The sequence below is a fragment of the Dama dama genome, chromosome 21, assembly GCF_033118175.1.
Source record: "Dama dama isolate Ldn47 chromosome 21, ASM3311817v1, whole genome shotgun sequence".
Classification (NCBI taxonomy): domain Eukaryota; kingdom Metazoa; phylum Chordata; class Mammalia; order Artiodactyla; family Cervidae; genus Dama; species Dama dama.
This window is the reverse complement of record NC_083701.1, coordinates 38,093,453-38,237,631: the sequence shown is the minus strand read 5'-3', so window position 1 is coordinate 38,237,631 and position 144,179 is coordinate 38,093,453.

Here is a 144,179-nt window from a genome sequence, read left to right as displayed (position 1 = left end):
GATAAAGAATCCACCTGCCGATTCAGGAGATGCAGGAGACGTGGGTTTCATCCCTGAGTTGGGAAGGTCCCCTGGAGGAGGAAACGGCAACCTGTTCCAGAATTCTTGCTTGGAAAACTCCATAGACAGAGGAACCTGGTGGGCTACAGTCCATGGGGTTGCAAAGAATCGGATGACAGAGTGACTGCGCATGCACACACAGATAGATAAATACTTAGATAGATCAGATAGATAAATAGAAAGATAGGTACAGATACATATATACAGTATAGGCATAGATAAAGAAATATCTGAGCTAAGCAATAATAGAAGACCTCCCATGTAATACAAGCTCCTGTATTCTACTTTTCGAGTAAACTCTGGGAGATAGTGAAGGACAGGGAAGCCTGGTGTGCTGTAGTCCACGGGGTCGCAAAGTCAGACACTACTAAGCGACTGAACAATAGCATTCTACTTTGTCAAACGAGAAAATATTTATATGATTTCAACAACTGGTAAATTTTATTAAACACCATTCTTGTTGGTATGTTTATCTTATTTCATTGTAAGACTGACACAATCTTTTTACTCATTATATGTGGATAGTTCAACTCTCTCATTCATAAACTGGCACAGCAAACACTTAATAAATATTAAACTGGATCACTTATAGACATTCTCTTCCTGCCAATGGGCTTTAGAACCCACAGGTTTCTCTATTTCCTTCTTCCATGCCTTTCCCTGTTGATCAGGCTGTTCAGAGAAACAAGAGGGGAGAAAGAAAGGAGAGGTGGTAGGAGATTGTTACCTTGTGTAAACAAAGCAACAGCAGTTTAAAAACTGCAGGAGGGAAATGTGCATGACCAGAAGGCAAAAAGAGAAAAGCCTAAAACTGAGGAGTCAGCAACATTGTAAAGAAGGAACACTGACACTAGTGAGAAGCCTGGAAAATCAAATACCAGTTTAAAGGCAGTTGGTACATTAGGCCTCTCAGGATGTAAAGAAGACCGTTTCACATCCTTTGTTTGAGATGTATTCTCAAGCTGCTAGATTTCAATGAACTGAAAGATACATTATTTGTGGAGTATGTTTAAGAATTCCTAAGGGTGCCAGATGAACAGGAACTGGCATAATTTATTTTATTCCAGCTGACAGAGTGAAGAATAAAGACAATTCTGTGTAAGGGTCATATGAAAAAGGAAGTCAAGTGTAAAAGAAATCAGATCTTATTTTTTCCTGATCTCTAGCCAAACATTCAGTTAAGAGGTGAACTTTTCTTCCAGCAAAGAAATGTTGCTTGCCAGGAATGTGGAGGTAAGCTATCTTATTCCAGGCCAAACTGGGAATGAATTATGAAAGCTAAACTTATATCTTTTGGGAAACCAGATCAACTAAAGATCTGATGCAAAATGAACTGAGTTCAGGAAGGCCTGGATTCTAACTTAACCTCAGAGGGAATTCAGGACCTTGTGGTTTCCTCCCTTTCTTCTGGAATCAAGTTTTATACCTTTATTTGCAGCAAAACTTTGTTTCCTGAAGTTTCTATATGCTTTGCGGAGCTTTTAAACCATTATTTTATTTAAACAGCAGCAGGTGGTGCATTTAATTTATGACAGTTCTGTGTATCGTGTGGGGCAATACTGTTTTTGAACTATTTCTGTAGCATCACCAATCATTCCTTCAGCCTTCCAATTGACCATGTCCTTGAGGAAAAGTCATCAACGGTTAAAATCAGCAACAATGGTGCTTCACTTTGATGCTAGTAGTAAAAATTATAGAAATAATATCTTTATAACTAGCATGCATAACTATTTAAATGCACTTCATTATTTTTAGAAGAAATGAATAAAGCACAGTGTTGTAAGAAGAAAATAATAATCACTGTCATTTAATAGGCTTATGATTGGCATTCAATTTTTTTTTTCTTTTTCTTTTTTTTTTTTTTATTTATTTATTTTTTTCAGTGGGTTTTGTCATACATTGATATGAATCAGCCATAGAGTTACATGTATTCCCCATCCCGATCCCCCCTCCCACCTCCCTCTCCACCCGATTCCTCTGGGTCTTCCCAGTGCACCAGGCCCGAGCACTTGTCTCATGCATCCCACTTGGGCTGGTGATCTGTTTCACCATAGATAATATACATGCTGTTCTTTCGAAATATCCCACCCTCACCTTCTCCCACAGAGTTCAAAAGTCTGTTCTGTACTTCTGTGTCTCTTTTTCTGTTTTGCATATAGGGTTATCATTACCATCTTTCTAAATTCCATATATATATGTGTTAGTATGCTGTAATGTTCTTTATCTTTCTGGCTTACTTCACTATGTATAAAGGGCTCCAGTTTCATCCATCTCATTAGAACTGATTCAAATGAATTCTTTTTAACGGCTGAGTAATATTCCATGGTGTATATGTACCACATGGCATTCAATTTTGACTGGCCAGTTTTGGATTCTCTTAAAGCAAGTCAAGCATTTCTGGTAAGAGAATATGACTTATGTAGAAAATGTATCTGGAAACTATTAAAAAAGACATTAAATTTTACAGCAGAAATTATAGAAATAATGTATAGTGTTAGCTGACTAATGTGTGAAAAATGATTACCCACTTTCCCCATATTTTATGAGGTGAGGATGCTAATACTAGTTCATTTTTTGGCTATTTTTTATGAAATCATTACACTATGTTTTATGAGATTATTGTCTAGATTTAGATTTCAATAAGATGGATTGGATATAACTTATAAACCAATCCTCTTTAGTATGAGTTTCAGATTAATTTTTCAGCATACAAATCTTGAACAACATATGGCAGAAGACAGAAATTCTGTGTACTTATCTTAAAATGATGGGTTAATCAGCAATTTCTAAATGTTTTTTGTAGAAGATGATATGAATACAGATGAAATGCCATTAGGACTGTTGATTTTTTATAGATTTCTTTTTTTAATTAATTATTTTAATTAGAGACAAATTACTTTACAATATTGTGGTGGTTTTTGCCATACATTGGTATGAATCAGCCATGTGTGTACATGTGTCCCACCATCTTGAACAACCCTCCCAATTCCCTCGCTATCCTATCCCTCTTGGTTGTCCCAGAACAGCAGCTTTGGGTGCCCTGCTTCATGCATCAAATTTGCACTTTTATAGATTTCTAAATGATTCTTATTTTATCTTAGTCTTTCATATATTCACATATTTATATATCACCATGTTCAAAGCAATGTGGCAGTTAGAATTGTTTCTCGATCTCAAGAATATTTTGTTATAGCAAATGTTTGTTCAAAAATATTGCACCATTAAAAACCACAATGGCCTTATGCCTTGAGTCCAGAAAGTGAAAATAAAAGTTGGACCATTTTACAAGTTTCTTCCACTGGGTATTTTGCAAGTTTATGTTGGTCTTTCTGGTTGGAGTGTTCACGAAATTAGAGGTAAGGGTTTATATAGGGAGGTAACAAGAAACTGATTCTCCAATTAGGAGACATTGTGACAGAAATAGAAACCATTCAGCAATATTTAGTCAGAAATACTACATGCATAATGTGGTTGTAGATAGAAATATGTGGTTGTTGTTTAGTCTCTAGGTCGTGTCCAACTCTTTGCAACTCCATGGACTATAGCCCACCAGGCTCCTCTGTCCATGGGGTTTCCCAGGGAAGAGTACTGGAGTGGGTTACCATTTCCTCCTCCAGGGGATCTTCTTGACCCAAGGATCAAACCCATGTCTCCTGCAGTGGCAAGAGATTCTTTCCTTTTTATTTATTTATTTATTTTTAAACAGAGAAGAACTGCTTTACAATACTGTGTTGGTTTCTGCCATACATCAACATGCGTCAGCCATATGCATACATATGTCCCCTCCCTCTTGAACCTCCGTCCCACCTCCCACCCCGTCCCCCTCCTCTAGCTGGTCACAGAGCCCTGGTTTGAGTCCCCCGAGTCATACGGTAAATTTCTCCTGGCTATCAATTTCACATATGGTGGCGTATATGTTTCCATGCTACTCTCTCCATTTGTCCCACCCTCTCCTTCCCCCTACACTGTGTCCACAAGTCTGTACTCAACGTCTGTGCCTCCACTGCTGCCTGCAACTAGGTCCATCAGTACCATCTTTCTAGATCCCAGATATATGCTTTAATATACGCTATTTATTTTTCTCTTTCTGACCCACTTCACTCTGTGTAACATCTACCTCATTAGAATTGACTCAAAAGTGTTCCTTTTAATGGTTGAGTAGTATTCCAAAAACTTCTTTATTCATTCATCCATCGATGGACATCTAGGTTACTTCCATGTCCTAGCTATTGTAAATAGTGCTGGCAGGCAATTCTTTACCACTGGGCCACTGGGGAAGCCTATGGCATGTACTACGATGGTCATAACATCAATTTAATGGTGGATAGCTAGGTTACCTGGAGGAGCCAGACTGGCTACAGAGGAGCCTGGTTGGCTACAGTCCAAGGGTTGCAAAAGAGTTAGACACAATTTAAAAGACTGAGCAACAAAACAGACAGAAATATACTTAGAATTCAATTTATTAGAATCAATAGCTAGTATATATGAAAGTATTCTAAGAAAAAGAGAAAAGTGATTAGAGGTAAAAAACCAAAGCCAATCAACTAGCATAGGATTCAACAGAGATTTATATTTCCTGTGAGAACCAAGGAAGGGATGGCAATTGAAGAGTGTGGTTGGTAGACAGCATTTAAGTTGGCTCCCAAAGATCCCTGACTCCCAATACATTCACATCCTTATGTTATCCTTTGAGAGACTAAATTCATGGAGAGAATATTACAAAGGTGACCAGATGTCACTTCTGAGGTGACATTACAAAGTTATACTGGTTTCCACCTGTCTTGGTCTCTGTATTCTCTTCCTTGCTCCAGTGAAGCCAATCCCCATACTGGGAGCTGCACTATGCATGCAGCGGCAAAGAACTGAGGGCAGCCTGTACTCAAAAGCCAGCAACAGCTTCAGTCAATAATCTGTAGTGGGCTGGATCTTGCCAAAAGCCACACAGATGAGTTTCGAAGAAGATTCTCGTCCTGGTCAAGCCTTAAGTAAACTGCAGCCCTGACTGACACTTGATTGCAACTTAGGGAAAGAGTAAGATGGAGGCACCTAGCCAAATTATACTCAGACTCCTGAAACAAAAAAAATTATGAGATAATAAATGTTAATTATTTTAAACCACTAAATTTTGGAGCACAACCATAATTAACTATTGCCACAAGGAGAGCCATGAAAGAGAAGAAAATTTCAGGTAGTAGACTTAAATAGAAATGCGTGCTTAGTCATGTGTCTGACTCTTTGCAATCCCATGGACAGTAGCCTGCCAGGCTCCTCTGTCAATGGAATTTTCCAGGCAAGAATACTGGAGTGGGTAGCCATTTATTCCTCCTGGGGATCTTCCCAACTCAGGGATTGAACCTGAGTCTCTTGAGTTTCTTGCATTGGCAGACAAATTCTTTACTACTGTGTCACCTGGGAAGCCATAATAAATAGAAGGAGGTTAAAGTGCATTCTTAGTTGAAGGAAGAGCCTAAAAAATGCACAGAGCTAGGAAATATCATGATGTGTTTATGGAAAAGCAATTAGTTGAATTTTCTGGAGTATAATGTACATGAAGATTTTGTAGAGGTTAGAATTTAAAACAGTACACTAAAAGTTTAACATAGATGGTCTGGAAAGTCAAGTTTGAGATTTATATCTTATTTAGTTGAATTAGGTACATAAAGTGAGCAAAGTAGTACTTTTTCATTTTGCTGAGTGCAATGTAGAAGATGAATTGAAAGAAAAAGACATAAAATGCGCTACTGGAAGAGCATGTAATAGTCACAGTGCTGTGTGTGCTCAGTCACGTCCAACTGTGCGATCCCATGGACTGGACCCACCAGACTCCTCTGTCCGTGGAATCTTCCAGGCAAGAATGCTGGAGCGGGTTGCCATTTCCTCCTCCAGGGCATCTTCCTGACCCAGGGATCAAACCTGGGTCTTCTGCATCTCCTGCACTGGCAGGCAAATTCTTTACCAACTGCACTACCTGGGAAGCCCAACAGTAATGGTACAGGAGAAAAATGAGAAATTTGATAGAATAAAGATGTGAAAGATTAAGGCAAAGAAAGCACGGATGGGATTTTTTTTTTTTTTTTTTTTTAAGCAACTGACTTTATTTGAGAGTCTTAAGGAGAGAGATAAGATGTGTATTAGGATTCAATTTTATACTATCGGGAAAACAGTAAAACAGTATGAGAACTATTGAATTCAAGAAAAGTGTAATTAGGAATGGGGAAAAAAAAGGCTTGCTTTTTGACCTTTCAAGGCAAAGTAACAATAAAACATTGTGGTGACAAATAAAAGCTACTGGTGACATTTTGGAATACAATTTGTATGTGAGCTATATTTAAAGATTTGTGAAATGGTCTAAGTTAGAGTCTAGACAGAACTTTGGAAAAGGTCCACATTTAGGAATTGAATGAAAATGTACAAAGAACCAGAGAAAACATAGCATCAGCAGAAGAAAGTAGTTGGTAGAAATATAGATGCAGATACGCTCTTATACAAATAGAAGATCAAAAGCCAGTGTTTTTGGCCAAAAACTGTAATCAAACTTACTTCTCAGCTGTTCAAAAAGAAAATTAACAAAAGCTGCCATATGATCCCAACATTTTGACATAGATCTTCATGTGGATTATACCTAATTTTTATTTTGCTTTCTAAAACAAACCAATTTTTAACGAACCTTAGTAGGGCTAATGCTGAAGCTCCAATAGTTTGGCCACCTGATGCAAAGAGCCAACTCACTGAAAAAGACCCTGACGCTGGGCCAGATTACAGGCAAAAGGAGAAGGGGCCAGCAGAGGATGAGATGATCAGACAGCATCACCAACTCAATGGACGTGAATTTGAACAAACTCTGGGAGAGTGAAGGACAGGGAAGCCTGGCTGCAGTCCATGGAGTGGCAAGGAGTCAGACATGACTTAGTGACTGAATAACAACAATAACTTGTTACATGGCATTTTCAAAGACGAAGTATCTTTGCAAGACAGTTGCATAGATTTTACAGTCCTTCTTTGTGGTAAACAGACACAAATGTCAGCTATAGATTTACTCACTTGCTTAAATCTGTATTTCTCACCTTCTTCATGCAAAGTGAAGCTCTAGATATTGAGAACATAACAATAAATAAGACAACGACCATTCTTACTTACATTTCAAAAAGTCATTTCAAGTCTAACCTAATTATGACACTTCCATAAAAGCGAATGCTTAATTGTAATATTCACTTGTGAAGAAAGCCATGGGGCTAGTGGTAGCAAATATAATATCAGGGCTTACTAACATAGAAGACACATGGACCACAGCCTTGTCTAACTCAGTGAAACTAAACCAAGTGTGGGACCACCCAGGACAGACGGCTCATGGTGGAGAGGTCTGACAGAATGTGGTCCACTGGAGAAGGGAATGGCAAACCACTTTAGTTTTCTTGCCTTGAGAACCCCATGAACTATGAAAAGGCAAAAAGATAGGACACTGAAAGATGAACTCCCCAGGTCAGTAGGTGCCCAATATGCTACTGGAGATCAATGGAGAAATAACTCCAGAAAGAATGAAGGGATGGAGCCAAAGCAAAAACAACACCCAGTTGTGAATGGGACTGGTGATAGAAGCAAGATTCGATGCTGTAAAGAGCAATATTGCATAGGAACCTGGAATGTTAGGTCCATGAATCAAGGCAAATTGGAAGTGGTCAAACAGGAGATGACAAGAGTGAACATTGACATTCTAGCAATCAGTGAACTAAGATGGAATGGGTGAATTTACATTCAGAAAACTAAGATCATGGCATCCAGTCTCATCACTTCATGGTAGATAGATGAGGAAACAGTGGAAACATTGGCTGACATTATTTTTCTGGGCTCCAAAATCACTGCAGATGGTGATTGCAGCCATGAAATTAAAAGACGCTTACTCCTTGGAAGGAAAATTATGACCAACCTAGATAGCATATTAAAAAGCAGAGACATTACTTTGCCAACAAAGGTCTGTCTAGTCAAGGCTATGGTTTTTCCAGTGGTCATTTATGGATGTGAGAGTTGGACTATAAAGAAAGCTGAGTGCCAAAGAATTGATGCTTTTGAACTGTGGTGTTGGAAAAGACTCTTGAGAGCCCCTTGGACTGCTGGAGATCCAACAAGTCCATCCTAAGGGAGATCAGTCCTGGGTGTTCATTGGAAGGACTGATGTTGAAGCTGAAACTCCAATACTTTGGCCACCTGATGCGAAGAGCTGACTCATTGGAAGAGACCCTGATGCTGGGAAAGATTGAGGGCAGGAGGAGAAGGGGACAACAGAGGATGAGATGGTTGGATGGCATCATCGACTCAATGGACATGGGTTTGGGTGGACTCCGGGAGTTGGTGATGGACAGGGAGACCTGGCGTGCTGCGGTTCATGGGGTCACAAAGAATCAGACACAACTGAGTGACTGAACTGAACCAAACAAGAGCCACTTTAATGTACTATTTTGTAGGGGAAGAAAAGATGGGGGAGAGTAGTTTTAAACCCACATTGGCATTATTCACTTGATAATTTATCAGTGGGTAATTCCTCTAAGTTATCAGCACTGCCTATTCCACCCTTTTCTTCACTCATTGGCATTTAATTCATGTTTCTACATGTATGACTTAAGTTGAAAAATATATGACAATGGTAGTTGTAGTGAAAGTTACTCAGTTGAGTCCAACTCTTTGTGACCCCATGGACTATACAGTCCATGAAATTCTCCAGGCAAAAAAAAACTGGAATGGGTAGCCTATCCCTTCTCCAGCAGTTCTTCCTAACCCAGGGATTGAACCCAGGTCTCTCATATTGCAGGCAGATTCTCTACCAGCTGAGCCACCAGGGAAGTCCAGTTGTAGTGAGTTGTAGTGAGGTAGGGAGTTAGTCAGAGAGAGGCCTGATCCAAGCAGGCCAAATCAGGGTAACCTTGCAAATTTAAGAACTGTCTAGGGATGTTATTGACACTCTTGTACGTGCAAACAATTGAAGTGTGATACAAATAAGCTCTTATATAAATGGAGATTGAAAGTCAGTGTAATACCAGTTAAGATCTTCCCATCAATATATAACCAAAACAGAATAGATACATGTATATGTATGATTGAGTTCCTTTGCTGTCCCCCTGAGACTATCACAACATCATTAATCAGCTATATTCCAATATAAAGTGAAAAGTTTAATATATATATATATATATATATATATAAACAAAACAAAATCTGAGATATTTATATGCTTAGTGACATAGCCAATCACTTAAAGCAATATGTAGCACAAGTGAACAATAAATATTATAAATAAATGTATGGGTATGTAAGGTATAGTTATGTTCAATTTTTCAAAATACCTATGCATATCCCTGTTGGGCTTCCCTGATAGCTCAGTCGGTAAAGAAAAAAAAACCCTGCAATGCAGGAGACTCCAGTTCAGTTCCTGGATTGGGAAGATCCCCTGGAGAAGGAAAAAGCTACTCACTGCAATATTCTGGCCTGGAGAAATCTACGGACTGTTTAATCCATGGAGTCGCAAAGAGTTGGACACAACTGAGCAGCTTTCACTTTTCATAAATATCCCTGTTAGTTCTCTTTGTTAAACACACATATGTTGTTGTTCAGTCTCTAAGTCATGTCTGATTCCTTGTGACCCCATGGGCTGCAGCACGCCAGGCTCCTCTGTCCTCCACTATCTCCTGGAGTTTGTTCAAGTTCATTTCAATTGAGTTGGTGATGCCATGCAACCATCTCATCCTCTGCCACCCCCATCTTGTTTTGCCCATAATCTTTCCAGCATCAGGCTTTTTCCAGTGAGTTGGCTCTTCACCTCAGGTGTCCAAAGTACTGGAGCTTCAGCTTCAACATCCATCCTTCCAAAGGGTATTCAGGGTTGATTTCCTTTAGGATTGACTTGTTTGATCTTCCTGCAGTCCAAATGACTAAACCCATTGTCTACCTTAATTTTCAGACATAGCACAGAAATCAATTAGAAGAAAGAGAAATATTTTCCTGTTTTATTAAGTATGTTTTAAAAGAATATTTCTTTTTATGATGAATTCCATATTTGTATTATGGAGCACAATGGTACTTTTTTCCTAATAAAATTTTACACTAAATTTTACCTTTCTTTTAAATGATGACTCTGGGAAAAAGCAATTCCTGTTAGGCTCATGGTATAGAGTGTTTTTTCCAGAACACACCTGCCCTGAATCATGAAATTTATCCCTGCTCAAGAGCATCTCATAATCTTCTCAACACCAAAACTGAATGTCTGTGTCTCTTACCCACCCCAAATCCAGAGGCTGAAACCCTAATCCCTAGTGTGATGTTATTTCAAGGTGGGGCTTTTGGGAGATAATTAGGTTTAGATGACGTGATGAGAGTGGAGCCCCCCATAAGGGGATTGGTGCCTTTAAAAAGAAGAAGGGGGGACTCCGATGGTGGTCCAGTGGTTAGGACTCTGCGATTAAGAAGCAGAGGGCATGGGATCATCCCTGGCTGAGGAACTAAGATCCCACAGGCCCCATGGAGTGGCTGATAAGTAAATGCATAAAAATAAAAAGAAGAACCCAGTACTCTCTCTTTCTCTCTGCCATGTCCTCACCAGACATGGAGGCTGCCTGTACCTTGATCTGAGACCTGTCAGCCACCATAACTGTGAGAAATAAATGTTGGCTTTAAAGCTATGTTTAACCATCTATGACTATTTTTAGAATCCCAAGCTCACAAGTGCAATGGTATAGACATTCTATTTACTTAAATATATCTTAACATTATTGTTGCTTGGATGATACATATGTATACATGTTTTTGCTATTCTATATTATATATTTGGTAAAAGAGGCCAGATGGAATTGTGCTTTGGGGAATATGTATCTTTCTCTTGTGAAAAATATATCTTTTCCTTATGAAGGTCACTGCATCCATATATTTGTGATAATCAAGTAGCATTTCTATGGAAATTGATGATATTTAAAAATTCCATTAGTGTCATAAACAAATAGAACATTCTCTGAATAATAACAATATTACAATTGCTTGAATGAACAGAACTAACTGATACTTAATATGTGAGTGTGAGTGTTCTACTCTCTGCGACCCCATGGACTGGAGCCTGAGAGGTTTCTCTGTCCATGGAATTCTCTAGGCAAGAATACTGGAGTAGGTGATATTTAGCATGTTTAACAATAATGTATCTATATAACATTTCATGTTCATTGGTTTTGAACATTTTATAGGAAGTTGAAGACATAAATAGAGAATATCTGAATGACATTAATGAATACCCCCAAGAATTATTTCTTTCACTGTTATGGGAATTCTTTATTACTTTCACATGACAATATAGTTGAATAGCAAGGAAAGAGCTTTATTAAACTAGTCATTTCCTTTTTTTCTGTGAATCTAGAGTTACAGAAAATGCAAACTCACATTTCCAAAAAAAATCAGTGGACAAATGAGCTAATATTATCAGTGCCATCTATCCCAAGTACAGTATTGCTTGTTCCATGAATTTATAGTACAGATACCTGACTTTGATTTCAATTTGGAATATTATAGGTTAATTTATACTTCCTTGTATTAGACCATATGAGCTTAGAGGCTGTATAAAGACTAATTAACACACTCAATAAATTTATTAATGAAAGTGTTTAGCAGGCTTTGTTTTTTCTGAACTCTCTTAATTTATGTTGTGATTTCTTTTTTTTTTTAATTTATGTATTTATTAATTTTGGCTGCACCAGGTCTTAGTTGCAGCATGTGGAATCTAGTTCCCCGACCAGGGCTCAAACCCAGGTCCTCTGCATTGGGAGCTCAAAGTCTTAGCCGCTGGACCACCAGGGAAGTCCCTATATTGTGATTTCTGTTGTCCGGTTAACTTGGTTCATTAGAAAATGATACCACAGAATAGGCACTAAGTTTTTCCCATGGGGACTGATTGATTTGCTTTATTCAATTCTATAGCTCTAAACCACAGCTCAACTGTGGTCAGCAATATTAGCAGTTAACCAACCAACTAACAGAGTCTTACTGAAAACCTACTACCATATATTCAAAACTGAAGCTTCTGTAGTTCTGAGCAGACTACACTTCTTAATGGAGCAGCACTAGGAGAAACAAAAATGATAGGGAGTAGAGCAAAAGAGCAGACCGAGCAAAATTAGTACTTCACTACACTGGGGGGAAAATCAAGGTGAGTTGGAAGTTCCATTTTTACAAAATGAAAGATTGTTATCTTTTACAGCTAATTCTACCTAAGTGGTTAACATTTGAACTGCATAATGATCAACAATAATTGAAGCAGAGCATTGGAAAACTTATAGCAAATTGGGAAACTGGGAAGGGTGGGCAGCACATTTTGATCTACTTTGGTTAAATTAAGAAATTTTCCTTTTGCATGCCGGCTATGTTTCTTCCACATATAAGCAAAAACTGCTGTAGAGTAATAACCTTGCACAGAAACATTGTCATTAATATTTACTCTTGCCACTGCCATCTGGTACTCATTTTTGAAAAAATTAACAGTGATGATAGGAAAGAAACCTATGAGTTCCTCTGTCTGTCTCTTCTCTATGGTTCATAAGTAATCACCTTTCCCCATCTGAAACAAATTAACTCCTGGGACAGAGGTGTTTTAGAACTTTCAGATAGCTGTTTCCAAGGAAACAGCATTTTTTTTTTTCCATACACACCCTGCAGTTCAGACAGTAGATTGCTTTGTATCATGAGACAAGAGTCTAAAGTAGCTAATTTATATATACGGTAGAGTATTAAAATCAGACTAAAAATCTCACTGTAATCAGTTTTGGATCACCATTTAAAAAGTCTCCAGGGTTTCCCTGGTGGCTCAGTGATAAAGAATCAGCCTGCTAAATGCAAGAGACACGGGTTTGATCCCTGATCGGGGAAGATCCCACATGCCACAGAACAACGAAGCCCGTGCACCACAAGTATTGAGCCTGTGCTCTGGAGCCCAGGGACCACAACCTCCAAAGCCCACGTGCCCCAGAGCCCACGCTGTGCAATAAGAGAAGCCACTGCAATGAGAAGCCCAGAGCACTGCAACAAAGAGTAGCTCCCACTCATGGCAACTAGAGAAAAGCCCATGCAACACAGACGACCCCAAAATAAATAAATAAAAAATTTTTTTTAAAGTTTCCATCTACTGAAGGGAGTTGTAGAAAATGCTATGGGTGGAGTTTAAAATATTATTTACTATGTTGGGTTTTTTTAAGATGGCTTCTCAAGAGGAACCTTCTCACGTCTGTGGAATATAACATCCTTCAGTCCTGTGGAGCCCTCTACTGGAAGGCTCTGTGTCCCAAACTCAGAAAGAAAATTGTTTTCCAAAATCTATCAAGAATGTGACTCAATATTCGTGAATATTACGCAACTCCTTCTTATAAATAATCTCAATTTCAATAATATCTAGTTACTTCATCTAGACAGTTGTTCTTATTTCCTGTTGTTTCTTGTTTGGAAAAAACAGTGTTGTTATAGGGACTTAATCTAATTCTCCATGCTGACATATACCATCCTTCTAATTTAATGCCTTTAATGTGAAGCATTGAGTAAGCTCTTTAGGATTGTGAAGGCTTCAAAAACAAGCAAAATCAAACTCTTTATGTGTTTAATCATGTTGTTAATTATTCTGCTTTACTCTTTAGAAAACCTTATATCAATATCATTTTAAAATATATGAAAAGGACAGAATAAGAAAAAGGATAACAGCATCTTTAACATGACGTGATAAAACTTCAAGTATTACAAGGTTAGAATTGTATTGCCTTAGGCAAGAGAAATTACAATATTCACCAGACAGAGAACAGTACCAAGGGAAATTTCAAAATTCAGTGGAAAGATAAAGTCAAACAAAGTAATTTTCTGACCAAAAAAAAAAATTATTTTATAAAATGTATCATTGGGATAGGTTACTCCATGTGGCAGGCAGATTCTTTACCACTATGCCACCTGGGAAACCCAGGTTACCACAGGTTACCCCATATTAACTATGTAGTAAAAAATTAATGGTAATGACATTTAGTATGGTAAAGATATTATATTTAAATGATATCTATATAATAATATAGGGATATGAATTAATGCTCCTTATAATTTATGGTTACTACTATTTTTCCAGTTAAAATTAGCCTGAGTACCTATTAATAGTGTTGAAGAATATAGGGGGCATTTTGTAAATGCATATCACATTCAGAGGACAGATACTCACTTTGAGACTGAACTGAACACATGAGTAGAAGCAGAAGCAACGGTAGGATCTCACCACTGTAGGTTTAGTGAGGAACACTAAAGTTGGGTGGACATATGGTTCACTGTCCAAACTTGGAAACTTTTGAGAGTTAAAAGATAATACTTAAAAGATTACATCATGGCAATATTACAAATCAAACTGTCTTGGGCCACCTAGTTCCTATATAAGGAAAGGAAGAGTGAGGAAAATAAGTAAGTAACTAGTTTAGATGTACGACTAGACTAAAATTCTTTCAAAGATGTTTGAATATTTAAACTCATCTTTGAAGAAGGAATTATAGCCTCTATTTAAAAGAAGGGGAAGTTTCCTTAAACAACTCATCCTACCATTCATATACTTGGACTAGAATTAGGATCCTCCTAACCCCTCTGAACCATGACAGATGACCAGATGACCAAAAAATTTCTATGAAACTTTCAGAAAAGTTGGCAGCCTGCAGATTTTGAGGTGTGGTTGTTGGGCCTCTTACACTGGTACTTAATTTTTGCGGGGGGAACATTCTGACCAAATAAATTGGTGCCTGACCTTGCTGTAACCTGTGTGCGTGTGTATAGTTACCAAGTCATGTCCTACTCTTTTGCGACCCCATGGACTGCAGCCTGCTGGGCTCCTCTGTCCACGGAATTTTCCAGTCAAGAATGCTGGAGTGGGTTGTCATTTTCTCCTCCAGGGGATCTTCCCGACCCAGGGATCAAACTCCCATCTCCTGCCTGGCAGGTAGATTCTTTACCACTGAGCCACCTGGGAAACCCATTGTAATCTGTACTACTGGCCAAAATACAGTACTTTCAGTCTTATTTCACTTCCAGAACTGAGTTCTTAAACTTATCATCATCTTCTCTTTCCTAACCTGCATATTTCCATCATTATAACAGAAAGGTGAAGAGTATGCCCAGGTATCAGATTTGGTTGGTTTTCCCTCTTTCTACCTAAAGAGCTTACATAGGGTGCTTAAGCCTTTGATGCCTCTATCAATAGAGAAATAGGCAAAATAATATATATCCGCTGAATCCTTGTGATGATTAAAAATGAGATGACATTACATATAAGATGCTTGGAAGTGTCCGAATCATAGGGAGGATCTAAAAATACTAATTTTAATTATTATTTTTACACTCTTTTCACCTTCCAATAATTTCCTGATATGATCCCATTGCATCTGAGCCAGATAATTCATTTCCGTGGTAAAGAAACCTCTGACTAATCTAAACCTTCAGTCTCTTATTAAGGTCAAAACCTAGTTCTCTGAAGAATTCTGTTTCTTCTCTTATACCTTTAAATGCAGATTGCTTATTGTCCAAAATTCCATACTTTACAGGCTAGGAGGAAAGAGTGTTAGAATTCCACGTCTTTGCCTCCTAACACATTTTTCCACCTCACTCCAATAAAAAAGTCTTCTTAGATTATATCGTTATGCTATTCCACCTTTCAATGCTGGTATCTAAATAGCTTCATGGTCAGACACTGTTTATTGCGTCTGGCTTGCAGGTTTCTCACTCATAAATCCCACTAGCGTCCTACGTGGCTTCAGTATCCATATTGATCTATCAATAACCTTGTATCACAATTTACCGCCTTTCTTAATGCCACCAACTTACACTTCAATTCTAATTCAGCCAACCACACCCACAGCCATCCCTTGGAACTGATCATTACTAATAATTACCCAACATTCCTAAACATAATCTCTAATGTTCCACTCTCTAATGCAAATTTACCCCCATCAAGATTCTTCATATCTTCATGCTTACACTTTTCCTTTGACCTCTTGGGGACATTTAGCTCATAATTCTCCTCTCTCTACTCCATTCTTCTCTCTCTCCTCCTCTTTCTCAGTCTCCTAAAAACCTTATTACTTAAATTACTAGATTGCTAATATGCCATTACTTTGTCTATGAGTTCTTCTACACAAACTTAAAATTCTACAGTACCCCCTAAAAACATTGTAACACTGAATTAGTCCACTTATTAAGGCTTTCTCTTATAGCCTGTCTGCCAAGAATTCAGGTAATGATTTGGACTGACACCAAGATAGATTCATGCTCTATACTCTCAGCCAGAAACCTAATGCTATCTTACCGAAATATCTGAGGATGCCATAGAGAGCCAGCTACCATTTCTCCAAACAGTCACTTTTAACCTTCTTCACTCCCATAACAATTCTTTAACGTAACATTGCCACAGTCTCAGGCTTCCCAGGTGGCTCATTGGTAAAGAATCTGCCTGCCAATGCAAGAGATGCAAGACACCCAGGTTTGATCCCTGAGTGGGGAAGATCCCCTGGAGGAGGAAATGGCAACCCACTCCCAGCATTCTTGCCAGGAAAACCCCATGAATAGAGGAGCTTGTTGGGCTACAGTCCATAGTGCTGCAAAGAGTCAGGCACAGCTGAACCCACATGCATGCACACAGCACAGTCACAGTCAGCAAAGCCTTTCTTCCTAACTCCATAACTAAACAGAGGGTATTAAGCAAGAATTCTTTCAATTCTTGTCCCTCTCTCACTAACAAATTCACCTACATAGTAACACATTACTTAAGCAAGGGATGAAGTTTCAGATATTTACCTGCAGAGATGTGTTCTTTGTTGCTGAAGTTTAATAACATGCCCCTTACTGTCCCACAGACCACTGATGACTGTATTAGCATTGCTACTCAGGTTGGGGTAATTAGATTATCTCTTTTGAGCATTTAATATTTGCTTTCAAAAGTAGTCATAGGCAGTCTTTAATGACTGCTTAAACTGCCTTATGTAAATTCAGGAGCCACATGCACATGGAAAAGCAGAGAAAGTAACACTGAAGTGAAGATTCCAAGGAAAGCAGGGATGGGAAACCCACAGCTCTGCCTTGGAGAGAGTAATTTTGGATCTTGATGAGATTCTGGTTCCTGTTTCCACTCCTAGTAAGGTGGACCTCCTGCTTTGAGGTCCCAGCAGATACTTCTGAAGCTTATACCCCCTAGCCACCTGCTTAAATCTATTCAAACCAGTTGAGTAACTTGCAACACTCTGCACCCCTCCACCCCACCCCACCCCGCTAAAAAATCCACTTAGGCAAGTTGTTCACATCCATTCTTTCTCCTTCTCTCCAATTTCAGTAAAATACTTTCTATTATCTCTCCCTTTGTTTATATGCTCTGGATCCAATCTTCTCTTGTGCTATTGATCATCAGCACTCTTCCCTTTTCTTTGGCCTCACTTTCTATCCCTTTCCACTTGGAATATAAACATCCTTAGGGTTTCCCTGGTAGCTCAGATGGTAAACAGTTTGCCTGCAATGCAGGAGACCCAGATTTGATTCCTGAGTTGGGAAGATCCCCTGGAGAAGGAAATGGCAACCCACTCCAGTATTCTTGTCTGGAAAACTCCCATGGATGGAGAAGCCTGGCGGGCTACTGTCCATTGGGTAACAAAGAATCGGACATGATTGAGTGTCTAACACACACCACTCCAAGCTTGAAAAACAATACATCTTCCTTGAACACGTGCTTCTTGCAAACATTGCTATATTGTCACAATTACGCTCAGCAGAAAACCTTTTTCCCTCCATGGTCAAACTTCTGAGAAAGACAGTCTAACCTCAGAGTCTCCAACTATTTATCTCTTATTTATGACTCAGTCACTGCAATTTGCTTCTTTGCTCTCGGTACCTTTCATTCATAATTTCCAATTCCTAATTTTTTTTTTTGGTATATCTCAGCATTTGACATACTCTGACTTCTCTTTTAAAACTAGCTCTTTCCTTTGTTTCTGACATATCACACTGTATACTATACACATTCTTCCTTATGAAACTGATTCTTATTCATCCTAATGACCCACAATTGTAAATGTAGAGCTCAGATAATTGTTTTAACTCCAGTCTCACATATTAATATGCACACACACATATGTGTACACTATACGTCACATATATATGCATGCATATTTTTGGTATACAAGCAGAAATCTCAAAGTCATCCATGAGCTTAGGGTTGCTAAAAATTTTAACTGATCTCTGTATTTTTACTACCATTCCTTCAATCTAGGATTTACACTGCTGGCAAATGATCTTTCCAAAATATATATTTAACCACCTGTGCCCAGGCCTGCTGCCAAAAGTAGCGGGCTTGGAACAAGAGTGCAAGTAGGTTCTCACATACAATATGTCTAATATTTTAAAGCTATATATGAATGTAACAAGCTGTTAAATAAAATCAATTATATACTTCTACCTTAAATATATTTTTATAATAACAAAATCATAATGCATAGCTACATTTTATGTAACTAATATTTGGCAGATTATCAGATAAACAAATAAATCATTTTTACCACTCAACTAGATTTTCTGTTGTTGGACTGATAATATTTACATAAGTAATCAAATAAAGGTATATGACATTATTTTATAGTTTTCAATAAATTTTATGCTTCTTGACTTTATTTTAGAAAAATCATAAATTATACTATTAAAGCTTTCTTATAATTCAAGTTTTATTCCCAGCAATACCAAGTTAGAAAGTTTTCCTTAAATTGCTGTAGTTCTTAAACAGCTTTCTGTTAATGGCAATTTCGAGAAACTTTTCTACTGCCAAAGCAGTAGCAATTGGAATTGTCAATAAAAGTCTTCAAGAAATACTTAAATGAGAGATGAACAATAAATTTTATATATAATATTCAAACTGTGAAATGGGGCTGCACATGACAAAGTATTATTATTTTAGTAAATATTACAAAGTATTTTAATTTTGTTATATAAATCAATACTAATCATAACACTGTTTTAATCTTCTCTTAAAGCAATATCTAAATCCACTTATTAATATAAAACCTTGGTATCACATTTATACTGTACCTCTCTTATAATGTATCATGCTTACTTCTCATATAATTTTTAGAGCTAAAATTCCTTAATAACACAAAATACTCCTCATTGCCATATGTAATATTGGATGTACCATGTTATTTTATGAGTGCCTCCATACTTTGACCTGAAATACAGTAAGAACCAAGAAAATGGGTGCTTGGCCCAACTGAAAAACAACAAAATAATTATAAATATCCATTATCTTTATGTTAGCTGAAGGGAAGTATTTGGCAAGTGGAATAAAATTTTATTTTTTCCTTACCTGCACCATAAATTACCAGCACCATTTGTGCACCATAAATTCTGCCCATAATTCAAAATGCTGTTTATTGGCAATATCCATAGTGGTACAACCTACAATTCTACATGACTTTTAGGTGTGGTCATCTCTTGTTTTGAGAAAGTGTGGGAAAAATAAGTGAAGAAGCATTTCTCTGGAACCTGAATGGGTTTAGTCATGAGGGTGGGTTTTTGGGCTTACAAGTAATAGATCACAAATAACAGAGGTGAACATCCTTTCTGGTTTGCATGGGACAGAGGACTTCTGTGGGATGCAAAGTTTTCAGTGTTAAAACCAAGAAAGTCCCAGGCAAATTCAAACATGTTGATCACTCTAACATGTGTATTTTTTTTAAAAAATAAAATTTGTGTGTACATTTTTGCTATGTGCAGCTCCAGGGCTCAGGGATCCCTCTTCCCCATGTCTAAGAGTGGGACTGTCTATGCTACTCCTTTGCTTAAATTACTTTACCTTCTATCGTTGATATCACGACAAAATCCAAACAGTTTAGACATTAGACGCGGCTGTTCTTGTTCCTTTCTTTCTAGAGTTATCTGTCATTGCTTCTTTAATCTATACCTTTGCTCTGTGCTAAATTTCTTATACTTCCCAAACCAGTTATATATTCTAATACTCCTACATTTCTACATGTGGTCTTGTCTTTGGAGGTTGCTGTCTCCCCAGTTCATTGCCTGAGTCATTCTAATTACTCTTGAAATCTCATTTCAAATACCATCTCTCCAGGAAGCAATATATAACCCCCCCCTCCCCGCCCGGCCCACCTCCTTGTCTCAGTATAGCAAAGCACTTAGAGCATGGGTTCTGAAATCAGCCTATCTGGATTCAGATCCAAGCCCTACCCCTAACCGAGTGTGTAACCTTGGCAAATAATGTAACTTCCCTTTGCCTCAGTTTCCATCTGTAAAATGAAAACGGGAATACTACCTATTCACAAGGTCATTGTGAGGATAAAGGACACAATGAAAACAACTCTAATACACAGCACATATTAAGGATAGCTCATTATAATTCCACCCAGACACACAGTGGATGACTGAGACATGTTTTTGAATGCCTGGGAGGGATGTCTGCTTTCTAGGAATTTACAAATCAAAATGAAAAGAGATAAGTGAATTCACCTGGCTTTAAATTTTTATTTCATAGTTTCCAGTGACTAGGCAATTGGTGTCCAGATGACTTGAAATTCTAAACTAGGACTCTGAAAATGGTAAGATTCAGATATTTCCATTTGGAGTGCAACTTCAGGGAATTTAAAACAGTTGTCAAATGATGCCTGTCATTTAAAGGATACATCTTGTAAGTTAGGAACTCAGATTCCAATTTATGAGGGAAAACAGTCAGTCTCAGAGAGGAGGACGGGAAGGGGAGGAAGAGAAAAATAGAGAGTCCCATTATTGCTCACAAAGTGTTTTTTGCCTACTGAATTCCAAAGACTATTCCAGAAATGACCAGAACTCCAGACCTGAATGGGAACTATACTACTCACTCAGGAGAGGTCTGGGCTTGGTAAAACTATGGCTCAACCCACATGCCCTGGCTATTCTAAGAGTAATCTTGCTTCCTGGACCTTATTTGCGAGGAGGTAGATGACAACGGTGGAGTCCAGCACATGTCTAAGAGTCACCGGAGCTGAGGAGTATGACAGTCTTCGGCTGTTAGAATGCTCTAGACCTCAACCTAGAGATGATCTCTTAGCTTTGGGCTAAGGTGGAAGAGAGCTAGTGAGTCCAGATACATGGAGCGAGGCATGACCAAGTTCCTGGAGATGAAGCAGAGATCTTTGAAGTAGCTGTGGCAGAACTTCAATCCCAGGTCTGAATTTTGAATCTTGTGCTTTTACCATTTTAAAACACACCAGGCATCACTATTTGATGGAATAAATGTGTTCAAGAGAACAAAAGTGGAGAGTATTATGTTTCTTCTAAATCCGTTTTCAACTATTTTTTTTTTTTCTTATAAATATGGCAATGTATTTCTACCGCAACAGAAGGGAAGGGCATTTCAACATCACATGTCAAAATAGAAGGTAAACAATTAGTTATTTCATTTGAACCTTACAAAATCCTGTAAGGTAGGGCAGGAAGCTATATATTATTACCTCCACATTCCCTGTGTAGAAAGGAAAATGAAGCACATTGGGGTCAAGTAATTTGTCAAAGGTCACATAGCAAGTTGGTGAGACAAATACTCTTCCAATACCCTTTCCACCAGACCATGTTAGCCCTAAAAGGTCATGACTACACACTTGTTTCCAAGTCTGAATTGCATTTTGGAGTGCAGAACCAGGTGACTAATGGAGAAACAGTGTCTGGATACCATGTTGTTGAGCTTGGAAGAAACAGTCCTGTTTAAGCCAATGATTGAAGCTGAGGGAATAACCTGATGGCAGACTGAATGTTCCAAAGCCAAGTGCTGCCTGCCTGTGTCAAGATACATGCAGTTTTACCTCAACACTAAGGAGGGAAACATCTGTTACAATGGAGCTACTCCAATGCAAGAGAGATGAGAAAAAAGCTTGATTATAACACTAACAATATCCACCTAACTTCATAAGAATGCACTATTGCACAAGAACAATTTGCTGGGTTATAAAAACTGCTGGGTTAACCAGGTGGCATTGTTGGGTGTGAATCTTGCTTTCCACTTCACCAAGTAGATATTTAAATGTCAACAGGTGAGTCCTCCAAGTGCCCTTCAGTTCTATGGTTAGAGGAAATGTTTAATTAACTTTATTAACACTATAATACAACTTGCAAAAAGTGGAACTTGAAACATAATAAATTTACTGGGTGATACTATACATATTGGAGAAGGAAATGGCAGCCCACTTCAGTACTCTTGCCTGGGAAATCCCATGGACACAGGAGCCTGGTGGGCTAAGGTCCCGGGGGTTACAAAAGAGTGAGACATGACTGAGCAACTAAATAGCAACATTATATATATACATATACACATAGATATGCACATATAATAATATAAATTATATATAATAATAATATATATAATATCTATATGAAGAATTATAATGGATATACTCTTTCTATTTTTTTCTTTTGATTCAAGTATATTTTCCCATTGCTGTTTGCTTGAATCAGCAGATAAATAACTGATCTACATAAAGGGAGAGAGGTCATGAGAAGTCACATCTCTTTCCCAGTTTGGTGTCCCGCTCCTCATTCATGCCTGCACCACTGTCTGCCTCAAGACACCAGGGTGGTAAGCACTATGACAACTCTGGTTTAATATGTGGGTTTTTTTGCTACATTCCTCCCCACAACAGGATGCTACATAGTGTCAGGGAACCTGATCCTTGTCCCAGTGTCAGATTGCCACACTTGAGCTCCAGTAAAGAGTAAGAAGTAGCATGAATCCTGAGTTTCTAGAGCTTCACAGTTATTGCTTGTTAATAAGTTGGAAATAAAGTACGACGACATCTCAGTTTTTTCAACAGTGTATGTTTGCAAATTAAATAAAGAAAATGCATTCCAAACTAAACAGAAATTACTCCTGTGTTTTTATATCATTATCTACCTCCATCAGAGAATTGAGAGATAATTTAGGGGTTAGCTTGTATTTGTGGTCTAATCTAGTAAGTCATGCTTTTTACTGAACCTCAAGTCAACTATTAGGACCCATCAAAATAGATTATATGTGTAAATAGGAAGGAAATGAGATTAGATGAAAATGTTTTTACTAATGCTCACAGTGAGAGTGACACATTCTGACATGCCATTAAGGTAATGTATACACAGACTTCACAAACAAATATTTGCCTGAGTATATGCAGGTATGAATATAAATACATACTGGGGAAGGCAGGCTGGGAAACTGGAAGGAGACATGGTGTTCAAGATTAGTTGGGCCTGATTCTTAACCCCCTTCCCACCTCATTAGGACAAGACCTTTTTGATGCTGGGCTTGTTTCAAAACCTAAAAGAGTTCGGAATAAATGCTTCCCTAAACAGAAACACTCAATTTATTACATGCATTCTTTCACAATAATGGGATAAGCTTACACACAGTGTGATGAAAGAACAATATAGGGGCATGTGCTGACCTTTCCAGATGTGATGTGACCTTGCCTCTCCATGAATAGTGCTGACAATGGAATGACCTATTAAGGACTCGAGGGCCTAAGGGAGGCTCTGATGATTTTAGACTCTGTTTTCCTGGCTATCTGAATCTTAACCTCAACCTGACGCTCTTCAGTCAAGTTGAGATGCGCGGGTCATATCTGCAGGTAGGTTATAGCAGTCAATGAGGCGGCACAAAATAATCCCACCTCATACTTAGCGCAATCAAGTTTCTTCCACTAACTCACATTCAAATCTAAAAAGCTGAGTGCACCATGTGCTTGCAGTTATCACTTAACACTAAAAGGACAATCACACTAGTTTTTCATATCTTTATCACCTTATCCAGGCAAGAATACTGGAGTGGGGTGCCATTTCCTACTCCGGGGGATCTTCCCTACCCAGGGACTGAACCTGCACTGGCCGATGGATTCTTTACCACTGGACCACCTGGGAAGCCTAATACCAAACAATCATCCCCCCGAATACTATCAGTTCTTAGACCATCAATAAGATATATACTTTCAGTACAGAGCTACCATAAATGTAGAGAATTTGTGCTTTAATTCAGCTGCTTACTTACTTATATATTCAAGATAAGCAGGGCTTCCCTGGTGGCTCAGACAGTGTAGAGTCTGCCGCGGTGCAGGAGACCAGGGTTTGATCCCTAGGTAAGGAAGATTCCCTGGAGGAGGGCATGGCAACCCACTCCAGTACTCTTGCTTGAAGAATCCCATGGACAGAGGAGCCTGGTGGGCCTACAGTCCATGGGGTCTCAGAGTTGAACACAACTGTGTGACTAACCCTTAACTTAAAGATAGGCATATAACTATAGTAACTAGAATTTCTATAGTTGGACTCACCTTATAAAACATTTTCATTCCCATCAAAATTGTGTGATCACTTTTAATATCATCATTTTTTACCAATGAGAAAACCAAAGCTCTGAAAGTTCACTGATTTGCCATAAGTAAATAACTATTGAAATGACAAGAGTGGGACTTGAACTTGGGTACACAGATGTTACATTCCATATGCTATCCACCTTGCCACATTTACTCTTCTGTCTCTACCCTCAGCTACAAAAGATGTGCTTATAATGTGTATTAGGGTGTTATAATTTCTGCTCAGAGACACAGACACTCAAATCAGACTGGAGAAAAACTAGGTGCATCACCACACGAGACTACAAAACAAGTTCAGAAATAATGGCTTTCATTCTGGGGACCATGTGCCGTGATCAGTAACATGGTAATAAAAAAGAAAAAAAGAATATATTCTTTGATATATAATGGAAAATAATTTTAGATTCTCTGATTCTTTAATAGTTCCCATTTACATATTTAATACTATTTCCAATAAATGGTTTAAAAACTAAGAAAGAAAGAAAATAGAATCTTCAAATTCTGTTTAAGGATTAAATTATTTTAAGCAATAATTTCAACACAGGCTACTTTTAGTCCCTTGAGTATACTGCAAGATGATAGCCCTCTAATGCATAGAGGGTTATTTATAACATCTGTATTAACTTTTTACCCAGTGTTTAGTTGAAACTCATGAGTACTTGAAATTTAAGCAAATAATTTTAGCTCTGTTTGTGTGCTGGCCAAAAATAATGATGGCAATTTTGTATTCTGTAATTGCATTGATAAACTGATACCAGAAAAAGTAGTGAAGATGGATCTTTGTTCATTTACCTTGAATATCTAAATAGGTTGTGCTCTTTAAATATCTCTCAACCATCAGAAAAAAAACTATGTTTAGAAAGAAAAGCCTTGCCAAAGGGCCGTAATCAGGTTAAATGGACATGCATTCTTTCTGAATTCCTACACTTTTCTTTTCAATGAAAATATAAAGAGACAGAGGAGCATTTTGATGCCAAAATGTAAGACATTTTACATTTTTCCATCTCAAATCTCTTTACATGAGGTAAGTTAGAAAGCAGAGTGAATTTTCAGGTAATAAATTCCTCTGAACCACACATTTTTCATCTTCCATTTGCTATGTAAGTCAGCTTTCTGTGTATATGTACTTTTTTTTCAATCGGTGTCAGCCCTCCTACATTTTGCTTTTAAGTAACACTTTAACATGAAACGCCAGGCACAGGCCATGGGTGAGAGTCTGAGGGAATAAGTTTCTTAGAGTTCAGGATTAATGTTAAGAACAAATCAAGTTTATTTCATTCCAGTTTTCCCCTCTTAGAAATTAGCAGTTATTACAATTGCATCAGAATCTCTCTCTACATATATATATGCATATTATTTTTCTCTCACAATTCTTATGTTTTTCAATGTATGTGACTCATTTATGGTGAAGTGATGCTAGATATAATTGTCACATGGATTGGAAATTGTAGACGGGATGTAGACTGGACTTCAAATTTAGGGAATATGAAATATCTTATTTCAACATATGTTTATTTGAGGCCATGTGTACTTTTCAGGTCTATTAAAGTTCTAGAAGAAGATTCTTGAGAATCCCTTTGATTGCAAGGAGATCAAACCAGTCAACCCTAAAAGAAATAAACGCTAAATATTCATTGGAAAGACATGCTGCAGCTCCAATACTTTGTCCATCTGATGCGAAGGGTCGACACATTGGACAAGATGCTAATACTGGGAAAGACTGTGGGAAGGAGAAGAAGGGGGTGACAGAGGATAAGATGATTGGATGGCATCACCAACTCAATGGACATGAGTTTGAGTGAACTCCAGGAGATGGTGAAGGACAGGGAAGCCCTGGCATCCTGCAGTCCATGCGGTTGCAAAGAGTCAGACACAACTTACAACTGAACAACAAAAAGCTCTAGAGGAGTTAAGGTGAGAGGGAAGACATAGTCTGGCTTCATCTGATCTCTAGTTGGATGGAATAGGGAAAAAGGAATTGGTGTTTTAGAATTGTCTATTTATATTTTTAGCCACTACATGAGTGTCTATGTTATTGAACATACTAATATTTAAATGTAAACACAAAACCGAATTCTAAATCTACTCCTTCCCCCTCTAGTCTATCCTCAATGCATTGAAGAGAATCTTTTTAAAATTTAACTCTACAGCAACTTCCCACTTTATTCAGTTAAAAAGCAAACATCTGTATAATGGTAAGAGCATTCTCTCCCTCTCTCACATTTACCTCTGCTATTATGTGAACACACCAGGCACCTTTCCACCTCTAGGTCTTTGTTTTAGCTCTTCTCACCCTAAAAAAGTTTTCCCACCAGATATATCTGCTTATTTCACTTTCCATACTCTCCAAATTTTTCTTCAATCATCACCTTTATAATGAGACCTTCCTTAATTACCGATTCAATTTACTCTCCACCCAAACCCCTGACAACCTTTTTACCATCCTTTGTTTTTCTTTCATAACACATACATTCTATAGAGATATTATAAAATTTACTTATTTATTATATTCATTGTTTATTGCCTGTTTCCTTCCTGCAATGTAAGCTCCACATGGACAGGGATCTTTGGTTTCTCCTATGCATCAGAAAGGCCTAAATGGTATCTGACACTTTGTGGGTATTCAATATTAATGAGTTGAGTGAATGAATGTCACCAACTTAGACTTCCAAATACCCAGCTCATTTTCTCTATCTCTATTTCTTTATTTCTGTTTTTTCTTTCTCACACATCTACACTTATATACATATATGTGTGTGCAAAGTCACTTCAGTAGTGCCCAACTCTTTGTGACCCTATAGACTGTAGCCTGCCAGGCTCCTCTGCTCATGGGATTCTCCAAGGCAAGAATACAGGGATGGGTTGCCATGACCTTCTCCAGGGGATCTTCCCAACCCAGGGATTGAATCCGAATCTAATGTGTCTCCTGCATTGGCAGGAGGGTTCTTTACCACTAGCACCATCTGGGAAACCCACACTTGTATGCATAGTCGCTATAAAACATTGTAGCCCATCCATTAAATATCTCAGATCCCAGTGAAAAGGATATGTACCTAGAGGTAAAGAAACAGCTCTACAACAGAACTCTCTGTGACAGAGAACCTATTGTAGAAGTAAATGAAGACCAACCAAATGCAAGGAAGCAAAGGTTACCTATTCAGAGTTTGTTAGAGCAAGGAATTTAGCCATCATCATTTATGGGTTTCACAGTTACAAAGGCTGGCAAAGAGTGGAATAAAAGAAAGGTTTCAGGTTATACCCTGAGTGGAGTCTGTTGGCAGAGTGAAGCTGTGGACAGGCTAACTAGAAGCAGGGCATCTTATGTGATTGGCCAGGGATACATATTTCCTTTCTCTGGTTGGTAATAAGCTGGAAACTAGGAAAAAATTTTGGAAGCTTTTAGTTATTAATCAAATTTTATCTTTTGGTTCTGACTGTTACTAGCTGGCTCTTGGATTGTTACTAGAGATCACAATATGACTTCCTACAAATTTGACTTATCAATAGCAGGCTAGGTTCATAGGCTGTTTACTGTAGATAGTGGATTGGCTTCCTGGGCTGTTTACTGCAGGTTGTAGGTCAAATTTCTATATTATATATAGTCTGGCCATTACCCATTTGTATATTGAGTCTCACAGTACCTAAAATGAATACACAGAGGAACTTTTAAAAGTAGATAAATAGTACATATCTATACATCTATTACTGAAATCAAATTAATGATCTCTAAATAATCTTTTTAAACAACTATTATCACTTCTTCAAATTCTGTTGATTTATAGAATCTCAGTGAATTATTCATAGGCCGCTTTTTTTTTTAATCTCAAATGCAGTCGTTTCTGGTCCCCACTGAGATTCTTCTCATTTGGTTATAAAAGTGTGGGACAGTTAACCTTTTAAATGTATTTGGGGATGAAACAGTGACAGACTTTATTTTCCTGGGTTCCAAAATCACTGCAGATGATGACTGCAGCCATGAAATTAAAAGACGCTTGCTCCTTGGAAGAAAGGCTATGACCAACCTAGACAGCATATTAAAAAGCAGAGACATTACTTTGCCAACAAAGGTCCGTCTAGTCAAAGCTATCGTTTTTCCAGTAGTCATGTATGGATGTGAGAGTTGGACTATAAAGAAAACTGAGCACTGAAGAATTGATGCTTTTGAACTGTGGTGTTGAAGAAGACTCTTGAGAGTCCCTTGGACTGCAAGGAGATCCAACCAGCCCATTCTAAAGGAATTCAGTCCTGAACATTCACTGGAAGGACTGATGCTGAAGCTGAAACTCCAATACTTTGGCCACCTGATGTGAAGAACTAGCTCATTGGAAAAGACCTTGAGGCTGGGAAAGATTGAGGGCAGGAGGAGAAGGGGGAGACAGAGGAGGAGATGGTTGGATGGCACCACCGACTCAATGGGCATGAGTTTAAGTAGGCTCTGGGAGTTGGCGATAGACAGGGAGGCCTGGTGTGCTGCAGTCCATGGGGGTCACAAAGAATTGGACATGACTGAGTGACTGAACTGAACTGAATGAATTGGGGATGATGTAACAATCCATTGATCACATAAGCACTGGTTTAAGATCAGTATTCGTTGACTTCCACCATTTAGTCGTATTTGGCTCAAATCTGGTTTTTGCAATACTACTATCAACACATGGAAAATCCAGAGTGAAGGCAGATCTTATTAAAACATTGCCTTCTTCAGTCACTTCACTGATTTACTAATGCTCTGAGGGAAAAGTAGGAAATTGTCAACAAGAACAAGAACTTTAAATGGCTTAACCTTAATCTCCTCTTGTTTCATTTCATGCCTAAATCTTGGTTTTGTGCTCTAATTACTCTGAGAAGAACCACTTGGACTGGCCATGTTTCTCACATCACATGGCATTTTCTTATACTTTCTCTCTAAAACCATAAAACTTTCCCCCATCTCATTCCTGCCATAATTTTGACTAGTTAACTTATTCTCTGCTATGGTAAGCTCAGGCTTCAACACTTTTACTAGTTTTAAGTCTCCCTCTTTATCGCTATCAGAGCATCACGTATATTTTCAGCTTAATGCTTATCAGTTATTATGAAGAACCAAACAAAAAATGTTATCTCTCTCTTCTCTACTAGACTAAAGCTTTGGAAAGAAGCCAACCATTATGTTTTCAACCTATTTTGTTCTCAGTGCCTAGCACAGTGCCTCTCACATAACAAATACTCAATAAAAATGTTTGTTGAATGAAAGAATCAATTAATGAGTATTAAGAATACATACATGCATGAAATAGGGCCAGTGACCTGAAGAAGCTCACAGTCTAGAGAGGAGTTAAAATAAATCAGACATAAATAGTACAAAGTGATCTAGAAAGTATTATGAATAATCCTAGACGAGGGAACAATTAACTGCAAGAATACAGTCAACTTCTCAAACAAGGTGCTCTTTGAGTGGTGTTTAGGGTAGAAGTTTTTTTCAGACGTTGAGAAAGAAGTGAAAATCATGAAAATCATGACACACTCTTATCTATGCTCCCTATAACACAGACCTTGTGCATTAAATATTTACTTGTAATATTCTTTGTATTACTTATAATATTTGGATCAACGACTGTCCTTGATCATCCATAATAGTGTTCCTCTGTTCATTGGGCATGATAATTTATAGTTGAGTCATAAACTATATAAAATATTTTGAAAAGAAATGATGACATTTCTTTTGAAAAGGCTGAAGCAGCTATTTCTTTTACTAGACTTAGTGTAAATTAAAAAGGAGGAAAAGGAAAAACATAATCTTTTCATAATGCTAATAAATCAAGTTATTCAAAGCTATTATTTGATGGATAAAGAAATATTGAACTAGGCAAACTGAGATCTGAAAACTAAGAAAAAGTTTGGTTATGAGACAGGGCTTTATTAGGAGGATTTTCCTACAGTACTCAGTCACCCTTGCTGTTCTCCGTTCAAGAGGAAAAAAAAACACCCTGTAAGTCACTGCGGAAAATATAAAATTTCCTTACTTCCAAAATACTTCTTTGAAGACTGTAGATTTAAAAGCCAACAGTTTCATACCCTTAAACAAGCTTACATTTTCAAACAGTAACAATTATAACAAAGATTTACTTGCCCCAAAGGTTAATTATGTCTAAAGCTCTTAGGAACCCATACATTTCAGGTAACTCAGTCCTCAGATACAAGCCTTTATCAATGGGCTCAGATGTATTTAAGAAAAGACAATATATGATCTTTTCTTTTTATAAGATACGGATGTCTGTGCATGTATGCATGCTCACTTCTGTCTGACTCTTTGTGACCCCACAGACTGTAGCCCACCAGACATCTCTGTCCATGGGATTTTCCAGGCAAGAATACTGGAGTGGGTTGCCATTTTCTGCTCCAGCAGATCTTCCCGACCCAGGGATTGAACCCGTGCCTCCTGTGTCTCCTGTATTGGCAGGCAAATTCTATACTACAGAAACACCTGGGAAGCCCTTTTATAAGATACAAGCATATAAAAGTAGTGATGTTTCCTAATTTACAGATTTGCTCCTGAGAAACAACCACAACAAAATCCTTAACCTGGCAATGATGGTCTATTCCCAATTCCTATATTTCAGAAGACACTGAAAGAGAAATACAATGTAATGAGTTCCCTTTAAATCTTTACTTACAGGCAAAGTATAATGCCTTCTTAATCATGCCTGATTATTTAACAATTTTTCCAATAGCTCCTCCTGATGAGATTTCAGCTGAGTCTGCCACAGAGGACAGAATCTGCAACCTAACAGGAAAAACTGGGGAGATGTTACAGTTAGACTGAACAGAACTGACATTTGAAGGCTTTTCATAATTTTCCATCTCTAATATTATTGTCATGGAAATGAGAGAAGAAATGGTGACAATGCCTTTCAGTAAGAGACAATGCCTTTCAGTAAGAGAGCCCAGCAGTCCTCTATCTGATATGCTAATCATGAAGACATAGAAATATCTTAAGCCCAATGGGTTTGTGCTTACTTTCCCCCACTGTAATGCCTACTCAAATACCCATAACTGGCTTTTGATGTGCTGATAAATGTCACTTTATTTGAAGCAAATAAAAAAGCTTTGCCATTTAATTGTAACATAAATTAGTTTTGGCTATGCTGCATACTGAACAAAAGACAATAGAGTGCAAAGGCTTTCTATAGGGACACATATTTGAATGGAAACTTAATGCCCCTGGTCTTGCTTTTAGCTCCATCTCAGAGACAACATAAGGGGCAATGTGTGGACTCTCCCATCCCCTGTGAGAAGGATCTATGGATATATTGTAAGGAAGATATATCTGTAGTAGTAGTACTAGTGTTAGACACTCAGTCGTGTTCCACTCTTTGCAACCCCACGGACTGTAGCCCACCAGGCTCCTCTGTCCATGGGATTTTCCAAGCAAGAATACTGGAGTGGGTTGCCATTCGCTTCTCCAGAGGATCATCCCAACTCAGCGATTAAACCCAGGTCTCCTGCATTGCAGGCAGATTCTTTATTGTTTGAGCTATTGTAAGAAAGATATATCTGTTCTGTTCCATTCAGTTCACTCACTCAGTCGTGTCTGACTCTTTGCAACCCAATGGACTGCAGCATGCCAGGTTTCCCTCTCCATCAAACTCCCAGAGCCTACTCAAACTCATGCCTTGAGTTGGCTGGTGATGCCTTACAACCATCTCATCCTCTGGCATCCCCTTCTGCTCCTGCCTTCAATATTTCACAGCATCAGGGTCTTTTCCAAGGAGTCAGTTCTTCACATCAGGTGGCCAAAGTATTGGAGTTTCAGCTTCAGCATCAGTCCTTCCAGTGAATATTTACTACTGATTTCCTTTAGGATGGACTGGTTGGATCTCCTTGCAGTCCCAGGGACTCTCAAGAGTCTTCCCCAACACCACAGTTCAAAATCATCAATGCTTTGGTGCTCCGCTTTCTTTATAGTCCAACTCTCACATCCACACATGACTACTGGAAAAACCATAGCTTTGACTAGACGGATCTTTGTTGGTAAAATAATGTCTCTGCTTTCTAAAATGCTATCTAGGTTGGTCATAGCCTTTCTTTCAAGGAGCAAGCACCTTTTGAATTCATGGCTGCAATCACCACCTGCATTGCTTTTGGAGCCCCACCAAATAAAGTTTCTCATTGTTTCCATTGTTTCCCCATTTATTTGCCATGAAGTGATGGGACCAGATGCCGTGATCTTAGCTTTCTGAATGGTGAGTTTTAAGTCAACTTTTCTCTCTCCTCTTTCACTTTCACCAAGAGGCTCTTTAGTTCTTCTTTGCTTTCTGACATAAGGGTTGTGTCATCTGAGTGTTTGAGGTTATTGATATTTCTCCCAGCAATCTTGATTCTAGCTTGTGCTTCATCCAGCCTAGCATTTCGCATGATGCACTCTCCATATAAGTTAAATAAGGAAGGTGACAATATACAGCCTTGACGTACTCCTTTTCCTATTTGGAAGCAGTCTGTTGTTCCATGTCCAGTTCTAACTGTTGTTTCTTGACCTGCATACAGATTTCTCAGGAGACAGATCAGGTGGTCTGGTATTCCCCTCTTTAAAAAATTTCCACAGTTTTTTGTGATCCACACAATCAAAGGTTTGCTGTAGTCAATAAAGCAGAAGTAGATGTTTTTCTGGAACTCTCTTGCTTTTTTGATGATCCAGTGGATTCTGGCAATTTGATCTATCGTTCCTCTGCCCTTTCTAAATCCAGCTTGAACATCTGGAAGTTCATGATTCACGTTCTGTTGAAGCCAGGCTTGGAGAATTTTGAGCATTACTTTGCTATCCTGTGAGATGAGTGCAATTGTGTGGTAGTTTGAACATTCTTTGTCATTGCCTTTCTTTGGGATTGGAATGAAAACTGACCTTTTCCAGTCCTGTGGCAACTGCTGAGTTTTCCAGATTTGCTGGCATATTGAGTGCAGCACTTTCGTGGCATCATCTTTTAGGACTTGAAAGAGCTAAACTGGAATTCCATCACCTCCACTAGCTTTGTTTTAAGTGATGCTTCCTAAGGCCAACTAGACTTTGCATTCCAGGATGTCTGGCTCTACGTGAGTGATCACACCATCATGGTTATCTGGGTCATGAAGATCTTTTTTGTATAGTTCTTCTGGGTATTCTTGCCACATTCTCTTAATATGGCCTGCTTCTGTTAGATCCATACCATTTCTGTCCTCTCTTGTGCCCATCTTTGCATGAAATATTCCCTTGGTATCTCTAACTTTCTTGAAGAGATCTCTAGTCTTCCCCAGTCTATTGTTTTCCTGTATTTCTTTTCAATGTTAGACATTATTTATTAAATTTCCATAATCAAAAAAGGATTTAATTCTTTCCCATTTCTTCCTCTACTGTACCCCATCTCTCTATTTTCTCTCCATTATAATTGCTCCTGAATCACAATTTATAGTTGGGCCATATTTACTCTCTATATTTAGTTCTTTCAGATATAAAATTCTGTTGGCCCTAGAAGTAATGAGTGCCTCTTTTTTATTTCTTCGTTTCCTCAGCTCTATGTCACTATTACCATATCATCCCCAAATTCTAGTGTTCTGTATGTGTGGGGGTGTGGTTGGGGTGTTATGTATACACAGGAAATTTTTTAAAAGTTTTATTGATATGTATTCACATACCATACATTTCACCAATTTATTGCACAATTCAATAGCTTTTAGAATATTTACAGATGTGTATTTCCATCACCATATTCTATTTTTGAAGTTTTTAAGCAGTCCAAAAAGAAACGTGACACACCTTAGCCATTACCCTCCAACTTCCAGAGCTCCCAGCCGTAGGCAACTGCTAGTCTATATCTATCTCTATAGATTTGCCAGGTGGCTCAGATGGTAAAGAATCTGCTTTCAATGCAGGAGACCTGGGTTAGATCCCTGGGTTGGGAAGATCCCCTGGAGGAGGGCATGGCAACCCACTCCAGTATTCTTGTCTGAAAAATCCCCATGGACAGAGGAGCCCGGCAGGCTACAGTCCATGGGGTCAGACAGTATGACACAACTGAGTGACTAAGCACACACATAGATTTGCCTATTCTGGACATTTCAGATAAATGGAATAATACAATACGTGGTCCTTTGTGATGGCTAAGTCTTACAAGGTTATCAGGGTCACAAACAGTTGGACACAACTCAGCGACTAACACTTTGACTTTTTTTCAAGGTTACTAGTAATGCCTTCATTTTCATTTCTGATTTTTTTGTGTGTGTATGTGTGTATGTCCTCTCTCTCCATTCCTCCCCCCACCTACCCACCCACTCATACACACTTACCTATCTATCTGTTGGTTACTTAAATGTCAATATCGTTCCTCTTTTTAAAAAACCAACTTTTGGTTTCCTATATTCTGGTACAATTTCAGTTGATCCCATTCTGCAGTCAAGCAGCACGCCTCAGTATTCTGGGTCAGGTGAGAAAGAAATGGGTTTCCTGCAAGTATCTTAGACAGCTGGGAAGCCACATGCTCACTCACATGCTTTCACTTTCCTATAGGGGAGAGATCAGCCCAAGGGAGCTTCTCTAGGCTCTAGGCTGTGTTACTTAGGGGAGTGGTAATGCAGGTAGAGTGTAACTGATCTTTAGCATCTTTATTGCATCTAATCTGGACTTTTTTTTTTCTTTTTTGCTTTAATAGTATGCTGGAACTTCTCTGCTGGATCGCTGGGTTTGCAAAGAGGTATTCCATGCATGGGTGATTGTTAAAATCAGTGCCACTGGGGGAAAGATCGTAGAAAACTCCTGTTGATCCAGCTGATCCTTCACTTCTTGTCTTTATTGTTCCTTAGAGATCAGCCAGAGGTGAAAGCACATGCTCTTCTCAGGTGTTTTCTGAGCATGCATCCTGCTCTGTGCACACACACGGCCTTTCCAGATTCCCCAGAATATGTGGATGGTATTAAAGTCTTTATGCCCCCAAATTCTCCTAGCATGTCTATTGCTTTCCACTACTATCGTGGTGGCAAGTTGTTCACTTGCCTTTAAGTATTTTTGATGAACATACTCCACATAGGCACTTCTTTGCACTTAGTCTCTGCTGGCTCAGACAGTAAAGGCCCTTTCTGCAACGCAAGAAACCCAGGTTTGATCCCTGGGTTGAGAAGATGCCCTGGAGAAGGAAATGGCAACCCACTCCAGTTTTCAGAGAATTCCATCGACAGAGGAGCCTGAAGGGCTTTAGTCCATGGGATCACTAAGAATGAGACATGACTGAGTCAGACATAACTCTTTCACTGAGTTAGGTGAAACAAAGATTAGTCCGTTGCATTAGTCCTTCAGGGAACCCACAGATGGGTCAAAACAAAAAAAGATCCTTGGAACAAGGTCTATTCTGTTCCTTCTGGAACCAGGTGCCCATGTAAGGAACATGGGCTGCAGTTTATAGGACTGTCAATATCCCAGAGAATAAGGTGGAGCAAAGGTAAGTCAAAAATGCCAAAAACTTTTATCATGTTTTATGATATCATGAATCCCAGGGGCATCTTGCAAAAGCAAACAAAACTATTGGAGAACTTTATTCTGTCCACTGTCCACTCAAGCTGCACAGATTTATTCCACATCAAGTCCCACTGAACAGTGACACACACTTGAAACTAATAATAAATAAACACATGAAAGGAAATCCACCAAAAATAAGATTTAGAAGACTCAACTACCACAAGATTAGACAATCATGATCATCACAAACCAGAAATACTGTTTGAGAATGTTTTAAAATTTGATTTATATGGTTATGCTAATTATACACAGCCAGATGATTAACATGGAGAAGGAAATGGCAACCCACTCCAGTATTCTTGCCTAGAGAATTCCATGAACAGAGGAGCCTGGTGGGCTGCTGTCCATGGGGTTGCACAGAGTCGGACACGACTGAAGTGACTTAGCATGCATGCATGCATTGGAGAAGGAAATGACAACCCACTCCAGTATTCTTGCCCGGAGAATCCCATGGACAGAGGAGCCTGGTGGGCTGCCGTCTATGGGGTCGCACAGAGTCGGACACAACTGAGAAGATTTCCTGGAAGAGGAAATGGCAACCCACTTCAGTATTCTTACCTGGGAAATCCTACGGACAGAGGAGCCTGGCAGGCTACAGGCCATGGAGTCACAAAAGAGCCGGACATGGCAACTAAACAAAAACAACAAATAATAATAATATACAGCAGCAGAAACAAACTGTAGACAAACTTTGGAGAGGTCTGAGACTTACCAACGCAGTTCCCAGCATCTTTTCTCAGTCGGACAGGGGACCGCAGGATATATTTTGATAGCTCTTCATTGTATTGCTCACATGATTATATTGCTGCTCATCTTCTGTAACCAAGAAGTCACTTCCAAAGAACCAGTGTGGGTACAGTTGGAGCTGCTGACACTTGTATCACTTGAGCATCACTGAGGCTGTGTGACCCCAAAAGTATCCATTGGGTAATGGCCCCAACATAGGCTCCTGTTGTTCAGTTGCTATTGTTTTTCAGTTGCTAAGTTGTGTCCCACTCTTTTCTGACACCCTGAACTGTAGCCTGCCAAACTCATTTGTCCATGGGATTTCCCAGGCAAGCATGCTGGAATGGGTTTCCATTTCCTTTTTCAGGGGATCTTTCTGACCCAGGGATTGAACCTGAGTCTCCAGCATTGGCAGGCAGATTCTTTATGGCTGAGCCACCAGGGAAGTCTCCTGTTGTTCAGAGCCTCATTCAAATTCAGCATTTTTTTTTTCTTTGTAACATTGTTAGTGGGGCTCATATTATAAAATAAAACAAACCAATTAATCTTTGTTTCAGTTTTTGAGCTGACAGAAACCATAGCTTATGTGTGGTTATTTGAAGAATGTTGCTAATGTCTCTATACTAATTCCTATGAATGTTATCAGGTATTCTCAAACCTCTATTTTAGCTGGTTAACTAGCCAATCCCTGGCAGTGACATGATTAATCAAAATTTCTAATCATCTTAACTTGATCTTTGAGATTGCCATTATATCATCAATATATGTAATGCATAACAGTACATTTCAGCTGAATCATACTAAAACCTCTTCTCAACAGGTTGTGCAATTAGCAAGTGGATTTAAATAACTTTGTGGAAGCTTAGTAAACCTGTGTCAGATTCTGTCCAACATAAAAGCACAATGATTTTTACTTACTTCCATAACTGAAATTAAAAAAGAAACCACTGGATAAACCAATGAATCAACCATGGAATACCAATCATCCTTAGCTTATTGCAAGGTTGAATTGCTAACGTCCTATCAGCCTGGTTGATGCTATTGGAAGAACCATTTTATTCAGTCTTCCACAGTCTGCAATTAACCTCCAGGACTCACCAACTTTTCTTGCAAACTATAATGGGTCTTTAAAGCGGGTAATTTGTGGATGATAATATATTTGTTCTAACATATCCTTAATCAAATCAGGAATTTATTGATGACTAGCAGGTATGCTATGTCATCTTAAATTAACCAGTTGAGTGGGTAAGGTCAGTGTAAGGATTTGCACTTAGCATGCCCAATTAAAACAAAACTTATAGCAGATTTCTACAGCATCCCTTTCCCCATTTGTTTGAGTAAGCCAAGAATTTTACCTCCTTCTTATTCAAGAAATCATATAATATATTCTGGTAGAGTTGATACACAATCATAAATACCTTCTGCTCACAAATTTCTACCTTAGGTCATAGGTTCAGTTTTAAGTTATTGATAATTTATCACATCTCCATAACTTATGCTCCCTTTTTATAGCAGGTTTAGATATGACTGTACATTACGAGCAGGTTTAGATCTGACAATACATTATGAGCCAGTGTAGAAGAATTCCAATATAATTTCTTCATCTGTGACAATTTACCTACAAACCAGTGCAAATGGCCTCTGATACCCTGAGACACCACCACCATTTCCACCCTAGGCACAACCTGATATCCTGATATATCTTCTTTAACTCATGTTATTCTAATCAGTGCTGGTTATGAGGATCCTTTTCTTTTTATGGAGTATCACCATAAGATTTTTGAAAATTCATCATGGTTAAGATAAGTTGAACAAATCTCTATAATTTTTGGAGTTACTGCAGTAGCTGGACCTTGTAATCTCTCTAGTAATCTATTAAATCTTAGTACTTATTCCATCTATCACTTCATTTTTCATGACTTTTTAAGTTAAAATTCTGAACTGTTCCACTCTGTTTAATTATCCTAAGATTTTTTTTATCCCTTCTAATCTTAACCTTCCTTTTCCCTCACTGAATATTCCTAATCTTTTTTCCTATCACTTACCCCTTTAAAGTCCCATGGACAGAGGGGCCTGGTGGGCTAAAATCCACAGGGTCCCAAAGTCAGACACGACTGAGCACACATGCGCACGCACACACACACCTTGAAAAAGAGTTGAGCCAGTGATAGCTTCACTCCTGGGTTTTTCCTTCCAATAGGAGGGTCCACACAAGAATTTCAAGCATTTAAGCTCCATTTATCAAATCAGTCATTTCTTGGGTGTAAGGTCTAAAATTGGAGCATACTTTATCATTATATAATCAATCTGAAAGTGCTTGCATTTTCAAGATTTCAGCACCTCAGGATTACTCAATTTTATAAATGATGGTGAAGCTGGAATATTCCCTCTCTTAAGGTATTTTTGCATGACTCTGCATTTTACCAACTCAACATATTAGGAGACCCACATTTCTCCAAAAATACATTGCATGAACATTTTGAATGTTTCCGTGTTTAGGGGATCTCTTAATCCCCACCTTCCCCTTCACCACACCCAAAGTCTGAATAGTCTTTTTAATGATTATCTGTTATGCAACTGATGAAAAAAATATTTGAATGTCCGACTCCCTGCTTTCATCATGTCCTTTCTCAATTACAGACATAATCGATGGTGGTAAGTTGGCAGGCGACAAGCCTTGTGTTTTTTCTTAGTTAGTCTCACTTTTGCCAAAGCAGCCCAAAGCAGCCAAGGCACAGAATTCCTGACTGGCTTCCCTTCTGTCTCAATTTCTTTTTTCATCCATTTAGGTATTTCCCTCAGCTCCAGACCTGCCCATTTCCAAGCTGTCTGTGTTTACCCGGCCATCAATGGTCAAATGTAGGCTAGCGCAGGGGAGCTAGCCTGGCATCGAGGTCCTTCACACGCCATTTCTTCATCTTCCTTTCTTCCAAACAAAGCCTTATCCATCATTTAATGACACAGCCAAGGGCCACTTCTTGTAACCTGCTCAGAGGCCCAGCTGCAGCAGTTACACAGCATCAGATAATTGAAAGAACTCACAAAATGCCACAGGATACACTCATGAAGCTTCAATAAAAGTAAAAGATATGACACAGCAGAAGATAAAATGTACAGACAAACATGAGAGAAAAATGGAAATTTTTAGACACAGCCTCCAGCCTTTCCTCAGACATAGGACATGCTTCATGTGTGGATCATGACACCAAGATAAGTGTGGGAAATCATGTTTCAGCAGAGACAAGACAGAAGCTCACTAGATGAGTCTTTTCTACTCCACTGGTCATAGAGCTAAAACCAGACTGGCTTTAAACAGGTGAAATAGATTCAAACCATTAAGCTATACATTTTCAATAAACAAAGTAAACAAACTGGTACAGAGTGCCTCTAGTCAAGTTGTAGACTTTACATGACATATTATAAATTACAAGCTTTGCTTTGCTTTGTATGCATGCTCAATCGTGTCAGACTCTTGGTGAACCCAAGGACTGTAGTCCACCAGGCTTCTCTGTCCTTGGAATTCTCCAGGCAAGAATACTGGAGTGAGCTGCCGTTTTCTACTCCAGAGGATCCTCCTGACCCATGGATCGAACCTGCATTTCCTGCGATTCTTGCAATAGCAGGCAGATTCTTTACCACTGCGCCATCTGGGAAGCTTCAAATTACAAGCTAGTATATGTTGTATGTATCTTGATCAAGTGTCAATTTAATAGCCTCCTTGGACATATGAATAGAGACACCACAGATCATTTTCAAGAACTTTCAAAAATTGTACATTAAAGAATTTCTAGTGCTAGTATATCAAAAATAGAAAAGTATAAACTTAGGTTTATGATTCATGTGATGCTTAGAAATCATATTAAACTGTTATTATATACCACAGGCATACCTTATACATATATGCTTTATCAGTGGTTTCAAAACAAATGATTGATTAACTAGATACCACTAGAAACCCTTTTGGTGATCTTTGTAGAGTCAAAATCATTTCTGATGTGCTAAACCATTTAAATGATAGAGAAAACATAAATAAATATAAATATAAACTGCTCTGAGGTAAAAATATATATTCCTTAACCATTTAAAACATACAAATGTTAAAACTGAAAAGAAACAAAAAAAGAAATGAACTATCAAGGCATGCAAAGACACAGAGAAACCTTAAATGCGTATTACTAAGGAAAACAGGCCAATCTGAAAGGGCTACATATTGCATGATTTCAAATACAACATTCTGGAAAAGGCAAAACTGTAAAAGAGAATAAAATGATGAGTGGTTGCTAGGATTTAGGGAAGGCAGAAATGAGTAGACACAGAGGACAGAATTATATGACACTATTTCAGTGGACACATATCATTATACACTTGTACAACCCTGAGAGTGAACCTTAATATAAACTGTGGATTTGGGGAGTAATGAGGTTTCAGTGTAGGTTCATCCATTGTAACAAACATACCACAGTAGTGGAGGATGCTTACCACAGGGAACATTGCGCATGGATGGAGAGACAAGGGGTATTTAGAAATTCTCTGTACTTTTCTGTGAGGCGAAAACTGCTCTAAAAAATATTTGCTTAAAAAAAAAGATGGAAAAATATAAATCAGACACATAACTGTAAGTAGGCTGTTTTTTACCAGAAGAAAAACAGTGATACTAGGATGTTTACTCAGGATAAGGAATTTACGGAGCACCAAAGAATTGATGCTTTTGAACTGTGGTGTTGGAGAAGACTCTTGAGAGTCCCTTGGACTGCAAGGAGATCCAACCAGTCCATCCTAAAGGAAATCAGTCCTGAATGTTCATTGGAAGGACTGATGCTGAAGCTGAAACTCCAATACTTTGCCTACCTGATGTGAAAAGCTGACTCATTTGAAAAGACCCTGATGTTGGGAAAGATTGAAGGCAGGAGGAGAAGGGGATGACAGAGGATGAGATGGCTGAATGGCATCACTGACTCAATGGACATGAATTTGAGTAAACTCTGGGAGTTGGTGATGGACAGGGAGGCCTGGCGTGCTGCAGTCCATGGGGTTGCAAAGAGTCGGGCATGACTGAGTGACTGAACTGAATTGAACTGACATCTGAAAAAGAGGAATTTTGTAAGATAGTTATATCACTTATCGACTTTAGGGACTCCCCTGGAGGTCCAGTGCTTAAGAACCTCCCTGCCAACGCAGGTTCACAGGTTCAATCCCTGGTCCAGAAAGAGTCCATGTACCTCAGGGCAACTACGCCTGTGCGCCAGTTACTGAACCTGCGTGCCTACAGCCTCTGCCCTACAAGAGGAGCCGCCGCAATGAGAAGCCTGTGAACCTCAATGAGGGGTAGTCCCCACTCACTGCAACTAGAGAAAGCCCAGACACACAATGAAGACTCAGCACAACTAAAAATAAATAAATAAATAAATAAACGTGTTTTAATATGGACTTTACCTTTCCAGCATCCAGAGACTGCCTATATTCATTAGCTCATGATTCCTTTTCTCCATTTTCCAAACCAGCAATGTTGCATCTCTGTCACTCCTTCTTTTTATTTAAAAAAAGTTAGAAAAACAGAGAAAGATAAATACATTAATACAATATTGCTTGTGCGTCAAATCTTAAAAAAAATGGTACAAATGAACTTATTTACAAAACAGAAATGGAAAACAAACTTATGGTTACCAGGGGTAAAAGGGGGGCGGAGGATAAATTGGGACATTGGGACTGACATATATACATTTCTGTATAATAGATATTAATAACTAATAAGGACCTAGTGTACAGCATAGGAAACTCTACTCAATACTCTAATGATCTATTTAGGAAAAGAATCTAAAACAGAATAGATACATGTAAATGTATAATTGATTCACTTTGCTGTACGGCAGAAACACATGATTGTGAATCAACCATCCTCCAATAAAACTTGCTTTAAAAGTTAGGAAAATGTAGCAAAAATCCTCTGTTCTTAAAATCGCCTATCATTAGCTTGGCTCTACCTAGATAATCCATTATGGTCTTTCCATCCTAAGATTCTTTCAGTTCAATTCAGTTGCTCAGTCGTGTCCAACTCTTTGCAACCCCATGGACTGCAGCACGCCAGGCCTCCATGTCCATCACCAACTCCCAGAGATTATTCAAACTCACGTCCATCGAGACAGTGATGCCATCCGACCATCTCATCCTCTGCCGACCCGTTCTCCTCCTGCATTTGATCTTTCCCAGCATCAGGGTCTTTTCCAGCAAGTTAGTTCTTCGCATCACGTGGCCAAAATATTGGCGTTTCAGCTTCAGCATCAGTTCTTCCAGGGAATATCCAGGACTGAATTCCTTTGGGGTGGACTGGTTTGATCTTCTTGCAGTCCAAGGGACTCTCAAGAATTTTCTCCAACACCACAGTTCAAAAGCATCAATTCTTCAGTGCTCAGCTTTCTTTACAGTCCAACTCTCACATCTATACATGACTAAAGGAAAAACCATACCTTTGACTACATGGACCTTTGCTGGCAAAGTAATGTCTCTGCATTTTACTATGCTGTCTAGGTTGGTCATAGCTTTTCTTCCAAGGAGCAAGCGTCTTTTAATTTCACGGCTGCAATCACCATCTGCAGTGATTTTGAAGCCCCCCAAAATAAAGTCTCTCACTGCTTCCATTGTTTCCCCATCTATTTGCCATGAAGTGATGGGACCAGATGCCACCATGATCTTAGTTTTCTGAATGGTGAGTTTTAATCCAACTTTTTCACTCTCCTCTTTCACTTTCATCAAGAGGCTCTCTAGTTCTTTGCTTTCTGCCAAAAGGGTGGTGTCATCTGCATATCTGAGGTTACTGATATTTCTCCTGGCAATCTTGATTCCAGCTTGTGTTTCATCCAGCCTGGCATTTCTCATGATGTACTCTCCATATAAGTTAAATAAGCAGAGTGACAATATACAGCCTTGACATACTCCTTTCCCAATTTGGAACCAGTCTGTTGTTCCATGTCCAGTTCTGTTGCTTCTTGACTTGCATACAGATTGCTCAGGAGGCAGGTAAGGTGGTCTGGTATTCCCACCTCTTGAAGAATTTTCCATAGTTTGTTGAGATCCACATAATCAAAGTCTTTGGCGTAGTTAATAAAAGAAGAAGTAGATGTTTTTCTTGAACTTTCTTGCTTTTTCGATGATCCAGTGGATTCTGGCAATTTAATCTCTGGTTCCTCTGCCTTTTCTAAATCCAGCTTGAACATCTGGAAGTTCACGGTTCATATAATGATGAAGCTTGGCTTATAGAATATTGAGCATTACTTTGCTAGCCTGTGAGATAAGAGTGCAATTATGCGGTAGTTTGAACACTCTTTGGCGTTGCCTTTCTCTGGTATTGGAATGAAAACACCTTTTCCAGTCCTGTGGCCACTGCTGAGTTTTCTAGATTTGCTGGCATATTGAGTGCAGCACTTTCACGCATTATCTTTTAGGACTTGAAATAGCTCAACTGGGATACCATCACCTCCACTAGCTTTGTTTGTAGTGATACTTCCGGAGGCCCACTTGACTTCACATTCCAGGATGTCTGGCTGTAGGTGAGTGATCACACCATCGTGGTTATGTGGGTCATGAAGATCTTTTTTGTATAGTTCTTCTGTGTACCCTTGCCACCTCTTCTTAATATCGCCTGCTTCTGTTAGGTCCATACCATTTCTGCCCTTTCTTGTGCTCATCTTTGCAAGAAATATTCCCTTGGTATGTCTAATTTTTTGAAGAGATATCCAGTCTTTCCCATTCTATTGTTTTCCTCTATTTCTTTGCACTGATTGCTGAGGAAGGCTTTCTTATCTCTCCTTGCTATTCTTTGGAACTCTGCATTCAAATGGGTATATCTTTCCTTTTCTCCTTTGCCTTTAGCTTCTCTTCTTTTCTCAGCTATTTGTAAGGGCCTCCTCAGGCAACCATTTTGGCTTTTTGCATTTCCTTTTCTTGGGGATGGTCTTGATCACTGCCTCCTGTACAATGTCACGAACCTCCATCCATAATTCTTCAGGCACTCTATCAGATGAGACGGCTGGATGGCATCACCATCTCGATGGACATGAACTTGAATAATCTCTGGAAGTTGGTGATGGACATGGAAGCCTGGTGTGCTGAGGTCTATGGGGTTCGCAAAGAGTTGGACACGATTGAACAACTAAACTGAACTCACTAAACCAAACTGAGTGACTAACACTTTCATACACATATATACTCTATACAATCCTATAGAGTGTAGCCCACCAGCCTCCTCTGTCCATAGAATTCTCCAGGCAAGAATACTTGAGTGGGTTGCCATTCCCTTCTCCAGGGGATCTTCCTGACCCAGAGATCAAACCCGTGTCTCCTGCATTGCAGGCAGGTTCTTTACCACCTGAGCCAGCAGGGAGGCCCCAACTAATATATATAACCAATAAATATATAACCTCTGTGTGTGTGTGTATATATATATATATATATATATATATCCTATTGGTTCTCTTTCTCAGTAGAACTTTGACTCGTACCAGCTTGGTATCCAGATGTTATTCTTTGGTTTCATACTAACACAACATAATTGGTAATATTAACTATATAAATGGTTTTGAAATGACTTAATCTCCAGCTTTTCTTTTAATGTGGGCCTTACTGGGTTACCTTAACAAAATTCCTGGGGTTTGAAACTGGATGTTCTCTAGGGAGCATATAGGAAATGTTTTCCTATGTACAGAGAGGTTGGAATTTGAGTTTGAACCACTGAAGTCAAGATGAAGTAAGAATTAAAGAAACACTTAAAATGTGATGTTAGTTAAACTAATATCTGTGACATGTAAAATTCATTTTTGACAGTCACAGAAACGTATGGCAAGATGTAAATATGCATCTTGTGGCCGCTAGAGGGCATGCGACATCTGCCACTTTTTTTAACCAAGGACTTCTGATCGTAGAAGAAAGGAGTTGTATTTCGCCTAAGATTCAAAAATGGAGAGTGAGAGAAGAGATCTGCACATGAGAGATAAAATGATCTAAAATGCTCAGGTAGTTTCTGAGAGAGTATGATGAGAAGGACTCTTTTCTGGTTCTGGCAGCATTCCAAACCATATCCCCTAAATGCATAGAATACCTAATAAAAGGAGGGGAAAAACTCACAATTTATTCTCCAGAGAAACAAGGAATATTTTATAATGTTACGACCTTTTACTGATTAAATATTCTGTTAGATAAATTTACTTAGGAAATAAATTCTCAATTTACAACAGAAAATATACAAGGTAAAATAACTATTGAACATTTTTAAAGATGAAAGATGAAAATATGAGAGATTTTTTAAATGGTATTATATGCAAATTTGGGGCATCAGAAAACTGGGCTTTGAATCCTGGATCTACCACATGCTAATTGCTTTTCCATGAGAAGCCAACTGAACCACTGTAAGTGTTAATATTTTCTTTTCTTTATTTATTTTTAAGCCTACAGCACCCAGTATTCCCAGGTGGTTTCCCATCATCCAAGTACTAACCAGTCCTAACCCTGCTTGGCTTCTGAGATCATAAGAGGTCAGATGCATTTTGTATGGTATTGCTGTTGACTAATAATTCTCTTTCAAACAGTAAGCAGAACAATATTTGACTTTCTGTTAAACTTCTTACACTCTCAGGAAGCTTAACCATAAAACGCTTCTGTGTACAGCCCGACCCTGAACACTGCTGTTTTGATTATGTGTTAAATCTTTGACCAAAGAGTTTGGTGGTTTTGAGTTCACGTATTTACCTAAATGATATATTAATGATTACTTATGTAAAACACATTCTGCATGCTAAAATTATAAAATAAAGTTCCATTAAAAATAAAAAAAATAAGAAAATGGAGTCCAGTTTATAACTTAAACCATTATCACTGAAATATAAATATTTAAGCTTAATTAACAAGTTCATTCACTCCAAAGTCACTTTTCTGCAAATTTTCAGTGTGTAGGAGCTTTTTCCCCCAAGATAAGATTTTTAAATATAGCAATGCAATGGACTCTGAATCAATGAGTAAGTAAGTAAAACTAGAATTTAAGTTTCTTCAAGATAGACAAAACACTCATTTATCCTTGAATCCTGATATATTTCCTGACTAAATTTATGAACATAGATTTTTTAATTATAAAATTCAGACTTGTATTAAAACAACATTAGGCACTGTAATAGGTATATAATGCAATTCCACAGATATCACTTTGCTAGCTATATTAAAGGTGACAGCATCAGTCAAATCATGTTCTCTAGGAATTCAGGAGCAGGTGACAGTCTGTCGTGTCAGAGGTAAGGCCCATCTTCCTCAGGCATTTCCTCCATCTGTCTGCTGCTTTTTTGAGGAATCGTCTTAGGATTTTCTACCAGTTAAATCTCAGGCCCATTTCTTCTTTCAAGTATTGGGTCCTTTGCCCCATATTCTCTCTTTTCCAAACCTCTAATTTTCCTTTTCACAGATTATTACCTATTCCCTTCCTTGAAAATATTACCTAAGACACACCTAAATGCCATTTCCCCAAACCATCTCTTTCCTTTTATGATTTTTCATTTAACTCAGACAACCCTTGAGTTTTTCTGCTTTAGACACTGACACGCACAGACTGTATTCATTACTAGGTCTGATGTGATTTCATGCCCTGTGTGTTGTGAATGTAGAGTCACGGTTATTTATTTTGTTTCTTTAGGTCAAAGAGTTGTGAAGACCTGTAAATATTTCCTTTAAAAATTATTTGTATTCATTTCTTTTCCACTATTTTTACTGCCAACTCTTTGGTCAGTCTCTGGCTTTGCATGTGAATTACTACAACATTTTCTTAATTGACATCTCTTACTCTGCCTCCTTTTTTGAATCTCTTATAAAGCTATCAGACCAATCTTGCTTAAATAATGATTTCATTATGGTACTGTCAAGCAAATACATTTATAGTGATTTTGTTGTTGTTTTGACACTAAGACATGTCCAATTCTTTTGCAACCCCATGGACTGTAACCCGCCAGGCTCCTCTGTCCATGGGATTTCCCAGGCAAGAAAACTGGAGTGGGTAGCCGTGTCCTTCTCCAGGGGACCTTTTTTGACCCAGGGATCAAATCCTCATTGCCTCCATTGGCAGGAGGGTTCCTTCTACCATACAAATATGAAAATCCTCTGATAAGTAAGCTCTTCCAGAATATGACCCCATCCCAAACATCAGAAATTATTTCCCTGCCTCCCCAGTATGCATCCTTACCTAATGAGTCAAGTCTTTTCATCATGACAGAAAGGTGACTTTCACATCATAGCAACTTTAGACTTTCTAATGTTCGTAAGTTTCAATATTCAGCTTCTCTAGAGCAGATACTCCTTATCAGTTTTGTGTTTTCAATGCTTTCCTTAAAGCCAATTCTAAGAAGAAATACAATCATTGTTGATTGAATGTATAAATCTGTAAAATAGCATGCAGGCTTTTGGATGGAATGTTCTCTATATATATCTATTAAGTTCATCTGGTCTAACGGGTCATCTAAGGCCAGGGCTTCCTTATTGATTTTCTGTCTGGATGATCTGCCCATTGATATAAGTGGCTATTATTTTAAGCTGATCATCTCTTATGTTCAAATATATTCTAACAACCCTTAATTTTTACTTTCCCCATCATGTTTAATATTTTTGACATCATGTTTTACACACTTTTGTGTATCCCTTAACTACTTATTGCAGATATAGATTATCTTATAACTTTTGTCTTTTAACCTTCCTACTAGCTTTGTAAATGGCTGATCTACTACCTTTACTGTATTTTTGCCTTTACCCCCCTACATACTTTTCATATTTCTAGACATGGTCTCTTCTTTCCTGCTCAGAGAAGTCCCTTTGACATTTCTTATAAAGCAGTTTAGTGGTGTTAAACTCTTTTGGCTTTTGTTTATCTATAAAAGTATATCTCCTTCAAATCTGAATGATAACCTTGCTGTATATAGTATTCTTGGTTGTAGGTTTTTTATTTTTTCCTTTTATTACTTTAAATACAGTTGACCCTTGAACAGCATGGGTGTGAACAGCTTGAGTCTGTTTACATGCAGATTACTTGTTTCAATAAATATACACTATAGTACTACATGATCACTGGGCTTTCCTGGTGACTCAGTGGTAGAGAACCCACCTGCCAATGTAGGAGACATGGGTTTGATCCCTGGAGAAGGAAATCCCATGGGTGGAGAAGCCTGGTGGGCTATAGTCCATGGGGTTCCAAAGAGTCAGACGCAACTTAGCAACTAAAATAACAACCACCATATGATCCGTGGTTGGGTGAATGGGCAGACATGGAGTCACAGATACAGTGGGCCAACTATACAGTTATACGGAATTTTTGACTATGTGGGGGTTGGTGCCCCAGTCTTTGTGTTGTTCAAGGGTCAACTGGATAACACTTCTGTCCTGCAAAGTATGCAACCCACTAGCCTTCAAACCCAGATGTTCTGGGGGCTCATTTCCCCTGTGTAAGACCTCTGGACTGAGGAATTGGATGTCAGTCTCGGACTCTTTGCCCTTTAGGGAGAAACTCTGCAATTGTGATTATCCTCAATTGCCTTTGTGGGTTTGTGGATTGCCTACTCAGTGTGTTGGCTTGATTATACCATGTCTTTAACCCTCCTAACTGTCTTCTGTGGTTCCTTTTTTATATAGTTATTTGTGAAAATCTCTTTTGCTAGTCTTCAGGTTGTTTTCAATGATAGTTGCTCTGTAAATAGCTGTAATATTGATATGTCCGTGGGAGGAGATGAGCTCAGGATCTTCCTACTTTGCCATCTTGGCCACACATCCTCAGGAGTGCATTACTTTCTGGAATCTTCAGGGAAGAATCTGTTTTGTTTTTTCTTTCCCCAGCTCCTAGAGGCTGCCTGCATTTCTTAGATACTTATTCTCCCCCATCCTCAACAGTGGCCAGCTGATTCTTCCTTACAGAGCATCTCTATGACACTGACACTTCTGCTTCCTTTTTAAGCATTTGAAGGTCCCTTATAATTACACTACTGGGTAATTTCAGATAATCCATGACAACTTCTTTATCATAATTTTAGCTGACTAGCAAACTTAATTATATCTGCCACTTTAATGCCCCCTTGCCACATAACATAACTTATTTTCAAGTTCTGGGGACTGGAGCATGAATGCCTTTCAAGTGAGGGCATCATTCTGCCTATCACAGTCTACCCTCTACCACTGAAACAGTCACGTCTGTCTCAAATTCAAAATATATTCATCACACTTTAATATATTCCAAAGTCTCAGCCAACTGGAGCATTGACTCAAAGTTCAATACTTCATCTAAATATCATCAGCTTAAAAGTCTCAGATCTTACTATCTAAATCAGGTTATGGTTAAGGCTCTGGTTATAATTCATCCCAAGTCACAATTCATCTCCGTTGTGAACCAGTAAAATTGAAGAAACAGGTAATTTGCATCCAAACTGCAATGGTGGATAGGCATCAGATGGTATTATATAAACAGTATCCCCTAAAAAGGAAAAAAAAAAAAACTTTTAAAAAAATGTTACTGGTCCCAAGTAATTTAGATATCATCTGATAGAGCCCCATTTGATTTCAAGCCTTACAAATAATCCATTCTGGCCATTATGACTCCACTTTTTGGGCTCCTAACTCTGGCCTAGGATTCTTCTTCAAAGACAGTATATGTTTTCCGTTGATTTGTTTCATCAACCTGTTGGAGATATGACAGTCATTACTATCTCACACCATGCCTTTTTTCCCAAGCGGGAGCTTTTCTCCTGGCATAACATTATCAAGAACTGTGTGGTTCTGTGTGTACGTTATAATAAATCACTTCATTAGACAAGAGTGCTCTCCACAAGCTTCTCTTGGAAAACCACAACTTGTGGGCAACCTTATACATTCTATGGCTTCCTTGAATTTCTAGATAAACAACTAACTCTCAAACGTTTATATCAGGATCTATTTTCTGAATTCTAGCCCTATGTACCTAGCCACCCACTATACATATACACCTGAGATCTTACAGTCCCTAAATAGCAACACTTCAAAATGAAGTCATCATCTCCAAATATATTTTTCATCTGGTTATTTCTTAGCTCATTAAATAGTACTACAACTCACTCAGTACTAAACCCAGAAATCTTGCAGTCATTTCTGATACTTTCTTCTCCTCCACCCCCATACTGAAATAACTACCAAATTGTGTTGATAATACCACCAGAATATTTCACAATCCACCAAGTACTATCTTACTATATCTACTGTTGTCTTAGGAATCATCATCTATTTTCCAATCTAATACAGCAGTAATACCCTATCAGTTCTCCAAGCATCCATTCTTGTTTGTTCTAATCCATGCAGTGCAAAGTGCAACCATATCAATCTTCTGGGAAAAGCAAATCTGGTTATATCACTTTCTACTTGAAAGTCTTTTGCTCTAGGATAAGGACCAAAGTACCCCACACAGCTTATGAGTCCTGACAGAATCTACATCATGACTACCTCTCTCTTTTTATCACCTACCACTTCTCCTTTTAGGCTAGGACTATTTCAAATATTCTTTCTCGTCTTATACTCTTTGCACATATTCCTTCCTCTGCCAGGAGCAGTTTCCAATTTCTTTCCACTACAGCAAATGCTTTTGCCGATATAGAGCCTGCTCCTTTTCGGGTTTCATTCTAAATTAATGTCTTCAATACACATCCTCAGGCCACCTAAAGAATGTTAGGTCATTTGCACTAGGCATCCATAGCACACAGTACAGCTCTTTTACCATATGTAATACACTTGAGACAACTTTTTCAACATCATTTCCTCTAGCGTGTAAGTTCCTTGAGTGAAGGTTTGTTGCTTGTTCATCTAAAATAGATACTGGCTGAAGTAAAAATTCAATAAATATTTGACAATTTATCAAAAACTTATAGAATGAAAACACACACACACACACACACACATATATATATATATAGAGAGAGAGAGAAAGAGAAATAGATGTTTCTCTGAAAAGATGTTATCATTTATTACAAAATATTATAGCAGACCTACAATGAGTGAAAAGAAGAAATACAGGTTACTGAGAGTAATATCAGTCATGGGAGAGATGAAATTAAAAGCAGTGTACTTTGGCTCTCTTTTATTAAAGGACTCACAGCAGCATAGGCAAAATAAATCTGCTTAGAGTGGTAATCATCTTCTAAAATTGTCTTTCCTCTTTCCACTAGTTTCTAATTTCTTTAATGTCTCACTTGCTCAGCATTTTGTACCTAGAGCTGACAAAAGAACAATCTGAAAATATTTTTAAAGAATTAGTGGGAAAAAAAAAAAAGAATTAGTGAGTGAAGAAATGTGCTACTTTCCCCAAACTACATATTTCCCTATTTATGTTAACAAATTTCACTTTATGAACACCATTAAAATAGTATTTATGACCTCTGCATTATTATTACTATTGCATGTGCAAGCTTTTCTAACTTACAGTGTATGCAGGGGTACTTGTTCCATAAAATATGCTCAGTTGTTTAGGGAAACTAAAATCTAGAAAATGTTAATTATCATAAGTAGACATTTCTGAAAATATGACAAAAGAACACAGTGTTCTCCAAATTCTGCTTAATATTTGATTTTTAATAAAATTTAGACATAAGCATACTTATGGGTCTACTTTAAAATATTTGAAAATTCTGGCTGAGCCCACACAATGTATCAATTTTCCTAGAAAATTTCTCAGAAATAACATTTCCAATTCTGAATAACACCTATTAAGGCTTAGTCAGTGAGGAAACAATAGTGTAGACAGATGATAACATGCAACTATGAACTCCTCTTGTTCAACACCTTTAATGCTTTTTGCTACTGGGAAAACAAAGCTTAGTTTATTTCATAATATAACCATCTTTAAAGATCAAAGTTCCTTCTCTGCCTAAGAGAACAATTCCTATGTGTTAAGGGAGAACATTATTTGTTAACTAAAAGGTCTGTAACTATCAACATTAAAAGGAGAAAGGAGATCCACCACCTGCTTATAAGACCCCATTCTTTAGTTGAATTGGGTTTAGCAACAACCTGCTATCTGTTGCAGGTCTTTCCCTGAGTCAGAAAAATCCCCTGGAGTAGGAAATGGCAACCCATTCCAGTCTTCTTGCCTGGAGAATCCCATGGACAGAGGAGCCTGGCGGGCTACAGCGCATGGAATTGCAAAAAGCGGGACAGAACTGAGCACAAGAACAGGAGCGTGCTAAAAGGCTGCTGCCGAGTCACTTCAGTCGTGTCCAGCTCTGTGCAGCCCACCAGGCGCCCCCGTCCCGGGGATGCGCCAGGCAAGAACACTGGAGTGGAAAAGGCTTGTTAGCAGTCTTTATTAACCCTCTTCATGGAAGTTATTATAAAAGCTGTAGACAGCTCTTTATGATGTCACAGTGGATATTACAAGGAAGGCTCTCTACAACAGTTCATGTTAACACACACAAGCCATGTTGCTTCTTGGTGCCCATTTCAACCCCAAGTGGCTACTGTTTCTCTCTGTGGATAAAGAACAAACCTACGCTAAGAAGAAAATGGTTCATTAAAATCAACTGTGCAATGATTACTTCATAGCATGTTAAGTTTTCCTATATGCCCTTGGAAAATAATCCATGGTAACATTTTATAGCCTTTGCAACTTTACTAAGTTTATAGTCACACAATGTATATATTACAGGTATATCAGAATATTTAAGAAATATTAAATTTCCTTTTTGCTCTTAATTTAAGACCCAAGAAACTTAAGGTCTTATTATTTTTAAAAAAAATTTATTGTAGTCAATGTATAATGTTGTGATAGTTTCTGCTATACAGCAAACTGAAGCAGTTTTATTATTTGATAGTATACATAAAGATAATTTTATCGAGCTATGTTTTGGGAGCTTGCTGTGTTAACGTGAAAATTCCCCAGATTCACTTTCCTGGGCTCATTCCTTTCCCTGTTTGGCACAGTCTCCCTGGATGTTTTCTGTCATTCCCGAGTTTCCACTTAAAGGTTAGCTGTATCCCTAGTCTGACCCTTTCTTCCAAACTCAGTATCTGTATATCAGCTTCCCAGTGAATATTTCTAGTCTAGATACATTTAAAAGGTCCAACTTTAATTAATGATACCTTTTGGGGGGGGAGGAATTTTTTTCTTAATGTTTTATCAGGACAGCTTTATATTAGCCATTGTCATTGTTATTTACTCGCTAAGTCGTGACCAACTCTTTTGTGACAACATGGACTATAGCTCGCCAGGCTCCTCTGTCCAGGGGATTTTCCAGGAAAGAATACTGGAGGGGATTGCCATTTCTTTCTCCAGGAGATCTTCCCAGACCAGGGATCAAACCCATGTCACCTGAATTGCCAGGCAGATTCTTTACACTTAGCCACCAGGGAAGCTCCCATAATTAGCCATAGTAAGTATGTATTTTATTGCTATAACATTCTTGCATTCATACACTGATGATATGTAGAGAGATGGAATGTTAAAAGAAGCTATATATGACAATTTAGCACTGAGACAGTACCATCTCATCATTCCATTAATTGAGAGGGGTGTTCAGGGAGAACAGAGGATATATGATCCTTGCATGTTGCAACATGAACCTTGAGCCCAAATGGTCTGTGTTATCATTATGTTTGAGTTCACAATGTGACATAACAATGAATCATAAACCAAAAAATGAGAATCAAAGAATTAAAGCAAAGCAAATGAAACATTTTAGAAGTATTTCCACTTCATTTTCACAGACACTGCTTGTGGCTGTATGTAGCCTGAAATCTTCTACTGCTATAAATGCTATAACTGGAAGTCTTGTCAACTTTCTTCCATCTTCATCAAGTTGATCAGAAGAGAATTTTCTCTATTTTCATTTTCAGGAGATTTACTTAACTTTCTCTTTCAGTGCTCTTGATCCAAACTAGAAGGATCATAAACTTGTACTTTTATAAGAAAAAAAATTCCTTTTTAAAATCACTGACTTCTCTCTTGAATATTCATGCATTCAAATGCTGTTTTGTTGGACTCAGAAAGGATTCTTACCTCAGGCTTCTCTCTTTATCATGTCAATTACATAGTGCAGAAGCTTGTCATCACTTTTATAGAACAGGGTTTTTCTGTCTCAGCACTATCGACATTTGAGCTGTAAGATTCTTTACTGAGGTAAGAGAAGCTTTCCTGCGATTGTGTAAGATGTTTAAGGGCAGCACTTGCCTCTACCCACTAGATGCCAGAAGCAACCAGCCACCACCACCACCATCACCAAATAGTGAAAATTTTAAATGTCCTTCAGATATCACCACATATACACTGGGCAACAAAATCACCCTAGTAGAGAACCACTAACCTAGACTAAACACTACTCTGGCCCTGAAGAATAAACTTTCAAGCAAGACCCCAAAGAACCTTGTGACTTCCAAGCGACTTTATTCCAAAACAAAGTACAAGAATATTTATAGAAATATAAACACATAGTACCCAACAAAGTAAAAATAGCAATATCTGGCATCCAATCAAAAATTCATTAGACATTCAAAGAAGCTGAAAAATAGAGCCCATAATGACATGAAAATTTAATTAATTGAAATCTACCTAAAAGTGATAACAGATGATGGAATAAATAGACAAAGACACAAAAAGAGTTATCACAGTTGTATTATATATGTTTAAGAAGCTAGAGGAAATATGTGATAGGAAAGCAGAGACATCAGTGTTATCAACACTTCTAAGGTAAAAATTTAAATATTTGTGAATAAAAATACCTTAAAGAGTATTAATGTATATGAAATATTGCTGAAAAAAGACTGTTGAATTGAAACATACAGCAATAGAAACCAACCAAATACATACCACACAGGAAGAAAAAGGGCTGAAATAACTGGACAGATCTGGGAAACTTAACAGTCAAATATATATGCAATTACAGCTCCTGAAGGAGAAGAATGAACAGAGAACAAAGATAGTTGAAGAAATAAATACCAAACATTTTCAAACCTGATGAAAGGTATAAGTCCACAGAACCAAGATAATGAAAGAACCCCAAGCAGAAGAAACAAATAGAGAACTACATTAAGGTATATCATAATCAAATTAATTTAAAAGAGTCATGAAGAGGATTATTAACAGCATTTACAAGAAAATGATATATGACATACAGAGCAACAGAAATAATGGCAGTAGGCTCTTCATTAGAAACAAAGCAATGAGACTGTAGGGGGATGATATTTTTATGGTATTCTCAGCCTCGAATTCTCTAACCAGCCAAATCATCTTTGAAAAATGAAAGATAAATAGGCTTTGCTAGATACACAAAAGCTGAAATATTTTATAACCAGTAGAGCTATAATCTAAGAAATGTTAAAGAAAACCCTCAGGCATAAGAAAAATCATACCAGATAGAGATTCAGAGCACTGGAAATAGTAACCATCTCTGCAATTGAGGCTTTTCTTCTAACTGCATTGAAATCTTCATAAATGATTATTAACTGTTCAGAAGGAAAACAACAAAATAATATTGTGATATTATATAGAATTAAAATGCATGACAACAATACAGAGGTCAAGGTGGCAGAAATAAAAATACACTCTCATAAGTTTTTGTATATTCTCTGTGATATGGTATGACATCAAAGTGAAGGTAGAAGGTAAAAATGAAGCAGGTGTACCATAACCTCTGGAGCAAATGCTAAAACACACCAGCTCAGTTACATCTAATTAGGCAGCAAAGGAAATAAAAAGAAAGCATGAAAATATTCAAATAATTTTAAAAAGCAGAAGACAAAGAAAAGTGAACAAAGAACAGATGGTATACATAAAAACCTGTAGCCAGGAGCCAGATGAAAGACTTAATTCCAACCTTATTGACAGGATATATAAATGGTCTAAATTCCTCACTAAAAATAAGATTGTTGATTAGAATAAAAAAAAGTAAGACCCAAGCCTATAAAACCTCTTTAAACAAAAGACACAAGCATATTAAAAGTAATAACACGAACAAAGGTATACCACACTAACTAATCAAAAAGCTGGAATGGCTAAATATCAGAAAATAGAGATTTTAGAGAAAAAATATTACCAAGAATAAACTAGGTTATTTCATAATGACAGGTCAGTTCTTCAAGGGTAATAACTGTAAATGTTTACATACTGATGGCTCAGTGATACAGTGATAAAGAATCTGCTTGGCAATGCAGGAGACATGGCTTCATTCCCTGGATTGGGAAGATTCTCTGGAGCAGAAAATGGCAACCCACTCCAGTAGTCTTGCCTGGGAAATCCCGTGGACAGAGTGGCCTGGCTGGCTATAGTCCATGGGGTCACAAAAGAGTTGGACATACTTAACAATTGAATGACAACATCAGAAATATACTGATAACAGGGTTTGAAAAAATATAAATAAAAAATTGATTGACTATAAAACCCTTAGAGGAAAAAATAGGCAAAACACTCTCTGACATAAATCACAGCAAGATCCTCTATGACCCATCTCCCAGAGTAATGGAAGTAAAAGCAAAATAAACAAATGGGACCTAATGAAACCTAAAAGCTTTTGCACAATGAAGGAAACTATAAACAAGGGGGAAAGACGCCCTTCAGAATGGGAGAAAATAACAAACGAAGCAACTGACAAAGAATTAATCTCAAAAATATACAAGCAGTTCATGCAGCTCAATACCAGAAAAATAAATGGCCCAATCAGAAAACGGGTCAAAGAATTAAACAAACATTTCTCCAAAGAAGACATACAGATGGCTAACAAACACACGAAAAGATGCTTAACATCACTCATTACATAACAGCATTATCAGAGAAATGCAAATCAAAACCACAATGAGGCACCATCTCACACCAGTCAGAATGGTTGCTATCAAAAAGTCTACAGCCAATAAGTGCTGGAGACAGTGTGGAGAAAAGGGAACCCTCTGTCGGTGAGAATGCAAATTAGTACAGCCACTAAGGGAGAACAATGTAGAGATTCCTTAAAAAACTGGAAATAGAACTGCCATACAACCCAGCAACCCCACTGCTGGGCATATACCAAGGAAACCAGAATTGAAAGAGACACGTGCACCCCAATGCTCATTGCAGCACTGTTTACAATTGCCAGGACATGGAAGCAACCTAGATGTCCATCGGCAGATGAATGGATAAGAAAGCTGTGGTACGTATACACAATGGAATATTACTTATCTATTAAAAAGAATTCATTTGAATCAGTTCTAATGAGGTGGATGAAACTGGAGCCTATTATACAGAGGGAAGTAAGTCAGAAAGAAAAACACCAATACAGTATACTAACACATATATATGGAATTTAGAAATATGGTAATGATGACCCTATACACGAGACAGCAAAAGAGACACAGATATAAAGAATAAACTTTTTGACTCTGTAGGAGAAGGCGAGGGTGGGATGATTTGAGAGAATATCACTGAAACATGTATATTACCATATGTGAAACAGATCGCCAGTCCAGGTTCAATGCATGAGACAGGGCACTCAAAGCCGGGCACTGGGACAACCCTGAGGGATGGGATGGGGAGGGAGGTGGGAGGGCGTTCAGGATGGGGGACACATGTACACCCATGGCTGATTCATGTCAATGTGTGGCAAAAACCACCACAATATTGTAAAGTAATTAGCCTCCAATTAAAATAAATAAATAAATTTTTAAAAAATTGATTGAACTGTAAGGAGAAACAGACAAAGCCAGTTACAGTCATATCTTTTAACATCCCTTCCACAATAATTGATAGAACATGTGTACAGAAAATGAATACATTTAATTTCAAGTGCATATAAAATATTTAACAATATGTCCATATTCTGAACTATAAAATACATCTCAATAAATATTAAAGGATTCTTGTTATAAGAAGTATCTTACCACACTGGAAATAAATTATCGATAGACAGTAGTAACAGAAATATTGTACAAGGAAAACTGCCTAATCCTGAAAACTTAATAACAATTTTTACATTCAATTCAGTGTTATGAGTCAACAAAAAGCATCTGAATTGGAAAGGAAATACTAAAATTGTTTTTATTTGCAGACGACATGATTGTATACAAGAATCACAAAGAATCTCTGAAAAGATTCTAGAATTAATAATTTATAAAACTTGTTGAGATAATTTTAGATATAAATAAATGGAAATATAAATATAAATTAAGCTCATGAGTAAGGAGACCTAATCTTTTTAAGGTAACAGTTCTCTTAATTCCCTCATACTGATCTACAGATAGTGCAATCCCAATCAAAATACCAGCAGACTTTTTACAGAAATTGACAAGTGTTTCTAAAATTTACATGAGAATGCAAAGGGCCTAGAAAAGACACAAATCTGTGAAAGCAAGAGTGAAGCTGGAGAATTTTCACTGTCTGACTTCAAGAATCATTTAATGCTCTATAATCAGGACAATTTGGTACTGGCATAAAGATAAACAGATCAATGAAACAGAAAAGAACACCAAGCATAGGCCCATCTGTATATGATCAAGTTGTTTTTCCCCAAAATTGCTTTAGCAAACAGCAATTTTTTCAACAAAATTGTTTGGATCAGGTATCTATACCCTTCCCAACCCTCAACCAAAAAAAAAAAGAAAAGAAAAGAAAGACAGTAAGAGAATAACTCCATCTTTAAAAATGTGCAAATGATTTAAACAGTTCACCAAAGAAGATATAGCTATACACTGAGAAGCTGAGAAGATGCTCAACAGTACCAGTCAACACAGGAAAAATGCTCAACATCATTAGCCATTACTGAAACACAAACTAAACCCTCAGGGTGATAGTGCACATTACCCCCCTTCCTAAAGCAGGTTTTCTCAGCATCACTGGCATTATGGTCAGGATAAGTCTTTGCTGTTGGGGACTGTGTTAACTGTGTTTTGTATTGTAGGTTCAGCAGCATCCCTGGCCTCTAGACTCCAGAGTACACTTTCCCTGCCACTTTCTCCAGGGACTGACTAGTGTTTCTTGCAGGACAAATTGCCTCAGAACCACTGGCCTATTTATGGAACTACTATCAGTGTGTTCACTCTTCTTAGTCTTGTCACACCATGCCTTGGCTCACACTACCGTCCAATTTCTCTTCTAAAAATCAAATCTGGGGACTTCCCTGGTGGTGCAGTGTTTAAGACCTTGCCTTTCAGTGTAAGAGGTGTGGGTTTGATCCCTGGTCAGGGAGCTAAGATCCCATGTGCCTTGTGGCCAAAAAGACAAAAACACAAAAAACATAAACAATATTGTAACCAATTCAATAAGATTTCAAAGATAGTCCACATCAAAAAATCTTAAAAAAAAAACAAACAAGCAAACCTAAATCTGATTATGTCCATATGTTCCTTTAAAGACCTCCCACCTTGCTTATAGTTTCTTTTGTTGTGCAAAAGCTTTTAAGTTTCATTAGGTCCCATTTGTTTATTTTTGCTTTTATTTCCAATATTCTGGGAGGTGGGTCATAGAGGATCCTGCTGTGATTTATGTCGGAGAGTGTTTTGCCTATGTTCTCCTCTAGGAGTTTTATAGTTTCTGGTCTTACATTTAGATCTTTAATCCATTTTGAGACAGCCCTCAGATTGGGAGAAAATAATAGCAAATGAAGCAACAAAGGATTAATCTCAAAAATATACAAGCAACTCCTGCAGCCCAATTCCAGAAAAATAAATGACCCAATCAAAAAATGGGCCAAAGAACTAAACAGACATTTCTCCAAAGAAGACATACAGATGGCTAACAAACACATGAAAAGATGCTCAACATCACTCATTATTAGAGAAATGCAAATCAAAACCACAGTGAGGTACCATTACACGCCAGTCAGGATGGCTGCTATCCAAAAGTCTACAAGCAATAAATGCTGGAGAGGGTGTGGAGAAAAGGGAACCCTCTTACACTGTTGGTGGGAACGCAAACTAGTACAGCCGCTATGGAAAACAGTGTGGAGATTTCTTAAAAAACTGGACATAGAACTGCCATATGACCCAGCAATCCCACTTCTGGGCATACACACTGAGGAAACCAGATCTGAAAGAGACACGTGCACCCCAATGTTCATCGCAGCACTGTTTATAGTAGCCAGGACATGGAAGCAACCTAGATGCCCATCAGCAGATGAATGGATAAGGAAGCTGTGGTACATATACACCATGGAATATTACTCAGCCATTAAAAAGAATTCATTTGAATCAGTTCTAATGAGATGGATGAAACTGGAGCCCATTATACAGAGTGAAGTAAGCCAGAAAGATAAAGAACATTACAGCATACTATCACATATATATGGAATTTAGAAAGATGGTAACGATAACCCTATATGCAAAACAGAAAAAGAGACACAGATGCACAGAACAGACTTCTCTGTGGGAGAAGGCGAGGGTGGGATGTTTTGAGAGAACAGCATCGAAACATGTATACTATCTATAGTGAAACAGATCACCAGCCCAGGTTGCAGGCATGAGACAAGTGCTCGGGCCTGGTGCACTGGGAAGACCCAGAGGGATTGGGTAGAGAGGGAGTTGGGAGGGAGGATCAGGATGAGGAATACATGTAAATCCATGGCTGATTCATGGCAATGTATGACAAAACCCACTACAATATTGTAAAGTAATTAGCCTCCAACTAATAAAAATAAATGAAAAAAAATAAAATAAATAAAGACCTCCCAGTTCTCCATAGCCTTTTAGAGAAGGCTATTCCCCACAAATCTCATGATTTTTTTGTTTGTTTGCTTATTTATTTACCTATCTTCTTCACCCTATATTTAGATATCCTGGGTTGCAGCAAGTCAGAGCTCCTTGCTGAATACACCTCATCTTTTTGTGCTTTTGCAGGTCAGAGTGTTTGGGCCTAGTGCTTCTTCCACAAGGAAATACTCTCCAGTCACTTAATCTACTCTCACTGAACAGAATTATGTTCACCTGAAATCTTAACGATACATAAAGTACATCTTCTTTGTGAAAACCTTACTGATACCACAAAGCAGTATTATGTACATGTTCTTAGAGTGCAATTGCCAGAAAAGAATAAAAGCTTTATTTGTTATTACCACGAGGGTCTATCTGAAAAGTGTGAATTTGTGAGCTCTTTGGCAATAAGCAGAGTTTTATATGTTACACGCATATAAGGGTGCTAATATTATTAGTTCATTGTTCTTAGCACTCATAAAAAGATGTCCTCTGAGGGTAAGCAAGTATGGGAAAAGTACCTGGGTGGATTTTGGATTTTTCAACAACATAGCAGTTTAAACCCTAGGCTTGTTATTCTTTGTTATATATGAATTGCAGAAATGTGTTAACTCTGTAAGTTACTAGTTTCATATGATGAGTTTCCACAGCACATAGTTTTCATACCTTGATTATAGACAGTATTTTTACTACTACATTTTTTCATGCATTCTTGTCTGCCCAATTCAGTTATTTAATTCCTGAAAAGCAAAGCCTGTATCTAATTTTATCTGTTTTATTTTCAGCCTATGTAGGGCTGTGTTGTATGTGTACTGCTCTAGGCAAGGTGGTCAATAATAATAATAGTCCAAATTAACAAACTTCCTTCTGTTGAATATTCACCTTTAATAAAATGAAAAGAAACAAACACATCTGACTGCAAAGGCTCAGTATAAAGAACTTAGACTCAGTATGAAATGCTTTCATAGAAACACAGTGACAATGTAAAGCAACCTATAAAAAGAAAAAATTTTTAAACATTTATTTTTTTCACTTAAAGATATGAATAATATAAGGATAAAATAGATACGAAATTTTTCATCTAACCCTAACCTTTAAAAAGGAAATAATACAGGTTTAGACCAAATGTATGTTTTGGCAAAGTTCAAATTTTTGTGAAATCTAATAAAGGCCAAGTATTTTATGCATTTGCTAGGCCAACTGACTGAGAATCAAAATAAATTTTCACCTGATATTTGGTTTGCATACATTATTACCTGGATCCTCTTTGATGGCTCTCTGACCTCTCAGTCATCGTCTCTCATGAACATTGAGGTTTTTTGTTTTTTACCTAACTTTGTAGCATGTAAAACAAGTTTTAAATGAATACAGAAATGGGGATATTATTAAACTGTAGTAAAGTTTTACAAACTCTTTTAAAACTTTTATTTTTGCCTTGTCCTTCAAAATTAGAATTCCCTCTGATATTGTACTAAATTCAGGACCTTGTGTTTCAAATAGTTTGCATCCACCAGCACCTATTTCAATACATTAATCTCAAGTTTTTGTGAATCTTAGTTGCATGGAAACTTCAGTCACTGACACCTGTATATGCTGTCTTTCAGAGTCTATCACTTGGTGCCAAGGACAGAAGCAGTTGTCTTACATGTAGAGTCTTCAGGCCAACATGAAAAATGTTGAAAAACTTCTTTTCAAATGAAAAACTTCTCCCCAGTTACTGGAGAGATGAAGAGAAAAATGATGCAAGATATTTACTGAAAAGAGCAACTTAAATTTACTTCAACCTTGCATATGTAATGCAAGGTGAATCAGTCCAGCTAGTTTTCTTTTTTTTTTTTTTTTGATTTTTTTTTTTATTATTATTTTTTTTTTTTCCAGTGGGTTTTGTCATACATTGATATGAATCAGCCATGGATTTACATGTATTCCCAATCCCGATCCCCCCTCCCACCTCCCTCTCCACCCGATTCCTCTGGGTCTTCCCAGTGCACCAGGCCGGAGCACTTGTCTCGTGCATCCCACCTGGGCTGGTGATCTGTTTCACCATAGATAGTATACATGCTGTTCTTTTGAAATATCCCACCTTCACATTCTCCCACAAAGTTCAAAAGTCTGTTCTGTATTTCTGTGTCTCTTTTTCTGTTCTGCATATAGGGTTATCGTTATCACCTTTCTAAATTCCATATACATGTGTCAGTATGCTGTAATGTTCTTTATCTTTCTGGCTTACTTCACTCTGTATAAGGGGCTCCAGCTTCATCCATCTCATTAGGACTGGTTCAAATGAATTCTTTTTAATGGCTGAGTAATATTCCATGGTGTATATGTATCACAGCTTCCTTATCCATTCATCTGCTGATGGGCATCTAGGTTGCTTCCATGTCCTGGCTATTATAAACAGTGCTGCAATGAACATTGGGGTGCATGTGTCTCTTTCAGATCTGGTTTCCTCAGTGTGTATGCCCAGAAGTGGGATTGCTGGGTCATATGGCAGTTCTATGTCCAGTTTTTTAAGAAATCTCCACACTGTTTTCCATAGCGGCTGTACTAGTTTGCATTCCCACCAACAGTGTAAGAGGGTTCCCTTTTCTCCACACCCTCTCCAGCATTTATTGCTTGTAGACTTTTGGATAGCAGCCATCCTGACTGGCGTGTAATGGTACCTCATTGTGGTTTTGATTTGCATTTCTCTAATAATGAGTGATGTTGAGCATCTTTTCATGTGTTTGTTAGCCATCTGTATGTCTTCTTTGGAGAAATGTCTGTTTAGTTCTTTGGCCCATTTTTTGATTGGGTCATTTATTTTTCTGGAATTGAGCTTCAGGAGTTGCTTGTATATTTTTGAGATTAATCCTTTGTCTGTTTCTTCATTTGCTATTATTTTCTCCCAATCTGAGGGCTGTCTTTTCTCCTTACTTATAGTTTCCTTTGTAGTGCAAAAGCTTTTAAGTTTCATTAGGTCCCATTTGTTTAGTTTTGCTTTTATTTCCAATATTCTGGGAGGTGGGTCATAGAGGATCTTGCTTTGATTTATGTCGGAGAGTGTTTTGCCTATGTTCTCCTCTAGGAGTTTTATAGTTTCTGGTCTTACATTTAGATCTTTAATCCATTTTGAGTTTATTTTTGTGTATGGTGTTAGAAAGTGTTCTAGTTTCATTCTTTTACAAGTGGTTGACCAGTTTTCCCAGCACCACTTGTTAAAGAGGTTGTCTTTTTTCCATTGTATATCCTTGCCTCCTTTGTCAAAGATAAGGTGTCCATAGGTTCGTGGATTTATCTCTGGGCTTTCTATTCTGTTCCATTGATCTATATTTCTGTCTTTGTGCCAGTACCATACTGTCTTGATGACTGTGGCTTTGTAGTAGAGTCTGAAGTCAGGCAGGTTGATTCCTCCAGTTCCATTCTTCTTTCTCAAGATTACTTTGGCTATTCGAGGTTTTTTGTATTTCCATACAAATTGTGAAATTCTTTGGTCTAGTTCTGTGAAAAATACCGTTGGTAGCTTGATAGGGATTGCATTGAATCTGTAGACTGCTTTGGGTAGAATAGCCATTTTGACAATATTGATTCTTCCAATCCATGAACACGGTATGTTTCTCCATCTGTTTGTGTCCTCTTTGATTTCTTTCATCAGTGTTTTATAGTTTTCTATGTATAGGTCCTTTGTTTCTTTAGGTAGATATACTCCTAAGTATTTTATTCTTTTTGTTGCAATGGTGAATGGTATTGTTTCCTTAATTTAGTTTTCTTGCATAGCTTTAATCAAGTTGGTTACAAGGTTTTGTAAGTCTGAAGCTATATACATGCATAAAAGTAGCACTAGTAGTTCAGTCGTGTCTGACTTTTTGCAACGCCATGGACTGTAGCCCACCAGGCTCCTCTGTCCATAGAATTCTCCAGACCAGAATACTGGAGTGAGTAGCCATTCTCTACTCCAGGGAAATTTCCCAATCCAGAGATTGAACTGTGGTCTCCTGCATTGCAGGCAGATTCTTTACCATCTGAGTGTACCTCCTTTCATTATACTTCGTTGTACTTCACAGATATTCTATTTTTTACAAATCGAAGGCTTGTTGCAGCCCCATTTGAGCCATTTTTTCAACAGCATTTACTTACTTCATGTCTCTGTCACATTTTGTCAATTCTTGCAATATTCCAAACTTTTAAATTACTGTTATATTCGTAATAGTAATCTGTGATCAGTGATTTTTGATGTTACTACTATGACTTGTTGAAAGCTTAGATGACAGCATTTTTTTAATAAAGTATTTTTTATATTGATAGGTTTGTTGTTTCTTTTATGGTGTTTCACACTTAAAAGACTGCAGTATAGTGGAACATAATGTTTACATGCACTTGGAAGCCTAAAAATTCATATGACTTACTTCATTGAAATATTTGTTCTACTGCAGTGGCCTGAAACCAAACCCTCAATATCTCTGGGGTGTGTCTTTATTCATGACACCACCCATCGCTAGTTAGTACTGACAATGTCATCATGTTGACTTTTAGTTCCAAGTGGTTTCATCCAAAACTTTTTTCTTGTAGAATGGCAAACATAGCTGCTACAAAACTTACCACAATAGTTCAGTTCAGTCGCTCAGTCGTGTCCAACTCTTTGCGACCCCATGAACCGCAGCATGCCAGGCTTCCCTGTCCATCACCAATTCCTGGAGTTTACCCAAACTCATGTCCAGTGAGTCAGTGATGCCATCTAACCATCTCATCCTCTGTCGTCCCCTTCTCTTCCTGCCTTCAATCTTTCCCAACATCAGTGTCTTTTCAAATGACTCGGCTGTTTGCATCAGGTGGCCAAAATACTGGAGTTTCAGCTTCAACATCAGTCCTTCCAATGAACACCCAGGACTGATTTCCTTTGGGATGGACTGGTTGGATCTCTTTGCTGTCCAAGGGACTCTCAAGAGTCTTCTCCAACACCACATTTCAAAAACATCAATTCTTCTGTGCTCAGCTTTCTTTATAGTCCAACTCTCACATTAGTAATATATCAAATATGAACTTTAAAAAGTTTTTATAGGTTATAATTTAAGACAAGATACCCAAAGTTTGAATAAAGTAATATATGTGTGGTACCATGTAGGAAAATGCACTCAGAATGGATTAATCAAACTTGGATTATGTGTTCTACACTATCCATCAAGGGCCAGTCTCTCCCATAAGGACAGGGTATAGAAATTCTAAATGGACACTGGCATTGGCATTGCTCAATGTTAGAACCCCTACAGTCTGACTTAAGGTGGCTTTTTGACTTGATGCCATATTGTCAAGCAGTGTCTTAGAGTAACTCCATGGTAAATCCCTGCACAGCTGATTCAGAAGTGTTCAAAGATGGGACAATAAAAAAAAAAAATGAACCTTTACTCTCAAGACTTAGTCATAATAGACTTTTAAAGAGATATCAGAGTTAATAAGTTTAGCAGTAACAATACGCCTTTATTAGGTTTATTTAATTTCTTAAGAATATATAATTCAGGTCCCAGCTTCTTATGGTCTAATTATGTAAAATTACAGGTAATATTTAAACACTGAGCTGAAATATGTTGTTTCTTTAAGTGAAGTAGTGGATTGAAAATCAGTATTAATAAATACCTCCCTTCTCTTTATTGATCATTTTCTACGAAATACATTTACAAAGATACTTCAGATTTGAAGATTTTCATGAATATAAAAGTGGAATTTTTATAAATTATTCCAAGTAAATACATAAGCATTTATATTATTTTTTTCATTTATTTAATCTCACACTGAGAAATTTCTGCACTGTTTGCCATCAATTTTCTATAGGTTTCTGACAACCCAGAAGGTATGATTTATATGTTCATGGAGCCTTATATTTGATTAAAAAAATACATCTATAAACATAAAATAATCTTAAGGAAGAAGGATGTGGTTTCAGGCTAGCAGACTATTCTGTCTTACATTGTTCACATAAAAGAGAAAAAAAAACCACAAACGTGAATAGCTCACTACCTTTGTCTGTCTACTCTTACTGACAGACCAGAAGAAGCCTTAATCAAGCTCCTGAAATCTAGTCAGTTGAGCCACAGAGAAGTATGAAATCATGAGTAATAACAAGAGTCTAGATTCATTTTGAAGAATTAATGAGTTATGAAAAAAAGTTATAAATTTTCTTAGAATATTAATATGGGATTTATAGTAATTATTCAGTAAATTAACAAATGGCTTTTTGCAAATTCAATACATAAAAAATTTCAGCTGAACTTGGGGATGGGAGAAGATATTTTTTACACTAAGACATGATTTAATTTTTAGTCAAGGGAGCAGAAAATATTTTTGTACACTAAAAATGTTATCTAAGTTTATATAAAAGTTTATACTTGTTAATTTTATATTGTGGTTTCTGTAATTTTACTTCTCAAACTATTCAGTACTAAGACTTTACTTATAAATCAACACGAAAAATTCATATACTCTTTATTTTGATGACCAGGGTTGTAAAAAAAAAAAAAAAAAAGACATTCAGTGCTCATTTTTATTATGGCCTCAAATTTAAAATCTACTTCAGAAAAAGGTGAAGAACTATTATGGAGAAACTTGGCTAGGCATCCCAACCACCGCTGTGAAAATTCTGTGACTTCAGCAATTAAAGGCATTAAAGAAAGGATTCCTGAAAAAGGAAGTGTTAGTCACTCAGTCATGTCTGACTCTTTACAACCCCATAGACTATAGCCTGCCAGGCTCCTGTGTCTATAGAATTCTCCAGGCAAGAATACTGGAGTGGGTTGTCATTCCCTTCTCCAGGGGATCTTCCCAACTCCCAACCCAGGGATCAAACCTGGGTCGGGAGCCATCAGGAAAGCAAAAAAAAAAAAAAACCCATAGAGCCTACATCTTTAGGATAGGGCTATCAAAAAAAGCATAGGTTTTATACATGTTGTGAATTTAAAGCCCACTGAGCAACCAAATGGTGATGTCAATTATTTGACTAACATGCATTATTCAAAACATTGTTAAACCTGCATATCTAAACTGAGAATCTTCTCCTGAGTTCTTGACCTCCGAGTGTAACACAATTGACTAAAGACGGTAATTAAAGATGGGAGTGTGTTAGTTTGCCATGGGAGAATATGCAAAGTCAGATGAAAAGAGAGCCTGAGACAACATTTAAAAATAGGGCAACTCAGGAAAAACATCTGTCAATATGAATTAAGAGTTATATAAACATTTACATACTTTAATCACTTTAGGAATTTATCTACAAAATTAATCTCTAATTCAGAAATAACCCAAATGCTTGAAAATGTGCATCATTACAAATAATGAAAAAAATAACTTGAACAAAAACAGGGAATGGCAATAAATAATGTTATATCCATTCAAAAATATATAGTCATTGAATTTTTATAAGCATTTTTAGACAACTAGTTGTTCTAATAGTAAATGGAAAAATAGGCTGCAAATTTACTCATCCAATTTGAGCATAACTTATTAAAATATACACACACCAGCGAAGAGACCTGTAAAATTTGTCCCAGAGTTTCTCAGAATAAGATTCCCCTGGTTATATTCTAATCTATCGCAAATATTCTACAAAAATTCCTATTTTTTTTATTTCAAAAACATTTGAATTTTTTCAATATTTTATAGAATACTACAGTTACTTTGATCTGCACGGCACATGCAGCCACTCATTTTGGTTGAGAGTGTCTCTGTTTTTTTGTGGTGTTTGCTTGTGTGCCCAGTCATCAGTCATGTCCGACTCTGTGAGACCCCATAGACTGTAACCCACCGGGCTCCTCTGTCCGTGGGACTTCCCAGGCAAGAATACTGGAGTGGGCTGCCATTTCCAACTTCAGGGGTGTTTAGTTCGTTTTAGTTTCTGTAGGCAGCAGCAGGCTCTCCTGATGTATAGAAATTTGGGTAAAATCCAAGAGCTGACCAATCAGAGTACTCCACTTACATCAATATAGATACAAGGGCATAGATAAGCATGTGATTCAAATTAGAGCCATCCTCAGAAATTTTTTGGAATAATCAATAAATGGCATTCTAGTTGATCTGGGAACATTACTGAAAGGTGATGTAAGTCTCGAGCTGCTGGTGATTATTTTTAATTGAGAGGGAAGTCAAAAGAAAGGAATTGTACAGCCTAAACATGGAGGAAGCATTCTGTTATTTGCAAATGCTGCAATGGGTCACCTTTAACTGTTTCCATTCTATGAGGTAACAACTGGGGTAGAAGGTCCAAGCTGGTTTGATTTCCCATCATTTTACAAATGAAAAAAATCGAACTGTGATAGGCTGAAATCATAACAAAGGGCCAACCCTGATGAATCTATTTTAGAGGTCCTCTCTCCCCAGCTCTCATCCTATGACATCAGAGAGAACATCCGCTGGAGAGTGGAAGGCACTGTGGGAAGGGAATAGCAGGGCTGAAATCTGGAAAGAGCCTTCAGTTTGCTCCATTTACACCCTGTTTGTCGAGATGATGCCTGATACTTATATTAACACCAATACTCTCTGTCCACACCACCCTCTACATCAACCTGAAAACAAGAGACTGAAGAGGACACCAATGAAGCCAAGTCATTACCTACAAGGAGTAACTAATGATGTATCCAGATAGTGATTTCTATCCTGAGATTATTATAATCAAGTACCAGGAGTCAGAGACAGGATAAGTGATGGATATGGATGGCTCTCATTATTTCTCTGCTGTGCTTTATGTATAGCAGTCTATTTATGCCTTTTTTTGGGGTTTGTTTTTAATAAGTAAGTTACTAACACTCATTTTAACTAATTTCTAATTGTAGTGAAAGTAGCGGTGATTTTCTACAAGAAATCCTCTGCACTCAAATTCCGAGATCCAACTCAGAGACTACTTCAGCAACAACATTACAAAAAAGCAAAAATAGAGCAAATAAAATAAAGACAGAAAGAGAAAAAAGTGAAGCAATGAAAGGTTATCTGGGCAGTTACTAGAACTCTGAACTAAGGAGACTGTGATTAAATAAAAAGTGAACTTCCTGTCTAAACAAAACATTGGACAATATTTTATCTCATGAAACGTGGTTTACTTTCCAAGTGTGATTTATATTATCACAGGTAAGGTATCTCTTTTCAGTATTTACTATCATAATGTCTGTGACTTTTCAGTATTTTTGATAGTCTTTATTGCTTTACTTAAACTGTATATGATTCTTACTATCTGACTTGTATGGATTTTTTTAAAGCATTAAATATTTTGGCACCTGCTTGCCAGTGAGAAACTTGGGAAAGTTACTAAATTATTGAAAATGTTTTATAATCCCAATATGCTGAAGATAAAGGCTGTTAGTAATATAATCAAATTATTTTAAAATTCAATTAACAACAAATATAATACAGATAAGATTATACATACATAAATATGTATGTATACATACAGTCATACAGAAATATGCATTAAGAGGTAATAAATGAATCAGATTCAAAAAATATAACTTAATGGTGTTAAGTCATATATGCTGTTTACTTGACAAGCTAACCCATATGGTTATATCAGAAGAACTAAATACACACTAGTAATAATGCTGAATTTAATGAATCTGATTAAGAAGCAATGCATAGGTAATTTTAGGGGAACTATAACAGTACTAATATAAGTCACTAGTATCTTCCCTGAGAAATTTTAAAATCAAATGAACATAAAAGGCTGTTTCTTCTAAGTCTACTTTCTAATAGTGAATGCACTTTGAAAAACAAATAACCAGAGCTCTCTTACTCTGTTTAAGTTGTGGGTATTTATTATTCAAAAGTAGAAAGATTTCATTTATTTTTCAGTCCAGGAAAAAGAATCACACCCTGAGTGTCAATCATCAAAATTTATGCAGTTTTCAAAATACTGAAAAACAAACCCAGCCTCTTAGTTGAATTAAGTTTGGCATATACTCTATAAATACTCTGTGGCCAACAAGAGTGTTTATAAAGTAGTGGAAAGCTTAAAGAGCATAGTAGTACTAGTTTAGAATTCTGGAGAAAAATTTATAACAAACTCAGTGATTTCATAAAATGGACATGTTTCCCAGGAACATATTTTTAAGGTAATTAGATTGCAATTCGTAGCTACTTCACTAAGTAGAAATACATTTTCTATCAAATGTTAAAAAGAAAAGTTAGTGGATGAGATTTAAACATTTAAATTTTCATGAGAGAAAAAAAAGTCTTTAGAAGACATCTCTGCAATTTTTCCTCTCAGTATAAAAATACTGTTAAGTATATATGTGTGCATGCTTAGTTGGTCAGTTGTGTCTGACTCTTTGCAACCCCATGGACTTTAGTCCGCCAAGCTCCTCTGTCCATGGAATTTTCCAGGCAAAAGTACTGGAGTGGGATTCTATTTCCTATGCCAAGGGATCCTCCTGATCTAGGGGTTGAGTCCACAGCTCCTGCATCTCCTGCATTGGCAGATGGATTCTTTACCACAGAGCCACCTGGGAAGCCCGCAAGCAGATATAGTAAATCATAAAAGATAGGCCCCTCACCTACCTTTCTTAACCACCTTGAAAGAATGTGCAGACTTATCCATGTTATGTCAAATATGGTTTTATGAAGAACGTCCCTATCCAGTCAGTTTATGCACCAGTGTGTTCTGGTTCTATTTAAGTCACCCGGTCCACCATTTCAAATGGTGATGCAGAGAAAGCAGGAATTAGTCAGATGGGCATGGTTTCTATTTTCTATTAGTTGGATAATCTAGGAAAAGTTAGTTTTCATGAAACTCTAGTTGAGTCATTTGTAAACTGGATATAATACCATCTATGCTTGACTATTGGGAAGATAAAGAGACTTATCTGAGTGCAGCAATTTCATCATACTGGACACCTAGGAAGACCTCAATGAAGAAGATTATCTTTTGCCCTTGAAATGCCATTTTCTCTGCCATCAACCTATGTTCTATTAGCTGGAATTAATCACTTGCTTTTCTCAAGATATATCTTAAACATCATTTGGAGCTTCTACACCTGTCACAGAAACTAAGAAACTATTACACTTTTAAATTTAAAAGATGAGAAAAAATCAGCAATGTTAAAATTATAAAGCAAAGCCCAAAATTAAAGTTTTAAGAAGGGTTAAAATTAGATGTAATTTTTAATCAGAAAAATATTACAACAGAAGTATTAAAATGCATAATTATGGCAAAGCAATAAAATAAAAACAGTAAAATAAAAACAATCAAGTGAGTAAGACAAAAATGAAAGACTACTAAAGTTGAGATTGCAAAAAGGCTAAAATAAAAGAGATAACACAGAAATAAAATAATAGTTTTTAAAATTTGTAGCTTTTAAAACATTTTAATAAGTTAAAATAGATAATAGTTGATAAATCTAAAGAAAGAATATTTGCAACTACATAGATGAATCTAGAGAGTATTATGCATAGTGAAATAAGTTAGAGGAAGACAAATACTGTATATTGTCATTTATACATAGAATCTAAAAGATAAAACAAAGTATATAATAAAACAGAAGAGACTCAAAGATACAAAAGACAAACTGGATACCAGCAGGGAGGGGGAAAAGGGGAGAGTTAAGATAGTACCAGGAGCTTCCCCAGTGGCTCAGCAGTAAAGAATCTGCCTGCAGCACAGGAGACGCAGGAAATACAGGTTTGATCCTGGGTCAGGAAGATCCCCTGGAGGAGGGCATGGCAACCCACTCCAGTATTCTTGCCTGGAGAATCCCATGGACAGAGGAGCCTGGTAGGCTGTGGTCCACGAGGTCGCAAAGAGTCAGACACGACTGAGGCAATTAAGCACAAATACACAAGCAGAGGAGATTAAGGGACATGAACTACTATGCAAACTGCCGGAGAGACAGCGCAGACGTATTGTATAGCCGAGAGAACTGTGACCATTACTATGTAATAACTTAACATTGCGTATAGCCTGTAAAATACTGAGTCACTATGCTTTATACCTGAAACCTACATAATATTGTAAATCAACTATATTTCAATAAAAAAGGAATTAATCTTAATAGAAAAAAATTAACTATGACTGAATTAGTATTATATGTACATTAAGTCAACTAAATGTGCTGTTACTTTATCATTAAAATAATGAATATTAAAATAAATAAACAAAAATTACTAAAGAATATCTTAAGGAACTGAAAGAATCATCTAAAATATTAGAAAGTTAAAAGAGTATAAGAAAACAAAGAAAACAAAATATTTATTTCAAATCAAAGTAATAAAAATTAGAATATGAATGATATGCAATCTTAAAATGATATGACTTAAAAACTAAAACCAGGAAGCCTAAATTATGAGAAATGTAAAACAGTCCCAAAGGAGAAAATGATTTAAAATACCATCACTCAATAATTTTCAATGTACCAAAATATTATCCTAATACACAGCAACAGGAGGAGGAAATGGCAACCCACTCCAGTATTCTTGCCCAGATAATCCCATGGAGAGAGGAGCCCAAGGAGTTGCAAAGAGTTGGATAAGCCTGAGTGACTGAGCACACACGCACACAGCAAACAATCAGGCGCAGAACGAAGAAAAACTCCCAGCACATTTTGCCCTGTCCTCCAGGCTATGGCTCAATTTTGAACAATCGTTAACGAGGACAGATTTAAACAACTCTCCTAAATATTTTGAACCTATGATTCTTCTGTCTTATGCAAGGCAAAACAGTCAGCAAAACAAGATAAGGACACTGGATGTTCTGAATGTAGAATAATGCACTGAGATTGTGTTCGTGAATGGACACTACTAGGCAGGGAAAATGGAGAGAGAAATGGAAGAACTTAAAACTCTTGAGAGGCTGTTGAGAGGTTTTTCTCCATGCTGGTGAATGAGAAGATCTGAAGGGCATGACTGTGGGAGGAAACCAAGGAAGAGATAGAAGTGTTTATGAATCACATGGTTTAGGGACAAATCCAGAGGGGTAATCACAACCAAAAAAGCAAAATGGCTGTCTTAGGAGGCCTTACAAATAGCTATGAAAAGAAGAGAAGCAAAAGCAAAGGAGAAAAGGAAAGATATACCCATTTGAATGCAGAGTTCCAAAGAATAGCAGAGAGAGATAAGAAAGCCTTCCTCAGTGATCAATGCAAAGAAATAGAGGAAACCTATAGAATGGGAAAGACTGGAGATCTCTTAAAAAAATTAGAGATACTAAGGGAACATTTCATGCAAAGATGGGCTCAATAAAGGACAGAAATGGTAGGGACCTAACAGAAGCAGAAGATATTAAAAAGAGGTGGCAAGAAGACACAGAAGAACTATACAAAAGAGATCTTCACGCCCCAGATAATCACGATGGTGTGATCACTCACCTACAGCCAGACAGCCTGGAATGTGAAGTCAAGTGGGCCTTAGGAAGCATCACTACGAACAAAGCTAGTGGCTGCTGCTGCTGCTAAGTTGCTTCAGTCGTGTCTGACTCGGTGCAACCCCATAGATGGCAGCCCACCAGGCTCCCCTGTCCCTGGGATTCTCCAGGCAAGAACACTGGAGTGGGTTGCCATTTCCTTCTCCAATGCGTAAAAGTGAAAAGTGAAAGTGAAGTCACTCGGTCCTGTCCGAATCTTCGTGACCCCATGGACTGTAGCCTACCAGGCTTCTCCGTCCATGGGATTTTCCAGCCAAGAGTACTAGAGTGGGTTGCCATTGCCTTCTCCGCAAAGCTAGTGGAGGTGATGGAATTCCAGTTGAGCTATTTCAAATCGTAAAAGATGATGCTGTGAAAGTGCTGCATTCAATATGTCAGCAAATTTGGAAAACTCAGCAATGGCCACAGGACTGGAAAAGGTCAGTTTTCATTCCAATCCCAAAGAAAGGCCATGCCAAAGAATGCTCAAACAACTGCACAACTGCACTCATCTCATACGCTAGTAAAGTAATGCTCAAAATTCTCCAAGCCAGGCTTCAGCAATATGTGAACTGTGAACTTCCAGATGTTCAAGCTGGATCTAGAAAAGGCAGAGGAACCAGAGGTCACACTGCCAACATCTGCTGGATCATCAAAAAAGCAAGAGAGTTCCAGAAAAACATCTACTTCTGCTTTATTGACTATGCCAAAGCCTTTGACTGTGTGGATCACAATAAACTGTAGAAAATTCTGAAAGAGATGGGAATACCAGACCACCTGACCTGCCTCTTGAGAAACCTCTATGCAGGTCAGGAAGCAACAGTTAGAACTGGACATGGAACAGACTGGTTCCAAATAGGAAAAGGAGTATGTCAAGGCTGTATATTGTCATCCTGCTTATTTAACTTATATGCAGAGTACATCATGAGAAACAGTGGGCTGGAGGAAGCACAAGCTGGAATCAAGATTGCCAGGAGAAATATCAATAACCTCATATATGCAGATGACACCACCTTTATGGCAGAAAGTGAAGAAGAACTAAAGAGCCTCTTCATGAAAGTGAAAGAGGAGAGTCAAAAAGTTGGCTTAAAGCTCACCATTCAGAAAACTAAGATCATGGCATCGGTCCCATTACTTCATGGCAAATAGATGGGGAAACAGTGGAAACAGTGGCTGACTTTATTTTGGGGGGCTCTAAAATCACTGCAGATGGGATTGCAGCCATGAAATTAAAAGACGCTTACTCCTTGGAAGGAAAGTTGTGACCAACCTAGACAGCACATTAAAAACAGAGACATTACTTTGTCTAGACAAAGGTCTGTCTAGTCAAGGCTATGATTTTTCCAGTGGTCATGTATGAATGTGAGAGTTGGACTATAAAGAGGGCTAAGTGCAGAAGAATTGATGCTTTTGAATTGTGGTGTTGGAGAAGACTCTTGAGAATCCCTTGGACTGCAAGGAGATCCAACCAGTCCCTCCTAAGGGAAATTGGTCCTAGGTGTTCATTGGAGGGACTGATGGTAAAGTTGAAACTCCAGTATTTTGGCCACCTGATGTGAAGAGCTGGCTTATTTGAAAAGACCCTGATATTGGGAAAGACTGAAGGCAGGAGGAGAAGGGGATGACAGAGGATGATGTGGTTAGATGGCATCACTGACTCAGTGGCCATGAGTTTGGGTAAAGTTGGTGATGGACAGGGAGTTCTGGCATGCTGCGGTTCATGGGGTCACAAAGAGTCGGACACGACTGAGTGACTGAACTGACAGACTGACTAATCACGACCAGGGATAAACCTGTGATGTCAGAGTAGGCTGTGTGCTTAGTCGTTCAGTTGTGTCTGACTCTTCATGGCCCCATGGACTGTCACCCACCAGACTCTTCTGCCCATGAAATTTTCCAGGCAAGAATACTGGAGTGGAATTCCATCTCATACTCCAGGGGATCTTCCTAATCCTGGGATCAAACCCACATCTCCTGCACTGGCAGCTAGATTCTCTACCACTAGCACCATCTGGGAAGACCCTAGGGAAGGCTAAGGGAGGCTCAAGGTAAAGGATGACTATGTTTTTTAAGTTGATGCTTTTCTGTTATACTCTTTTGACTCTCCTCATTTTGAATAAAAGTCTAATTTACAACAATGCTTTATAATATTTGTGGTTACCAGCAGAAGATAAATGAATTTTATGACACATTTGAGGCAAAGTAGAAAGAGAGTCACAGGGCATAGGATATGTAATATAGACAGAATTGACAAGAGACAGGATATAAGTATCAGATCACTAAGAGGCTTAATAGTTACTTATAAATCTTGAGAGATGTAAAGCAGAAAGGGGGACCTATATTTCTCAGTTTGGGGAACTAGGACCTATAGTCAGTTATTTTAAAAGTTCAGTTGTGAGGATTACTTCAGGGAATTGTAAGATTTAGGAACACATGGGTTTGTGACCCTTGGATTATACAATATATTATTAAACCTACTTTTTAAATATTTTCTTAAAATACCTATTTTACTTCATTTCTATTCTTACCACCAAGACTGAAATGTTCTCTGAACTTTTCTTGACCTTTACGCTTTTTTTCCTTTCCAATCCATTTTCAACTCCCATAATTTGTCTTTCCTTCATAAAGTTAGCCAAATTGAACACTTCAAAAATAATATTATCTGAGATTTTCAGTTTCTTAGTAGGCAAGAATAATATTCATGGGGCTTATGATATATTTGAACTTAATTCCACCATATTATTAAGGTTTTATGTTTACCATGCTTATTCTTCATCTTTTTTTGCTATTTATTAACTACAGATTGATAAAAAAAAATAAGTTCTTATATTTTTAGTTCAACTTTATGCTATGTTAGGGGTAGCCCTTAAATTTTTAACGTGAATGCCCAAATTTCCTTCCTCCTAACCAAGTCTGAAGTTAACTTGAGTTTCCATCTGTATTTGCAGGACTGCAGGAGAATACCTTACTGTTGTTTTAGTCCACCCAGTGTAAAGTACTTTGCTTCAGCAGCACGAAGAAACCAAAACACACCATTTTCCTATTGGTCTCAGGGTGCACTTTTCTCTATAGAAAACTGCACATAGAGCTTTTCACTAATGTAGTTAAATGCATCTTTTAAATTTCATCTCAGCTTACTGTTACTTTCTCTTTGCCCTTCTTTACCAGTTTGTATTATGTTACATACTCTCATGAGCTCTGCATTTATTTTTTTTATGCATTTCCCATGTAACTAAGCTTTAATGTAATTGTTGTATATATATCTCCTTCACTAGAATGTAAGTAAGTTCCATGCACAGACGTATGTTTACCATGATACTCTTATCAACTAAGACCATATCTAGTCCATGGTAGATTTTGAATAAATATATATTAAATGAAGGGGCTTCTTAGGTGGCACTAGTGGTAAGGAACCTGTCTGCCAATGCAGGAGACACGGACATGACTGAAGCACCTTAAAGTGCACGTGCATGCATAAAATGAAATCATTAATACATTTGATAGGAAAGCTAATTTCAGGGTACAGACATTCCTAATTTTGAAGGGATGACTACTCATAAGCTGTGATATTTTTAACTTTAGAAGATCCTCAAATGCTACATACATATACCGTTGTCAGGTTAATAAGTAGAACATATATTTCTTATTATAGTGCTTTCTTTGAAGGGATTTAATTATAGTTTCCAACAATGGCAACCATTCACCAGAACCACAATCATAGCTTAAACAGCATTTGATATAGCTGCCTGGATCTTTCTTCCTTCATTGAAAGAAATTTCATTTCTGTTCAGCGTCTACCTGAGCATTTCTTCATAGACATTTGATGAAGCTATTCGATACACACACACACACACACACACACACATATATGTATATATATATATAAAATATAACCCAGAACTCAGAAGTTCCTCAAGTGTTGGAAAAGGAGCCACATGTAAGGGTGTGAAGAAAATAATCACACTAGGTATCAAAAGGTTTCCCAATCACACTAGGTATCAAAAGGTTTCCCAATTTTAGGGAAATGACCTGAAGATGGTCACTACCCATTAGGAAGCATAGAAAATGTCATAAACTGAAAGCATGATTATCAATGAGCTTGGCAATGATTCTGTAGAATGGGGTTGAGGGAAGAATCACAGAAATTTATGAGTCAGGATACTACAAATAGACAAAACTCGGTCAGATGAACAACAACCACCACCAGAAAGGCCTCTTGTGGTTTACAAACAGAACTTTGGAAAAAAGTTTTCTGCCACTGCTACAAAATCACCTTCACAGTGAGGAGAATCCATTACTCTTGGCAATCCTTACTTGCTCGATGGAGAGTGATCATAGCAACCATATCCAAGCATGTCCTTTCCCTAACGCAGGGAGTTTCAACCTCGATTCCTCCAAATAAGAATACACAGATGAGGAGATCCCTGGCAAAACAATAAGAGGTTTGAAGCAGGACAGGTGGTATGGAAAACTTGATCTTTGAAAGTTTAAAATCAGTAAGTCTCAAATATTTTTGGTGACCATAAACATGAAGAATTTCTCCTTAAATCTGAAATGCTCTAATATTCATCACCAAAATCCTTCCCACTACTTCTTTTCTACATAAACTAACACATGCACTTGAGACACAATCTGCTAAAATAAGTGCATCTTGCAGCATCACACCAATTCTTGTAAGCACTGATGTGAAATGGCAGTGTTGGACTCTTCAGTGAATGAGTTGTTCTACAGAGATGCATATTGCTATTACTTATAATCTAAATTAAATTTTTTTTCTAGGATTTTTAATTTGGGTCAATTTTCATTAAATGCTTTAATTATTTTTCAGTGAATGGTTAACAATATGTAACTCTAGGGAAATGAGTTATTCTCAGTCTGTTTTCTAAAGAATTGATCTTTTCATGCATCAAACGTTTTGTAATTTTACTTTATGACCACATTTTAAAAATTTACAGGTGATTAAAGTAAATGAGCTTCTGAGAAGGGCATTTAGAAGATCCACTATGAGTTAAAGACCTGGACATCAATAAAATGTAAATCTGTGATAATCATTTTAATCATAAGAATATGGCATTAATAAGACATTCTCTGTAATAAGACGTCACAAACTCAGATTAAAAGCATTTTTTTCCATAAATCTCTAAACCATTCTTGTATCTGATCTAAAATTAGCTAGGCAACCTCACTGATAGCTGAGCTTTATTGTGAGTCTGTGTTCAGCTGAAGATCAGCTGGGATAGGCTGGATCTATGCTTCACATAGACTTTTAGATCTGCCATGGAGCTCTCCCCCAAGAATATCCGATCTCCTTGGACTAGAGGTCTACTCAGCTGCATGTTCTTCCCTAGATGGCAGAAACTCCAGGGAGCAAGCCCATTCATGCCATCACTTTGTTTCCTTTTTTGCCCTGTCCATTCACTTATATCCACCAGGCAAACCCGAAGGAGTGAAAAGTAGAGCCCACTTTCTCTGAAAGGACTTGCAAAATTATGTGACAAAAGTTATGAATTCAGAGACTGGTGAAAAATTAATACATAATAATTCAATCTGCCACAGGCATCTTCTCAGTTTTATTGGCAATTTGATTCTCAACTGTTCTTCAGTAAGAGATAGTGTGTTGGTTAAGACTGAAGAAGAGTCCTATATCTTTCATTTGTTCTACTGTTACTGTTCTTCTAAAGGAGATCATTGTTGTGCATGCGAAATAGGAGAATCTAATATTGGAAATTATAATGATCATTAACATATTGGACAGATAAGAATGATTTCTAGTGTTCCCAAACAAATGGGCGAATGGAAAACTAAAGTTTGGCTTAACACAGAAAAGCAAATTCAAAGATCTGCACTTCCCTAGGAAAACTACAGTCCTTATAACTCAAGGGTTGAAAGATTTATTTCCCTGTGGACCAAGGTTTCAGCAGATCAATTAATAGAGCATGTTCTTCTCTACTGCTGCCATGTGCAGAAAGAAAAATGTGTTGATTATGCCATTTCGGAGCACTGTATACACAAAGTCAACTTTATGGGCTGAGCTAACCTACAGTGCAGGACTTAAGAAATTGGGACCCAGAAAATAGTCGGTCTCTGTCCACTTGGCAGCGTGAACTATCTTGAAGTCCAGTGGTTGGCAGACAGGGGCTGGAGCCCAAGTGGCTCTCGCTTCACAGCTTCTGATCAAAGGCACGAAGCTCCCTAAACTCAGTAAAGTCTGAGAATCAAATTACTATATAACATATGCTCTCAAATTTACAAAAGGTTTAGAGTAATGCAATCTTTCCCCTTCAGGCAAGGAAATGAGCACCATTAAAATGTTTAGGTTTTACAATACTGCAAAGGAAGGAAAATGCCATTAATATCATCAAATCACCCATAATGGGTCCTCTTTTAGCATGGGGCTAGTTTTCTTTTTGGCCTCCTTCACTGCAGAATGATTTTTCTGTGTGGAGCCTCTGTTAGGTTAATGGCAGGCTTCTTGTGTAGTGGAGCAATAAATCAGCCTTGTATGATTAACCTAGGTTCTTTTTAATTTTGTGATTTTTAGAATGGTATATATTAGATGTAGTATCCTTTGAATAATTTCAATGTATTCAAAGATCTCATTAGCTCTAGAATACAGAGTTAAGTAAAAATAATAGCTCCTTTCCAACGAGATGTGATAAGCTAGCAAAGTATATCTTTGTCCATTAGAGTTGAAAGTGACCTTGGAGATATTAAATCTAACTTTTCATTAGGGTAAGACTCTCTTCTAACATATCTCTGAAAGAATGCCATCCGCTTTCTGATGTGGCACTTTCAGCAAATAGGACTCCTTCCAAGAGACACAGACAAAATGCGTCAAGAAACCTGACAATACCCATAAAATAAACTGCAAAACAAAACAAAAACAGAAAGAAAAAATAGAAATGGATAAAGCATTTATTAAGTCCCTGAATAAGAAGTTGAAAGTATTTTTCACTTCAATCTTCAATTTTAAATTAATTTCGCTGTGTATTTGTATTTCTGCCTCTAGATTGTCATTTTGAAGAAAGGAGGGATGATATGAAAAATAGTCAGCTGTATTTATGGTGTTGAAGAAAGAATTTGGTGTTCTGGAACACAGCCTGTGATAGCAGAACAACGTCTGGCAAGAAACACATTATGTTTGGCTGGAAAGTTACTGGCACTATCAAGAAATATTAAAGTGGATATTTGAGAGAGGATGAAGAGCCAAGCAAAACTGCAAACCAGGTGGGACCAAGAGTGCCACAGGACAATGGATGTGCCGCTTGTCAGTTACCAGGGAGTTAACACACAATTCTATGCCTCTTATGAGGCATATGATGCCACAGAACTCATATTACCAATCTTCACATTTCCTTTAAGTTAAGGAAATAGGAATCACAATTAGGAAAATTTCTCAAGATTTGCAGGTAGACATATTTGCTACTTCCTTTCAAAATGCAAGATATAAGAACTTTCCAATAAGGGTCCAACTTTAATATGTCACAAACATATAAGAAGGAAGCCGACACTTTCCTACACTTTTCTCCTTTAGAAAGAAAGAGATTGTTAACTGGCATAGAGAGATGACTTCCTAAAACCTGACTTTCCCATAAATACCAGCCATAAACCTAGACAATAAACAACAACAAAAAATACCCGAAGGCTCTGGAGACTGAATGAAAACACACAATTTGTAGAGAGGGGCTTCTTGTTCCTTGCTTTCTTTGTCTCGGGCTCTGCCTTTGGTGTCATCTTATCTCTGTCCCTCAGCTTCTAATGTTTAGACTCTGCCTCTGGCATCATCTTCCTCCTTCCTTCTGTGCCCACCTATGCCTTCTTCACATGCTCAGGTTCCCCCTGTGCTAATTCTCTCACCAAACTTCCCTTTTTCTCTGAAACTCTTCCCACTCCCTTTTCTTCTATGTTGTTCAGAACCTGTCCCTCTAAAAGTAAATCTTCTGAGTATCTAGGCTACTAAGGCTACACTCTTAGTTTCTTATATTCCCCAGACTAAAGCTGAACTGTGGGCCATAGTCAAAGATTTTCTTGAAGTAACCAAAGATCCTCACAGATCTTCTGAGGAAGGTAATACAGTCATTCAAATGTAGCAATCTCATTTCTTTGACTTATATCAGCTAGTTAATTTTTTTGTCAGTGAAGGCCAGGCCCAGTGTTCAATAAAAACCACTAATAGGAGAAATCCTGAAAGGTCTCTAGAATTACAGTTGGGAGACCAGCCCACTTATTTATTAAAAGATCAGGTCTGAGTAATCATTAGGTGACTTCAGTAGGCAATTTTTAGGGATTTTCCAACCCTGTTGATTAGAGCAAAATTCAGGCTGCACACCAAAATCTGATTAATCTGTTCTGGTTTTCCTTCAGGTGTTGATTCCACCAGGGCAGTTTTTTTAAAACTCTGTTTATTAACAGGCTTCCCAGGTGGTATAGCTGGTAAAGAATCCCACTGCTGGTTCAGGAGACACAAGAGATGTGGATTCGGTCCCTGGGTCAGGAAGATCCTCTGGAGTAGGAAATAGCAACCCAATCCAGTAGTCTTGCCTGGAAAACTCCACACACAGAGGAGCCTGGTGGGCTACTGTCCATGGGGTCGCAAATAGTAGGACACCACTGAGCATGCACACATGTGTGTGTGCGCACACACACACATACACACACACACACATTAATGGGCTGAACCAGGATCTCCCTTCAGTAAAAAGAACTGGGATAGAATGGGAAACTACATCCTCTCTGAATTTAGTTAATATAGCACACCAGCTCTCTCACACTCTACATGAGTCACCTAAAAGGAAGACTGATAAAATTCTTAACCTTCATCTCCAGCTGTTGAAAGTTCCTAAATCAAACCAAAATCCTCCAACTTTGTCCTATTATTGCAAAGAGCCAGGACATTAAAAAAAAGATAGTTATAAATTTAAGTAACTTTGGAGGGGGCCACTCAATTTCAGCCCCTAAGTTCAGTCTTTCTCTGTCCTCCTAGTAGCTCAGACAGTAAAGGATCTGCCTGCAATGCAGAGAACCAGGCTCGATCCCTGGGTCAGGAAGATCCCCTGGAGCAGGGAATGACAACCTGCTCCAGTATCCTTGCCTAGAGAATTCCATGGACAGAGAGCCTGGCAGGTTATAGTCCATGGGTCTCAAAGAGTCAGATATGACTGAGCAACTTTCACTTTTTCACTTTTCTCAGGAACTACAGGGCACTCTTCCCAATCTTCACTCTTAATCAGACTGGAAAAACATTTCTCCAGAGGGATGAATTTCTTCCAATCTGGACACTGGAACCATACTGTCAGTGTTCAATCTATTATAAAACAGCCCCAACATCAGAGTACTAAAACAGTTCAACAACGGGAATCACTAATATATTTCAAGACATTCCTGTCTCTGAATCTATTTCCTTTTGTTTAGGTCTTTTTGGAGATACATGCACTTTTCTCTTTAGTTCCCATGCAACATCCATTTATTAGGTTGAGACTCCATAGAAAAGTGTCATGCTGAAATTCTCTACCCCAAAAGGGGAAAAAACTCCTGGAATTTGACAGTAGTCACTAAATAACCAAACAGGTGGATTAAATAACATTTTGACAGTTTTTTTGCTTTGTCTCTGATGCTACAAGTGTGGATTCTTGAAACACTGATCATCTGTCCTTATTGAATCAGCTACCATCCTCCTCATAGGCAAAATATCTAACTGATATTGGCAAAATTCATAGTGCGTGTCCCATTAATATAAAGATTCAAACAGATCCTCTAGAGCCTCTTCCTAGAATTAATCAATATCTTATTCCACAAATATAGAAGCCCTTTAAGGCATAAGGTTGATAATAAGACTTAAGACCTAATTATCCTTTGCATCAGTCACTGTAATACTCCTATTTTTGTTGTTATTTGGTTGCTAAGCCATGTCCAACTCTTTTGCAACCCCATGAACTGTAGCCTGCCAGGTTCCTCTATCTATGGGATTTTCCAGGCAAGAGAGTGGGTTGTCATTTCCTTCTCCAGGGGATCTTCCCGACCCATTGATTGAACCTGCGTCTCCTACTTGGCAGGCGGATTCTTTATCACTGAGCCATCTGGAAAGCCTGCTTCTGTTTTACTGGTGAGAAATCCTAAGGGCTGAGGGTGGAGGGCTGTGTCTAAGACCTCCAAGCGATAAACAACATTCTTAATTCTCCACACCCTGTTGTCCCAACCTTCATAGTTGTTAACATCCATTCTCATCAAAAGTATATTCTTCACTGTAATTGAGATACACAATACATTCTTTAGCACTCCTGTTGATAAAGCTAGCCAATATCTTTTTGCTTTCACTTAGGAAGAAAAACAATTCCCCTGGGCAATAATGTGTCATGGTTTTACTGAGTCTTTCTTATTTCTTTTTTTTTTCCATTTATTTTTATTAGTTGTGGAGGCTAATTACTTTACAATATTGTCGTGGTTTTTGCCATACATTGACATGAATCAGCCATGGATTTACATGTGTTCCCCATTTCTTACAAGTTCTAAAGACTGATCTGGATGATGTGAAGTTCCCTAAGGGTGTACTTTGCTGCAATATGTGAACTATTTTCTTCTTTGCTTTTTTCTTAGGCCTCTTCACAGGAAGACATCCATTTGCTAAAGATTTTAGCCCTAAAGGGAAGTAAAGTCACCAAAGAAAAATTAGTTCGTTCAAACCCAGGTTCAATATTTAGGACATCTGATAGCAGAACAATGGTTATACCTAGATCCAGTTGGACGTCATGGTGTCCTTAGTTTCCCAAAACCCAAAACTAAGTGCCAAGTATGAGGTTTTCCTGGGCTGGTTGGTTACTGCTAAAACTGGATTCCAAATTTCTCTCTTATGGCCAAACCTCTGTATGCTTTACTGAGCAACAACCCTGACCCAATTTTGTGGGAACAACAAGACGGCATGGTTTTCAAGGCCCTAAAGGAGAGTTTATAAACACTTCTACCCTTGATCCCTTCAATTATTAGATCCCCCTTTTCTTTTTTGTATATGAAAAGAAAAAAGTGCCCTTGGGGCACTTGCCCCCAAACACAGAAGGCACCATTAGGGCATGATAGACACACTTTAGCTATTATTAAGATTCCAGGGCATTATAAACTTGACTTTCTGGAAACTAAGGGAAATCATCTTGCTGACACTTTTGCAAGGAATGCTGCCCTTAATGGGGCCAGTAGCAGCCAAACCTCTGTTACAGGACAAAAGGTTATTTCCCCAAATGATAACTCAGAAAAACTGGCTAAAAAGGCCAAACAATTGGCCTCTAAAAGGGAAAAACAAGATTGGAAATTCAATAATTGTTGGTTTGATAAAAAAAAAAAATAAAAGAAAGCTCTGGTTTGAACCTTCCAACCTAAATTTAAATACACAAATGAATTTATTCTTAAATATTTTGTTACCCAGAGCTAATTTTTGGTAAAAGAATCCAAGTATGATGTCTGACTCTCATACCTGGTAAGTCGGCTTGCTTTCTAGAGCAGATGTGACTCTACTGTGGACAACATTTTGGTGAACATAATATGTAGAGAACAGAGCAATGAAAGTGCTGTAAGAAAACGTCATATTTCCTCGACTATCAATGGTTATTCCCTTTGGGATAAGATTTTCCCCTCAAATTTTTCTATAGTGCCATTTATGGCTATTATGAGTGCACACAAATGAATTCCATCCTGAGCTCTCTTTCCAAGTTTTTTGGCCACCCTCCTTCTAACTCTTTTCTCAAGAAACTCACTTAAGTAGTAAAAATATTACTTTGCCATTTAAGAGCCACCTCACTTTTCCAGTCTCCTCCTTTTGATACAATGAGTTGTATTAAAATTTTGATTACATTATTACGACCATACCATGTACTTCACAGCTAAGTCATAAATACTACTATGGCAATTCCTCCTTTTTTGTGCTTCATTTTGTTTGCTTTGGTATTAATAATTGATTTCTTTCCCTTCTTCCTTTCTCTTTCTCCCTTTCTCTCTCTTCTTAATTTATATTCTCCATGGTAGAACCAACTTTTTCTTCTTAAAGAAAAATCTAGAACTTTATGAACTTAAACCCTTAACATGACTTCCAAGGCCCTAAATGATCTTGCTCCTGTATCTCTCCAGCCTCATTACCACTTGGCTCTTGGGTCCCTCCACCCCAGCTGTCCTGACTCCACCTCCCTGCCAGCCCCCCGCCCCGGCAGCTCGTGAAATCAGTTCCCAGTTTCTTTCTCTTCAGATCCTTGGCATGTGATATTCTCTCCCTCGCTGTTGCTTAATATTTCTCGTCCTTAAAGATCAATATAAATTACATATTTCTTAGAAAAGCCCTTGATTTTCAAATTAGATTAGGTTCCTCTCTTTTATGTACTCAAACCTACATTTCAGATGGAGATAGAAGTGAATTTGGATAGACTCAATAAAATGTAATTAAGAATCATCTTGACACTTTGGCAGATCTGATGTTATTGGTTTTCTTACTACAGAGTACTCACAATAGAGCACAGAAAGCCCATGCTGGCAACAGGACTTCAATAAACTACTCATTTGTTTCTAATACAATTTTTACTTTTATCCGGGTGATCCATGAACATAATTTAGAGAATCAAATAATTTTACAAGTCTTGTAAAGAAAAGAGCAGTGTACTACCTACCCCTCCAATATTCACTCTCAAAGGGCAATTCATTTCAATCCTTCTGCCACTTCTTTTGGTAATTCCCTCCATATCTCTAACAACAAAGAATAGATTTGTATTGCTATGCCTTGCGATATTAATGTCTGTATTGTCCTTCACTATGGAAGATGAGGGTTTAAATTCCTTCACCCCTCAGCAGCCTGCTAAATGTCTAGCAGCTTCTTAGGGTCTGCGAGTTAGCTGTCGACTTAGCACTTTCAAGTTTCCATGCTTTATTTAAAAATTTTTCAGTTGATTCATTAAAAACTATTTTATTGTCATTGTATAGACATTTTGACAAAGGACAGACATAAATGCATGAGCTCACCTTGCTAACATTAAACAGTAGTATACTCACTTGCTTCTAAGAACAAAATAATTACATAATTTAAAATATTTCTATATTCCCAATAATTATTCCCAAAATATAATTTCTATATTCCCAATAATGTGAGAATAAAATAATCTCACTTAATCAGTGATATTAATCACTACTTATCTTTTTTCATTTGTAGGTTCATAATAATAGCTTAAGCATATATTAAAATATATTTCTTTACACTTAAGTAACAAACTGCATTGGATAGGCATGAACTGGAGTCTTGCTACTGGTGAGAAGTGAGGCAAAACCTTCTTCTGTTGTATTATTTTTCATTCACTGATTTACATCAGGTGTGGAATACTTGCTAATCAAAAAGTAATTGGGCTTTCCCACCACCGATATACAAAAATATACCAGGAAGCCCAACAGAGGTCAGATTTTAAAGACAATGGATTTCGGAAAGAAAACTCATTATCAACGAAAACCAATAACATCCTTGCACACCGCTAGCAAGTGGTGGGTGTGACTGAAAACTGAACCCATCCTGACCAGACAGCCTGTGGTATTTATGCTATGTGAGATAAATAACTGTGGGTCAGGTATAAAGGCAGTATCATAGCCTCCTTCAACATATTGAAATATGGTTTGAACAGACATAACAAAGAAGGAGTATTCCCTTTATTCTCAGGAGTGATAAAGCTGATGCTTACTACTGGGAAAGTTCAGACACTGTATACAGTGATTTTAATTTGTACCAGTGAGTCAAAGCACAGCCATACTACTACTGCACAGAGGGATGGTAAGGCTGGTCCTCTAATTCTTGCTTAGAATAACTTTTATATGCAACACAGACATGGAGGCAAACAAATAGAGTGGCTGAAACACAGAATTGATGTCAAACAGCACTGGGTTTGAGACACAACTCTCCAAGTGGTAACTGTGGGTGGCCTTAGTCCAATTATATGTATTTTATAAGACACTTTCTTATTGGTACATAAAGATCATATTAGCATTGATGTTATAATAATATTGTTAACCAAATACCAGCATAATAAATGCTAAGGAAATTCCATTATTATTATTGTTGCTATTGTTTTGTTATTATTATTGTTAAAGAATATTTTGTAAGGCAAAGGTATAGTATTCTGTGAAATCAGGAGACCTTCCTGTGCAGGATTTTCTGTATTTTTTTTTTTCAGAGCTAAAACTAACCAGAATATTATATTTGTATACAAAAGCCACTGCTCTCTCCATTATGGCAAATCTACAATGGTCCAGAAAAATTCAGGTGAATGCAATGGGAAAATACAGCCTGGTCCTGTCCCTCCTATGTGTGCCTGGCACCCAGATCTGGATTAAACATTCCTGGTACTGAAGGCTTTTAGGAATCTGGAGGCCCCTTGAGCTAACTGTGAGAAAATTCCCTTGATAAATTGAGTCTGTGGATTTTTTTTTTTTTTTTTTTTTTTGGTAACACCTTTATAATCCTAAAATATTTACAACAGAACTGGTCTTTAAGCAAGCTAATGCCATGCTTGTCAAAATGGTTCAGGAGAGTCTATAAAACAAAGCTCATGGGAAGAGATGGATCTCTATGGGAAGACAGCTAAAGCAAAACAGAAAATTATAGTAAAAACTTAGGGATCAGAAGCAGCAAATGTTTTACTGGGCAGATCTGTAACTCAAAGTCTTGAAGACTAAAAATGAGTCAGTCAACCTTGGGCTACACTGGAGGTGGAGGAACTTTTTCTGTGAAGGAACAAGTGGGAGGTACTTTAGGCATTGCAGGCTGAGAGGCAAAATCAAGAGACATAACATAGGCAGTTTTATAAAAATAAAACAAATTTCACAAAACTATTATTTTGTATGGCAAAAACCACTACAATATTGTAAAGTAATTAGCCTCCAATTAAAATAAATAAATTAATTTTAACAATTCAAAATATAAAAATAGTAATTGAGCATGGTTTCCCAGGTGGCCCTGGAGTAGGAAATGCCAACCCACTCCAGTGTTCTTGCCTGGAAAATCCCATGGACAGAGGAGCCAGGTGGGCTGCAGTCCATGGGGTCACAGAGTCAGATATAACTGAAGCGACTGAGCATCCCAGGTAGCCCAGTGGTACCTGCCAATGCCAGAAATACAGTAGACACAGGTTCAATCCCTGGGTCAGGAAGATCCCCTGGAGAATATGATATACCCAACTCTCCTCCACCTCACTACAGTCAAACACTCAAAATTGAAGTCTCCTGCATTGGCAGGCAGATTCTTTACGACTGAGCCACCAGAGGAGACCAAAATGTTCTACACAGCAGGGGAAATACAAGCATTAATGAACTATAGGGCTCAAAAGTCTCCTTGAGCCAACTTTCAAGTTGTGCACAGAGTCTGTGGAAGAGAGGATGGAGTACTAATCTCAAAGGCCATGGAGCTATCTTCAGGAGGGAAAAAAAGACTAAAACACATGAAAACGGTTCACACTCAACAAGCCCTATTTATCACTGTCCCAAAAGACCATTCACTAGAGGCATCACTGACAGAACTCAATACAATTTTGTAGAGCTAAACAGAAGTATAGCTAAATTTTTTTCTGGAAACTGATATTTTTTTTATGTCTTAAGTTTTTATCCTATTCAAGAGTGAATTTTCACTAATTTTATCTTTCTCTCATAAAACAGGAAATTTTCCTTAACAAAATGAGCACATAGCTTTATAAGAATTCCTCTCATTGAATGTGTTATAATTTATCTGCTAAATTATTTTTTAAATATTTTGCCTATGATTTTATAAATTGCATTTCATCAATTATATTTTATTTATCAATAATAAGTTTAGTTTATCTGATGCATGCAAATACTGCTTAAATATACTGCTAAAAATAACAAATATTTGTGAAAAATCTCTCTACCTTAACACTTAATTCAGAATTTAGCTTCTTTCCTGAATGATTTTTCAACTATATAAATAACCATTGATTTTAATAAATTTTAGAAATAACTGTGTTCTTCTTAAATATAATTAAATATGTTTTACATTGTATGATTTTATTTTATTTTGAAATAATTTTACATTTATTAAAAAACTGCAAGAATGATACAAAAAAATTACTTTCTGAATCTTTTGAGGGTAAATTACCAATATAATTCCCTAATACTCCAAATACTTCTATGTGTACTTCTTAACAACAAGAATATTCTCTCATGTAACCACATTACAACCAACACTGAAATCTCTAACCTGCAGAGAACATTGAATTTTGCCAATAATGTCCTGGAATTAATTTGCCTAAGACCACTTTTCCCTTCAGTTGCTATGTTTCTTTTAGCGTCTTTCAATTCAAAGCAAGTTCCCAGTTTTCCTTGACTTTCATGATTTTGACCTGAGACAATTACAGGTCAGTTATTTTTTAGAATTATTCTCAAGTTTGATTTATTTGATGTGTTCTCATGATTAGATTCAGACTACATGTTTTTGGTGGCATTTTTACTAAAGAGAGCTGTGTCCTTTGCTTTGTATATTATCAGACAATGTGCAACATACTCGGTATACACAAGGGGGAAATTCTGTTTTCTTGCTTTACATATTTGGTATTTTCATCTTCAACAGTAAATTCCTGGATGTTGTTTCAGTGTGGGGTCTTACAGGTACAAAGGATCAACCTGTGAGTTTCTTAGGCCTTGAATTTAAGTAAAAAATCTGTCTCCAATCATCTTTAATACTTAAAAAATTTGATCAATTTCCTCTTAATGTAAACAATTTTATGTCAGTTTCACTGCTGCTCATTGTGGGTGCTTCCCTTCATCCCTCTTCAGATCCCACATACTTGGCTGGATGCCTGCTGCATTCACACCTCCTGAAGATGCTCTCCTTACTCACTTGGACTCTGATGTCCCAAACCAGGCAGCCCGCAGCATAGCAATTCCCATTCCTGAATGGCTGACCTTCCCAATCTGCTTGGATAACAATACCATAAACTGGGCTCTTCATTCTATTTGTGGGAAAGCCTGCCTTACTCAGTACTAGTGAGTAGATCTTGGGTTGGTTTATTCAAGAATGAAGGAAGGAAGGAAAATAGAAGTATTGACAGAGTATATAAAATTATATTTCTTATTTTTCTGTTGAAAATTTGAAAGTATATACACTGTAACTTCAATGTATTTCAAATTATATACAAATAATATGATTCACATATTTCCTTTTATAAATAATGTATTTAAGGTCCCAAGAAAAAGTTTCTTATGGAAAATAATTTAATTCATAAGAATAGGAAATGCAAAAAGACAAAGACCCATATCTCAAAGAATATACAAATAATACAAAATAATTATGCCAGACGAGAAGCTATTAATATATATCTACTTGCCCTACAGAAACTTTAGTCACGGGTAATAAAAATGACAATAGTTCCCAAATAGGAGTGATTGGAGAAGTTCCAAAAATAATCCTCCATGACTTAGTAAAACTATTATCTTGCAATTTCTGGAGCAAAATTCTCCCTTGCTCCTGACCTGTAATTCACTGACTTAGAGATGCTCCTTCTGTTCTGATAATAACAATTATAAAAGGAAAATTTGTGGCCCCATGGACTATACTCTGTCAGGCTCTTCTGTCCATGGAATTTTCCAGGCAATAATATTCGAGTGGGTTGCCATTTCCTCCTCCAGGGGATCTTCCCGACCCAAGGATGGAACCAATGTCTCCTGCATTGACAGGTGGATTCTTTTACCACTGTGCCACCTGGGAAGCTCCCATTATAACCACACAAGTCATCTGAAATGAAGACGAAACTATTAAAACCCTTTCTTTTTTGTAACATTAGAAATTATTTTCAGTCCTTCACAGTTATCCTGGAATGGATCCTCAGCTACATGGTCCTGGGTATGAAACAGTAGAAGAATGTTTGAGAACTGACCTGATGAGGATTAAATGTTCTGAGGCAGGTTTGGCATTTTAGGAACAGTGGGCTTGTCAGAGGACTGGGAGGAAATGGAGGAAACAGAGTATGTCAACCTTTCCAGATACAATTTACATCCTTTGGACCAGAGTCTTCATTATCAGTGCTTTGAACTTTCTAATGTGCAGCTGTCCGGTCATTAACTACATTTCTATTGTGTTTATTTCATCAGAGAAGTTCAGCCCTTCAGTCAATTTCATAATTCCCATCCATCTGTCACTAAGGTTAACTTATCTCCCAAGTGTTCCTGAAAATTTTCCAAAACAAATGGAAGAACACTCAGAAAGAAAAGGAAAAAAGGCTTTGTATCAAGATTTTGAAAATTCTGCTTCCAATATAACTATTTTCCTTGCAATTTATTTGATCTTATTTGTAGTGTACTTGAGAATTATTTTTCTTTATTTTTGAAGTCTAATAGTTTACTGCATGTTTCTCAAGACTGATGATTCCACATAGTTTTCCCAGTTTCTCAGTTGGCCCTTTAAATTTATAGACCCAGGTTTTCTACTTCAGGACATTTTTCTTCAATCACAAGTATAAATATTAATTTCATATATCCTTAAAAATTTAGTCTTTACTAACCCCAATTATTCCCAGGTGGTGCTAGTGGTAAAGAACCCACTGCCAATGCAGGAGACATAAGAGATAGAGGCTTGATCCCTCAGTTGGGAAGATCCCCTGGAGGAGGGCATGCCAACCCACTCCAGTATTTTTGCCTGGAGAATCCCATGGACAGAGGAGCCTGGTGGGCTACAGTCCATAGGGTCTCAAAGAGTTGGACATGACTGAAGCGACTTAGCACATGTACACATGCAACTCCAATTATACAAACATTATTCTCCCTTTTCTTATCTTCTGTTTCTACTATTGTTCATACTGGCTCTTTTCACTTCTTTAATATTTGTATCTTTGGTTGTTCTCCTGTTTTTCCTAATTATCATGTGGTTTTATTTATTATTTTCTCCTGAGCATCATGCATTTGTTTTTATTTCTGAGATAATTTCTTCAATGACTTCCATTTCTACACTGAATCTAATCCACCTTCTTTCATTTCTTTCTCTCTTTTTCTGCTCCTTTCTGATCTTAATTTTGAAATTTACAACTCAAGGGATTTTTCCATATCTCTAAATACTTTTTGCGTGTATATTTAACTAAGTGTTGCCTTACAGAAGTTTTTTGCTTTTTTTTTTTTTTAATTTTTGGAGAGATGGAGAGTTTCCTCACTTAAAGCTCATTAAGTTTTATTTTCTGATTTTAGAATAATTCTGTATAGATTCAGAGTTTTTTTTTTTTTCTTGCTCATTGTTGTGAGCTTTGGGTATTTAAGAGAATTTCTAGTTCAATGGCAACCTCTTTTATTAATATCAATGCAACAAAATAGATAAAAATCCAGACCTTTAGTGGGCATTGTTACTTCTTTTTTAATGGTTGGGAAAGAGGTTGTATATCTGTAATATTTGGTTTTCTTTTGACTGATAAGACTCTAATTTTTTCCCTTTGTTATCTTATTGTCTCACAAATTTCTTTCTTCTCTTTTCCCTTCTGCTTTTCTTGGTCTGTCCTTACTCACCACAAAGATTGGCCATGGTGTATCACGTGAAGACTGTTTTCTGGGACTTGATTTTTTTTTTTTTTAATTTACTGTTGTTTAGAAGTTTGGCCATTCTTTGTCTTTAAGTCATGTTTAAGGCATATTTTTAGTATGAATTTGCTATTATTGTTGTTTTCTTCTTATAGTTTTGAATTGTTTGGAGATGATATATTGAAAGATGCAGACTTAGACAGCCATTATTACCTTCAGCTCCCTGGGTGAATTTTATCTTTTAACCTTTTATTTCTATCTGGCATGTGTTCCTTGTCCCATTTTATTTGAATGAATTGTTCGTAATGACCAAGTTATTATTTACTACTCTTATTTCTATTTTACTTAATAATCAAATGCATACATTATGATAACTAGAATGAAATTTGCATTGTTATCAATGCACTATAACAATAAAATGAAAAAAATAATATCGAATCCTGAAGTTGGAGATTTCCATTCCATCAAACACAAAGTAGAGGTACTATGTGATCAAGAAGAGAATTTTATATTACCGAATTATATCCCTGACATACCTGTATAGTTAAAGATAAAGGAGTTCAGTCTTGTGAATGTCAACTGAGTACTTTTTAATAGTAATAAACTTAGTTTGAATATATTAAAATCTTTAAATGAAACACCACTATATTACCCAAAAGGAGGTAGGTGTAGGACATTGGAGCATAAATTATTACCCATTTTAAAAATTGCTAGTTTCTGGTTTTCTGGCAAGAAAACAGTGAGCCATTTTAGCTCACTGGCAAAGCCAAGTGTATTTTAGCACAGTTTCAAGATAAAAACAACTTGTCGTGTCAATAGCTGAGGCAAAGAGGTTAGTGAGATGTAGTTTAGGACCAATATATCCTATTTTGCCATGAAACTTAAGAAAAAAAAGTACTGAGAGGTTTGACTCCACATTTCACTTTACCAGTGACAAATTACAGTGATTATTGGAAATAATCCTTATCTAAAGAATAAACAATGTTCTATTTTAAAATTTGTTCTCAGTTGCTTCTTTCTAGTATCCTCATCAAAAACAAAAAACAAAAAACCTCATTTTCCTTTCTTCCAAATGTCTATAAGATGATAATGTTATTTGGAACAAAGTCCTTTTACATTCATCGTCCCAGGGTCCAGCTTCAAATCCATCACAGTCACCCCTCTCCCTCTCTCTTTTTTTTTTTTTAATCTACTTTGCCAAAGGGACTAATTTTTCTCTACTTCTACACTGGTTGTTTGCTAATCTATCCTTTGGGGATTTTTCTTCCCTCAAGCTTGAAGTGAAATTGGGATGCTGTCTCCTTTATTCTCTCTTTTCTTTGTTTTCACTAAAAATAATCAAGCTGGTACAGTAGATTTTACTGCTAATCATCAAGATGGAAAAAAAAAAAATGATTTTACAAAATCAAACACAACTGAGTTGCTAACATTATAAATTTCCTAATTCATGATTCATGGAAAATGATTAATTCTCCTTTCTAAAATGGGAGGCTCCTGCACAATTTTGTCTGGCTATTAGTTTCCATCCCTGAGTTAGGGCTCATCAAACAGAACATTCCTTGTACTCCTGTCTTTAAGCAATGGACTGTTTGAAACATTCCTATAAAATAGTCTACCTCCCAATCAGAAAATAACCAAAAGTCTGAGTAATAAGCTCCTCTTTTATTCCTCTCAAATGGACAATTTGCATGTCATTAAGCTTCGGACTAGGCCAAGAATTCTTTTTCTTCTGGGTAGCTTCTTAACATTAGTCACTTCTTTTGAGTTTCAGTTTGCTTGAGTTTCACTTTGTTTCTTTTTTTCTTTTTACTAGACTTTATTTTTTAGAGCAGTTTTTGTTTCAAAGAAAATTCAAGTGGAAAGTCCCCATATACCTCCTGCCTGCACACATTCACAGCCTTCCCCATTATCCGTATTCCTGACCAGGGAAGTACATTTGTTACAATTAAATGAGCTCTTGGTGTTGTACATTCTATGGGATTTGGATCAATGTATAATGACATGTATCCTCCATTAAAGTATCATACAGAATAATTTCATTGCCCTAGAAATCATCTGTGCTTTGGTAATCCATCCCACCTTCTTTGCTAAACCCTGGTGACCATGGATCCTTTGACTGCCTCCATGCGCTTCCCTGATGGTTCAACCTGTCAAAGGTTCACCTGCAATGCAGGTGACACAGGAGACAGGTTCAGTGCTTGGGTTGGGAAGACCCCATGGAGGAGGAAATGGCAATTTCCCATTTCTGCCTGGGAAATCCCTGGTGGGGTACAGTCCAAAGGGTTGCAAAGAGTTGGACATAACTGAGCACATGAGCACACATACAAATTGCCTTCAAGTTTTGCCTTTTCCAGAATAGCATGTCATTGGAACCATCTGGTGCACAGGCTTTCCGAACTGGCTTTTTTCACATAACAATATGCATTTAAGTTTATTCCATGTCTTTTCATGACTTAAAAAAAAACAAAACTGTTTTTAGAGCATTTTTAAGTTCACAGTATTATTAAACACAAGGCACAGGGATGTCCCATACCTCCCCAGCAGAGCTAACCACTCCCTTCCTCAACCCCACAAGTGATATCCCCCACTAGAGTGGTACATTTGCTACAAGTGATGAATCTACATTGACACCTCATAATTACTCAGTGTTCATAGTTCATATTAGGGTTGATGCTTGTTGTACATCTGATGAGTTTGGACAAATATATAACGAAATGATCCACCAATGTAGTATTATACAGAATAGTATCTAAGCCCTAAAAATCCTCTGCACTCTATATATGTTGGCCTCCTCACTAATTCTGGCAACTACTGATCTTTTTACTCTCTCCAGAGTTTTAGTTTTGCCTTTTCCAGAATGTCATACAGCAGATACTTGGAATCATGCAGCAGGTAAGTCTTTTCAGATTAGAATCTTTCACTAGTGTTATCTCCATATCTTTTCATTTCATTGACAGTTTATTTCTTTTTAAAGCTGAATGATATTCCATTTTCTGCAAATACCACTGTTTATTCATCCATTAATATACTGAAGTACACTTTAGTTGCTTCCAAGTCTTGGCATCAATTTGTTTTTGTTATTTACATTTAATAGCTTGAAACTTTTGTCCTTTAATACAGGTGGGTGCAAACTCTCTAGTTTCTGGAATGTTAGCAAATGATGTGTTACAGGATGCTTTTCAAACCATGCATCCCTGACACTCCCCATAAACACAATATTGATATATATCTTTATTTCCATCCAGGAACATATCTTTTCTACCTCTGAAAAAATAATGACGTGAAATATCCCAAACTCAGTTATTTGATAATGGGGCTGTCATTTTTGAAATTTCTTAGAGCATTTATTTTTTTCCTCTTTTGTTTAAATTTATAGAAATAACCAGATCATGGCAAAACCAGACTTGCTTTTCCTACCTTAGTGAGTGAGTGAGTGAAGTCGCTCAGTCACGTCCGACTCTTTGCGACCCCATGAATTGCAGCCCACCAGGCTCCTCTGTCCACAGGATTCTCCAGGCAAGAATACTGGAGTGGGTTGCCATTTCCTTCTCCAGGGGATCTTCCCGACCCAGGGATCAAACCTGGGTCTTCCGCATTGTAGGCAGATGCTTTACTGTCTGAGCCAAAGGTCACAACTATTTTTGAAATGAAAAAGATCTTTTGAAATAAGAGGGCTTAATGTGAAAACTAGTTTATTCTAACTTTTCTTCCTGAATATGAAATAATAAAAAGAAAGGTGCATATGATTTTTATCCAAGGAAATTATATTCAAGCATTTAAAAAAGTGAATCCTTGTCCACTGCTGGTTGAAATCGTTAGCACTGAATGATCAGATACCAGAAGGTCACATACTCCTTTCCAAAAGATCTGCATCTTTCAAGATATCATGTGTTAATTACCCATCCATCAATATGATCAAAATATTCCCCAAGGCTTCATGCCTAAAGACTGAAACACCTACAGAAAAGTAACTTTGGGAGTCAATATTTTGACAATCAGTTCCAGGAAAATGCTCAGATAGAAATGAGACATATATACACTATTGGTACTATGTTTAAAATAGATAACTAATGAGAACCTACGTAGAGCTCAGGAAACTCTATTCAGTGCTCTGTGGTGAACTAAGTGGGAAGGAAATCCGAAAAAGAAGGAGTATATGTACACATATTGGAATAGGAAATGGCAACCTACTCCAGTATTCTTGCCTGGGAAATCCCATGGACAGAGGAACGTGGTGGGCTACAGTCCATGGGGTCACAAAAAGTCAGACACAACCAAACAGGAGCATGATGTATACATATAGCTGGTTCACTGTGCTATATAGCAGACACTAATACTACATTGTAAAGCAACGATACTTCAATAAAAATTCATTTAAAAAAATAAAAGTGCGTCTCCTTAAAGTGGAGCAGTAGAAGAATGTTCCTTTTCTTCTGTACTGATATTTTAAATACAGTGGATTTTTCTATCATTTTATCCCTTTCCTCAAGCCATGGGTGGGAGATAGGAATCTTGCCTTGTTTCCATTTGGGTGACAAGTGCTTGCTTCTTGCCATATTCTAATCAGTGTATTTTCTTGGTCCAATACCAGAAAAATGTTGCTACACTTTGTTTCTTCCCAGATGGTTTCTCTGCTCTGTATCACAGAGACAGATACAATCTATTAGACTGAAGAATTCTTTGAATATTTCCCTGTTAATTTAGTTTAGTGAAATAATATGGACTAAAACAAATACCAATACAAAAACAAAGACTACTACATCTAGTGAGTTTACAATGAAAGAAAAATTAATCTTATGAAGAAACTCAGAGAGGACATGAATAATATATTAAATACAGTCACAGGAATTTGAGTATCTGTGTTGCAGAAGTCAGTATATATAATTATGGAAAGCTCCACAACTCGGGTTTTGACCTGTGTGTATGAGCAATGCTACAATCAGACCTATTTTGTCCTCAGTGATTATAGAAGACAAACATCACAATGCCTACAAGGTATTTCAATAGATTCCTAAATCACAATGAACAGTAGGTTTTCTTATACTACATATGTAAGTTCCCAGTGGCTTACTCATCTGCCTCTGAAGTAGTTGAGATTAAAGCAAATAGTTCTGACATCTTGGAAGGAATTATTGAAGTTGACAAATGCCATATGGAATTTCACAAGCTGCCCTTTCTAGCAGAGAAAGCTGAGTGTGCAGTACTTGAGGAATCAGGAAATAAAGACACCTGGTTACAATTTATCACCATTTTCTTTGGCCGGACTGACCTTCTTGTCTTGTGATCTTTTATTGCTCTTGACTTCCTTCATTAACTCTTTCAAATACATTACTGCATTATGCTTTCAAAGTTCACAAGCATCCAGTAGATATGGGATTTAAAAACACTGGGTAGAGTATATAGATCAGAAGCTTTGTGTTGCCATATGCCTTGCATTACGCTTCAACAGTTACCTTATGGGAGTTTAGATATGTTTGCTCACTTCCCTCTCCTACCAAATTGTTGCTTTGTAAGGTTTCAGAGGAGGTCATGTCAAGAATTGACTCTGTTTAGTAAAAACCATGTGGCCTATTGGCCTTGCTTTTAAAAAATCATCAGTAAAGGAGATCTTCGCATCTATAACTGTCCTAGTTGGTTGACCAGAAAATCTGGCCTCAAGCTGCACCTACCCACAAACTGTTTGAAGCTTTCTTTCCAAGCCCAACATCCCCAGAGTCTCTGTTGAAATGAATAGATTCATTGAAATGCATCTGTATATATAACATTATTAAAAAACTTTTCTTTCAGCATTTGCCCATTTTCCCTTCTACAATGCCATTTTTAGTAACTATGATTACTGCATGTCCACGTTTACTCAAGAAAACTCATTCTATTCTGTTTTAAAGATGTTTAATCATTAACTTTAGATTAGTCTCTTAGGAATCAGATTCATACATGCAACTACTTATTGAACCTCCAATTTAGGGTCCTGTAGTCATCTAAAACTCAACATTTCAAAATTCAGCTTATCTCTTTCCACCTTTTGATACAAAGCCATTGTTATGACTCTACATACATTTGAACTAAACAAAAACCTTGAGCTTTGTCTTGGACTATTCCACATCAGTCATATTCATATTCATTAATTTCTAAATCATGTTGCTTTTACCTTCCAAATATGTCTTAAAGTCATTCACTTCTTTCACAAATACTGATTCCTTTGAAGAAACCACCATCATTATATTTCAGTATGTTGTTTCCTTTTTTAATGCTTTATACGTTTTCTAATCTATTATTCACATTACAATCAGAGAATCTGTCACATCAATCATTAAAAGCCTACAAACACTTTTCTTCTCTTAGGAATAAGTCCAAATTAAGTGAATATCTTAAAAAGTCTTAAATGTAAGTGGCTAGTAATTCCCTGACTTTATTACCATTTTAATTAAACAAGCTCACATAGTTTGTCAGCATGAATTTATTAGTATTGTGCTATTTAGATCCATAAACTTATCTTAAAAATTCTGATAATATATAATGAAAAATTATTAATTTTAACAGTATACACTAATTTTAGTGGTAGACACATATATCGCCAAAACAATCACACAATTATTGTCAATGGCAAATCAACTACTACGATCAACTATACTAAAAGGAAGGTGGAAAATGGTGATATATTGATGATATACTTAATTTTCAAATAGTTAATAGCTAAAATGAGAAAAAAACTTAAGCAAAAATAAGGACACTGATTAATAATATAAAGGGACGATTTAATCAGTGCAAAATAAAATATTGGTGGATCCTTCTTTAACTTGCATGTAGGAAAATACTTTCTAATTATGACTAAAAATCTGGAGCAATAAAATAAAAGAATGGTTAGCTGGCTATATAATTTTTAATTGACATGACAAAATATAATAAATAAATTAAATATTTTAAAATAAATTTACCTACAAAATAAATAAAAATAAAACTGACATACTGAAAGAAAATATTTGCAACATATCATAGAAACAGGGCTAAACCTTCTACTACATAAAGAATTCTTAAAAACTGAGAGAAAAATTACAAAATCCTAAAACATAATAGACAAAAAATACAGATAATTCTCAGACAAAAAAATGAAAATATTACCCTTAAACATACAAAATTATGTTCAACATCATACATAATTAGAAGAAGGCAATTTAAAACAGAGCTGAGATAGTATTTTCACTTACCAAATTGAAAAATATTAAACTGCAAAATAGTACATCTATTGGTGGGACTAGAGAAACAGACTCTCATATATTGCCAGTGGGAACACAGATTTATACAAACCTTGTGAAGGAGAGTTTGGCAAAACTCACCAAAAAACATACAGCAATCCCAATTTTAGGAGTTATTCTAAAGATACATCTCCAGCAACACTAAAATACATGATATGCTCAAGAATATTTACTCCAACATACAAAACACTGGCCATAATATAATGGACATACATAGGGAAGTAACTGTATAAACTCTGGTATCTCTATGTCTATCTAATATAACCACATCCAATAGAGTGTTATGAAAGTGTAAAAATGAAAGAGGAAGAATTTATATGGAGTAATTCCTAGAATACACATTGTTATGTAAAAAAAGGATAAGTATAGGAGTAACGGGTATGAAACAGTTGTTTGATATAGTTGCTAAGTCGTGTCTGACTCTTTTGCAACCCCATGGACTGTAGACTGCCAGGCTCTTCTGAACATGGGATATACCAGGGAAGAATACCAGAGCAGGTTGTCATTTCCTTCTCCAGGGGATCTTTCGGATCCAGGGATTGAACCTAAATCTCCTCTCCTGCACTGGCAGGAGGATTCTTTACCACTGAGCCGCCAGGGACGCCTGGTGTTAAAAAAGAGGGGAAAATAAAATATATGTATGTATTTACTTGTTTAAGCCCAAAGAAACAAGAAAGGCTAAACTAGATACTAATGATACTGGTTAATATCAAAGAATGGGTAGAAAGGGTCTATTGGTATATTCTCTGAATATATCTTTCGATACACATCTTTTGTAGTCATGTTAAAGTTTCATATTTTCAGGAAAAAATAAATAAAACCTATAAACCCCTAAAATTAAGTACAACAGAAACATTAACTTACCTGTTTTCAAATGAATGATGTTACATCTTAAATGGAGGATGGTTGAGATAAAAACTGAGTTACTGTCAGCATGGTGGTCGGTCTACATGCCCCTGACTAAAGAAAAAAGGAAAAATACCTTCTAAAAGCACTCATAATACATTCAAATCCAAGTTAAAGGCTGCTTTTATGATAAAAATGAATAAGCAGTTCTAAAGTCATGGTCTATACTCTCTGTAACTGAACACACAAAATTTTACGGAAATGGGAGACAGAGAAGGGAGAGACAAATATGGAAATTAAGAAGATAGAATGAGGCCTGTAGATTTGGATCAGGCTTGGAAATAGTGTGATAACTACCTGTTTCTGAACTGTAAAAATGTGTAAGAGCAATAGCTCCCCAGAAGCAATAAGCACATCTAACACCTACATTTTGTTTTACAAATACCACTTTCCTCTTAAAGGAATCAGAAACCCTTGGGAACTGCAAAAATGTGCAGAAGCAATGGCTCCCCAGAAGCAATAAGCATATCTAACACCTACATTTTGTTTTACAAATACCACTTTTCTCTTACAGGAATCAGAAACCCCTGGGAAAAAGTGGCTAATTCCAGAACTGGGGTGAGCAAATTACAAAATAATCCTGGAAGAATTCTGAGCCAAAATGTCAAGAAATGAACAAGAACGATGGAGGAACTGTGAGACGGGCCCAGACTCAACTCGAAGGAACTCTCACAGGCATTACCACTTGAATATCAAAATAAATAATTACAGTAAGAGATTATATTCAATAAAACAGTATTCAGTAATTCATACTGATATAAATGAATATATAACTAGGGAGAAATTACTTTGTTTCAGTAACATGCTAACAGAAAACTTACAAGAATTATGGCATTTGAAATCACCATTTGCCAAATCCCATTATAATGATTTAATCAGCCAACAACATCAATAAGTGCTAATAATTAAAATATTTACAATATTTTAGCATATTTTCTCACGAGATACTCAATATCTTAAAATGTAAAATAATGACACAGCACTATTAAAGGAAACTAAAGTGATATGACAGGCTTCCCTGATAGTTCAGTTGGTAAAGAATCTGCCTGCAATGCAGGAGACCACGGTTCGATTCTTGGGTCAGAATGATCCACTGGAGAAGGGCTAGGCTACCCACTCCAGTATTCTTGGGCTTCCATTGTGTCTCAGCTGGTAAAGAATCCACTGCAGTGCAGGAGACCTGGGTTTGATCCCTGTGTTGGGAAGATCCCCTGGAGTTGGGAAAGGCTACCCACTCCAGTATTCTGGCCTAGAGAATTCCATGGATAGTCCATGGGGTTGCAAAAAGTCAGACCTGACTGAGCGACTTTCACTTTCACTTTCAAAGTGATATGACAACTAAACACACATAATTTTGGCTTTTCTTTTGCACAAAATTCATTAATATAGACATTGGTGAAATCACAGTAAAGCCTTGCATCGATATTAATTGCCTTTTTTGAAATCTGTACCATGGTTACCTCCTTGGGAAATTAATACTAAAGTGTTTATGGTAAAGGCACTTCATTGTTGCAATTTACTTTTGAATGGTTTAGAGAAAAATCTACCCTTCACCTACAAAAAAAAGTGACTAAGCAAATATTGTAACATATTAACTTTGGGGGATCTAGGTGAAAGGTGTCCAGAAATTCTGTGCCCTATTTGTTCAACTTTTCTGTAAATCAGAAATTTTGAAAAAAATTATATAATGATTTAAAGTAGCTCATAAACACTTTCTCAGAACTACTCTAGTTTCTTTTCCACTAATAATTATCTGTACTTCTTCGAAGTTTATTTTTCTATTTTTTCTTCCATTCTTGATTTTGTTCAGTAGAAAATGCCAACTAATAATAGTTGACCAAAAAATGGCAAACATTAACTACAGTAAATAGAATGAGAAAATACTTAATCCCAATATTTAAAAAAGAAAGGAAGGCTACTCAAAATTAAGAGGCGTGTGCAGTTATAAACAATTTAACACAATTCACATTTAAGGTGGTAAAATATTTTTACTCATATCCACTATTATAGATGGAGAAGGAAATGGCAACCCACTCCAGTATTCTTGCCTAGAGAATCCCATGGACAGAGGAGCCTGGCGGGTTGCAAGAGTCGGACATGACTTAGTGAGTGACTAAACCACCACTATCATAGAATGTTTGTACTATAAGGGACTCATTTCATTTTACACAAAAGAAATCTAAATTGTCAAGGAGTATTTAGTTCACACAATTAGGGAATGGCAAAGTGGGAAAGAAAAACTGTATTTCTTGCTGCATTGGTATAGTAACTAGGACATTCCCTAATGGTGAAGTTGAAACTCCAATACTTTGTCCACCTGATGCAGAGATCCAACTCATTGAAAAACATCCTGTTGCTGGGAAAGACTGAAGTGGGGAGGAGGGAACTACAGAGGACAAGAAGGTTGGATGGCATCACTGACTCAATGGACATGAGTCTGAGCAAGTTCCAGGAGACGGTGAAGGACAGGGAAGCCTGGCGTGCGGCAGTCCATGCGGTCGCAAAGAGTTGGCCACCACTGAGAGGCTGAACGACAACTGTTACTGGGTGGGTAGAGTCCGACACAACTGAGCACACACCCACAAATGAGTCTGTGGCAGGGAGACTCTTGAAGGCATGTGGGACAGTGGTTTAGAGAACACAACAAGGACTAAGGAGACTTGTGTTCTATAACCAGTTCTGTTGCTTACTGACCATGTGACCAGCTCTAACACTGAGTGGAAAGACATTATCTCCTACTTGTACTTATTAAAACAAAAATGATTAAAAATTAATACTAAAAAATAAAAAAATAAAAAATTAATACTAAAGCATAACTTATAAAAGCATTCACACCTATCCCATAAATACAGTTTAGACAAGTGCTCTATTTTTCAAAATCAATTGGTAATTGGCAAATTTGAAGATATGCAGACAATACTGATAGGAAGGTAAGTTAGTATACACTTTCTGAAAGATGATATAGAATATACCTTTAAGCTATAGTTAATCATATACACTCTAACTTAAAGTCCACCAAAAGAAAAGCCCCATAAGAAAATAATCAAAAAAGTGCTAAACTTTATAATTATGAGGCTAGTTTACCTTCAGCTCAGTTCAGTTCAGTCTCTCAGTCGTGTCCAACTCTTTGCGACCCCATGAATCGCAGCATGCCCAGCCTCCCTGTCCATCACAAACTCCCGGAGTTTATTCAAACTCATGCCCATCGAGTCAGTGATGACATCCAGCCATCTCATCCTCTGTCATCCCCTTCTCCTCCTGTCTCCAATCTCTCCCAGCATCAGGGTCTTTTCCAATGAGTCAGTTCTTTGTATCAGGTGGCCAAAGTACTGGAGTTTCAGCTTCAGCATCAGTCCTTCTAATGAACACCCAGGGCTGATACCCTTTAGGATGGACTGGTTGGATCTCCTTGCAGTCCAAGGGACTCTCAAGAGTCTTCTCCAACATCACAGTTCAAAATTAACTCTATGTAAATAAAAAATGAAACATTCCAGTAATAGTGAATTGGCTAAATACACTAGATCTACAGACTGTAATAAAATATATACATTAAAACAAAGTAATTTTTATTTCCCAAACTTGTGTTAAAATGCTAACCCCTGAAATGCATTCTATGAAATAATATTCAGAATCTGTAAAATTATATAAATTTACATATCATTAATTTTCAGATATGTTAATATTCTAACATCATTTTGTTTCACCACATAGAAGAATGCAAGAGATACTGTAGAGAATGCTTCTAAATTTAACTTGACCTTAGAACCTTATATTTATAAATAATTCATTAGTATTTCCTGGGGCAAGGGTTAGCAGAATAATGTGCCATAAATACTGGTGAAGGATATTTAATGCAGCAAATATGAAAAATGTATAGATAATTAAAACATATTATAAAAAATTTATAGATTATATATAAAACTATACTGATATATAAAGTATCTGTGCCAAAAAATTAACAATCTTGGCTTGAGATATCAGAAGTAAATAATTTTTTCTCATTCTTAGTTTTTAAATTTTCTACAGAATAAAAAATTACCTATTTTACTCAAAATATTTTTCCTTATGGTACCAAATGTTGGTATTTGTATCTTTCTACCCTCTAGTTCTTTATTCTTCCATCCCTAAGTTTTTTCTTAAGACGCCACATCCTAAAATCAACCATTTAGTAGTATTTTGGCCCCAAACTGAAAAAAATTCTGCCAGTGTTCCTTCCTTCATAACACACTTTTCTGTTTCTCCAGCAGCATCATACACAGCTGGTTCATTTCATCTCACCTCCCCAGCTTCCACATAGGCAGCCTTACCTCCCCTCCACATTTTTGTGTTTCTGTAACATGCTGCCAGATACTGCTGCCAAAATCATCTCTCAAATGTGTGGCTTTGCCCACACTTCTTCCTTCTTCAAATCCTTCAAAGCCAGTATTTCTCTGCATATGAATTTCAAATTATTCATATACATTTTCAAATAGCCTTTTCTGCACAAAAATCTAATCCATGAAATCTCTCATCTAAACGACTTAAGAGACTAAACAACAACAAATAACCCTCTTCTGCACATTGCTATTTGTTGCTTAATAAAGCCAAACACTTCAAATAATCATGTTCATGATAATTTCACTTGATGTTTTTTAAAACATTTTTTTCTTTTATTCCTACCAAAGGATTTGAGTTTTAGGTTTCTTGGATTTTAAGGAAGAAGGAAATGACTCTAACATTTAGCAAACGTCTGTTATATACAGGACACTGATCAAGTAATACACACTATCTATTGCAATTTAGTTTAAAATTAAATAACTCAGTCAAAGTGCAAAAAGTTAATGAGCTAGAAATTGAGTGGTCTGCTAAATTCTACTTACACCATCTTCTTCCTTGCTGAGAAATATTTGACTACCATTTTACTCCCAACATATTTTTTTTTCTCATTTTGCTCCTTAGAGGTGGGCTAAACAGTAGAGAATTGTATTTCTCTTTTTTATTTCCCCAATGAATCTACTACATTTTATTGCTTTTTTTCTTTTACAACCAACTTCAGTAAAGAATTTAGTTATTATTCCTAGGTGGTTAAATTTTTCTTACCAATTCTGACAGACAGTTAGAAACATTATTTTATTAAGCAAAGGAAATTAACACCAATGAAAGAACAAAAAGTATATAATAAATCAACATAATATCACAAAAATAACTGACATATTAATATAAAAAAGTAAAAAGGACTTAATTCCCTAAATAGAAGCCTGACCTTTCCTGAAAAGAACTGGTCACTATACACAGACATATTCAAGAATCAAAAGCTAGAAAAAAATAAGATACATGAACCTAAATACAAAGACAATATAACTATAACCTAACATTTTATCATATTACATTTACTTAATTGCTTTCTTGACATGTCTACAAGTTTTGAATCCCTACTCTATAGCAGATAGAAAGAGCAATCTGAATACCATTTATTCCAGGATCTTATTAGTCATTGAAAACCTGATGTATTAGTTTCCTTGGGCTGTCATAACAAAAACTACAGACTGGGTGGTTTAAACAGCAGAAACGTATGTTTTCAGAATTCTGGAGGCTGGAAGTCCCAGATCAACTTACTGGCAGAGTTGCTTTATCCTAAAGACTCTCCATGGCTTGCTGATGGCTGTTCTGTCCTCACAATGTCCTTCCTCTTTGTAAATTCATCCCTAGTGTATCTGAGTGTCCAAATTTCCTCTTACAGGGACACCAGTCAAACTGAACGAGGGTCCACACTAAAAGCCCCATTTTAACTTGATCACCACTTTAAAGGCCCTGTCTCTAAATAGTCACATTCTGAAGTCCTGGGGATTAGGCTTTCAACATATGAATTTTAGGGAGGTGCTTCCCTGGTGGTCCAGAGGATACGCCTCTGCTCCCAAGGCAGGGTCCCAGGTTTGATCCCTGCTTGGGGAACTAGTTCCCGCATACCACAGCTAGTAGGCATGCCACAGTGAAGATCCCAGGAGCCACAATTAAGCCTCAGCGCAGCCTAAATCAATTAATTAATTAAACAAACATTAAAAAAAAGAATTTTAGGGAGATACAATTCAACCCATGACAATAGCGACACCACAAAAACTGGAACATCAGCCTATCTATGATTTGCCCTTTCTCTGAGATTAGAGTTGAGTTAGCATTAATACAAATGAAATTAAGTCTGAAAAATTTAGAGACTTATACATGTTAGCTATGAACTCCAAGGAATAAAAGATGTTTAGTTCTCCAGGAACTATTATATTTTTAGTAACTAAATGATAAATTAAAAATTCTTCTGATATTGAGAAATTAATATGTATTTTTCTATTTTTTTTAATTTTAAGGCATTATGCTATTTAGTGGGTTTCCAGCTCTAGCTATGACATCCAAGTGACAAAGTCAGCTGAATACTTTCCCCTTCACGTCCATCTCATCATGAATGTACCCTGGGAAATTTGAAGACTATTAAGCATAGAGAGATGAGAAAAAAAATTTTTTTAATGTAGTTGCATTCCTGGTGATAAGTGAATTCATATTTGTGCACTAAATTAAAATTTTTGATCCCAGTAGTAACACCTGTTTGTTTAACCACAGATATACTTTGTACCCAAGATTCTATTTCAAAGCAACATTTTTACTTTTCTCTTTTTTTCAAAAATGTGCAGAAATAGCCATAATTTTTAAAACTTATATGTGTGTGTGTGTATATATATATATATATATATATATATAGCTGTTTATATATATATATATATATATATATATATATATTACTATTTAGGGGGTTTCATTCACATTGAATTTTAATCAATCAGACTTTGTGGCTGAAACCAACAGATAGCAACTCTGGGTCATTTTAGCAGAAAAGTTATTCAGTTAGCTCACCTAATTGCAAAGTACTTGATTCATAAACAGGACCATCCAAGGACTTGCTGTTACTGCCACTATGCAGCCAACTTTTGCTGCAGCTTCAGGCTTTACTGAAAATTTTGCTGCTACCAAAAGTATACACTGAACTTTCCACAATGACCTCACCCTTTCATTGACCCTAAACGGAGCCACATGTTCAATATTCAAAATCTGTGGCACTTTGGTGGAGCTCATTATTGATGGAGCCTCAGACATGTGCTAGCATCTGAGCCAAAGCATATAACCTCTTCATCTTCCATGTGGTGGCTGGGAGTGGAAATCACCTTTTAAAACAAGGACTGTGCTCTGGGAGCTGGGGAAGAGGAAGGCATCATATTTGATGAAAGCTCTCCATGTGTGCCTGGAGAACCCAGAAGGGCAACACTTTATTTGTGTTAAATTTCAATCAGCTTCAAACCAAAATTTGGGGAAAACTCCAAATATCAATTTACAGACAAAAAAACAAATGGTTAAATATTACAGGCATCTCAAAACAGTAATAGCTCTTTTGGCGATTTCTGAAAAAAAAAATATGTTTCCTCAAACAGTAAGTTAGACTTGATATAGAATAGTGTATTTGTATAAAGTGAAGGCTTATAATATTATCTTACTTCAGTCAACATTTCAAGTCATCTGGGGATCTACCTTTGGCTTCACCACCAAACTTAGTACCCTCATTAATGAATTCAGATCTAGAAGTCTTGGATAAAGGCTTAAAACTGCTGTGATCTTGAACACATACAAGATAGAAAATCAGCTTCAAATCCCTTTCAAATATTGGTAAATAAAGGCTGCCTACTAACAAATACATCAAATAACCAACAGAAGGGATGATTATCTTTATTTCAGTAACTAAAATTTTACTAAATGTATTCCCTGGGTTTGCTTGTGATTATTGTCAAGAAATTCCAAAATAGAGAAATATTTGCAGAAAGTAGAATGGATAATCATTTACCCACCAACCAGAAGTTTTATAATTTATAATTTGTTATAACTTGCTTTATCTGATTTTATATAATCATTAACACATATTATAGACACATTTGAAGTCTCTTCCTCCATATCTAATCATTTATCTCTTGAGATAAATACTATCACAAACTTAGTATACATGTTTTTAATCTTTTGAACATATTTGCATGTACACTCATATGTATTCTTGAAGATTATGTAGTATTTTTGTGTTTTGCTGTAAAACATACATAGTACAATACATTTTGCATTATCTTCTCATTTTGGAACTATTTTATCATTATATTTTTATATTTATTCTTCACATATTAATTTTAGTTCATTCAGTTTAACAGATATGCTATATCCTTTCATATAACATATTTCATCTACCTCCTCTTGGTTGACTTTTAATTTTTAACTATTATTTTGTTTCTATCAGTCATTTTGCAATAAATATTTTTGTATGTATCTTTTTGGGCATATACCTCAGAGGTTTTCTAGAAATATAAATTCTGGGATGCAAGGCATGAAATTTCTTTATTTTGCTAGATAACTACAAATTGTTTTCCATCCTGTATTATTTTTTAAAAATTAAAAATCCTCAGAGGAACTATATTTTTACTGATCCCTACAATTTTCAGACATACCTTCCCCTTTTGTTTTTAAGTCACAAAAGCAAATCTTTCTAATAACATAATGAGATAAAATGGGTAATGAGGTAAAACTGCTTTCTTAGCATTACTGGTTTGTACAATGACTTAATTTGCCAGTGTATTCATTTTTCCTTGCAAAGTAATTTTGTTGTATGACTGGAGTCCTTTTTCAAATCCTGGGAAAATGCTTACTGATAAAAATCAAAGACAGATTTTCTTTAGGAAAAAGAATCTCCACACTTACCAGCACAAATTGGCAGAGCCGGAAACATTTCTATAAAGGTTCAGAAAAACAAAACCTAATTAAAACTACTTAAATTAGACAAACAACATCCTCTCAGCCAAAATTTTAAAATATATTTTGAGTTTTTTAACAGGACAAAGTACTTGATTATAAAAAAATCATTAATTTAATTTGAAAGAGAATTTTTCACGATGGTCACAATAGCTATTATGAATATGTGTGTGTGTGTGTATATTCACTTTCATCCATTCAAGTGAAGAGTTTCTGTTTAATTCCACTTGTTTGATCAAGAACTGAGGATAAATAGCAGTTTGTCTTTAACAGCATTTCTTTAGATTGAAAATAAAATGTAATCTATTCTACAACATGGGTGACTTGGTGAGCTTGATTTATATAGTAAAAGATGTTGGGAGCATTCTTTACCTAGAGAAGGCAATGGCACCCCACTCTAGTATTCTTGCCTGGAAAATCCCATGGACGGAGAAGCCTGGTAGGCTGCAGTCCATGGGGTCACAAGGAGTTGGACACGACTGAGCGACTTCACTTTCACTTTTCACTTTCATGCACTGGAGAAGGAAATGGCAACCCACTCCAGTGTTCTTGCCTGGAGAATCCCAGGGACGGGGGAGCCTGGTGGGCTGCCGCCTATGGGGTCGCACAGAGTCGGACATGACTGAAGCGACTTAGCAGCAGCAGCAGCAGTCCTTAACATGGGAGAGTATGTTATTTATTAGGATTCATTTTCCACCTTTTTATTATTTCTCCAGAAATGATTTTGCAAATATACATATTATAGGAGTAAAGTGAGTATGTTAATTCCTATATCCCTCCTCACAACTTGGACTGGCTTTGGAAAGATGAGGGCAGGGAAGTATATTTAAGGGTGTGTGTGGTGTGTGTGTGAGTGTGTATGTGTGTGTGATTGTGCTGTGTGTGTGTGTGGTGTGTGTACAGCGTATGTGGTGTGTGTGTGGTGTGTGTGGTGTCTGTGTATGTGTGTGTCTGTGTGTGGTGTGTGCATGTAAGGTAGATGCCCTTCTTCCCTCACTGCTCCCATACTGAAGGACAGGAAATGCCTCCTCACAGAGCAAAGATCCTATCTGCTTACCAGCCAAATATATTCTGCGTTTTCAGACAAGGAGTACATTCGAGGTCTAGAAGCAGACATTCTCTAGGGAGAGTAAAGTGGTTTTGTTAATATAAAGAAAAATATATTTGACTCAAATATTTGCAAGTTTTCACTTATGCAGTGTACTGACTTTCTTTTCAGCTCTGCTATAGAATTTGGGTAACTTGAATGTGAAGTTCTTAATATTTGGGCTTTTGAGAGATTAAAATGGGATTTCTCCTAATTTTCTAAACTTGTCAATGCCAGTATTTAAGCAGGATCCAATTCTGTCGCAGAGGTGGTTGGATGGATAACTATTTTAATGGTTAAGATTGCTTATGTTATTTTGTAAGGCATTTTCAGTATTAATATATTCAGTTCAGTCATTCAGTCATCTCCGACTCCTTGCAACCCCATGGACTGCAGCACGCCAGGCCTCCCTGTCCATCACCAACTCCCGGAGCTTACTCAAACTCATGTCCATTGAGTCGGTGATGCCATCCAACCATCTCATCCTCTGTCGTCCCCTTCTCCTCCCACCTTCAATCTTTCCCAGCATCAGGGTCTTTTCCAATGAGTCAGTTCTTCCCATCAGGTGGCCAAAGTACTGGAGTTTCAGCTCCAGCATCAGTCCTTCCAATGAATATGGACTTATTTCCTTCTGGAATGACTGGTTTGATCGCCTTGGTCTGCAAGGAGATCACATATTATGATTCTATCAATTTGTAAAAGAGAGAGAGAGATCAGTTTGGGCCAAAAGCTGGAAAAAGCATCCAACAGGGAACAGGTTCTGAAAGAAAAAGATGGGTAGAATTTTCCTGTGTGATGTCAGATGTTTTTTTTGTTTTGTTTTGTTTTTTTGATGTCAGATGTTAAAGGCAGTTCAGACAGAGAGTGAACCTGAACAAAGATGGTCATGGTGACGGTGCTCCTGATGTATGAAATGCTCTAAGCCAACAGCCACTCCTATAACCAACAGGACCCTACGGGGCCTTCCTGGAACACTCTCCTTTTGAAGAACCTATTGAATAACAGTATTTGATGCACATTTCCTGTGTTGTTTTATAGTTGTGAAACAACCTCCCACCAAATGGAAGATGCTAGCTAATTGTTGACCATGAACACATAGCCCCAGGCCTCCTGGAGCCTAAGCACTGTTAAAGTTAACCCATGTGACACCATCTCAGCATCCATGAATCAGAAAATTGTGAGCCAACTGATCATATCCCCTGCAACTCCTCATTCCTCACCTGGCTTTTAAAAATGCTTTGCAGAAACCCTCAGGGAAGCTGAGATTTTTTAGGGCATGAGCCACCTGTCTTCCTTGCATGGCCCTGCAATAAAACTTTCTCTGCTACAAACTCACAGGTTTCAGTTTGGCCTCACTGTGCATTGTGCACACAAACTTGCACTAACACTCTGAAGCAAAACTGAGATTAGGAACCAAATTTCCCCACTTCTAAGTGCTCCTCCCACTTTGTCAGCTGAGTGGCATTCACACAATTTTGGACAAGTTACTTATATTTTATAAAGAACTATATACATTTACATTTATAAAATATACTACCTGTATATACAGAGAGTATGTAAACCATATAAAATGTGAATGAGAGGATTTTCTAAAAGAATTGATAACAGCATTGTTGTGGAATCCAGAGTCGCAAAACACACTTCAGAGGACACTCAAGACAGTCGAGTACAGTTTATCATGCCAGCGGGTCCAAGGGGAATCAGTTCCCAACAAGGACACTGATGTTTCTGAGAGGCCCAGTTTTATACCCCCCACTACGTGACTGGTTATATGTTAGCAGCCTCTTTGTTGTATATGATTGAGTTCTACAACAAGTAGGTGCTAGGAAAACAAACAATTAATTAAGGTTAAAGGCAGGGAACAATGATTATACATCAAGGGGGGATGGCTCCACAGTTAATCTAACAGGGGCAGCCTGGATCTCAACTACAATCTCTGTTTGCAATCTGTAGGGGGGGAATTCTCCAGGAGTCATGGTTTTCACTAGCAACCGTTTCCTCACTCTTGGGCAGGGTTCAGGCCCAGTTCACATCTTGTCTTTAAGATGGATGACAGGCTTCAAGATGGAGTCTCTCCTGCTTTCCTCACACTGGCCCCAACAGCATAAATAAAACAGAAAAGCTGATTTTTATGCTGACATCTTAAAAATTAAATAAATACCAGAGGATACATCACCAAACTGTGTTATCTATCTGACTGATAAGGGCTAACTCATGTTTATTATCTCAATATAGGGATATAAATTCTGTATGAAACCATCACTATGCTCCAGATCCTCATTATCTCTGTAAAAATACATGCATAAGGTATTTAAGATAATGTAAGGTAACAATTTGCTTAAAGTTTAAATATAAATACCTTAACTAGATTATGATTTGAGTCAGTAGTAAGTTAACAGTTACCTTTAATTTCCAGAAACAAAGATTTAGACATTCAAACATATACACACATACGTGTGCGCACACACACACACACACACACCCCCTCTTACTGAAAAGCTACAATTTCACTTTCCAGGCAAGTCTGCTGTTAATGCACTTTGACATCCTTCTAGCTGTGATCCAGTTGGGCCCCACTTCTCCTAAAGTAAACCACCTCTTCTAACCAAAATTGAGCAACACATTCATTCAATTTCATGGTGTTTCAACGTGTACCTTTGAGAAATGATGAAGTAAGGGAAACTAACTCCAAATCAACAACTGAAGCCCATTAAAATAGGCTTGTTTGGATATTTTGGCTTTATATGGATAACAGTTTCCAGAGAACTGCAGAACAAAAGCAACACAAACTTCTGGGCTGAATGAGATGCAGGGTTGTGGCCGCTGTTCTCTTGCATAGCCCTTTCAGAACTCACATGGTAGCTAAAACCTTGTTAGTGGGTCTGTCACAGATCAGTACTTCCTGGACATCTGAATGGACAAAGAGGTTCTGAAGTATTGAATCAGGAGTCTGAGGCCAACTGAAATGTGCCATTTAGAAGAATGCATTTTATGTAGGTTTGAATTCTTGATATTTAATTAGCACTCTTGATATTTCACTTCTGCATGATATGATCCACCATTCTGATATAAAAGCAGGAGACTTATAAAATAAATATTGACCATTTATTCAGTGTAGGATTTCAGCTTTTGAATGCTAACTCAGAGCCAAACAACCCAGAAGCAGGGGATTTTGGCACAGAAAAATTGGGGGTGGGGGATTGCTGAGTGATTGACAGGTCTGATTCTGAGGGAAAAAAGTTACTCCAACTATTTTTAAGAGGCACAGATAATAATGTACCTATGAATATTCAAACGCATCCTGTTATTTTAAAGTGTAAACTGAGCAAAATAACAAAACTAAATTTAAAATTACAACTCAAGCCCAGATAATCAGGTAGGGTTTTTTATAATAATAAGATTACAATCCTACACTATCAAAGTTGTATTTTCTACTTGAAAATTTTCAAAACTCTCTGGTATACAATTCAAGGTGACAAACTTTTGACAAAGCAAGTTTTGAACACAAGGATTATGCATGGTGCTTTTCAGTTTATGTATGTTTGAGTACAGTACAATCAACACTGGAGAATTTCTATAACCTGATGAACAAAAAGTTAAAGAAAATCTGTTATGTTTACCAATATAAGAAAAGAAATTTTATGGAACTTATCTTTTTTTAGACAATGTAATTTTAATGCTATACATAAAAGAATAATTGACATGCTTACTTGCACAAAATGTAAAATATCTGCACGCTTTCCTATGCATTAGACCTAATTGTACAACATTATTATTTATAAAACACAAATTCTACAAGTCATTCAATCATTAGAAATTTGGGAAAAACACTTATTTGTATAAATAAGCAGTTACAAATTGAAAATATTTTAACCTTATCCTGCAATTGCCATAACCACTAAAGAGTCTATATTTCTTGCTTGCTTGCTTACATAACAAAGACTTGTATAGTACTTACTATGTGAAGACCCTGCGAAATTATAGAAAATACATTTATTGGTTTCTATCCCCAATAACTGGCAAGAGCTCCAAAACTCTTGTAATTTCCCAAGTGATAGGAGATCCGAGCATCTCTAGTTCTAACATTTGGTCTCTGACCCTGGTCTGCATATGTCTAAACAGTAATCATCACTTCAGTGTCATAATAACCCCCCTCCAACAGCTTTCGATGCATCTGTGAAAAAACTACCATAGTTTTCTTTATATATATTTAAAATTTTCAAGAGGTAAAACAAAAAGATAGCTCATCCGGCTGTGAGTGATCATAAATATTCACATAGGCTTCCTGGTGGTGCAGTGGTAAAGTATCCATGCAGGAGATGCAAGAGACTCAGGTTTGTTCCCTGGGTTGGGAAGATCCCCTGGAGTAGGAAATAGCAACTCACTCCAGTATTCCTGCCTGAAAAGTCCCATGGACAGAGGAGCCTGGCAGGCTACAGGCCATGGGGTTGCAAAGAGGTGGACAAGACTGAGCACAAGTATTCACATGCAAAAGTAAAGGGTGTTTGAGAGAGGAAAAGTTCATAGTATTGTCACCTAATTAGTAATATTTTACACTTAGTAAATATTAAATATTTAATTTAATATTTAAAATTAGTAATATTACATTTCACTGCAAAAAACTGTATTTGGGAAGAGGTCTTTTTTTTTTTTTTAATCCCTCCCAATCATACTCATCGATGGACAGTGAAGTTAGAGGAAGTTAAACTTTACCCTCTGGAAATATACTTGCAATGTTTTAGTAAAAGTGTTCACACCCATGCAGGGACAATGAGTGCAAAAAGTCAAGCTTTCAAACGAGTTTATCATGCTACTTTGCTGGACAAAGAAGATATAACTGATCCCCAACTAAATAATGACTCCTGGGAGACACAACACAGGTAGATTAAGAAGCAGCAGGTAACAACTGAGATTTAGTTAAAATTATTTTTGTTGAGTTTTTAATTATTTTAAAACTAGGACATTTGAATCTAATTATGTTTTCCTATATTAAATAATATAGTGCTTCCCTGGTGGCTCAGTGGAAAAGAATCCACCCGCCAATGCAGGAGATGCAGGTTTGATCCCTGGGTCAGGAAAATCTCCTGGAAAAGCAAATGGCAACCCACTCCAGTATTCTTGTCAGGAAAACCCCATGGACAGAGGAGCCTCGAGGGACACAGCTCACGGGGTCACAAAGAGTCAGACACAACTTGGTCTGACTAAAACAACAACAAACATGTCTTCCTAGAAACTTCCTAGAAACTTTTCTGAGAATTCTGTTAGTTGCTACCAGGTAAATGCTTGTATCTGTTGAAAAATCCCTGGGACAATATGGACTAATGAGACCTGTAAGGTAAAACAGACATTCTAGTTACCGTTTCTCCTTCCACAAATATTATCCTTTCTTTTAAAAACTACAAACATTAAACTATACAATACTCTGGGTGTGCTGAGTCGCTTCAGTCATGTCCTACTCTTTGCGACCCTATGGATGGTAGCTCGCCAGGCCTCACTGTCCATAGGATTCTCCAGGCAAGAATACTGGAGTGGGTGGCCATTTCCTTCTCCAGGGTATCTTCCTGACCCAGGGATTGAACCCATGTCTCTTAACTCTCCTGCATTGGCAGGTGAATTCTTTACCACTAGGGCCACCTGAGAAGCCCTAGTGATACATTATGATACACTACTGAAGGATTATAGGAGCAAGGTTCAAAGAAATATTCTCCAAAGTAGGAGGACCAAACAGTAGTAATGGATAGATTTTTTTATTAATCTCAACTTTCTTTAATTTTCAAAATCAAATTATGAAATATTTCTCAACATCCATGAATTTATTTTTATATTATAAATTTAACTATTTTTGTGAAAAATTCTTGGACTGTGTACTGAAATCAATAGGCTCAAAGCTTATTTCTTTTAAACTTTCTAAACTTCTTCTTGAGTAACAAATAAAAAAATTCCCCCAAATTAATCTACATATTTATCTATAATAAAATGGATGTGAATATTTAATTTACTATCACATTCTATAAAATGAATTAAATCTTAGATCTTGGAACCATAGATTTCTGCATTTTGATTACATTTATTACTTAACAGTGCATTACTCATATACATGAAAATAAAAAATAAAATACTGTTTTTATGACATCCACTGTATAAGATAAGAAAGCTTTAAACAGAGTTTGATATATTCCTCCATACTCAAATAACAGTATATAAGTAAAGCTATGAAGTAAAAACATAATATGTCACGTTAAAAACTCTCTAAGACTATTTTTGTTGCTTGCTGTTCAGTTGCTAAGTCATGTCTGACTCCTTGTGACTCCGTGGCCTGCAGCACACCAGGCTTCCCTGTCCTTGACTATCTCCTGGAGTTTGCACAAACTCATGTCCATTGAGGCCCTGATGCCATCCAACCATCTCACTCTTACTTTGTCAAAAATACATTATATCTTTGAAATTTTTCTCATATGACTTATTTGGTTAGTTATAATTTCTATTATATTTTATTTTATATTTCACATTTTAATAACTAATTGGTAAGAAAAAGACCCTGGAGGAACAGTATGGATTTCATACTTCTTTTTGCTCATTAAAGTGATCCAATAATGCATTCATAACTCACTTATAATTAGAAAAATAAATGTTCTTTATAGTTAACAGAGGATCTAATGTTTAATGTCTGCAAAAGGCCTAAGACATTTATGTATTGTGACTGGAATAAGGACATGTTAATTGATTTTCCTCTGTTTGGACTGTCAGGGAAAGGTTTTGAAATGAGGGGAAAAAAGCCTATTTTTTTTCTTGCCTCAGGAAATTTTTCATTTAAAATAGAAAAGTTAGCGAGTGCATTGAGTCAATGGTGGGCCTGCCCAAAGTGGCAGTCTTCGTACAGAGAGCAAGGTGCTGCCTCTTCGTGAAGACGCCAGTACGCCATTCACATATCTTACCAGAAAAGATCCCAAGGCCTTTCTTATAAGCCCTCTGGTAGAGGTTATTGGATTATTGACAAAGACCACAACCAAGTGTGGTTGGAGAGATCAAAACAGACAACTCTGAAATACAAAGGATCATAAAAGACTACTACCAGCAGCTCTATGCCAATAAAATGGACAACTTGGATGAAATGGACAAATTCTTAGAAAAGTATAACTTTCCAAAACTGAACCAGGAAGAAATAGAAGATTTTAATACACCCATCACAAGCATGGAAATCAAAACTGTAACCAGAAATCTTCCAGCAAACAAAAGCCCAGGACCAGATGGCTTCACAGCTGAATTCTACCAAAAATTTAGAGAAGAGCTAACACCTATCTTACTCAAACTCTTCCAGAAAATTGCAGAAGAAGGCAAACTTCCAAACTCATTCTATGAGGCCACCATCACCCTAATACCAAAACCAGACAAGGAGGCCACAAAAAAAGAAAACTACAGGCCAATATCCTGATGAACATAGATGCAAAAATCCTTAACAAAATTCTAGCAAACAGAATCCAACAACATATTAAAAAGATCATACATCATGACCAAGTGGGCTTTATCCCAGGAATGCAAAGATTCTTTAATATCCGCAATCAATCAATGTAATACACCACATTAACAAATTGAAAGATAAAAACTATATGATTATCTCAATAGATGCAGAAAAAGCCTGTGACAAAATTCAACATCCGTTTATGATTAAAACTCTCCAGAAAGCAGGCATAGAAAGAACATACCTCAACACAATAAAAGCTATATATGACAAACCCACAGCAAACATTATCCTCAATGGTGAAAAATTGAAAGCATTTCCCTTAAAGTCAGGAACAAGACAAGGGTGTCCACTCTCACCACTACTATTCAACATAGTTTTGGAAGTGTTGGCCACAGCAATCAGAACAGAAAAAGAAATAAAAGGAATCCAGATAGGAAAAGAAGAAGTAAAACTCATCATTTGCAGACGACATGATCCTCTACATAGAAAACCCTAAAGACTCTACCAGAAAATTACTACAGTTAATCAATGAATACAGTAATGTTGCAGGATATAAAATTAACACACAGAAATCCCTTGCATTCCTATACACTAACAATGAGAAAACAGAAAGAGAAATTAAGGAAACAATACCATTCACCATTGCAACAAAAAGAATAAAATACTTAGGAGTATATCTACCTAAAGAAACAAAAGACCTATACGTAGAAAACTATAAAACACTGATGAAAGAAATCAAAGAGGACACAAATAGATGGAGAAAATATACCGTGTTCATGGATTGGAAGAATCAGTATTGTGAAAATGGCCATACTACCCAAAGCAGTCTATAAATTCAATGTAATCCCTATCAAGCTACCAATGGTATTTTTTCACAGAACCAGAACAAATAATTTCACAATTTGTATGGAAATACAAAAAACCTCGAATAGCCAAAGCAATCTTGAGAAAGAAGAATGGAACTGGAGGAATCAACCTGCCTGACTTTAGGCTCTACTACAATGCCACAGTCATCAAGACATTATGGTACTGGCACAAAGACAGAAATATAGATCAATGGAACAGAACAGAAAGCCCAGAGATAAATCCACAAACCTATGGACACCTTATCTTTGTCAAAGGACACAAGGATATACAATGGAAAAAAGACAACCTCTTTAACAAGTGGTGCTGGGAAAACTGGTCAAACACTTGTAAAAGAATGAAACTAGAACACCTTCTAACACCATACACAAAAATAAACTCAAAATGGAATAAAGATCTAAATGTAAGACCAGAAACTATAAAACTCCTAGAGGAGAACATAGGCAAAACACTCTCCAACATAAATCACAGCAGGATCCTCTATGACCCACCTCCCAGAATATTGGAAATAAAGGCAAAAATAAACAAATGGGACCTAATGAAACTTAAAAGCTTTTGCACAACAAAGGAAACTATAAGCAAGGTGAAAAGGCAGCCTTCAGAATGGGAGAAAATAATAGCAAATGAAGCAACAGACAAAGGATTAATCTCAAAAATATACAAGCAACTCCTGCAGCTCAATTCCAGAAAAATAAATGACCCAATCAAAAAATGGGCCAAAGAACTAAACAGACATTTCTCCAAAGAAGACATACAGATGGCTAACAAACACATGAAAAGATGCTCAACATCACTCATTATCAGAGAAATGCAAATCAAAACTACAATGAGATGCCATTACACGCCAGTCAGGATGGCTGCTATCCAAAAGTCTACAAGCAATAAATGCTGGAGAGGGTGTGGAGAAAAGGGAACCCTCTTACACTGTTGGTGGGAATGCAAACTAGTACAGCCGCTATGGAGAACAGTGTGGAGATTCCTTAAAAAATTGGAATTAGAACTGCCATATGACCCAGCAATCCCACTCCTGGGCACACACACCGAGGAAACCAGATCTGAAAGAGACACGTGCACCCCAATGTTCATCGCAGCACTGTTTATAATAGCCAGGACATGGAAGCAACCTAGAGGCCCATCAGCAGATGAATGGATAAGGAAGCTATGGTACATATACACAATGGAATATTACTCAGCCATTAAAAAGAATTCATTTGAATCAGTTCTAATGAGATGGATGAAACAGAAGCCCATTATACAGAGTGAAGTAAGCCAGAAAGATAAAGACCAATACAGTATACTAACGCATATATATGGAATTTTTAAAAATGGTAATGATAACCCTATATGCAAAACAAAAAAAGAGACACAGATGTACAGAACAGACTTTTGGACTCTGTGGGAGAAGGCGAGGGTGGGATGTTCTGAGAGAATAGCATTGAAACAAGTATACTATCTATGGTGAAACAGATCACCAGCCCAGGTTGGGTGCATGAGACAAGTGCTCAGGGCTGGTGCACTGGGAGGCCCAGAGGGATGGGATGGGGAGGAAGGAAGGAGCGGGGATCGGGATGGGGAACACATGTAAATCCATGGCTGATTCATGTCAATGTATGCCAAAAACCACTACAATATTGTAAAGTAATTACCCTCCAACTAATAAAAATAAATGAAAAAATAAATAAATAAAATAGAAAAGAACATCTACAGTTCAACTTGAAAACACACTCAGAAGAAAATAAAAATAGATTTATGTGAAAGAGAAACATGTATGCATGGAAAGCTATAGATTTCATTTATCCTTTTTTCAGAGTTAACTTAAAATTTACCATGAATTAACTCTTCTCTCTCTTGACTCATTTAAAATTAATAATATTTTACTAAATATAAAATCTAAGTTACATTTTGGTCTCTAGATGACCAGTTAACATTTGTGGTACATATGTGTTTATGTAGTCTATAACCTAATTAATATATTCATTCATTCATTTATCCATTCAGTATACATTTACTGAACTTCCATATGCCTGAAATTATGCAAGGCATTGCTGAACATAAATACAGTAACCAATTCTGCAACTTTTTGAAAGTTGTATTAGTCAAAGTAAACATTATTTGAAAGTATAAATGTCAGTTACTATGATACAAACAAGATTTACTATTTCTACTTCTCCCTATATAGGTATTATCTATAGGTATCTCATTCTCCATTTTCTTAGGATGCCTTGTTGCAATTTTTTTTTAAATTTAGTTGCCTGGTAATTCATTACAATAACATGTTTAGGGGATATTTTTCACAGACTTAAATTAAAAATGACTTAAGATATAGTTGTTTTTATATCCCAAATCATCACACATGTGCCATGAACAAAATTATGGTGAAATAAGTATTTATTGCCATATTTTCCACATTCCATACTTCCTTTTGTTCATTCAGGTATCCCCAGAGATTGGTACTGTCATGATGCCTCTACCTGCTCTTATACCCAGATGTCTTTTGACAGATCCCCTGATCAACCTCACCCTTATTCTTCTTGGTTCTCATCAAAACTCACCTATTGTGAAATCAATGATAAATTCCTATCTAATTCCTATGGCAGTTAATTTTTAATTGTTTTCAGCTTTATTATTTTATTTTTTATTAGATTCAGGTATACTATGTAGCTTTTTATATTTGTATACATTATGAAAGGACCACTACTACAAATCTAGTAGTCATCTGTCCCAAAGTTATTACAATATTACTGACCATATTCCTTATGCTGTATATTACATCCCCATGGCTCATTTTATAACTGAAATTTGTACTTCTTAATCCCCTTTAACATTTAACCCCCACCCCAACTTCTCTTCCCTCAGGCAACTATCTGTTCTGCATATATGAGTCAGTTTTCATACTGCTTTGTTGTGTCTTAGATTTCACATATATGTGAGCTCATACAATATTTGTCTTTCTCTCTTATGTTGGGTCCCTCATGGCTCAGCTAGTAAAGAATCTGCCTGCAGTGCCGGAGAACTGGGTCACTTAGCATAATATCCTCTAGATCCATCTATTTTGTAACAAATGCCAAGATGTCATTCTTTCCTATGGCTGAGTAATATTTCATTGTGCATGTGTTCCCTTTTCTCTATATCTTTTTCCAATGTTTGCTATTTGTTTTCTTTTTGCTAACAGCCATTCTGACAGGTGAGAAGTGACATCTCATTGTGAATGTGCTTTGTCTCTTCCCAATGATTATTGATGTTGAGCATCTTTTTATGTGTCTGTTGGCCATCTCTGTGTCCTCTTTGGATAAATGTCTATTCAGGTACTCTGCCAATTTTCTAGACAGGTTTTTGTTTCTCTGACACCAAGTTGTACACCTTATTTGTATATTTTGGATATTAGTGCATAAACAGATATATCATTTGTGAATATCTTCTCCCACTCAGTAGGCCACCTTTTCATTTTTTTGATAGTGTCCTTCACAGTGCAAAAGTTTCCTAATTTTATATAGTCCTATTTATTTTTTCTTTTCTTCCCCTTGACTGAGGAGGCAGATCTCCCCAAATATTAGTAAAATCAATGCCAACTAGTGTACTGCCTAGGTTTTCTTCTAGGAGTTTTATGGTTTCAGATTTGCATTTATGCATTTAATCCACTTTAAGTTTACTTTTATACATGGTATGAGAAACTAGTTTAATTCTTCTGCATGTGGCTGTCCAGTTTTCCCAACACTTTCAATGAAGAGGCTGTCTTTCCCCATTGTATACTTTTGCCTCATATATCATAGATTAACTGACCATATAAATGTGGGTTTATTGCTGAGTCCTCTATTTGTCAATGAGCTCCATTAATCAATGAGTCTGAATGGCACCAGTACCATACTGTTTTGACTACTATAGCTTTATAGTATAGTTTGAAATCAGGGAGTGTGATGCCTCCAGCTTTGTTCTTCTTTCTTAAGATTGTTAGGCCAACAGGGAAAAATAATCACTGCAAAGCTAATTCTTCTTGAACCTTATTTGAAGAAAGAAGACCTTCCCAGATAGGCATATTAGCTAAGGTTTTGGAAGTATAAATTAAAACTGATTTATAGCAGCCTTTCACCATGAAAGAAAATGAGAAACTTTAGCAGTAAATTTCATAGTAGCTGCAAAGTCTGTGTGTGCCCTGAGTATATTTTAGATGCATATTCCACTTCTGCTGGTATATCACAGAAACAATGCCATAATGTCAGAAGTTCATATAAAATACAGTTGATTAAAGGTTTAAACATTGGCCTCAATTTGTTGAAAAACAATGAAATGTGTAATTGTGTTTATTTAAGTAAGAACAAAAGAGTGGCATCTAGTGTTCAAATTACTTAAACTGAAGCTACATGGCCCTAAGAAACTCAGTAAAAGCTAGAGCAGGCATGTACTGCTCATACAAAGTATACAAAGTAACAGAGAACATGACAAATTTTCATTTTATATTATTTTATTATGGAGTATAATCTAATGCTTACTCTGATCCTCTAATTAAAAATTTTTAATCAGATGGACTGTATTCTTGGTTTAGTCCCACTAGTTTTTTGTGAGATTCTGTTTCATGTATTATAATGAAACATCATCAACATCCATTGAAAGCTGGGTAAACTGCAGGTAAAATTCTAATACTAATTACAAGAAAAGAGAACTCGTACACTGAATAATAATAACTAATATTTTGTGTACTTTATGTAAATATGATATGCTCATTACCTTTATTATCTCTAATACTCAGGAATTCTATGAGTGAGGTGTTATATCCAGTTTATAAACATAGCATTTGTCTACTTGTCCTAATAACTGAAACCACCTGAAATGCCTGTCATACAGTTGTAGTTTAAACAGAAATTAATACTAAAATCAGACAGGTTATCTAGAGATATGAAAGGACATTTTTTATTTAAAAAAAATTAGCTTATTAAGTAATAAAAAAGGTGTTGGAATCTCTTTTACTCTAGAACAGAATTTATCAACTAAATTGTGGCATTGGCACTATCAACAGTTTGAGCCAGATATTCTTTTATTTTAGGGTGTATACTTTTGAACTACAGGATGAATATAGTCCCCAACCACCCATGTCCAGGATTAGGGTGATGAAATTTGTACAGTGGTCCTTGAGGAAGGCCCTCTGCTAGCAATCCTCACCTCTTTAATTTTATATAGACTCATTCCAAAATAATGTTAAAATATTGGACTCTTCTGGCATTGGAGCAGAGTAATTTTAAGTAAGGCCAATTTCTATTTTATCATCCTTCATGTAAAATGGGAGTGGAATATTACTTTTAGTAAAAGTTTAAGAACTAGGTCATGGCAGAAATTAACTTCAAAACTGTACCTCTGGTAGAGTCTTTTCCACAAACATGTGACACCAAGACCAAGACTCTTCTTTTCAAAGCTAATCTGCAAACACTTGACCCCATAACTCCCCTTTTCAAAGCTAATCATTGTGTAGGAGAGAAGTATAGGTATCCTATAATTTCTCATTTTATCTTAAATTATGGTGCGTTTAGAAAACTGATTATCTAATTCAAGATATGACATTTTAATAAACTGACAACAAAGATAAAAACAAGTAATTCCTTACCACCTCAATATAAGGCAATTTTCTTTCTTTCTCTCTTAATCTTGTTAGGTGGTAGAAAGAAGTTGGAAGTAGACCAAAGGGACTACAGAATGAGCAAAGATAATCTATATGGCTAAAAAAGGAAGCAATATGGCATAGTGAGGGTGACTTTGTTGATATTTCAAAGATAAGTTCAGGATAATTTCTGACTAATTATGTGACTATGAGTAGGGCTTCAAAAATATTTTTTGGAAAAAACATGAAAAACTGAGTAATTGTATGAACTGTTAGAGTCTTGTTTTTCTTCTATAGAAATAAAAAGTATTATATATACTCTCTGTGTCACTCAGGAAATTTACAAAGATCAAGTGAACTAATGAATTTAAAAGCAGTATATTTGCAAAGATCATATAAAGTGTGTATTATATAAATTCTCCAAAATTGCCATTAAAACAACCTTAAATTTACAAAAAGAAAGCAATTATTAATAGCAGTGTAAGAAAATATTAGGTTATACCCTAGGAAAAATTTCGACTAAATGTCTAGTTATTCCTTTTTATGTTTTTCAAATTATCTAAATAAAACTTACTAAATAAGGTGTTTAGAGCTTCTATTTACAGATTCCTTTACCAGCATAATTTTTGTCTTTCTATTTAACCTCATCTTAGTAATGTCAACAATAGTTCCAGAATTCAAGTACTTTTTAGTGGCTAGAAATTATCAGTATCTTTCAACTTTGTTTTAACAAATTAATAGTTCTTTTACATTTATATTTGTGATTTTTTTCATTTTTGCGAGTAGTAAAACAAGTCAACACAAGGGAAATAGAATGCACTTGTTTGGAGAATTAATTTGGCAGACACATATAATATTGCATGCAGATAACACATATAATATTGCCAGCAGATAGCTGGCTCAATGTTAAATTATTAGAAGTCAATTATGTGATGTGATATATTATAGAGTTGTAGAAAGCAATGCATAAACTCAAATTCATGAAGTTTAACACAATTTCCCCAAGTAATATCAGAGTCCTTCATGATGAAGGCACCAAAACAACAGAAGGTATATATAAGTTGACTTTAAGATACTTTGTGATTATATACGGGTGACAAACTGTATATTTATTCTTAGCTGAATTTTTTAGGGAAAAATCATAGAATACATTTTTTTATGCTTGGATAAGTCTTAAACACCTCAATAATAGAATAGGTATAGATGCATTTTATAAAAGCTTTTAAGTGCACAAGGGTGAACCAATTAGCAAGACGAAAGCAGTGGAGAGTTCTTTTAGAAAATGAAGTTTCTTTTCTGTCAAGTAAAACTTCACCCTATTTCAATGACTTTGTATGTTTGTGTTTTGGCATACTGGATTTTCTACAAGAGAAGCACTAATGTACTTTGTAGTATGGAGAAACTTTCTATTAGTATTTACAAGCTCAATGCTACCTTGTCTGGTGAAACATGTTATTAACTGTTAATCCACACAACACCCCTTGTTAAATAGGTCATTATTATTATCTTCACTTTCCAGCTGAAGAAACACACCAAGAGAGGTCACGGAGTGAGTCAAGGCCAGGATTAGCCATAAAAAGCACCCAGTTGTCACTGCTTTCCTTGGTCTACCCAGCCACGCTAAATAGGTGAGATGGCTTGCCTGGATAGCCACAGAGAATGGGAGCTGGCCCAGAGCTCATATAACCCAACTCCTAATAAAGGCAGCCTGTGTAGTCCCTGCCTCTCGATTTCATGCAAGTTACCCTAAATTTGAATTGGTGGGGCCCTCACTAATATTCTTGACCTAGATCCTGAGCGTTGCCCTTACTATTCCTCACCTCATGTCACCATCACTACTGAAACTCTCAGAGTTTACCTGTGGTTTGCTCTACTCTGAACCCATTTCTAAGGAGAGAAAGGTAAATAGTACTGAGGAGATTTTACAGCTTTGGATGATATTTCTGGAGGAACTGGAATCTGTATTAATTCTCTTAAAAAACTAGACCAAATTTATGATCTTTCTGAAAAATCTAAATGTTTGAGAAAAAATAAATTAACAGGTAACAAAAACTATCTGAAATTCTAGACAGAGACAGCTGCTTTGACATAGACAATAGATAAAGTACAGTACATTTTATGAAACAGTGATAGACAACGAGATCACAAATTTTATAAATAATTCAACTTCCAATCATTAAGAAGCCTTTCAAAGTAGCAAGCACTTTAACTGGAAAAAGAAGTATGATTAAGGAAACAGAAAACAACTCTTAAGAACATCTAATCACAAACAAAAATACTAAGCTTTGTAGGAACTATGTAGCTTTCATAATCATTGAAATGTGGAGGATATGGGATACCAATGATATTTTTTAAAACATATGATTATTTTAATTAATCTAAACTTATTGGGAAATAAAGAATTAGTTCAAAATAAAATTAAGGTTTACCTATTGAAAAAATAGCCTATCAATATTTCATAGCACTTAATATATCTGATGTAATTGATAAAATGCACAAACATTTATTGCTTTGTATAATAAAATAGGGTCCCAATTATTTTTCTTTCGGTTGAATGAAACGGAAAAACATTTCCCAGGGGGAAAATAATAATAAAATATACCAAAGCTGGCAGCAAAAAAAGAGAAATTCATATAATTGCATTGTTTACAAAAGCAGTTGAAAATGTTAATAAAACTCTCATACTAAAAAAAAAAAAAAATCCCATTCCAGATGGCACTACGGAATTCTTCCACACCTTTAGAAAGAAATAATAATTAATTCTACACAACACTTTCAGAGAAAAGAAAAACAGGAAAAGTCCCCAACTAACCTTATGGGATCAGCACAGCTTTTACTCTAAAATTTTAAAAGGATATCATGAGAAAGGAAAATTACAGACAAACTTCTTTCAGAAACATAGTAGAAAATTCTTAATGAGATGTGAACAAATCAAATCAAAAGACATATAACACAACAGTAAACAGAGTTGATTTCAAGCCTGTGAAAGAAGTTTAACATTTAGAAAGCAATCAATCTAATTCATATCATTGGCAGAATAAAGGGGAAAATGGCATAATTATTTCAATAGATGCAGGTGAAGCTTTTGAGAAAATTCAATATACTTTCATGGTAAAAACTTTCAGAGAACTAGGAAATAGAAGTAAATCTTAATCTGATAAGGGAAATGTATAAAAATGTCCATAGCAAAAATTACATTAAATAAAAACATATAAAAAATGTCCTGTTAAGACTGGGAACAAGATAAGGAAATCTGATATCATCAATTCGATTCAATTTTGTACCAGATGCACTAACCAGTACAATAATATAAAGAGGAAAAAATCATAAAGGTTTGTAAAGGAAAAAATAAGTGGACATTGTTTGCAAAAGACATGATTATGAACACAGAAAAATCCAACAGCATTTGATAGAATCAATAAATAAATTTAACATGGCTGCTAGATAAAAACAATTAGAAAATAAAAATGTTAAAAGAAAGCATTAATTTTACCATCAAAGACATCAAATCTCTAACACCTACATCTAGGGCAAACTGTGCAACATCCTTGTACATAAAATTAAAAAATATTACTGAGAAAAACTGAAGAGCTAAGTAAAGAGAAGAATACACTAAGGATTGTAAAAATATCAATTCCTCTTCAAAATATATGTTCTTTTTGAATATTTTATATTGAATCAATATATATAGATTCAATGCAATCCCAATTAAAGTCATAGCATTATTTTTATACACATCTATAAGTTTATTTTAAAATTCATATGTAAATGAAAAAAGGCCAAGATGAGGCAAGTTGATCTTGAATAAGAAGAAAGTCAGAGTATCTACATTACTAGATACCAACAGTTAAAAAAACCACAATAAATTAATACCTTATTGTATTGTTAAAAAGAATAAAAAACAGACCAATGGCATATAATAAAGAGTACAGATACAGAGTCATATATACTATGTTTATATATGACTTAGGTAACATTACATGGCAGTGCAAGAAAAAACTATGTTAATGAATCTTAATTTTTATATCCTGAAGACACCAAACTTGACTCCATTCAGAACTAAATGTGAGCCATAATACAATAATAAGGTTGTAGAAAATAATGCACGTGAATATATTTATGAAAGTGTTGGTCACTCAGTCATCTCCAACTCTTTGTGACCCCATATACCATAGCCTGCTAGGCTCCTCTGTCCTTGGAAGTCTCCAATTTATAAATTTTCTTAAAAAGGAAACAAAATGCACAAACCTTAGATAACACTAATTATTTATACTCATAGAAATTGAGATCTCCTGTTTATCAAGATATTCCATCAAGATAGTTTAAAAGGTAGAGAGGGGAAAACATTTGCTATATGTAGGAAAAGTATACAAACTATGTAACAAACTTCTACAACTCAATAAAAAGAAAGATAGATGAATCAATAGAATAAAGTAGGCAAAACCTTTTTCTCAGATATTTCTCAAAAAAGATATTCGAGTGGCTAATAAACATATGCAAAAGTGATCACTACAATTAGCTATCAAGCACATGCAAATTAAAATTGTGATGCAACAAATATGTACAAGATCTATATGAGGACAGACTATAAGTCTCTCATGAATGAAATCCAAGAAGAGCGAAATACATGGGGAGACAGTCCACATTCATGGATAGGGAAGCAATATTGCCAAAATGTCAGTTCTTTCCAACATTGTATAGGATCAATACAATCCCAATTAAAATCTCAGCAAGCTTTTATAGACACTGACAACCTGATTCAAAAGTTTAGTTGAAGAGTCAAAAAACCCAGAGTAGCCAACTTAACGTTGAAGGATAAGAACAAAGTCAAGGACTCACAGTACCTGACTTGGAGACTTGATGTAAAGCTATGATAATCAAGAAAGAATAAAACAAAGAAACGGAGTAAGAAACCCAGAAACAGACCAACATAATATAGTCCACTTATTTTTGACAAAAGAGCAAAGGCAATACAATGCTGCAAATATAATCTTTTCAATAAATGTTGCTGAAACAACTGGACATCTATGGTTTGATAAATGATGAATCTAAATTCATAAAATCAGACCTTAAATCCTTCACAAAAATTAACTTTAACTGGATTATAAACCTAAATGTAAAACTACAAAATTACTAGAGTGTAACATAGAAGAAAACCCAGATAGTCTTGAGTACAGTGATGAAATTTTAGATTCAACACCAAAGACACAATCCAGGAAAGAAAAATTGATAAGCTGGACTTCATTAAAACTTCTGTGAAAAACAGTGTCAAGAGAATAAGGATACAAGTCACAGACTGGGAGAAAATATTTGCAAACGATACATCTGACAAAGGACTGTTATCCAAAATATACAAAGAGATCTTAAAACCCAACAGTAAGAAAATGAACCACTGACTTAAAAACAGGACAAAGGTCTGAACAGACCTCTCCAAAGAAGACAGATGACGAAAAAGCATGTGAAAAGAAGCTCTACATCATGTGTCATTTGAAAAATGTAAATTAAAATGACAGTGAGATACCACTATACTCCTATTAGAATAGCCCAAATCTGGAATATTGACAACATCAAATGCCAAGTATATGGAACAACAGAAAATCTCATTCATTGCTGGTGAGGAAGCAAAAATGGTACACTCGGAAAGACAGTTTTGTGGTCTCACACAACACCAACATGCTCTTACTATAAAATCCAGCAATTACTTACTCCCCTTGGTAATTACTCAAAGGAGTTGAGAACTTATGTCCACACAAAACCCTGCACACAGTTGTTTATAGCAGCTTTATCCAGAATTGCCAAAATTTGGAAGCAACCAATATTTCCTTCAGTAAGGGAATGGATTAATAAACTGTGAAACAGCCAAATAACAAAATATTATCCAGCACTAACAAGAAACAAACTATCAAGCCAGGAAAAGACAGGGAAGACCCTCAAATGCGTATTACTAAGTGAAAGAAACCAAATGAAAGGGTTACACACTATGTGATTCCAACCACGGCATTCTGGTAAAGTAAAACTACAGAAACAATAAAAAGAACATTGGTTACCAAAGATAGAGGATAAGGATACACAGGCAGGGCACAGAGGATTTTTAGGGCAGTGAAAATATTTTGTATCATATTATAATGATGGATATATGTTATCACACATTCATCCAAACCCACAGAATGTACAATACCAAGAGTGAGCCTCTGGGTCATTATGATGTGAGAATATAGGTGTTCAATAGTAACAAATGTGCCACTGCAGTAGTGCATGTTGATAATTAGAGAGGGCTTCCTAGATGGCTCAGTAGTAAAAAAAAAAAAAAAAAAAAAAAAAAAAACCTCCCTACCAATGCAAAAGACCTGGGTTCGATCCCTGGGTTGCAAAGATCCCCTGGAGAAGGAAATGGCAACCCGCTCAATTCTTGCCTGGGTAATCCTATGGACAGAGGAGTCTGACAGGTTACAGTCCACAGGGCCACAAAGAGTCACACACAACTGGGCATGTATGTGAGTGTACACATGTGTGTGGGTCAGGGATATATGGGAAATCTCTGTGCCTTCCTCTTGGTTTACTGTGACTTAAAACTGCTCTAAAAATTAAAGTTTAAAAAAGAGATTAAATGAAACACACACGCATGCACATTCATACAATGACATCACTATACACCAACCAGAAATCCTGGGGACAAGTACTGCCAATGGGAGTATAAATGTGAACAATCTCTTTGGAAAGGTGTCTGACAGGATCTCTTAAAAAACATAAAAACCTTATTACACAGAAAATACAATAGAAATTGAAAATATGTATATATGTGCACTGAAAGACATGTATAAAAATTAACAATATCATTATTAAACATAGTGAAAACCTGGAAACAATACAAATATTCATGAATAGAAGAATGTAAATAATTTTAGAATATTGACATGGTGAAATGATGGCAATGAACATTAGTAGTCTACTTCTACAAGTAACCTGTATTGTTTCACAGATATAGCACTGAGTAAAAGAAGCCACATACAAAAATATGTACTATATGGTTACACTTATGAAAGTGTCCTAAACAGAAAGAAAAATCTATGTTATAAAGTCAAAATAGTTCTCTTTGGAGAAGCTGGGGGAAGGTAATATCTAGGAGAATACAAAGGAAGTTTCTAGTAATATTGTACATCTTGATCTGGGTGCTGGCTACAAAGGTCTGATTAATATATAAAGACAACTGAGCTGAATATAGATTTTATAATCATAAAAATTAATTACTCATTATACATTGATTAAAAAAAAGCAAACTCAGGCATAACTTCAAAGACAAACAACATGCAACATTTTCTCTTTTACATGATTGGATAACAATGGCTAAATTCAAGTAGTAAACCAATCTAATAGATCAAGGTGAAGATAAAAGGAAGAATCACTGCCTAATTGTTCAATAAAAACTGAATAATTTCTGTTACTTGCCAACAGATATATTCTTATTAAGCAGTCATTGTTCATGGATGCCAACGGCTTTCAGTTTTAGATAACTTCCTTCTGTAGTTATATATTGCTTTTTTTAAATCCAGGCACTGCTTCACAAATAAATCCCCAAGTCATAAAGGGGACTCAACTCAGCCAACGTAACACCACTATTAAAAAGTAAATCCAAAATACACATTTCTCCTGCCATGAACCAAATTCAAAATGTTCAGGTTATCTGAGTAAACCCTGAGTGAGTTTTATTCTCCTCTTGATTCAAAACACCAGAGAGACCCTTCGTGCCAGCTGGTTGCAGCAGAAGCCAAACACAGAAATGAAACAGCAAATTATAAAGCCACCAAGGCTGAGTCCCACTTAAACAACCTGCCCTGTTATCAAATGTCACACTGCCCCTTATTTCAGCACTCTCCCCTTGGATTGGAGACCTAGCAATTTATTTTCATGCTCTCTGTCCCATAATAACAAAATGAACCAAGTTTTCTAAATCTACTCCCTAGATGCGGGCACAGAGAGTCAAAATCTTTGCCCACTGTTACCCATGTTCTGAGCTAACTTTACTATGGTCACTCTGATTATTAATACTTTCCTGGCTAATCAGTGTCTTTGAGGCCCCTCCACAGAAATTTCCAAGCCTAAGCACATTTATCCACAGCCATTCTATTTGAGTTTCTTACCCACGCCATTCCTTTAGCAAATTTAGGATGAAAGGCAGACAGTGTGCTGGGGGCATCATCACTATTCAATGTTGCTCTGGACAACCTGGGACTTGGGTCACAGACTGCATGACAACTTCATTATTTTGAGTTAAAGAGGTTATATTTATTCCTAAAGAAAAGCAGGTTAATTCATTCACTTTGCAGGTTGAACATAAGAAATATCCCTTTTTCTTTAATATTTCATGTTGATGAAACATAATGTGAAGCAGGTCTTGCTATGATCTATAGATTGTTGGAATCTATCAAAATAATCCAATAAATATAATCCCAAATTTTAGTAGCAATTGAGAGAATGACACAATCTTAGCCATGAACAGAATATATACCACATTATGAAATAAATTTATAGATGAGGATATGAAAACTAAAATAAACCCATGACTTGCTCAAGATCAGACCATTATCCAGTTGATATTAGGCAATCTGCCTCTATTTTATTAGTTTATAAAGGAAGTAAACAGAAAAAGAAATGGAATAATTTTCTACCCTTTGGAAAACCAGGGATAAGAATATTCTCAAAAATGTTTTACTGATGTCAGTACATAGTAACAGTTTTTGAGACAAATAACAGGCTACATTTCTTTGCCAGCATGGTATTTAGTAGGATATATTTTATATATCTATAAATATATATGGGTATGAAAACTGAAAGTGTTAGTTAGTCTCTCAGTCATGTTTCTCTTTGTGACCCCATGGACTGTTACTCGCCAGACTCCTCTGTCCATGGGATTTCCCAGGCAAGAATACTGAAGTGGGGTGGCATTTCCTTCTCTAGGGAATCTTCCCGACCCAGGGATCAAACCTGAGTCTCCTGTACTACAGGCTGATGCTTCACTGTCTGAGATATAAATAAATATATATGTACATGCATTTTACAGGTACATATAAACATATTATATATTGTACATGTACTTATGTGATATATATGTACACATATATCATATATATGTATCATGCTTGTATATATATTACCACTTTTGAGAACTGAAAACAAAAATTGTCAGAAAGTTCAGAGACCATGCCACACGAGACAGGGCCTTCTTAAGCCAAGGCCCAAGAACTTTAGGAGATCTCAACCAGATGATATTTGTGAAGTATTCTGTATATGTATGAATGTGTGTGTGTGTGAGTGTGTGTCAATTCCTGTGTTTCTGGAATGTGATGAATTCATAGCTTTTACAAGATCCTCAAAAGGGTCCTTCACCAAAAAAGCTTTAGCATCAGTGCTGTATACACAATTTTATACTACTTACTCAGGTTTGCTCAGCAAGAAGAACTTTTTTCATTTTTTATTATTAGTTTGCTCAAAATAGGCTTCCCTGTTGGTTCATTGGTAAAGAATCTCCCTGCAACAAAGGTCCGAGTTGGATCCCTACACCAGGAAGATCTCCCTGGAGAAAGAAATGGCAACCTACTCATGTATTCTTGTCTGGAAAATCCCATAGAGAGACAATCTGGCAGACTACAGTCCATGGGGTTGCAAAACAGTCAGACATGACTTAGCAACTAAACAACAAACAACATAAACTTCTTGGATAGAATAATCTATATTCTGTATTCTTCAGTCTTGACATTTTCACATCTAAAACCTGGAGAAATGTGAGTTAAGTCAAGCTCTAATCAAGTTTAATTTCCATAGCACAAATTCCTCAAATTTAATTAATCAGTTTTGCTGAGTCCAACAAAATTCTTTCAAAGGTGTTAATGCATGTCTAAACTTGCAGACTACACTTCAAGGCCCAAATCATATAACCACTGTTAAACAGTATATTTCAATTAACTGTATCACACTGGCACCTTTATAAGAATTACCATGAGGTATGAATTACATTGACTTCTGCCAAACTTAAAACATTGTTTCTTTTTTTTTTTTAACATTTTTTCATTTTTAAAGTCTATTGATCTTCTAATAACATTATCTAAGAGTGTTATGAAGTTTTCATATCTATTTGCTTATTTTTTGACTTACATTTTGTCTAAAACATAAGCCTGGTGAAGGCAAACAGTTTGTGGTAGATACAATAGTCAGGCTTAAACTTCATGGGTCCCAATTTCCTTCTGGAGTCACTTCTTACACTGCAAAAGCCAGAAAGCTAAAACAAAGACAACAACAACAAAACCACACCTTTTCCAGGACACATTGCAGGTAAGTTTCCAGATGTGACTCAGGCTCTTGAATCATATGCCTGCATCTATTTGAAATTAGACAGGGAACCCTGGCGTGTTGAAGTCCATGGGCTTGCAGAGTCAGAAACGACTTAGTGACCGAACAACAACATTTGAAACTTATGGTGAAAGAAGCAGAGAATGAGCAGGGTATCCAAATATCAGTGGTGCAGATCTAGTAGATCTGATGTGATTTGGGAGGCAATAGTTCTAGTAGTTGTTTTTTGATTTTGAAATTACTTTGACTAAGGTTCTGAGATCTGCACTCATCAATTAGACAAGTTTTCCTGATTCTCCAACTTCTAAAAAAATTAAATAAAAATTCTACATATTTGAGATGTGCAACATGATGATTTGATTATCATATTTTTGACTGCAGCAGAGATGGTGGTTGGTCATGGGGACTCAGCCATTCCAACATTTTGGAAAGAACCGATTCCTTGTACTAAATCCATTTCTGCTGAAAATAGAGTGGTTTCTGTCTTTCACAATTCATTTCTTACTGCTGTGTGGGCACTCAAATTTTGCTGACTGAATGAATACAGTTAAAAGGAAGCATAAAATACATTAAGAAAGACTATATCCTTTTGTCAAATCTTTCCTTTCAGTATGATAATAGCTATTAAGACGTGCAGTGTATTTATTTTAGGTTCAAGAGATAGTCACAGATTAAGATTTAAAGATAAATTCTTTCCCTTTCCTCTCTTCTCCATACCTTCCTTCCATTTTCTCATCCTTTACTTTACTGTCTGTTGTGATACTGTGTAGATAACATAACTCACTTTTTGACTGAATTACTTCCAACTGTCAAAGATTCATATAGTAGATAGAAACAGTAGTTAACAAGAATATTGGCTGCACCCACAACTTGCCACTTTATATTAAAATACTTAAAATCATGTTCATCACATCAAAATGAAACTAATTATATTTTAAAATAAAAATTTTAATTCCTTTCTGTTTCTTTTGTGACTATAATAATACATAAAATATTGAAAAAATACATTAAAGAATGAACCACACTACAAGGGAAGTTCACTTGTTGGGTTCCCCAGGAAGCAGACACTAAGACAGAAATTGTACAGTTCATAGGCAGGTGCTCTCAGGATCAACACCTGGTTTGGGCAGCGAGGGAGGCTGAAATGGGATGTATCTGCAACAAAAGCATCAGCAAATCATAATAGGGAAGCTCCACGACTAGAATGTTTCTTGAGTTATCCAGAATTAGGGAGCATGACAGGCTTTTCTACTGTTGTACAAACTAGTAACTCTTGTATCAACTAGTAACTGGACTTGGGTTGATAACCTCCCAAGGGGTGTGATCATGGGATAGGCTATGCTCTACATGGACTGAAGCAAATTCCAAAGACAACCTTGGTAACTCAGGTGACAGGTGTCAGCCACCAACATTCCAAGCAGTTGGTGAATGGGTTACTCAGTTAAGGAAAGAGGTAGGAGTGGACTGGGCCAAGAACTATGGCATCCATCTCACAAAGACAGTATAAAGGAAAAAAAGCCATGTGACTTTGAACCAGCAAGCCTGGATTTGGGCACCATTTCTTCCACTTACTAGCTGTAGGAATTTGAACAAGTCATTTAACTCTCTGAATTTGTTTCTTCATCAACAGAAAGGTAATCGTGACCTATTAATGTCTAACAATGGGCTGCCCTGGTGGCTCAGTGGTAAAGAATTTACCTGCCAAGGCAGGAGACGGGATTGACCCCTGGGTCGGGAAGATCCCCCAGAGAAGGAAATGGCAACCCACTCCAGTATTCTTGCCTGGGAAATCCCATGGACAGAGGAGTCTTGCAGGTTGCTGTCCATGGGTCGCTATGAGTCAGACATGACTTAGCAACTACATAACAACAAATAATACCTAACAACAATAACAGCACCTTTTAAAGTTTATTGTAATATATGCAAAAGAGTACTGCAATCTGCAGATCATACTATTAAAATTTCAGTTATGATTTTACAGAAAGTATAGCTCAAAATGTTATTTGTTTTTAAGACAGTGCTCACTTTAGGCTCACATATAATAAAAAATAGAACAGCAAGAATATAGAGAAAATTACAGAGAAAATACATCAGAGAAAGAAAGTAAATCAGAGAAAGTTACATTTCATTTATTCTTACATTTATGAATTTATCAAATGGCATGTGATTGTGAACATACTCTGTGAAAAGACTCCACTATTATTAAGACATGTATGTCATGCAAAGTTTGAATATGGGCAGGCTCTGACCTACTTTGACTTTAGAAGAAAATAACCAATCCAACCTTTTTTTTCCAGTTCCCATGTTACTATACAATGGCAGGCCTAGAAGGGTTATCAGGAGTTTGGGTCTCAAAACTAACCCACACCCACTAAACTTTCATCACTGTTATATAGCATATAATTTTCTTTTGTTAAAAAAAAAGACATCAAATTAAAATCGCACTGCCCTGTAAACTTTTCAACACATCATCTTCCATGGATTTACATATGTCTTAGGACTCAGTGCAGCTCCTATGATGTATGTGCCACAGACAGCATGACAGGGGTGTAGGATGTGATACTTCACACCACCTACACACTTTTCTTTATATTTCTGAGACAGCTCTTGCTGGCAGGAGAATTGATGGTCACAGAATAGCCACATAATTTTTACTCTCTGTCTATAAAACTTAAGAACCAGTTTGGTTGACTCTTCTTCAAGTTGGCAAACAAATAAATAACCACCCTTGGGCTAAAACCATGGCATACCTCTTAAAAAGTGGCCAACTAATGGTTTAGTGAATATTGTGCTAAAATCTCTTGTTCTCGTTACCTTCTAGGTGAACTTATTTCTCCTTTTTTGTGATGTAAAATATACATGTAAAAAGGCATACATATTAGGAATGTGTACAGCTCAATGAATAAAGTAAGCAATTTTAAGATATGTATTAACTCTCTTGGGCTTTCCTCATAGCTCAGTTGGTAAAGAATCTGCCTGCAGTGCAAGAGACCCAGGTCCGATTCCTGGGTCAGGAAGATCCCCTGGGGAAAGAAACAGCAACCCACTCCAGTATTCTTGCCTGGAGAAGCCCATGGACAGAGGAGTCTGGCAAGCTACAGTCCATGGGGTTGCAAGAGTCGGACACAGCTTAGCAATTAAACCACCACCGTTAACTCTCTTATAGCTATTAACTTAACAAGCTGTAGGAAGATTTCAAGCAAATAAGAAAACAAATAATGAAACTCGATGTATTGAATAGAACTCAGAGAAAAGATGGGAAAGCTACAGAGAATTAGACAGAAATTTTATCAATAGATACCATATCTGAAAGTCATAGAAAACTAGCCAGGTTAAATGAAAATATACTACAATCACCTCAAGTTGAAATCTGTATCACTTATGTTTTGCTGTGAATCAAATCACCCCAAAACTCAGTGACTTAAAAGAACAATCTTTATTTCCCAATGAGTTGGGCTAGGATCAGTTTGCTTGTTCAGTGAATGGTCTTACCTGTGGTCACGCATGTGGCTACAACCAGCTGGTGGGTGAGCTTGGAAGTCTCAACTGGGAAGCCTCATTGGCCTCACATGGTTTTATCCTCAGGTGAGCTGGTCCAGGTTTCTACATACTGTCAGTGTTGCCAAGAGCAAGACATCCCAAGCCCCAGTTCAGAAGGGCTTTTCACATACCTATCGGCATCACATTTACTAATGTCCATCCATCATTAAAGTCACATAGACAAGCCAGGATCATTGAGAGAGGGATTACACAAGTGCGAGCATTACCCACTCGAGGCCACCATAGCAACAGTCTACCATTCTAGCCAACTAAATACACTCAGGTGGCATGACTAGTGAGAACAGAAAAGAAAAACTGAGCCGGCCATATGTGAGTGTCAAACCTCTGGCTCCACTACTATTAAAAACTTGCTGTGTGACTTCAGGAAGACCACTCTGTGCATCTCAGATCTCTCTCAGGTAAATGATGCAAATACAGCGATCATGAGGATGACAGTAACACACACACACACAAGTTAATGTTTGTAAATTCTTACTTGTAAAGTAACAGAATAAAAATACATAAATTATTAAATTTTTGTGTTTTATGCTAAAAATCCCACTGAACTATCCAACTATTCTATTGTTTAGAATTGTAAAATGTGCACATTTTCTCCACCACCTAATATATAAAGGAAAAATCTAAAGTACAATCTTTAAAAGTATGTGTTCTACAGCAAACATCATATTTTGAGAATTTCATCTTTTTTTTTACAATTCTATCTTTTCTTGAAAATTTCACAGAAGTCATAATTTTGGTTCACTACAATGCTGCTAAAATTTCCCCCAGGACTTCTCCTAAACAGGCACATATAGTTAACCCTTGAACAACAGTGGTTGGAACTGTGTGGATCCACTTACATGCAGACTTTTTCCAATAGCAAATGCTACAGCACTACACAACCCACAGTTGGTTGAATCTGTGGATGCAGAAACACGAACACAGAGGAAGTCTGTATGTGAAGGACTATCAGTTATGGGTGGATTTTTTACTTCACGGAGGATTGGTGCCTTTAACAAGTTCAAGGATCAACTGCACTGCTTTTTACCCAGAGGGCTTCTTATAGAATTTAAGTAAGTTGTATCCTTTCAATTTCAACAGTTGTACAGATAAACCATTGGGAAGGCTCACCAAACGAAGTATTTGTTTTTCCCTGTATTTAAGCCAAAGCTATCCCTTGAAGCTCTTAAATTGCAGTGCATTAGGTAGGGAGAAGGATATGCTCCAGTAACAAAATGATCTACAAGGTTTAATAATTTTGAAATAGTTTCTTTAAAAATGGTTTCTTTCTCAGTGAAGTATGAAGAGGTGGTGGCTATGGCTCCACAAATCTAGAAAAAATCACTGTTATTGGCTTCCATGAGTGCTCCACATGTCGTTTTCAGCCAATAGGAAGGGAAAAGAAAGAATCAGAATACTGCAAGAGTCTTCTTATTGAGTCGAACAGACAATGCATGATTATTTCCATTTGTATCTCATTGGTTAGAACTTGGCCTCACGGTCACAGTTGACAAGGAATTTGAGAATGTAATCTGTCTGAGGAGCCATTTTCCAAGGGAAAAACGGAATAGATAGAGGAGAGACTAGTAATCCTCTCCATATACAAGATCTAAATATCTAAATACTTCTTATAAATTGAGTTTAAGTGTATTAAGTCTTTTTAAAAATTTTTTTTAAGATTTTTATTTTTGACTGTGCTGAGTCTCCGTTGCTGCACAGGCTTTTCTCTAGTTGTGAAGAGCAGGTGCTACTCTCTAGTTATGTTGCACGGGCTTCTCCTTGCAATGGTTTCTCTTGTTGCAGAGGACAGGCTCTAGGGTGCTCGGCCTTCAGTGACTGCAGCACATGGGTTCAGGAGTTGTGGCTCCTGGGTTTGAGCACAGGCTCAACCGTTGTGGTTCATGGGCTTAGGTACTCTGCTGCATGTGGGATCTTCCCCAATCAAGGGTCAAACCCATGTCTTCTGCATTGGCAGATGGATTCTATACCACTAAGCTACCAGGGAAGCCCCAGGTGTATTAAATAAATATTTATTTATATTTCTCTAGATGTTGACCCCTTAGCTGTATTTTTAAAAATTCTGTATTAATTATAAAAAGATACAGACTCTTCGATTTGAAACTAAGAAGCAGTCTAGGGTAGGAATCTTCTCAATGGTTTTTCTGCAAGGTGGTCTCAGATGCTGACAGGTATTTCCATTTGATAAGGAACTCCTACAACATGATGCTATCCAATTCAAAAATTCTCATGTATGCCAAAATCTAATTCCTGTTAATTTATATTTATCTTAGTTGTGCTTGTGGGACAACACACAGAGTCTATGCTCTATTGTCTATGATCTCCTAAGAATATCTGAAGCTCTTTTTCCCCTTAATTCTCTCTTCTTCAGGTTAAATATCCTGTGTGGGTATAACAATTTCTAGTATAAGTCTGAGGAAATCTAGAAAGTCTTCCATGTTCTACTTGGATAAGTACACTTTGTGAGAAATAAAAGCAGCTGTTTGAGAATACTGAAGCAATAATATTTCTCCAAAACAATACTAGATATTTATTTTTTAATGATAGCTTATTTTCCAACATAGTGATTATTCCAGTGTGGTTCCCCAGATCTCAGGCAGCAGCACTTGGAAGTTTTTAGAAAGGCAGAATATAAACGTGTTTAGTCGCTTCAGTCGTGTCCAACTTTGCGACCCCATGGACTGCAGCCCACCAGGCTCCTCTGTCCATAGGATTCCCCTGACAAGAATACTGGAGTGGGTTGCCATAGCCCTCCTCCAGGGGATCTTCCCAACCCAGGGATGGAACCCAGGTTTCCCTCATTGCAGGTGGATTCTTTACCTCCTGAACCATGAGAGAAGCCCAGAATGCAAATACCCAGGTCCAAACTCAGGTCTACTAAGTCAATTTCTCCAAAGGCAAGATCCTGCAATCTGCTGGACCACATGATTCATGCTGCTAAGGTGGAGAAAGTTGGTACTAAGGAAATAGAAATAAGCTATGTGTTAATTGTTTATGAGGCAGAAAATGCTAATTAACTTACTAGTGACATACTTTTGTATTTACTAGAAAATACTAATTAATTCTTTATTGCTAAGTAAAATAAGCCATGCTTTTTGTAAACACGGGTAAACTTCAGATTCCTTTGCCTCCAGAGTAATGATGGTAATAATCACATTTCCTGGGTTCAATGAATGATTACAAGAGTGTCCATGAGGTTTCCTGATAATACTTTTCCTTGCTTTTTTAATTGTTCTGTAAATATAGTAGCTGTAATGAGTAAGCACAGAGGGAAACCAGCTAAAGGGAACACTTTGTTTTTTTTACAATCCCCTTTTTTGATTTCCACTTGCTTGGCTTTATTTTTCAACTGGAAATGGCGAAGCCCTCGATATTTTGTGAGAGCCAGAAACAATGTTTACATGACCTACATAATTTACATGGCAAATTCCACTGCATGAGTGACTAAATTTTAACTTCAGAAACAATATTATCTTCGTGAGTTTTCAAAGAAGAAAAGCCATCTTTAAACATGACTATAGACAGCAGCGTCTTTCATGATATCTTGAAAATGTTCACAGAGTTTTAAAATAATGATTAAAAATTTTATATGCTGATTTAAATAATGATCCATTCCATGTTTAAATAAAAGTTTGATTATCTGCTCTGTACCAGCAACATCATTCATGCCATCAGGGAAACCAGAACACTTTCTTCCTTTCACTGTGGTCTATAAGTCTGGCCACTGTATGACTTTCATTCAGTTTTAGTTCAGTTCAGTTGCTCAGTCATGTCTGACCCTTTGCAACCATGGACTGTAGCACGCCAAGCTTTCCCGTCCATCACCAACTCCTAAAGCCCACTCAAACTCATGATCATCACGTCGGTGATGCCATCCAACCATCTCACCCTCTGTCATCCTCTTCTCCTCCTGCTTTCATTATCTTTCAAAATTATCTGGACATGTGAATTTCCTGAGAAACTGGGGGTATGATAAGAGATAGTGCAGGGTATTGAAAATCCAATAATATCAGCATGTAGTAAATTAGTTTGACCTAAAAGAAAATTAGTAGACAAATATGAGTTTATCCAAAAAAAATTTACTTCCATTAATT